The 144,179-nt window shown below is 47.4% G+C and overlaps 1 protein-coding gene across 1 annotated transcript; it reads left to right on the top strand.

The window, feature by feature from the left end:
- The first annotated feature begins 62,678 nt into the window (after window positions 1-62,678).
- Window positions 62,679-138,369, top strand: LOC144148460 (proteasome activator complex subunit 4-like). The gene is made up of 22 exons (XM_077680000.1): window positions 62,679-62,989; window positions 65,481-65,621; window positions 70,428-70,544; window positions 76,532-76,726; window positions 81,320-81,383; window positions 94,097-94,155; window positions 95,224-95,430; window positions 101,560-101,746; window positions 103,612-103,766; window positions 104,252-104,399; window positions 108,942-109,163; window positions 113,803-113,938; window positions 117,789-117,854; window positions 117,912-117,967; window positions 118,037-118,135; window positions 125,367-125,690; window positions 126,461-126,570; window positions 128,682-128,735; window positions 130,985-131,114; window positions 131,831-132,157; window positions 134,388-134,501; window positions 138,208-138,369. The coding sequence occupies exons 1-22, from the start codon at window positions 62,679-62,681 to the stop codon at window positions 138,367-138,369; spliced, it is 3,384 nt and encodes a 1,127-aa protein (XP_077536126.1).
- Window positions 138,370-144,179: the final 5,810 nt, after the last annotated feature.

Here is a 144,179-nt window from a genome sequence, read left to right as displayed (position 1 = left end):
ACAAGGAATGGGTTTTAGGAGTCCAGCGGACGCCGTTATAGGTCGTTGGCGATGCTATAGGTCGTTTGCGATCCGTCTTTTTTCTGCACTAAGACAACAGGAGATGACCAAGGACTGTTTGATGGACGAATAATTTTGCGCTGGAGCATGTCGGCGACGTTTTCGTTTTGACTTTCCGCTCAGAATAAGAGCCGTGGTATGGACGGCGGCGAATGATCTGTGAACCGACCGTGTTTAATTTCGATGAGTGGTTAGGGATGTTTGACCGAGCGAGGTACTCTGAGAATCGAATATCGATTTGTGCCTTTGTAGGAGGTCCAGCAAAGAATCGGCTTGTTCTGGAGAGAGGTCGGAGGTGATAATGGCGGATAAAGTAGGGCGTGGTGGGTCGGAGGGCGAATTCGAAACTGACGAAATACAGCAGAGGGGGAACAATAAAGACAGCTTCAGATTGAGCAGTGGTAGCGATAGTAGTGCCTTGCCGTAACAGGATTTTCTCATCACGGCTAGTATTCATGGCAACGAGCGCGGCAGACCCTTGCGTAAAGCGCACAAGACAGGTGCGCTTCGGATTATCCAGATTTGGGATTTTCCAGATCAGGGCACTATGAGCACGTAACCATCAGAACACCTGCTACCATGAACGAAAATTGTCTCATATCCAGGGCTCAAAAGGTAATCCGCACTAGCCACCAAGCACTGCTCTTGGACATCCGAACTTTTTATACGGTCTGTAGCGGTGATTTCAATGTCCGGGTACTGGCAGGAGATAACAGCTTTGGCGGGTGAGAGAAAGTCCCACAGTAAAATTAGTTCGTGAGAGCAACTGGACAAGACCGCGCACTGGACGTGGTGCCGAATTCCCTCAATCAATACACGGGCCGTACAGTGTCCAGAAGGTTCGAACCCGACTTGGTTAGCACCTCACTAAGAAGGTCTAGTATAAGGGGTTCTCACTTTCCTGAGCCGCGAAGACAAAATTTCACTAATGACTGACATACTGGCTCCAGTGTCTATGAGGGCATCTACATCAACTCCTTCAACTTGTACGTGCAAAGTATTCGACGGTTGCGCTGGAGGAGTTTTGCCTTAAAGACCAATGCAGTTTCCCCTTCAAAAACTGTAGGCTCTAGTTTTCCGGATGGTGGCCCAAAGCGTTGGACGCTGGGCGAAGAGGTGATACAGAGCGGCGATATGGAGAGGGTGATTGTCGCCGTGAAGAACAGTCACGCTGAAGCGTGTCAACAGGAGCTGGAGGTGGAGAGGAGCGGCGAGGGGGTGAAACAGGCGCGTTGTACCGAGTGCCATAAGAAAAGCTGACGTCGCGTTCAAATGGTGCATACCCTCGTCGCTCATCCTGCTGACGTCGCCTGCAGAAGCGGGCAATGTGTCCCCTAACCCAAAGCGTTGGACGCTGGGCGAAGAGGTGATACAGAGCGGCGATATGGAGAGGGTGATTGTCGCCGTGAAGAACAGTCACGCTGAAGCGTGTCAACAGGAGCTGGAGGTGGAGAGGAGCGACGAGGGGGTGAAACAGGCGCGTTGTACCGAGTGCCACAAGAAAAGCTGACGTCGCGTTCAAATGGTGCATACCCTCGTCGCTCATCCTGCTGACGTCGCCTGCAGAAGCGGGCAATGTGTCCCCTAATCCCGCAGCAGTAACAGGCACGACAATTGTTCGAAAAAACCTGGCGGTGTGGTCGCATGCTGGTGTAATAGTAGTCCCGGGACGTAGGCGCTGGAGAGATCGCTGTCAAATGCTCATTAGCCAGCGAAGCGTCTTGAGGCAATGGTGGCTTTGAGGCGATCGCCGAGTACGACATAACGGAAGTGGTAGTGAGAGGAGACGAGGTTAGCAACAGACTCGTAATGGAGGCCAACTCCTTCTTGACAAGCTCGCGCAGCTGAGGTCAATCCTTCCGAAAGGGATCACGTGGAAGTTTAGGCTGGTCATGTAGCTGCAGGTCTTCACGGATGATTTCGCGGATTAGAGCCTGTAATTCTAAGTCCCCCTGCGGCTGAGTAGCCCGAGCATCTTGTGGCAAGCGAATTGACTGCAGTTCTGGTTCATCTAGGCGTTGACACGTTTCGCGCCCATCACTGACGCTTTTAGGATGCTGAACCGCTAATGCATCGAATGCAAATGGAGAGATGCCTTTGAGAATGTGGCGTACCTTGTCGGCCTCTGGCATGCTTTCGTCAACGCGGCGACACAGGGCAACGTCGTCCTCGATGTATGAGGCATACGTCTCTTCAGGGTGTTGAATACGACCAGACAGCTTCCTTTTCGCCACGTCCGAATGATTGGCTGGAGAGCCGAAGGACTTACGCAGCTTCTGGGCAAAGCTGGCCTAGTCATCAATGTCGGCTTCATTGTTGAAAAACCATGTTTCTGCCGCTTACAATAGGGAAAAAGATATGTTCTGGAGCTTGGCCGTATCGTCCCAGCGGTTGAATGTACTGACCCAAAGGCAGGTGTCGAGCCAGTCACCGACATCCTCGCCGCGGAACCCGTAGGAAAACGGTGGGTCACGCTGGCGTGTGGTTACAGCAAACGCCGGAGGCGCAGCAGCAGTGCCAGTGGGGTTGCTCCCGGCTTCACACTGCATGGCTTGTGCCAGTAAACGGCGACCGGAACGGAGCTCCAGGGGTGCGATCACAAGGCGTAGAGGACAGGATCGAGGTCGACCTCTACCACTTGAGAGGGGCTTGAAGGGCAGGTGCAGCGTTTATTAGAAAGCATTACAACCGTCGCGGACCAGGAACCAGCCTCAGATGACGATGATCTTCCCAAGGGGAGGATTGGTAGAATGGTGATGACGATGATTATGAGGGGAAGCACATGAAGCACAGGATGTTGCTCACAATGTACGACCCGGTCACTGTAAATAGGATGTGATGATCAGAACGTGCTCAAAATACATACATACATACATACATACATACATACATACATACATACATACATACATACATACATACATACATACATACATACATACATACATACATACATACATACATACATACATACATACATACATACATACATACATACATACATGCATACATACATACATACATACATACATACATACACATGCATATGCACACGGACACACACGCACAAGCGCACGCACGCAGACACATACGCACGTAGGCTACTGAATTTACGAAGTGGGGATTTATTAAAACTTTAACAAAATGTGCAATAATCCAAGTACACAGGAATCCAATGCTCTAGCGTTATGGTATACCGTGTACTAAACTGTGACCAACGCATTGTACCTGTTACATGCGTTTTCGCCGTTTCATAACATTTATGGTCAACATTATTTTTTTATATTTTTTAAAAACAAACAATACGAGAAAGGCGCCTATATAAGTGCAGTGCGTATGATTCCCAGCAGCCTATATAGAATCTTTTGGTACACCACACGCCTTTTGTGGAAAAAAAAAACAAAACGAACCAACCAAGTGAAAAATCAGCATTGTTAAATAGGGCAAGAGCGTGCTCAGCAGAGCCATGGCTGGATGCTATCCCCAACACCCCGTTTCCCGTTTTCCTCCTTATGTTGAAAACACCGAGGAGTTACCCAAATTAAATTTAACAAGAACTCACAAGTCATTGGAGCATTGACCACAAGGACCTCCCCTCAAACCACTATGTGCCTAGCTTAGATCGGGCCCAACCGCATGCATAACAGTGTGATCTGGAAAGTCATAGTTATTTTTCTTTGGTGACTTTGCATGACGAAATGTTATCTGGTCCAAACAAAGTATAATCGTGTACTCTTAATTCAAATCCCATGTAGCAGTGTACAACTTTTCAAAAGCAATACATGGGTAATAAATTCCAACAAAGCTGTCGAACTGTTCGAGGATTGTTATCTCTAATATGGAAAGTGATTGATTGATTGATTGATTGATTGATTGATTGATTGATTGATTGATTGATTGATTGATTGATCGATTGATTGATTGATTGATTGATTGATTGATTGATCGATTGATTGATCGATTGATTGATCGATTGATTGATTCTGCGGTTTAACGCGCCGACGCAACGCAGGCGATGAGGCGCGCCGTAGTGGAGGGCTCCGGATTAATTTTGACCACCTGGGGATCTTTATCGTGCCCCGAAATCTCGTACACACGGGCGTTTTTGCTTTTCGCCTCCATCAGAAAAGCGGCCGCCGCGGCCGCCTGGAATCGAACCCGCGACCTCGTGCACAGCATCGCAACGCCTTAGCCACTGAGCCACCGCGGCGGGTTCTAATATGGAAAATATTTAGGAAGACATTTTTTCAGAGTAGAAATATGTTTGCATATTAAACGCGGGGCGGGTGCCTATTTTACTCACTCTACTTCGCATAGAAGCACTGAGAAAGCTGTAGTTATCGCCAGCCGGACGCCGTCAGCGTGATTTGCTCTACCGCAAAAGATGTGTTTTCCAGTTTCTGGCCAGTCGTTGGTGAGGTTTTCTTGATGAGTAACACTCCCAATCGTTGTTGCTGGAAATTAACACGTATAAGTGGGAGCGAATTTCTTGAGAAGTGGCATGTTTACGTAGCCTCGACAGCAGCGCAGCGAACCAAGCTTCAATCACGTAAACGTCACGTAATCAGCAGATTCGCAACGAATGCTGAGGGATGTCTGTAGCCCAGTAGGCTCCCAAGTGCTTCTTTGCCGCTGCAGCAGCTCGATGGAGTGACCGTTTGTCTCAGCCATTTAACAGCCGCTGTAAATGCTGGCACGAAAGTGAATTGTGTGCACGCGCTGTCGTATTTCTGTGCTTTTACATTTAGGCCTAGTGATACCAAAGGTTTAGAAAACTGGGAAATACATTTTTTTCGCTTTCTTGGACGCAGAAACCTTGTCTGTGGGATGAAGGAAATGAATCAAGCTTTCCATTCAGACCGCGAAAAACACCCTCCTCGCCCTCGTTTCAAGTCACCGGCTTCGTGTTCGCCAGAAAAAAAAAGACAGCATGCGAATAGCAGAGAAAAAAACAACATCTGTGCCAGGTCATGCCAGTATTCATTCCGTGCTCTTATCTGACATTCTTGGCTACGATATTCGCTTCGGTCACATCAGAGAACGCTCGTGTCCGAGCACGGCTGAAGCATGCCGTCATCGGACCTATATTTTCTTTCGTGGATCGGCATGCAGCGTGCTTCGGTGTCCTGGGGCCCTATTCTCCACTGCACAAATTGCCGGCAATTCGCACATGTTTTTTTGTGTAAGCGCGGCGTAAGCAATCAGTGACGTTCTGCACCTATAGCTATGACAACATGCAGTGTAATTTGACGAGTCACTCATAAAGATCGCTACCAAGGTATATCTATTGTGCAAAAAAGATATAAACACACTTGGCATGTACTATAAAAATTAAGGCGGTAGCTGAGGCTGACAAAAAAAACACGTTTCTGGAGGTCGAGCGAAAGGAGAATGTCTAGCCAAAATTTTCACAGATTTTTTTTTTCCGTATCTATTTATTTCTTTCAATCGCTTTTAGTAACATATCTGGGCTATCTGCTTCAATGCAAGCTTTGTTGCGTTATCACCTTCCCTGCCGCTACCGTCGCCACGCCATCGTCTGCTGCTATGTTACAAGTTCATGGCGGGATCACAGAAAAAGACGGTCGCGACCATCGCTTCTATGAAACATAAGAGCAGCGAAGCGCTGCGCCTGATAACCGCGGAGCCACCGATGTCGCCAATTCACTCATTCGTCAAGCTCGACTTCAATCAGCGCTGTAATGAACCAAATAGTCACTTTTCTTTGTTATTTTTCACTTCAGTTCGATCATGTGACCCAACAGCTTACTAGGACGAGTACGGACAAATGCCATGCATTGGGTTCTCTTTGTCATGAAGAGGCTTTTACTGCCCTCTTATGTTGCGGTTACGCCAAACAAATAATTTTTATTTTGTTGCCAAAGATAAAAGCAAAATACTGCACCGTATTTGTATATTCCATGATCGCTGACATGGAAGCAGTTGAAACTATAATTTGTTTCGGTAGGAAATACGCTTTAAACAGCGCGCATGCGGAACTGCGCCTGTTGCAAATTGCTGCACATTTCGCGGCGCCGTAAGCCGGAGCAATTTTTTGCCCTATTTTGCTTGTATTTTGCGACAAAAACAGCCACCATTTTTAAGCTGTTATGTATCATTACGTCACTTTTACGCAGGCTGAAGTTGCCAATGCATGACGTAATCGTTCCCGCCAACTGTTTAAATTACGTCACGCCTTCTCCGCCAATCACAGAGGGGGTGTGTATTACAAGCAGTATTGTTGAAGAGCAAAGACAGGCTTACGTTGTCATGTCCGCTGCATTTAGTCTGGTTTTTCATTGCCGGCCAAGAATTATGCGCCTTTAGTAACGAGAAATAAGGCAAACTTTAGAACTGGTGTCCGCATACGATATGAAACGTCAAAATGACGACAGCACACGCAACCACTTTGTCAACCGGAAGCACGTGACCAAAACTGAGAGCCAATCGGAAAAGACTTCCGGCAAATTTCAAGAATTGCCGGCAATTTGTGCAGTCGAGAATAGGGCCCCTGGTTTTTTTGTACACTCCTTAATTGCTGCCACCTGACGCAGCTTTTTGGGGGAGGTACGTGTTGCCATCTGTTAAGCAAAAAAGTGCGAGTTAAGCAAAATTTTAAACAAAGCAAAATTTCGCAAAAAGAATTAGGCAAAAAAGTTGGCGCCGAACTGCTCAACCCTCTTAACCTTTGCCTGCATTTCCTATGCAAGATTGGTTCTAGTGTGTCCTCTTGGTTTACCTCTTAAAAAAACATGCAAAAATTTCGACCACCAAAGCAAACGTCTTCGTCCGGCCAACAATTCATCTCGACCTACGCATCGCTACCAACCCGACGTGTCACTGCTTCTGTTTGCCAGTGCTGCGCTACAGTTGCCTTTGCATTCGCAGTCGGCTGAGCGTGGCTCGACTATCACGTTGCCAAGAAGAAATCGACTCTCTTCTTTCTACCTGTATGCTTGATAAACAAACGTTGATGCTGACGCCGGGAATTTTAAAAACTGAAGTCAATGCGGCACGTGGTGGCCAAAGCCAGTACTACTGGCCGTGAGCCGGTAAGTTGGACACACGGTCTGGTGCCTTCCTCTCATTAGAAGACTGTCACGACCCCGTGCTTACTGCGGCGTCCTCTGCCAGTTGGGTGAGAGCAGCTTTAATCGCAGGAAATATGAAATAACTGCGGCCTCCCTCTTCTCATGACTTCTAATGCGTACGCCGTGCTCCGTGACATGAGGATTATCCGCAGATTGCCCGATCAAGTATTGTAGAGTGGAAGCTGCAATGTAGCGCCATCTTCATCTCTCCGTGTACGGTGTACCTATCGTAATTGTTGCGGTGACACAGCACGTGTAAAGGCTACGTGTGGCTACCTGCCACATGCAACCGTTAGCCATTTGTTTAGTGCAGTTTTTAGGAGCGAAGCACCGTAGGGGCTCGGCCTGTCGGCGTCCCCTGTCCTTGTCTCGTGTCGTTACGGTAAAGCAAGTTGTCAAACCAAGAGCGATAAATAACTACAATTAATAAAACCGGCTCAAATAAACTAACATGCTTTACACTAATTCGAAATGCAATTTATTTGCAATAATAACAATAATTAGTAATTCCGCCGAGAAATTGTTTCCAAAAGCCAGGTTTTCTCTTGTAAAGCATACTTCTTGGCATGATGTGGCGTGTGCCATGAACACAACTTACGGCCAGTCTGTCTCTAATTTAATCGCTGAAATACGGTTGAACGAAAGAGAGGGTGCCACCACCTCAGCCGGCGCTCAATTTATCCTCTCCCCGGCGCTCCTTTGGCGCCCAATCAGCGCGCGCCGTGTGGCAACTGAGAGTTTTAGAAACTTCGTATGCACATATACACTGCACGCTTCCTCCCTTTCCAGGTTTCACCTTGTGGATATGGCGTGAGATGTTTTTCAGAGGAAATTCGGTCGATGGTCCAAAACAGACACCCCACAGAAAGAATTGCGGTCGCTCACACGCATACAAATTTGGTGGGTAAAGTTTGCAGTGTCGGTTGCTAAAATGTAAACGGAATGTATAAATTCAGAAGTTGAGTCTGCAACGCAATTAACAAAGTTTAAGCGACCATTTAATAACACGTGACCTAATCATGTACATTTGTGTGTGAAGTCAACTGATCATCCGGAAATGCAACCACATCACTAGAAGCCGTCCACACTACGGACATGAACCATTTCAGTGTCCCATGCTAAAAACATACGCAGACGCATTTGCTAGCAGGTGAAGTGGTACCCATAGTTCCGTAAAAGGTTCGAGTAAAGCATTCCTAAAGAAGGAGTCGTGTACTACAGATAATTTACACAAACGCTAGAAACTGTTTTTGCTACAAAAAGTTTGTATACCTAATTAAAAATTGTTTAATTAAATTTAAAGCATTAAACAAGCTGCGCTGGAATTTTATTTCATAATTTGCTGATGTGGGAAACAAACTGAAAATTTACAGAAAAAACATTCATTTTTTTACTTCAAAACAACCTCACGAAACACGCACATATTAAGTTATTTCGAGTTGCCCATCGAATAAGGGTACAAATCAGCCATCAAAATACAGTGCGTAGAACAAGTGAATGAGGTCTGTATTGTTTGCAAAACCTAGGGCTGCGAACACAGAGCAGCATTTTTGTCGTTTGTAAACTAGCGCTCTTTTCATTTTACATCAGGGGCTTACTCCGGGAATTTTGTTAAAATAATAATATGAGATGCTTCGAATAAACGGCGTGGAGATGTTGCGACTCAGCCCACTGGAGAAAATCCTAACTTTTAAGCACGTGTAAAGTTCACTGGATCATTCAGAATAGAATAGAATGGAATCCTTTATTTTGCATTACGAGGGGCACGATGCTGAATGCCTGAGAAAAGAACTGACGAAATCAGCTTGACGGAGCCGCAAGCACCCACTTTGACAAATGTATACAGCGCATTGAAAACTTGTGCAAGCAACTCCTAAACTGTAAGACACCCACAGCTTGGCGGGGCCGTAGTCCCTTACGTCCGCAAGCGTACAGCGAATAAAAACAATGTGTAAGCATCTGTTATACTAAAACCGACACCTATCTACACTACAGTTATACAAGAAATATAGCAATCGCAAACATCAATGTGAGCGAGCAGGATCTCCAAAATAACACAGAAATAGTACGCAGGGTTTACAAAAGGGGTTACAAACAACAAGGATTGTATTGTAAAAGCTATCAGAAGCATATAAAAGGTGCCAGGTAACATCTGACTTATGATGTGGTGAGAAGTGAATTTCTCAGTTGTTTTATTTACAGAAATATACTTTCGACATTCTAAAAAGAAGACGAGAAAATGTAGGAAATAAAAAAGGCGGAGACAGAAAACGTGATGCATGTAAACAGTTTTTTTCGCTTAACAAAAGCGAATGCCTTACGAAATAGCACGATCCATCGGCTTCGTTGTCTACGAGCGGTCTCGTATTTTTATGAAGAAGAGTTTGGCGTTGGGACTCTTGATACATACATTAAAGAACGGTTGAACCCAGCCTTCAAGGAGCGTACACGAGGAGAGAGTAGGACAACACACACGAAGAATTTGCAGCAGTCAAGGGTAATAAACCTGGCCCGCTCGAAGCACGCAACATTGACCGAATAGTGGACCTGTTCACAGGCCACTGATGTAGTCTTTGTAATTAACGTAAATCTTTGGAATTCTTTTCTGCAAGTTAATCTCTTTTTTGTAATTATAAGCCGTTGGGCTTACCCATACAAGTGAACTATAGCGTAAGTTAGAGTAAAAAAGGGCGTTATACAGCTGTCTCTTTAACCACAATGGAACGAGGTGCGTGATTCCGTGCAAAATTCCAAAAGTTCCGGCCAGTTCATTGCTTAGTTTTGTAATGTGGGTGTTCCAAGTTCAATTTTCGTTGAACCATACTTCTAGAAATTTTCGCTCACGTGTCCTGTAGATTGTCGTTCTTCCAAACTTTACTTTTGCCTCAGCTATCATTGGTTTGTTTATTGGTTGAAATATTACATATTTTGTCTTTCAACAATTTAGTTGCAGTTCATTGTGCCGAAGCCACCAGGAACGCGGCTTCGGAAGGTTTAGCAGGAAGGTTACCAATTTTGAAGTAAAACGGGCAACGGTGTCATGTGTATACATTATTAGCTCGGCCGAATTCGGAACTCAAGCGATGTCATTATTATAAGCCAAAACGAGTAGGGGGTCGCATGTTTGAGCCCTGAGGTGCACCGCGCTTAATTGTTAATCAACCTGACCTACCCTCCCCAAGGCGTACAAGCTGTTTTTGGGGTGTTTAGGCAACTTTAGCTAAGGTTTACGTAACTTGTTGGTAACGTCTCTAATTCCTGATTCCTTGGCCTATTTAACAATTTTGTGTGGTTACTTGAATCAAATACTTTTCTTCCATCTAGAAATAACCCCTATGTCAGGTGTCATGTGCTGATGCTGGTATTTAGACCAAGCTATACGTTTGCTATATTTTGCAAACACACCCTGGAGCAGAAAACATCAAGAATGCCTGTTACCGCCATATGTTGTTCGAACCATTTCAAATTTTGCTGCAGAGGTTTCCGGTAGTATGAGAGAGTTATTTCTTTAACACTGAACTCGACGCGCCCAATGCAATAAACATTTCTTTAAAACAACCATACAGCTAACCATTACCTATTACTTTTCAGGTCATCATCCCACCTGCATAATACTTGTTACTATATGTAAAAAACGGCTCTCGGCAACATCACGTATCAGTAGTTGCACGCACTCTTTTTCGTCTAAGAATAATAAGGAAGTTGAGTCTGAGGACGCATCAGCACAGTCTGGCCTAATTTACAGCTCAGTTGTATTAGGCTGCCATGCAAAAAAAATTTTGTTAATGCTTCGAAAGTCCCAGTGCCCAAATATAAAGTAAAAACATGTTTGGGTGAATGAGGGATTTGAACTCGGGTCTCCTCTATAAAACCAGAATGGTTCACCACGGCGTTATTCCAGCCCGTTGGCTTGTGGCGGAACGGGACTTACACTACAGCACGTCCAATGAGTGGGACGAGGGTTACGCTACAATAGCTCCAATGAGTGGAACGAAGGTTACACTACAACAGGTCCAGTGAATGGAACGAGGGTTACCCTACAACACGTCCAATGAGTGAAACGAGGGTTACACTACAACAAGACCAATGAGTGCTCCACTTGACAGGAGCAAGTGCACGCATATTACAGGTGCTCTACTAATGGTCAAGTTGTCGCTTGAAGTTGGGCCAGTTTGCCAGCGCAGGGATTTCCACGAAAAGACAAAGGAACGTAAATTAATACAGTGAAGGTAACACGGTTCAGCAGTAAACCCTGATAAGCATCGGTGGGCTGTCACCTATAAAATCACTTAACCAGATAAAAGTACCACAAGACTTCTTCGTGTCGATATCTCCATACTCACAGTGCCCCCTATGAGGAAACAAAGGAAACCCGTAAGGCATCGGCTGGCACCTTGGCGTTCGAGGAGGTGCTGTGGGAAGAATATGTCGTTTTGCAGACGCTTCATTATCGGTTTTGTTTTAAGCAGGCGCACTTCCTCAAAGCGATTGTAGTTTGACATAAGGCCGGATATGGTTACGGCAACTGGGGGGTACATATGGAAATATCAAATGTATTTAACTTGTAGCTCTTCTGGGCATTCTTCTCTGTGATATTATACAGCTCCGCTGGTGTCAAACCTTAACGGCATAAAATTCGTTTTCTGTTTCGGCTGGAAGACTTTTGGGAAACGCGCCTAAATATTCTATCCGAGGGTATCCTATTACATACAGCCCAATGTAAATTTAAATTATTTCTGATGACAGCCGGGCGTAACTAATTACATGGTAGGGACATTTCCACGATTTTTGGTTGCCCTTGCGTTGCTTGGTTGGGTTAATAATATTTTTGATATGAATGAGGGCAGGGTGATAGAGGCATTTTTTATTTCTTAATTCTTTCTCAGCATCTGTGTATCGTAAGATCTTGTTTTTAGTATTCCTTAGACCAATATCTACATACGCGCGGTCATGATAAACCTGTTTTATTTGATATTTAGCGCCGTTTTGCACGGCGTTCTTTGCAGGGCATTCTTTGTTTGGTGCTTTCTCGTGGCATTTTACTGCTCCGGTTTGTTGTCTTTCTGCTTTTTCAAGTTTGTACCTCGGACTTCGCAGGGAGTGGTAAATGACACATTCCTTTAATTTGTGGTCATTTATTTTCTTTTTCATTTTTCTTTTGCTTTTCGGAAAATATACGTTTACGCTTTGATTATGGGTCAGTGTATCAGATAACATTACAAATTATACATTCTTGAACATCCAGGACATGACAGATTTGTTGCATTCCTCAATTTTTCCTGAGTTTTGCTTCGTTTTTCATTGGGGGTGGTAAACATTTTGTGTTGTTTGAATGACAAAAAAAGAGGGAAATTTTTGATTCCGTGCAGCCACTAGTACGTTCTTTTTTTTCGACCAGTTGACCTCAGCGCACATTAATCCATTAAAGGTGTCCACTTCACCAGTATTGTTTTGTCCAGACACAAAGTTACCCCATTGATGCTATGGGGTACTCTGCAAGGCACGTTTCCGCATTAAAAATTTCACTGGCACATTTTTTATAAATACATTTAATCAAATGCTCGTACCGGATTCTCTTTTTACGGCCAAAAGGAACATAGGTAAACGTAATAGATACAGGTAAACGCAATAGATAGGCATGACAAAACTTCGGCTTTTACACCAATCGGTCTCGGAAATTAGATTATTTTAGTTTGACAAAGTTTACTCCGCAATTTAAAAAAATAGCTACCACGCGAATGAAAATAAGGACAGAGAAAAGCACTCGTCCCAATGCATTTTTGTATGTATGTTTCTATTTGCACTGTAGCTATTTATTCAAGTTTGACCCTTTGGCATTTTTGTAATGTGCACACCGACCCCGCTTCGAACGTTCAGCAGAATGTTTTCAGCCATTCTTTGTATATGCTCCAACACTGCAGATTTCTTGTGATCTATGTTCGTGTGTATTTTAAAACATACGATGATATATTGTAGCGATGAACTCCAATGAGGAGAGTAAAAGACGTATATTAAAAGGGCGAACTTGTGCCGGCAAGCACTGGCGCTGCCACAGCTAGAACAAGCGAGCTCTAACTACTTCTTCCTCCTCTGCTCATCAGTGGGCGCATATTCATAACAAGAAACAGCCCCGTTAGGCAGTCGGGGATTGCGCCCGCAATAATAAATCGCGGCATTTCTCCCCCTTCTAGTTGGCATCGGCCCGATGCCACGGAAACAAAATGAAAAACAGGCACGTACACATTGAGCGATCGGCGAGTGTCATGGCACGTATCCGCGCATATCGTCACGCTGCGAGCTCGCAAGACGGGTGTGGTACGGCTCCATGCGTACCACGTGCACAACTTCTGGGTCTGGCCTCCGTCGTGAAGAACGTGCTGGTGTTTCCTCGGGTACGACCTCGTAGTTAACGTCTGACAGAAGGCGGAGAACATGATAATAAGGCCCAAAGTGTCGCCGCAGCAGCTTCTCTGAAAGTCCTCGGCGGCGAATCGGCATCCAAACCCACACAAGGTCGCCTGGTCGATACTCCACGTTACGGCGCCCCTTGTTGTACCTCTCGGTGTCGATTTCTTGTTGGTGTCGAATGCGGACGTGTGCGAGCTGCAGTGCTTCCTCCGCCCATTGGGTAAAAGCCTCGGCATCGGTGGCGGTTACGTTGTTTTCATCAACAGGCAACATTGCATGTAAAGTTGTCGTTACAGAGCGTCCGTAAATAAGCTCAAACGGTGCGCCTCGAGTTATTTCTTGCATGGCAGTGTTGTAGGCAAACGTTGCGTAGGGAAGAATTTCGTCCCAGTTTTTATGCCCCAGATCGACGTACATGGACATCATGTCCGTGAGGGTTCTATTAAAGCGTTCGGTGAGGCCGTTGGTTTGGGGGTGGTAGGCCGTGCATTTGCGGTGAGTGCTCTGAGTTAGTTTGAAGACGTCCTGTAGGAAGGTGGCAGTTAAAGCGGCGCCCCTGTCGTTAATAATAATCGTCGGCGCGCCATGGCGTAGAACAATATTTTCAACGAAGAATTTGGCGACTTCAAAAGCGGTGCCGTTGGGAAGGGCCTTGGTCTCGTCATAATACGTCAAGTAATCGGTGGCTACAATGATCCACTTGTTCCAAGATGCAGATGTCGGAAAAGGCCCAAGGAGATCCATCCCAACCTGCCGGAACGGCGCGACCGGAGGATCCACTGGATAAAGGAATCCCGGTGGTCTGACGGGAGGCTTCTTGCGGCGTTGGCAATCCCTGCAAGTCCTCACGTAGTGTCGTACTGATCGAAGAAGGTTGGGCCAGTAATACCTTTCATGAATCCGAGCGAATGTGAGACTAACGCATAGGTGCCCGGCAGAAGGCTCGTCATGACAAGCTTCTCAGGGCAGACGGCACGACCAGAAGAAATTTTTCTTTGCTGCCGTAGCTGCGTTTGCAGAGCACGTTGTTTCGCAGGAAATACGAAGTCAAATATCGAAGAAAGAAGCGTGGCGGCGTAGTGTTTTCACGGCGAAGATGTTCGATGAGTGGCCGTAGTTCCGCGTCCTGCTGCTGGTAAAGGGCCATGTCCGCAGTATGGACGACCCCGAGGAACGGACAATCCTCTTCCATTCCATGTGCATCATTCAGAATTGGCGCCCGCGACAAACAATGGGCATCACTGTGCTTCTTTCCGGATTTATAAACAAGCGTTACGTCGTACTCCTGCACCCGTAGGCTCCATCGAGCAAGTCTACAGAAGGCGTTCTTGAGGTTGGCAAGCCAGCACAATGAATGGTGGTCGCTTACGGTTCTGAAGGGCCTTCCATACAGATTTGGCCGAAATATAGTTATAGCCCATATAACGGAAAAAATTCTTTTTCTGTAGCTAAATATTTGCGTTCAGCTTTAGACAGTGTGCGGCTGGCATAGACTATAACTTTCTCGGCACCATACCTGCCACTGAACAAAGATAGCACCGATGCCGACGTTACTGGCGTCAGTTCTGATTTCAGTGTCACTATCTTCATCGAAGTCTGCCAAAATTGGGGCCGTTTGCAAGAGGCTACGCAGGTCATCAAATGCCACTTGCTGGTCTTCTGTCCAAACGAAGGGTACGTCGTCTCTTGTAAGGAGCGTGACCCATACAAAAATGCCTTATGGGCGTCAATAGAAAAATGTATGGTGAGCTATGGCCGCCTATGGGTTCCTATGGTCACCCATAAAAGTGCATAAATTAGGCTATAGCCAGCTATTGAAGTTTTTATGCATCCTGCACTAAAGAATGTAAACCATACAATTCTCTTTAAACGACTATAGAACATCCTAGTGTGTTTAGTCTATAGAGTCACAGCTATTCAGGCTACTGTAGCCAGCTAAAGAAAAATCTATGGCTTTAGTTCTATAGGCCAGCCGCGACAAAGCTCTTTTGGCTGGCTATAGACCATTGTTTAGCTTTAAGTCTACAGACTTGAAACCATTCAGCCGTCTTTTACCAGCTATTGAAAAGAGTTCGTGCTAAAGTTAAAGAGAGAAAGCCATAAAAGCTCATTTGGCTGGCTATAGGCCATTGTTTAGCTCTAACTCTACAGACTCAAAACAATTGAGCTGTCTTTTGCCAGCTATTCAAAAGGATTCGTCCTAAAGCTAAAGAGAGAAAGCCATAAAAGCTCATTTGGCTGGCTATAGGCCGTTTTTTAGCTCTAACTCTACTGACTCAAAACCATTGAGCTGTCTTTTGCCAGCTATTGAAAAGAATTCGTCCTAAAGCTAAAGAGAGAAAGCCATAAAAGCTCATTTGGCTGGATATAGGCCATTGTCTAGCTCTAAGTCTACATAATTGGAACCATTTAGCTGTCTTCTGTCAGCTATTAGAGAGAATCTGCCCTAAAGCTAAAGAGAGACACCCATAGAAGTTTCTGCGGCTGGCTACAGCTCAATATATAACTGCAAACCTTTAGACGTGTGAAAATTAAGCAACATTTAGCCGGAATTAGGAAAGCGTTTGGCGCAGAATTTAGAGCCTTGCATCCATAAAAGCTTCCTCAGCTAACTACATAGTGACATAAGCCTCTAAGTCTCCAGCCGCTAATAAAAAAGTGTTAGCCTATAAAGGTACAATTCGAGCGCACCATTAAATTCTATTCCTCTGGTTCCAATATGACTTATGACGCGTAATTTATACACACATGATTTACCTAGCTACATCTACAACACAGACTGAATAACGATGATGAGGTACATTGGCCAGTTTTATGAAAGTTTTTGTTCAATAACGTTAGGTACCTAATATACCAACAATACGGGAAAGGTACGATTAAACGCAGCTACAGACAGATTAACGCTCAAATTCAGGTTGCAACTTTGGATACTCTGCGTCGGCAAAGCTTGCGATTGAACGTCGACCGAAAATGGTATAAGTTCAGAGAATTCTTCCTCTGCGGCCCTTCCCTGCCGCGGTCAGGTGAAAGAGCGGCCTTCTCTGAAAATGGCCTTTTCAGCGTCGAAGCAAATTGGAAAGAACTTTCGCGGCCCCCGTTCCTGCGGGCGCAGTCAGAAATATGGTGGCATCTGCGAACAACCGCATTCCTTCTCCCGCGGAGCTCACTTTGAAATTAGTCATTGAGAAAGGGGGAGAGCGACCCTAGCTGGACCGAAGGAGGCAGGGAAAGGAAGTTCTGGGAAGCGTTGAAAAGGCAGAGGGGACCACGACCGGCCGGGGAGGTGCGGCGTGAGTGCCGCGCGCGTCGACGCTGTAGCACGGTCGTGCGAAGGGAAGTTTTCGTGGAAAAGAGGGTCAGGCGTTCCATGCTGTGTTAGTATTCGTGAGCGCAGCAATAATAGTGGCAGAAAATTTTCCCTGAGTACTGATAACAGATATAGTTTTTTCGGATGAAGAAAACAAAACGTTAATCGATGTTGTATTTGCCAAATAAAATGATTACCAGAATACAAGTTAGAAAAAGGTCGAAAGATGGGCACGTATCTCCGCACTATTTGCTAGCGCGATGGACCTGCTTATACCAGGATGTACTCAGTCAGCCACATCTCGTCTCCTTGCTCATGTGCGCGGGCATGGCACGTGTTGCCTAATGTTGGAAATTTACGACTCGACTGCAATGTGTTCGTGTTGATGGTGTGACGCCAAGCAAATGTGCCGCTTTTCGCTGTCGGAAATTTCGGTGTTTACGGCGACAGTGTTACGATTAATTCAACATCAACTCGAAGTCATGCGAAAATGGCTACCTGCGATACCGCGACAGGAATTTCATCGTACGCAAAACACCAGGGTGAGTGATCTTACGAACTGAAGAGGCTGTATTGTGCGAGAAATGCAGGACTTTTTTTGGTGTTCAAGAATACGTTTCCAAGCTACCCTGCACCACATGGGCATTGCAATGTACACAGAAGTGAAGATTTCACCGCGGTGATGAGACAAATATAATTATTTTTTCGCGAACTGAGAAAACGTGCAAGGAACTAATTGAACGGACTTGGAAAACGTTTTTTTATGATTGCATTATGTGCGACCGTCTTCATTGTTTAATTAAGAGTGCATTTCCATTTTAGCTACCATACTTGCAACTTCGTGCATTGAGTACTGAGTGAAATGAACGACTTCTGAGTGTTCTATTTTCTGTGGACTACCCAGCACCTGTAGGTATATGGTTCTCGGTGGACGTTCGTGGAAAATGTGCCGCGTAGTGTGGCTGTCGAGCGAATGACGTAAGCGTCAGCCAGAGTGTTGGAATGCGTGTGCTGTGTGTTTCGATCGGCGTATGTGAACAACAGTTTACTGCGGCGAAGTAGCGTAGATAGTAGCCCTTTATGTAATGAATGGGATGAATAAACCCCTTGGTTTTGCTTTTCTTGTTTGCCTTTGTTTAAGCCTTTTGTGAATGAAAACTGGCGACGTGTTTGCAGTCGTAACCTTGCACTCCCCCTATATCGCTGAAGTGTTCATGGAGCATATATTACAGAATGCAGATAGCCACACAACCTAAGTGCCACAGGAGAAGTTCTAGAGATCCGCAAGAATATATGCCAGCATGGCAGCGTGTTAATAATTTCCCAGAGGCTGCTGCTGTCGCTGTGTTTCAAGTAGTGGCGATTCTCTTCTGGCTGCAGCCCATGCAAAAATATCGTATGGTCGGCTATCGAAAATCCTTCTTATGGTTGTCTTTAGCTATTTGGCCCAATTGTCTTTAGACATTTCTATGGCTGTCTTTAGCCATTTCTATGGATATTTCTATGGGTGTCTTTAGCTTCTTCTATAGCCATAGCGATATCGAAAGAAGACCTAAAGAAAGCCATAGAACCGGCTATAGAAGAAGTTAAAGACACCCATAGAAATGTCGATACGAATAGCTAAAGACAACCATAGAAAACCAGCTATAGAAGAAGCTAAAAACACCCATAGGAATGTCGATACGAATATCTAAAGACAACCACAGCACCGGCTATAGAAGAACCTAAAGACACCCATAGGAATGGCGATACGAATCGCTAAAGACAACCACAGAACCGGCTATAGAAGAACCTAAAGACACCCATAGGAATGTCGATACGAATATCTAAAGACAACCACAGAACTGGCTATAGAAGAAGCTAAAGACACCCATAGGAATGGCGATACGATTCGCTAAAGACACCCATAGAAACGTCTAAAGAATATTGGGCCAAATAGCTAAAGCCGACCATAAAAAGGATTTTCTATAGCCGACCATACAATATTTTTGTATGGGGAGTGGCTCCGCTATTTCGGAGAACCCTTCGACAAAGCGTCTGTAATAGGCACAGAGACCTAGAAAGGGTCAGACAGCTTTTTTCTCGGTTGGTACTGGAAAAGAGCCCACGGCCGCTGTTTTCTCTGGATCTGGGCGGGCGCCTCGAGCACTAACCATGTGACGAAGACATTTTAGCTCCTGGAACCCAAGGTGGTATTTCTGAGTCTTAGTAGTCAGGTCGGCAGAGTGCCTCGCTTCCAGAACGCTTCGTAGTCTTGTTAGATGCTCTTCGAAATAACTAGAAAATACGACTACATCGTCCAACAAAGCACGTCTGCCACTTCAGTCCAGCGAGTACGGTATTCATCATGCGCTGGAACGTAGCGGGGCAGAAGAGGGGCCAAATGGGAGGACTTTAAATTCGTATAGGCTGTCGGGTGTTACGAATGCTGTTTTTTCACGGTCTCTTTCATCAACTTCGATTTGCCAATAACCAGATTTTAAGTCCAGGGATGACAAGAATTTAGCGTTACGCAAACGATCCAGCGTGTCATCTATTCGGGGAAGTGCGTAAACGTCGCGTTTAATGACACTGTTCAGTTTGCGATAGTCTACGCAAAAGCGAAGCGTATTGTCCTTTTTTCTGTACCAGTACAACTAGTGAGGCCCACGGACTTTTAATGCATTGGATAACGTCGTCGGCGAGCATCTCTTTGACCTGTGTCTTGGTGGCCTCGCTCTGTTTAGGTGACACGCGGTAAGGTTGTAGGCATGACACGCGGTAGGCATAGGTCTGGTGGTTTCATCAGTCACGATGCGATGCTGCGCGATGGGAGTACGACGCACTTTGGAAGTCGTGGCGAAACAGTCGGAAAATTCGTGCACTAAACGCTTTAAGGCTTCTATATGAGTGGGCGGGAGGTCGTTGTTTATTTCAACTGGTATGTCGGTGTCACCTGTCAGCGAATCAAGAGGTACCGTCCTGAGCGCGCCCACGTATGTAACGTCAGCGACTTCCTGAATGAATGCAACTGCAGTGCCTTTCGGAAAATGTCGACGTTCATTGCGAAAATTCATGATCAAAACTGGAGTGTCTCCATTGCGCAAGTCGACAAATGCCCTAGCTATAGAAATACCCCTATCCAGTAATAACTGAATGTTGCCTTCAGCGATGCCTTCACAATCCGCGAATGCGTCATTTTTTACCATTACGAAAAGGCTATAACGGGCCGGCAGCGTGACGTCATCGTCAACAATGCGTAGCGCTCTGTCGCGCTTGTCTTCGATGTTACTTGCTATGGCTCTTTTGTCGAAAAGCTGATTTTCAATTTTTGCAGGTCGATGACTGCCCCGTTTGACTGCAGAAAGTCCATGCCGAGAACTAGGTCCCTCGGACAATCAGGGAGCACAATAAAGTCGTTAACGTAGGTGAAACCGTGAATTTTTATCCGCGCAGTACACCTACCCACCGGGGTGATCAGACTGTATGCGGCAGTACGAACTTGCAGACCAGTCGAGGGTGTGATCACTTTCTTTACGTAGAAGCCAGACTTTCGCTGACGACTGAACGGTGAGCGCCAGTATCAGCCAATGCAGTCGTCGTACAGCCGTCGATATCCACGAGCACTCGGCAGGTAATCGGTTGGATTATGCAAGTTTCAGATGCAGGCTGCTCGTCGTCTCGTCGTAGGCGTCGTTAGAGTGGAGGATCTTGGAAGTTTGTGACATCAGCGGCCTAACCTCCGGAAGTCGCTGGCCTCAGTTTTCCCGGCCTTCCGGGCTACCAGAGGAACGACTGGCAGGGTCTGAGGCGAACCGTGGGCTGAAAGACCTGCGTCGCATCGTGGACGGTGACCTAGACTGCGGGCGTTGCGGCGAAAAAAGCGTTACGGCGCCCGGCGATGTAGTCCTCGATCTCTGGGGGCCTCTGTCCACTTTGCGGCCGTGATGCGTTCGGTGGAAATCCACGCAGACCAGCTCGGAGATAGGGGCACGTCCGGTAGATATGCCCTACTTCCCCGCAGTGGAAGCAGAAAGGTGTGCTGTCAGGGGTGCGCCAAACGTCGCTCTTCCGGCGGCCCGTTTCCCTCGCGTACGGTGTGCGTTGCGACAGCTCCAGGGTACGTTGTGGTGCGACCGAGGCAACAACAGGAGGAGTGCCATAGATGGGCTGGCGCAAGGCAGCCGCATATGAGGAGCGGGGTTCATCTTGCCGGAACACGTCAACTGGTTCTGGTACCCGCACAGCCTGCCTCACCTCCTCCCTAACTAGTTCTGCTATGGACAGCGGAGCCGGTGGCACCTGTCTCTGCTCCAGCCTTTGAAGCTCTTCCCGAACAATCTGTCTCACGAGCTCCCGGAGACCGAAGCCGTCCATCTCGGATACGTTGGACAGGACTGGTTCATTACGATTGTAGTGCCCGGGTCGTTGGTGGAGCACCCTTTCAATCATTGTAGCCTCGTGGCCGAATTCGGCAAGCATTCTAGGGGGACTCCACATTAGCCCGGCGAATATGTGTTGCTTGACGCCGCGCATGAGTGGACCTTCGTGTCGTCGGTCATTGAGGGGTCAGCGCACCTAAAAAGACGAGCCATGTGTTCGGCGCACATGGCGACGCTCTCGTTCGGGTGGTGGTTTCGGGCTTGAAGGGCAGCCTCAGCCTTCTTCTTGCGATCACTGTTTGGGTAGGTCGCATGTAACCGTTGACTGAACTCCTCCCAAGACGACATCGTGGATTCATTGTTTTCGTACCAGGTTCCCGCGTATTCTTCCAGTGAAAAGTACACATTGCGCAGCTTAAATTCGCTGTCCCAGCCGTTAGGTTGCCACGTGTTCGAAGTGGTCAAGCCAATCTTCCGCGTCTTCACACGGCGCTCCGTAAAATACTTTTGGTGAACGCTGCTGCTGAACCCACGTACTGAAAAGGGCTTCCCGTCGGAGTCATGTTCATAGCGCTAGCGTCTCGTCCTGTCATCCTGGTCGTGCGATCAGGTAAAGGGCCGCAGTCCGCTGGAAGTCCGAGTAGGCGGCTGGTTCGCCCGTGGACGGGGGCAACCTCGACTTGAATTGGTGACCCTGAGCTGTGCGTCCTTGACGAATGGGGTATCATGTACCCCCCGCCTCTACCACTTATGTAGTGATGAACTCCAGTAAGGAGAGTAAAAGACGTTTATTAAAAGGGCGAACTTGTGCCGGCAAGCACTGGCGATGACACAGCTACAACAAGCGAGCTCGGAGTATACTTCTTCCTCCTCTGCTCACCAGTGGGCGCATACCGATAACAAGAAACAGCCCCGTTAGTAGGTCGGGGATTGCGCCCGCAATAATGAAGTCGCAGGAATATCATCATTCTTAAGTCGACCGACTTCGAAAAAATGAGACAGTTGAAACGGAACTGAAGTTTATCAAGCAAGAAGGGAAAATACTGGCAGAAAAAACAATAAGGCAACGAAGGAAACCTCAGGGGAGTCGATATAACAGAGCGGAACACGAAGAAAGTTGATAAGTACCACCATTCAATCAATTACTCCGTATATAAGCAGTCTCTTTGGTAGCGAGAGAACACCTTCCCGGCTAACTGACGTGCTTGGCATTCCGGAATGTGAAAGCCTTCCACCAGCCTATGTTTTGGCTGCAATTAGACCTGAATGGAATGTGTATGGCGGGAAAATTAGTCATAGAGCCACACTTAAGGCAGTGTGACAGAAAATAGGAAGAAGTCGGGCCGTCAGATGACGAGGGACTCAGTTATGACAATGGTTCAGTTCGCAAAGCTCTGTATCGAAATAGGCTCATGCGACGAAGAGCTGCTTCTCTTGTAGCTTGTGGGTTTTCGTGTGTATTTATATTTCCTTCCCGCTTAAGAAAATTAAGTGCTTGCACCAGCGGATTTCCTCGTACACCCCTTGCTCAGAATTCGTGTCGCTCACGCTTCTTCTACTCGAGAAGGTTATTCAGCCTCGCTATAGCTTCGAATACTTAGGTATTTGCGGATTTACTTTATGCCATTCTTCGTGGTTTCTAAACCTGTGTAAAAACCACTCGTGGTGGCCCACGTGCTTAATGGTATGAAGATTTTCATTCCTTCCGCAGCTGCTGTATCATGATTTACTCGTAGCATTACAGCGGCAGCCGCAATGCTAGCGACAAAATAGGACGGAAGTATTACCAGCGTGTACTCCGAGGTCTGTAGATACATAAATAATTCTTTATTACTCATGTTACAGACTAACGAAGAGAATAGACTATAGCCTGCTGCTGCTGTTAGGTTCATTTTTGCTGTACCGTGCTACAGTCCACAGTCTTCTCATTGAAATTCAGTAAGCGAAGCATCTGTCAGCTGTGCGAGCGCGAAAACTTTCTGCAGGGAGCCGAGGCCAACGGAGAAATAACCTGTGGCGTAAACCCACTCATCCCCAGTTCACCCAAGCTCGCCCAAGGGAATTGGCCCTTACAGCCGCCATAATATACAACGTGGCACTTAGGAACTGCTTAGACAACGTTTTGCGTGCACCAAAGCGCTACCAATGCTTGAGGCCGAGTAGTATTCATGAAAGGCGACAATGCGTTATGGAAGGCTTTTATTTGTTGCTAGCGTAGCACTCACGGGCTCATTATCCATCAGTTCATGATTTTGTTATCTTTTGTTCATTACCAAAATTTCGCTGTTTTTTAATTGTAACAGATCTAGTGTAGTCGCTTCGGATTGAATACAACAGGGATGCCTATGCCAGAAACAAAACAATAGGCCACAAATCAAGAATGACCACTGTCAAACGAATCTAAGAGCAGTGAAATATAAAAAAATGTATTTTACGGCAAAGCACTATAGGCCTAACCACCCATTTTTCATTCCAGTGTCATCGATTTACTCGGCGCCGCTCCGGGGCTCCTCCTCACCACTGCTGACACGGCTTTCACAACTATTTTCCCCCTTTCTTCGCTTATGCCCCTTTGCAAGTTGTGCAGACGGCAGGTAACTGCGGTAGTGCGGTTATCATATTATTGCGAAAAATAAACACAAGCACGGATGGGCGTCAAAAATACACTGACGATTAGTATACTCCATAATATGAAATTTTTGGGCAGTGCGATGTGCAGTCTTGTCGGTGAAGGCGCATTATTGGTGCATCTCAGGAAGTGTTCGCGTGATCAGCGAACACACGGTGACGTGCGCTACTGTGCTGCCACCACGCAGCGCGCCGCCGCCGCCGGCGAGGATGTTGTGCATCGTGTTTGAATTTCCCGCGCAAATGTGACGTTGTTGGGTTTAGCCCCGCACAAGGGAGAAGCGAGAATGTTGTTGCAAATCGTGTTTGAACCTCCCGTGCAAATTTCACGTGGATTGGATTAGCGGAGAATGGAACAACACCTGGGGAACGTGTCAGGTGGAGGGCGCCCCCTAGTGGTGACGCATCAGACATGTGTGAGGCAAAGGCAGTGAGAGAGATGACGCCGTAGAAGCACGTGTCGCACTCCACCTCACCCTTCGCTAGACGCTCCTCTCCGTTTACTTTCTTTCGTCCCTGCTGCGCTCGCTCACTCGCCTACGCAGACATCAATAGAAACCGCTCCCGCGAAGCCCAGGTAACGGATGGCAAAGGACTGCCCCCTAAAACGACCCAACCAAACCCGACGTCGCCATTTCCGCTGAAATTCCACTTCGCCCCGTAGCTGCGAATCCCTCCCCGTTGAAGAGAAGCTTGCCCAGTTGGACCGTTGGCGTGAGCCCATATTTCTTTTTCAGGTTGGAATGCCTTCCAAGCGATATTCTCGCCGGTGTCTTTCATGCCTAAGTACGCGCCATCCCCGGTTGCCTTTTTATGCGTGCGCGGCTTGCCGGTGGAAAAGGGGGGGGGGCGTGCACACACCGCTAAGCTTCATGCCGCTACCGATGAAATGTTAGTTGTGCTGGTGGGAGATTTAGATGTCGAAATTACATGGCTCAGTGCGCTTAGTCGGCTGTCCTCCGTATTCGAGTGGTTCGGATGTGGGTTCATGAGTTACACAGATATGTTACACAGGCGTGGCGAAAACTGTTTTTTCTTTGTCTTACTCGTGCATGGGAATTTGCCAGTATCCCCATCTCAAATCCAGGCTGGGGAAGTATCCGGATCCTTGCATGGTATCCAAAGCATCATCAATTCTAGGCATAGGGTAGACATCTATACGAGTTAATTTTGTTAAGCGCCTGGTAATCCACACAAAACCGTACAGATCAGTCCTTCTTCTGGACTAGAACAACGGGCGATGACCAGGAGCTCGTTGAATGGCGAACTATGTTTTTCTCAGCATGTCGTCAACATGTTCCTAAAATATTTGACGCTCCTTCAGTGCGACGCGGTACGGGCGACGTCGAAGATACAAGAGCCATCTGTGTCGATTCGGTGGGTGGCTGCGGTGGTGTGCCGTAAAATGGCAGAAGAAGAATCAAATAAAATTTTGTGTTTCCCCAAAAGAACCAATAGCATTTCCTGGTTCTCTGGGTCGATATCAGAGGTGATTGTTGCACTAATGATAAAGGATGAAGGCTTGCTGCTCACCGAATATTCATCCGACGTAACAGATCACTATGCGACGACATTCACTGCATCGTCGCGCGGAGCACAAGCAACGGTGGTCCCTCGGGGCAAGAAAACGGTTTCGGCTGTAGTACTCGCGGCGGCTAGACGAGCAGTGCCCTCACAAAAACGGACGATGCAGAGGGATATAACTGCGCCATGAAGGGGGAGTTTTCCTGTCGGAGCAATAAGTACATCACCGTTGATAATTTTGTCCTAATTACCCAAGAGTATAGTTTCTTGAGCAGGAAGCAGAGTTAAGTCGCAGGACGCCACCAATCGCAGGTCTGCAATATCCGAAACACTGGCCAGGTCTGTATCACTCATATGAATCATCGGTTCACTCAAGAAATCACAGCAGACGCCGATTTAAGAAAATCCCAGTCTAATATCATTTGGTGAACGCATGATGCCAGTACTGCAAACTGAATGAGGTGTCGAATGCCGTCGATAACAATACGAGCTGTACACAGTCCGTAAGGTTGAATAGTAGCGGAGTTCGCACCACGTAGAGCTGGGCCAGACTCGGAAGTTTTTACTTTTCACAGCCGAGAACCTAAACTTTCGTGGATTATCGAAATGCTCGCACCAGTGTCCACAAGAGCTTCAACATTAATTCCTTCAACTAAAACTGATAACGTGTTCGACGGCCGATGAGCAGGACTTCCAGAATTTCGAAGTGACGCCGTTTCGCCCCCAGAAACTGCCGCATCTAGTTTTCCGTGTTCTGGTTGGCAACCGGGGTGGCAGGAAGAAGCGGCGAGGTAGAGTGGCGAGGGAAGGAGGTTGCGGAACTTCGTCTCGACGTGCGGGAGCTGCGGTGCTGGTCCTGGTAGTCTGCAGGTGACGGCGAACATTGTGCGTACGAGAACCTTTGCGAATAGTCGTCGTAAGACGGTTGACTCCTGCCTTGTGGAACGGTGGAGTAAGCGACCCTCTTATCTTGCTGGCGTCTTCGACAGAAACGGGAGATATGCCCCCGGATGCCACAACAGAAGCAGGTTGGTCTGCATGGACGCCAAGCATGGCAGCGGTATAGCAGTACGTGAACTGCGAGGACCAGGCAGAAACTGAGGGCGACCATTAGGCGGCACTGGGTGAGGATGCACATGGTCGGATCGGGTGAGCATGTGCGGTGGAGGGACAGGGGTAGACACAGGTGCCAAAGGTGAACATACTGAGTCGGAGAGAGGTGTCTAAATCGGGGCATTGGAAGCACATGGCAGCGAATCCAATGCGAATTGAGTAGAGCCGGGATGAATAACCGTTGCTGACGGGGAGGCCGGCATAAGGTAGGCCAACTCTTGTTTGATTATTTCGCGCAGATCCAAAGCAGATGTCTCGCGTCGTGATTCCGAAAAGCCGAATGGTGTCTGCGCTCCCAGTTCCTCGCGCTAATCGATCATATCATGGAGCGCAAGTCCGCTTCGTCCATGGAAGCGCGTGTGTCCCACTTTGTTGGCTGCACACGGAGGGACTGCAGATCGTCGAAGCGCGGACACATCGTTACGACCCTGTTGACGCTAGTGGGGTTCTGTGCGACCAGCGCGTTAGTTGCGAAAGGAGAAATTTTTTTCAGGACATGGCGCAGCCGGCTGTCCTCCGTCATGTCTTTCAATGTGAGAACGTCCTCAATGTAGGATGTGTACGACTCACCAGTTGTTTGTATGCGCTCGTCCAATATCTTTTTGGCGACTTCCGTACGCGTAGACGACGTGCCGAAGACTAGGCGCAGCTCGGACGTAAATCGCTGCCAGTCAGTGAAGTCACACTCGTGGTTGTAGAACCACGTCTTCGCTACCTTTCTGAGGAAAAGGGAGACGTTCCGGAGTTTGAAGGCATCGTCCCACCGATTGAAGGAGCTGATTCGGTTGTATTCATCCTGCCAACCATCGACGTAATCGCCGGGAAGCCCAGCGAAGAAGGGAGGGTCCCACTCACGGCTGGTTACGAAGCACGGTGCGACGGCCGGACCCGCCACGTTGGCTGGTTCAGCTGTCATCGGCATGGCCTCTTGTGGCAGGCGATGACCTGACGGGAGCTCCAGGGGTAAGTCGGGGGGTGAGGTACGAAGGATTAGACCACTTTGCCTCCACCACATGTGAGGCACAGGCCAGGAGTCGTCGGGCACCGGTTTATTACACGACTCCCGCAAAAAGCGACAGGCTAGCGAGCCCAGGTCGAGCACAGACATTCCAGAACGCACCGTTGATGATAGCGTGGACGACGACGTGCGCGGCGAGCGAGGCCGGTGGTACATAGCATCTGGCGCATAGCCACTAATGAAAATGTCCATAGATGGCTGCTAATGTCTGCCTTAGTCAGTGCTTACAACGTATATATATATATATATATATATATATATATATATATATATATATATATATATATATATATATATATATATATATATATATATATATATATATATAATTATGTAGTCATCTCTTGTTAACTCGAACTTGGATTTCACGCCGTATTGGTTAAATGTAAACATTTATTCGCCGTTCATGCACCTCCCATAGGCCCCATAAATGCGCCCCCCTTTATCTAGAAACGTTTTTGTGGGCCCATGAATATCCTGAAATGTTTAAATAGAGCATGCGAGGCAAAGCTCGCTACAGGTGCCTGATGTCATCTCAGTTCTAACATTTAGCTCCTACTTCTCGCTGAATGCGGAGGTGAACGTTGCATTTATGCTGCATGAGGACGTGGTTCCCCGCTACCGGAAGGCTGTCCGACGCCTACATCATTAAAGAGAGCGGTAGACGATTCCCTTAGTTATGAGGACGAAGAGGAGTCTTCAGAAGCACCTGCAGCGACAGAAACAACAAATATGCAATGCGTGTTTCGCAACGTGGAAGAATACAGGTGGCGACCGAGAATTGAGGCGATGCATTGAGCAGCTCGAGAACCCTTTCTGAGAGCAGATGGTAACGCGAGACAGGCGAGCATTACACAGTACTTTCTTCCGCAATATTCAAATTTCGTTTGTTGTGCAAAAGTTTTTTTTTTCTTCATTACGAAAGTTCCCTGTGAAGAGGAGCTTTTGGTACCAGCATTACGTCGAATTTCCGTAAACTGGCCACCCATTTTCGGCATTTCGCCTAACTCAAACCTGCGCTTATCTTGGAAATTTCAGCGGAATTTACCACTTCGAGATAACGATGGATTATTGTGTATGTATATTATTGGAGCACACCAGTCTAATGCGGCGCAGGCAGCGATGGTGGCACCCACGTGTTCGATCAATGCAAGCCGTAAGGCAGGATCGTCCCTCGCAACACGTGTTCATTCACTCCGAGAGGAGAAAGTAGCATATCAGAACTGGCTTTAATACATGGTTTCCCTCGGCACAACAACCAGCCCTGGTAAAGCACTCCTAGCTTTAGAAAAGGGAGTGGGGTTCCTGCCGGCCGTATACTTGTCAAGCCAAAAGCCCGATTGCGCGATGCAGAGAATCAGCAGCTGTTGGTACAGTGTCATAAGCCTCCAAAAAGGTGCCGGTGATGGATTGCGTTTATACCCGGAATATTTAACCAGGCTGACCGAGCAACCTATAGCTCAAATCACTGGCGCATACAGGGAGCGCAAAGTAAGGTCATGCATGCAAATCTGACTCCCGGTATGAATGACGACGTCACGCTTGTGGCAATATGGCTGACTCTTCAAGCCCAAGCTGCCCATCGACCCGAATTGAAATTTGGGGGAGGTGTTGACATACTCTGAAAATGGGCGCTCTAAGCCGACACATAAAAAAAACAAGCGCGCGTGCACCTGCGGGTTCTCAACGTGTCGTCTTTTTCGGGCTTATTCCCGGAAGGGAGCAGCATATTTGGTAACTGGCGGTCGGAGGTTTGCCTGTCCCTCCCGGGCGACGCAGGCGCACGCGGCGTCAAGCGATTTCCGCGACGGTGCTGCTACGTTACGTCCTACGTGGCCCATGGACCGCCACGGATTAGTCGATCGACCCATACCATTTGCAGTGGGGAGAGGGCGCGACGAGTAATTCTCGCCCCTTTCGGTAACGGATCATGGGCCATGCGGGCATTCTTTATGGAAGCAATCCCCCTCAATATCCCGCATCAGGTAGCAGCGATGCTCGTCAAGCCCCAGCGCCCCCAACCCCCCTTTGAAAATGAAAACTTTCCGCGTATAAATGCCAGTATACGTCAGAGAGAGGTAAGGGCATATGTTAATGAGACTATTCGCCAGCAGGTAAAATCGAGTATCGACGAAGAAGGCAGCCATGTTCCAGGTTCCCCGACGAGGTGTTCCATTTTGTTTTGCGTACCCAGGCACAGAGCACCGAGAAATGCACGTTCACGACTGCTGGCACAGTATCATCCAACCGCCCTTTGTTAACCTCCCTCACCTCATCCGCCACTGTCTCCTCTAGTCCCGGCGCACCCGCTTTGTGGCTCTTCTGGAAATTCCAAATCGAGAGCATCATCGCTAAAGCTTTCCTCTCCAAGCGGGAGGATTGGTCAGGGGTAAAGTGTTGACTGCGCTTCTGTTAAAGCTTATAGGTATTTTCTGTATTCGAAATTTTGCCCTGTGGCATAACGATACACGCGTTCACAGGTACAGGAACAAGTTCACTTCGTGTGTAAAGTCAAGCAATTGTCAATAGAACGGTCCATACACCCCTCGCGGCAGGTCTAGAGAGCCGCTAGAGAGGAGGCCCGTTGCACCAAGGTGCCATAGTCAGATTTTATGCAGTCAAGGTGAGGTCCACAGCAGAAGCTACACTGCACTTCCTGTGTGGCGGAGTCTGATAATGGACAGGTGGAGCCGTAGGGAACACGTTACTGCGATGGCCACTATGTAGTCACCTATAGTGCAAAAGCGTTTCCACCACGCAACCTCCTCAGTGCCACTTTCTCTGGGTGAGTTGACTTACGTGGGAAGATAAACACCGGTTTGAACCACACTGGGGCAAGAATTGGAATTGGGTGCTTGTTTGCTTGCTTGCTTGCCTGAGACCAAGGCCCAGAAACACTTGGATTACTGGCCAAGTACCATCATCAAGAGCCCAACAGGCCGCATGAAGGGCAAAGACCTCCCTCCTTGACTTCCGACTGCTTCTGTCCCGCGCCTCTTGAGTCAATTCTTTGCCTCCTAATCCTTATTTTATCTCACCAAGTTTTTGGCCTCCCTCATTTTCTAGACCCATCTCTCCATGTACGATCTGTCACCTTGGTACGTAGACCTTCATGATAATAGGTGGACCTTCATGATAATAGGTGGACCTCGTAGACCTTCATGATAATAGGTGGTAGTCCACCTATTATCATTTCGCGTAACTACGTGGCCCGCCCAAGTTCATTCTTTTCTTTTTTTGGTCTATGACATCTTCTACTCTAGTTATTTCTCTGATCCAGGTAGCTGGTTTCCTGTATCTCAGTGTTACTGCGGTCATTATTCATTCCAGTTCCCGATGAGCCGATCCAAGATTGCTTTCATGAAGGCGCCAGGTCTCAGCATTATATGTCTAATCTAAATTAATGATGAATAACCACACCGAATGCGCCCTGTTTACCATATGTAAAGTAGAGCTAGAACAAGTAGATTATAACTATCTCGGCCAGGTTACCTGTGCTGACGCCGACCACGAGAAAGAAATCCGGCGCAGATCTGGTATGGATTTGGGTGCATTCATCGAACACTCGCATATAATAAAATGTAAGCTACCTCATCCTTTGAAAGGGGAATATAAAACCAATGTGTTCTGCCAGCCGAGAAGCTGTCTGCATATTATACTGTGACACAGTTTTTCAATACCTTTATAAGAAAATAAAATTTAGGAATGTAAAAGTACATTCAGGAAGGCAAAAAAACAAATGTAGAGATAGGTGTCACGCAGAGAAGCCCGCCTGTCGCGAAAATCAATTCGTGACTCCGAAAAAGCATTTCGCTTTCTTCATCTTCTTCTACGGAATTCTACTACCACCATTTTATGATCACGCAGATTGGCCTTCGCCTAGAGTAAAAATAAAGTTGCGCGCAATCGAACCCTGTTAGATATGTTTTGGTTAGTCGGCAAATTTTTACAACAGAGCAATGATTAAGTTGTTAAACTACCAAGCAAACGGAGATGAACCTGGTAGGGCAATAAAGAGAAAAAAGACTGAACACCTCTAGTAGAAAGTTAACCGACGGTCAGCATCAGCTAGCTGTCGTCAAGAACCCTTTAATTTCACTACTCTACTTGTCTTCCTTACTTTCACTACGTCGGGGATATGGACGGCCTCTGACACCTAGCATCTCGCTCAGTTCTCTGCGTCGACTATTTCGACAACGATTGCTGTTGAATTGGGGGTTTCGTCCACCCCTCTTGCTATATTCTATTAGCCTGAAAATCTCTACTGAGGTAGACCACACGTGCCATGATTTGCCCGCTTGTTTACACACTTTCTATTATCCTTTCTTGGCAGGAAAAAGTTCCTCTTGGGGTGGCGCTAACAATTTCGGTCACCTGGACTTGAGGAGCCTCAACACAAAATATCAGACCGCTGTCAAGAGTCTGGCTGCGGAGGCTGGGGCAGATACCAAGCATTTCCTGTGCATCAGCGGCGCGGAGCGCGAAAAGCCCTCACTAGATTGCACTCCGTCACGCTGTTCTTCGGTTGTTGTTGTTATAAATCTTTTATTGAAAAAGGGAAGGCGGGACGCCATGTGGGAAAGTTGGGAGAGGAGGATTCATGGTTAAAGGGGCTCGTATGAGTTCGTAGTCTTCGAGAGGCGGCATCAGTTTTTCACAGGACAATTGTACAGCATTGAATGGTCCATTAACTGGTGTAGGCCATCGCTTAGAAGAACTCGCGCCTGACCGCTCATAGAGGCGAACCGTGTGATAAGGTTAGTGGTGTGTTCATCCGGAAACGGAAAAAATGGTCCCGGAAAAAATGGCCCCGGAGAAAATGGTCCCGGAAAAAATGGTCCCCGTGACCATCTAGGAAAAAATGGTCCCATGGCCCAGCCAACGTGTTTGCCTTCAAGTTAGTCAGATCTGAACTTTGTTGCGGTTTGATTTTGTCCCTTTGCGTTTTAGCTAAAGGTTTGAGAAAGATGGAATGCTTTAATATTCCTATAAGGGGCCGAAATTAACGGCTTTGGAGACTAAAATCTAACAAAGAAAATTGGGTAGACAGACAGACGGACGGACGGACGCTTTGATGGATGGATGGATGGATGGATGGATGGATGGATGGATGGATGGATGGATGGATGGATGGATGGATGGATGGATGGATGGATGGATGGATGGATGGATGGTAGGGCTGAGCATGGATTAAACATTTTAATTCAAGTAATTGGATTAAAACCGCACAAGCAACTGCGAGGCCTGGAACCGTCGGTTTAGTAGCTTAGTCGAACACAGCGATCTCAGTGTCTGGAAGGTCATAGAAGCTCTACGCTGCGAGGTTTCGTCAGCATCGGTGAAAATTGCACAAAAAGCCGTGGGAGCTCCATCAAAGAAGCGCACAGCGTCGTCCCGGGTCTAGGACATCTCTGTGCAAGGCATATCGGTGCAGGACGTTTCGATGCAGACATTTCGGTGTACGGATAATTCGGTGTACGTACATATCGGTGTATGGATACCGTTTCGCTGCATGGACACCTCCGTGCGTAAACATTTTGGCGACCAAATTATCGTGTGCTTTCTTGTTTGAAGCAGCCATTATATTTTTATTTTTGCTTAACATGGGTTATAGACAAAAATCTAGCGCAGCGCTTGCATTTTTAGATTGGTGCCGTCTTCAATTTTTTCCGGGTATTTTTAGAAACTGAACCTTTCTATATTTTTCTTTAATACCTCGTCCATTTTAGCAAGACAAACGTTCTTGGTTCGATTAACCAGCTTTACTCGAACATGACTTTTTCGTGCCTTGGCTTCGGGACCAATTTTTTCGGGACCATTTTTTCCGGGACCATTTTTTCCTACACCCGTGTTCATCTAATGCGAAGGTATTAACAAACCGGCTACTACGACCACTAGGTTCCTGACTGTGCTACTAAAATGTTTACACAAAATTACAGGGAGTAAAGAATACAGTAAAGGAAATGCAGGAATGTCCACCAGGCTGGCGCCTAGTTTGCTATCCTACACGTGGGGAAGGGCAACAATGGCAAAAAAAGGCAAAAACAGTAAAAAAAAGGGGGAAGGTAAGCCTGCCCTCCCACTAGATGATGACTCCCTCGCCTTGCTTTCGTTACTCTAATTGATTTTCATGTCTCCCTTCTTCCCTGTTCTGTAGCGTGAGCTACACTGGCCGAGGTTGAGCAGTTTTGCGTGGCTCCACGAGAGCCGTGCTGCACCTTCGCGAGGAGCAGTGACGTCGCACGGCGCACAGAACGTTGCTGGCTGCCCTGCGTCCCTAACACACCCCATGCGCCCAGCGTCTCCACCGACCTCTGTTCCGCACGTGTTGGCCCGGTTTACTTGGTGATCATGAAAAGGGTCGCCGGGCCTGCAACCGATGGCTCGTGCGTCGCAGCAACACTGGCGTGCGCCTGTGGAACCAGCCTAGCTCTGGGGCGATTGGTGACGCTGCGCCGGAGCCGCTTGATAAATATACATGTGTCACATAATGCGTATATCGTGTGTGTGCCATTAAAGCAGCAGTAAGCATGATAACCAAGCTAATGGTAGACAACCAAGAAAGCTAAGAATAACCGGCTGAACCTTATCTCACGCAACGTATATCCTGGCATAGCCGAGCTCAGCCACTACATATTTGTTTTCCTCATTTATTTTCGTTTCACTCGTCTGCGTCTTCTTCATACGCCGTTCCACCAAATAACGAAGCACCAAAAACTGGCAAGTCTGAAGTTAAGTTCACGGTGCGGCTGTCAACCTCAGTCATTTAATTTAACAGTAGCCGCAGAACACAAAAGGGGTTGCGCTGTGTTCCAGTGCGCCAACTTCTGTCTCTCTGTTTTATAGAGGTGGCGCATACCTGCCGACACTTGAATGCACAATTTAAATGTGGGTATGAGTGTGTAACTAAATCGAAATTACCAATAATAACAAGGAACGTTATCAATAGCAATCATGTGTACGTGAACAGGAATCTGTTCGTTGTGTCTTTACACGATCTTGCAATTCATCTAACTTTCGCGACTGTTATTATCATCGTACCCTATCTCATGGTTCAATCACCATCCGCATCCTCACTCTCAGGCATCATCACTCTCAAACGTCCGTTGTCAACCGCCTCCGATGCAGCCGTCCAATCCGGCTTTGGCCGTCGACACGCGACTCAGTGTAAATATTGACTTTTGCTAGAGAGACCAAAAATAAACGTTCCCTGTTGTAATTTACATCACGTATTTCTTTGTGTACCAAAATAGTATATGACTAACACCAAGAAGAAAATTGGAACGCTGTGGAGAACACAATGAAACCGAGAATAGGATATGTATCAGATATATTTCAAGTACAGAATTGTTTGCTATATGTACAAAACATGCCTCCGCAACGAAGCGTGGACCTTCATCTTGTTCTCCTTGATGTTGCGCTCAAATCGCAGTGGTAGACGTTCACACCTGAGGCCTGCAGGTGCAGCCAGGTACATCTCAGTTCTGCCAGATGCGAGAGACAAGCCGCCCAAGGATTCCTCTTTTGTTCCAAGCATCGAAACGACACAAATACGAAGTAACGGTATACGTCACGCTTGCACAAAGCTTATCCGAAAGGTTTGTCGTAGGAGTTTTTGCAGAACAGAAGGTGCACAGAATCTGAAAAAAAGGAGAATCCGGTCGCGTGGTATGGGGATTTCACAATTTGTAGTATCCTCCAAACGTCGATATAAGCATCCGTATATTAACCTACACCACCAGGGTCGGCAACATTTCGAAATATGTCCGCGCAGATACTTCTGGGACGAATATTTCTGTCAATTTAGCGCGCTACAAAATCTGCCCGCAAAGAATAACCTGCTGACTCAGAGCAATACATCCAGCGCTCTCACCTGGAGCAGCGGAGAAGATGAACGGAAACCCAACATATGACACCTTTATTAGTTCGCAATGCGTAGGAGCCCCCCGAAACTACAACGACCTTGTCGTAGGAGAGTACGACCTCATAGGAAAACAATCCGGATAGAGCCAGTGCGGAAGCTGTTCCGTCAGGTTTGCAAACGTTGACTGTACGCGAAGCAAATTTTCCAACTAAGCGAAGGGCCACCTTTCCTTGACACCTCCCTGCGCTCTTCGAATTTTCCCCTGGGCACTTTAGTTATAGCAAGGGTAGGGTAGGTGGTACGCCATCATCATCAGCTAACAACCAGAGCACGTGCCAGAAACCATCATCATCGGCAAACACCTGTTATAAACCGTGTTTGAGATTTACACTTTCATCTTGTCTGCTGCCCATATAAGTATTCGCTCGTGAACCAGATAGCAGAAACAAAACAAAACTTAAATGGAAAAGTACGAATGCGTCCCGAGCACATCGCTCTCACGGACCAGCTAGATCCTTGAAAACTGAGTGTAAATAATCCAGTTTACTCCTGGTCCAAATAATTCTCTACCACGCGCCATTTGAAAGGACGGCGCCGGTAACGTTCTGGCCACGTGTCGCTCACGACAAGCAACTCACCGCTGGACATTTTTGATCGCCTAGCCCCCCCTTATCCCCCTTCTGTTCCACTTCCTACCTGAGAGTGCATTTTGATTGGCTTGCGTAAACTATGCCGTTACGTACAAGTTTCGGCTCGGAGTAATAAAATCGTGGTAGCCTCATAAACTAGACCGTCGCTTACACGTTCCTCACTATTCAGTTTTCCAGGCTATTACGTCGTCGTTGCCTGGTTACCCTAAAATGTCCTTGGACAAGCATGTAATACAGCCCCACCTTATGCGTCATCGTACACCGGCATTTCTTTATACGTTGCGCTTATAGGGCACAATAATGAAAATTATAGCAGAATTTAAAAAGCGTGTGAAAAAAATAAAAACAGCACTACAATGCGTAATCCCTAACGAGCACTGTTACTGCTCTACCGAAATGTCGGAAACTAGGAGGACATCACAACATTTGTAAACACCATCATCATTGTCACCGTCACCGCTGTCGCTACCCTTTTCGCACGGGCGACGTTATATAAGCGGACATGAGCCAGTTCAGTGATTACGTATGCCTACAGGCGATGTAACAATAGGAAAAGAGCAATGTCGTTCCTCCAGCCCGGAAGAAGCGCAAAACTTGCATTAGAGATGCTTAAAACTTAATATTGCCCAGTACATTTAAAGGGGTCCTGAAATACCTTCCGCCGATGCGTGGATGTACATGTAACCAAATAAAGCAATGTATTAGCAATCTCCTCCCGCAAGAATTTTGTTAAAGCGATGAGTATTAGCTGAGAAATCGTAAATCAAAAACCGCGCATTATCGTCGTTCGGCGTTTCCTCCTCGTTTCGACTTACTCTCCGCTGTTGACGGCGTGCGAGCCTTGCCTCCGATGACGCTGCGCGCCTCGGCGGCAACGTACTTCCGCTATTGCGCTGCTTCCACTGCCGTCTGCTACGGGCAAGCTTTGTTGACACCTTCAATCGCGCACTCCGCTCAAGGCTGGAAAAGCGAACGAAAAAATTCCCCCGCATTTCCCCGAGGGGGAGAATGTGAAAGTGCGAATGCACGGTTGTCGGCCCGCTTGCGGCGCTTGCGCTCGGCCCCCGCAGCCCACCGCCTCGCCGCCTTCTCTTCCATCTCTTCCATCGGGTTTGTAGTATCACGTGTACACCACGCAGTTATCAAGCCGCTATAACGCCGCTGAGTCGCCAACGCACGCCGCTGACGACGTAGTTTGAATGCGTTAAAGATATAAGGCGCGTCAACACTGATATCACCGTCGCGTCCGTGGCTTGATCGGTAGAGCGTCGCGCTGCGGCCGCAAAGTCCGCGGATCGAAACCTGGCGCCGGATGCTGTTTCTTTATAGAGGAGCACTGCGGACGCCGACGCCGCCGCCGGCGGTGGATGGTTTGGGGTCGCTTATAAAGTGTATTCACACTTAAAATCTGGCCGCATGTGTGCGGCGGCCTGGCCTTGCCCTTTCGCGGTGTACTTGCTGGAGTTGCTATCGGCTGCACGTGACTTTTTATCGGCGGCGAACTCGCAGCCGCACGGGGGGATCGTGCGTTCACTCCCTTGGATGCACAGCGCACTGTTTATCCAAAAAGCGCCGTATCAGATGTGGCCCCGCTGGTGCCGGGTCTTATTTTGTGGCGGTGGTAATCCCTGCCGGCGGCATGTGAAAAAGACATTTTAAACCGATACAGAACCTGTGCACAAAACGCCAGTTCAGCTTGGGGCGACGCGTGGTGGAGAGCGGCAACGTTGGCAAAACATGCTCCGGCGCGGCTCTGAGCTTTCTAGCGCTGGAGCGAGCGCCATTTCTTTTACAGTCTTAAACATCGGTTGCCCTGGCAACAAAGTACAAACCGCTCTAGAAGTCAGTTACGGTTGCGTGATCCCGGTTCAGCTCGGGGCCCCACCTCGCGACATGTGGGCACTGCAGGCATACTACTCACTCCCATTTTGAAGTGCGAGATGCGTTTGGCATTACAGGAGGCGATGGTGTGTGTGTTGTGGACGCCTTTGTTTCGCGATGAAATGCGACGTTGTGCTTCTGCGGGTGGATAGTGCTTCCCATGGTCTGGATTATCTTTCTCGAGCGGCGTACGACTCAACCTCGCATGGGGTATGTGCAGTGTGCGTGGCTGAAAGCCATCTCGGCTTGTGCGCCAGAATTAAGTGACTTGCTGTTCGTCCCCGCAAACCGCGCGCGAGGTGAGTGCCGAATTTACGAGGGGCAGGAGGAGGCAACCCATCGTCTGTCAATCGCGGTTTGGACTTGCAATGCATGTTGTGACATTGTGTTCGTTCGAAACGCATATCTGGATTGTTTGGAAGTTGAATAAAATGTATGCGTCAAACCCGGGCATTCGGCTCAGGGCCTCTGCGATTGCAAGAAAGAAGTGCCACGGGGCTTCAACGCTTTCTTTATGGTACGTACTCAAGTAAGAGAATATCCATGTCGTGTTATGGATCGTTGCATTCAATCCAAACGGTTAAGCGTTTGTTTACACTTGTTTCGTTTGTCGTAAAATGTCCAAGCACTCCGGCACTCCGCTGGCAGATCAGCCGGCGAGCCGACGCTGAGCAGACGACTCATCTCTTTGCCGGAAGTGCGTGAAAAAGCCGCCCAATAGCCGGATGTCTAGCTCATGACGAACATCTGGGAATCGGTGACGTAGACATGTGAAGATGGCGGCGTCCAAAAACACGAAGGGAAGGGTTAGAAAAAAACGAAAAAGCGACAAACTTTGCAACTGCGCGTAAAAGAGTAATACTTGGCACAGATGATGTGGACGACCCAATCTAACGATTGCGCTAGTCAATTTAGTGTGCTCAGGGCCCCTTTAATAAGTATTTGAACGATCAGTTATGTCTTCTTAAATTATTTCAATGGTTATTTTAGCGTTTTTATCAGCATAATATTTCTGTACTCTTCCCTGCTACTACTTTTTTCGCAGACCTGTCAAAAACGTATCAGCTGGGTTGTGCAGCACTATAAACTGTTCTTTTTTTTCAAATCTGCACAAATCCTCTCAACGTCAGTACATGATGATGATGATAATCTTTAGATTTTTATGACGCAAGGCCGACAGCGTTCATTTGAGTAATAAGATGACTAAGACATTTCAGTAAACCTAAGCGTAAAATCTGACAAAAATCAATGAATATGATTGATGTAAAGGGCCAGTTTGTCAAGGTGCATAATAAAACAGGAGACAAAAAATTAGTTCCCTAAAGTTCATTGTCTGTCTGTCTGTCTTCCACTATGTGAAGGCGGATGACTTGCGAAGCTGGACGCAGTAAACAAAATACAGGGAAAAAAACAAGATTGTTTGTAATTGGCGATCGAGCAATTAGAAACTTTAAAGGACTCGATATTTAATCTAGTAGACAAATGTGGAGCTGTCCGTTTTCCTACCGCGTCGTAGGCATCTCACTGTCGGCGTAACCCACCAATCCAACTGCTTAACTACTGGGGACACCGGAAAGTTCGCATTGAGGCGGTGGACGTACACTTTTAAACGTCCCGCAAGCACAACAGGCATGCCATCAGTGGATCCCACTCGTGTTTTGGGGCATGCAAATCGGGCATCCATCTCGTGCCTGGTAAGCAGGCAGCCAGTTGTATGCGTATGCTTAGAAGGGAAAACCACCAGCCAAATTGTCGCTCTAAAAGCTCTGAAAGTTAAACAAGAAATATTGACTCACGTCGACTTTGCTATTCATTCGGGAGAGATTCCCAGCTACTCGGCGAGCTAGAACTTACGATTGAAATGGCGGGGGCAGCGTCTTTCTGTTGTTTTCGGTCCGATTAGCGCTTCTTTTCCGCCAGACGCTTCTTCGATTCCTGCTGATTAGAGTTATACTGTTTCGCAGCAAAATTTGACGTCGGAGAGGAACTCGAAAACACCTTTCACAGATAACATTGACTCGTCTCCTAAACAGTACGCCGGGTGTTGTGGAATATGTCATGTGTATGATTGTGGGAAGTGCTTGCGTCGTGTTGTGTCAAGTGCCTTGCATTGAATGAGAATATGGGGTAGGGATAGGCCCTCTGTACTTCTGCTGCACGTGGGTTTTCGTGATCCAAAGAGCAGGTGGGATTGTGTTTCATATGTGCAGCCTATCCGTAACCTTGCTAAGGTAACTTTTGTGTGCCTCTTGTGTGACTCACCTGTGCATTGTCCCAAGTGTGGTTTTACAATGTGTAGTTCGTTGTCTGTCTGTTCACCCCACTGTTTTTTCATGTTTTACGCATGTTCTGTGTGTGGCTTGAGGTCGGTGTAGGGTGTTGCGGTTATGTGCACTGTGTTTCTGAGTGCAGCAGCAGCGGGTATTTCATCTGTCATCTCGTTTCCTGCGATCCCTGAGTGGCCTGGGACCTAACAAACAGTCACCTACAGGTTTCAGCCATATACTGTTGTAATCGTGGTAAGAACAAGTTTGACACTGTCATTTTTGGACTACTTTCGGTATGATAACCCCCGCACAAAGCTTAGTGAATCAGTGTGAATGACAGATTTTGTAATATCCCATTTGACAATGTAATTCATCGCAAGAAAAATCCCATATGCCTCTGTTGTAAAAATGCTTCAATTTACATTCACGGTCTCGAAAACATTTAAATTGGCTCCCAGCACGGCACATGACACGAACGGCGGAAGCAGTTTTGGCGGCATCACTGTAAAATTCTGTACACTGGTACTTCTCCTGCAGTGGGAGAAAGTGCAGAAGATGCGCATTTTTTGGTACCCTATTTTGTCGAGCCGGATAAAAGACAAGAAACATGACCCAGTGTGAAGGTGCCATGGTGCTATAAAATCAATTCGAGATGATTTGAAGGTGTTTAAAAAGGAGATACTAAGTAAAGCCGCCTCCTGTCTCGCTCTTTGTGAGAAGGAACAGAAAGGGATGGGCCACTTAAAAAGAGCTGTGATGTGGATGTATCCGTAAAAACAAGTTTAAAAGAATTATCGAATGAGGAGATTTTAAAGCGCCTAACAGATGAACATAAGTTCGAAAACATAAGCTCGAAAAGCTTGCACACGCAGCTTGTCAGGGCAATGGGTCGATAGGGGGGGGGGGAGAGAGGGGTCCTCCCTTTTTTTAAGAAAAGCCACGACTATGTCCTCCCTCTAAGACCTTGAAAGGTGCCCCGATAGCCATATTTGGTTGTATAGGTGTACTAGTGTCTCAAGAATGTCTGCTTGTAGGTGTTGTATTATAGTGTATGTAATGTGGTCTGGACCTGGAGCTGTAGGCTTACAAGTGGTAAGAACAATCTTCGGCTCAAGTAAATTCAGAGTTGTATGCAGAGTTTGACTTGTTCCTGTGACGTAAGGGCTTTTTTTTGCAGATGTTTACCGAGGGCTTCTTTTTTCCAGATGTTTGCAGAATCTACCGGTTGCTGCTCGATTTGACGGGTTATTGAGCGAGGGCAAAAGTAAAAACTGCGGGTAGATTTACTTGAGTCGATTCTTGCAGCGCAAGTTTCTACAGTATATTTATATTGCAAATGTAGTTGCAATGCTATCTTCAGCACAAATACAGAGACCGGTTTTTTTTGTCTGTGCAAAAATTGCAGTGTGCTTGGTCAATACGTTAGGGCACATGGGTGCAGCCTTAACATTGCTAAAAGCGCTGCGAAACTGTACTGAAAGAAACCATAATAAGCATTACGTTTACAATAAAGTTTTAACTAAAATAATTTGTTTTTCTACAGTATCGCTTCTCGACCTTTGGCTCAAACCCGTAAAGAACGGCATAAAATGAATTTGTAAAAAACTGCACGCAACTGTCGTATATTTGTGTATGACAAAATAACTGATGGCAGAGGACAAAATAAAATCATGTGCAACATAGGTGTTTAGGCAAAAAAGTTCTTTTCAATTTACATTGCGCCGAGCACTTTTGTGAAACTCTTTCTTAACACTCGAACTGGCGTAATAGTTTTATCTCTAAACTGCGTACTCATTAGCCTCACTTGCACTTTTCGGAACAATACCATCATCAGACACAAAACACGCAGCGGCGATCGTTAAAGACCTGGGTTCAGAGGAAGTATTGCGGCTAAATTAGCGGTGAGTTTCGTTATAGTTCAAATCCTTCGTGGTGGAGGAGGATTGTAGTCGTAATCCCATCTGCGCGTTGTGAAAGAGTGGAGGAGGAATGTTTTCAGTTATGTTAAAGTGCGTTTAATTGTGTAGTCGGTGTAAAAGGCTGTGAAACAACTGGCCATTTCCGTATAAGTCCAAATCACATCATAACAATGCTAATGCGCTGTCACGGGCTCCAAACGCATGTTGGGATTCAGACGGCAGTGCTCGCGGCTGGGTGGCGGGGAAGGAGGACTCAGGGTTGCAACAGTGACCGACCATGCTGCGAGCGAGGCAACGACGAGACGTGGTGGTACTGACTCTGTGCGTATGTGCGTGCCCGTGTTTAGCGGGGCACATTGGACTCGAAGTCGAGGTACGAACCACGTTTTACGCTGGAGACATTTCTTTCGTTGTGAAAATCTAATTATTTTTGGGCTTTCCTTATTCGAAAGGGTTGCGTGCATTTTTGCATTTTCGCTTTGCATGCCTGTCTTGTAAACAGTTTCTGTTATTCCCATCGTAAGCAGTAACCATAGTAACCAACGTGAATCTTGTGACGGGCGTGTAAGGGTTCCAGGCGCCATCGATGCTGGATCTGTCGAACGCAGAGGGAGCGGCGGTTCCGGTAATGAGGAATGAATGACTTTATGGCAGCCAGCTTGTTAAGAGCAATACTCCTCTGGGTAACGCCGCTGGCGTGAATACACAGTCTTGGGCCTCGAGCACGTTGTCGCGTGAAAGCGTTGCTAGTCCAGCGGCTTGAAGCGCATTTTGGGAGCTTGGAGGCAATTGATTCTGTGGCCCACTGCATTTATGTTTACCAGAATGGCTGGTTGGAAAACCATTCGGTCCGTCGTTCTGCGGGAGACGGTGGAGCTTGGAGCTGTCAACTGTGGTTGTACAGTGGCCGATTTGTGGCGATAGTTCCGCCTTTGTTAGACCGTTAACGCACGCAGTGAGGACGTGCAAGGGTGTTTGTGTAGTGACCCAGGGTAGATTCGGGAAATTCGATGCCTGCGGTGGTCGCCATATCCTGCGTTCTCCACGCGTTGATTCTGGCGCAGTGTCCATCTGTCTGAACACTGCCCGTCAACAGCGGAGAACCTTGGAGGCACGCCGCGTTTCGTTATTTTTTTTTAATTGCGACAGTATGCACTTTGGCATAAGTTCCTACAGGTACAAGTTTGCACCCGTTTCCCGGATGAAGTCCAGAAGACAGCGGTGGTGGGGCCCCACAGCCATCGCTGAAGATCGGGGGGTCTCCCCGGATGCAGGCCTGTGCCGCGAAGGTGCCGGGATCTCGCTGCACTCAGTGAAGGGCACGTCCATAGCAGGTGGTTGGTGTCGGCTTCTTCTGCAGGAGCCGTACAGAAGGGGCAGGTCGTGGAAAACGGGGCATGGTATCGCGGTGGCCACGCCCGGGTTACCGCAGGAGAGAGGGCCACCCCAACACGTAGTCTACGCAGCAGGACCTCCTCCCAGCGAGCGAGCCCACTGGGAAGGTCTGTTCCACACGGTGGGATGAGAGCACGTGTGGCGCGACGCAGATCTTCTTTTAGTTGGACAAATTCGTCATGTGGGCCAGTTGTCAGCAAGGGCAGGGGCCGTGGAACCGACGTAACGTGACAGAAACTATCCGCCGCAATATGAGCGGTGATAGTATTACGCCGTATCCACGACAGTCGGAGAGGGCAGGGCCACGTGTCCAGCAGGTCATGAATGTCTCTTGAGACAGACGAGTTGGAGGCTACACGTCGCAAATCCCGTATGGCCGCCGTTGAGTCCGTGTAAATGCGTGCCGTAAAACCTCCAGGAGCTTCAAGAAGTGCCAGTAGGAGAGCTTGTAGTCCGTCCCGGATGGCTGTAAGCTCCGCCAGCATAGAAGGCCAGGTGCGGAGTGTTTTATATGCACAGTTTTGGTTTGCTTCTGGATGAGAGGGGCATACGATCGCTGTAGTTAAAACGCCGTCTTGGGCCCCAGTATCCACAAATGCCTCTACAACATGGGGCAGGTTCGCAGTCGCTAGTAATGGCACACCCGCGGATTGCTCGACTGCGTTTCCCATCACCAGACTGTGGAGTCGAATGAGAGGCCGGTTGTCGGTCACTTGATGGTACAGCCAGGGCGGCCTAGCTACAGGGCGGGCTGGTAAGGCGGGTAGAGAACGGCCCATGTAGATCGCCAACGCCGCTGCCTCCGGAACAAAATTTAGTTTGTTCTGGCGTGCGGAGCGGCGTTGATGTACAAGCTCATCCAGGTTGTTAAGTTGAGCTTCGGCCTGAAGAGCTGGTATAGGCGTTATTTGAGGGAGGCAGGTGATCGTCCGCATTGCAGCTCTATTAATTGCTTCAAGTCGGACCCACTCCGCTTGGGTCATATGCTGGAATTGAGCCTGGTAGACAAGTCGCGGCTGAAGTATTGACCGCACCAAGAGTCGGGCCATTTTGAAGCAGGAGCCTCCAGACTTTTGTGAAATGCGTCGTATAAGGTGTAGCATTTGACCTACTTGTTGGCGGGCAGATCGAAGCCACAAAGCAGATGACCCTGATGATGAAATCTCCAATCCCAGCACACGAAGAGAGGTGGCAGTGCGCACAGGCTGGCCGGAGATTTGTAGCGAGATCGGTGACATCTCCAGTCTACGACGGCCCCAAGCATTGGCCACGGACAGAATGGCTGTCTTTTCAGCTGAAAGCGAGAGACCAGAGTATTCACACCATTTCTGTGTGTCCGTTAAAGCTTGTTGCAGGCTGGCGGCTTGCAGACACAGGTCTGGGTGGACAGTCCATACTGTAATATCGTCCGCGTACACCAGAAGGTGTAGGTCCGATATGGAGCCAAGATGCCAGGCAAGCGGCAGCACAACTACATTAAAGAGGAAGGGTGAAATCACCGACCCCTGACGCACTCCACGGACGGCCGTAAAATGGCCATAACTAGTTCCACCAATCCGTACGGAAAATGATCTTTTAGTCAAGAAGGTCCGGATGAAAGAGCGGACCTTTTCCGGGACAAGTATGCTTTGGAGAACTTCCAGGATAGCGCTGTGGCTGACGTTGTCATATGCCTTGTGAATGTCCATGGCAAGCAACGTCCGCGCTTTGTGAGATCGGCCGCCAAGTAGCACCATTGATAAGTGCTCAAGTCCATCTTCTGTCCCCAGACGAGGTCTGAACCCAATCTTTGCCGGGTGGTACCACTGCTAAGTCCACCACTGAAGTCGCGTAGCCAGCATTCGCTCCAACAGTTTCCACACGGTGCACATTAATGCGATTGGGCGAAAATTGGGGAGATGCTCGGGTGGTTTGCCTGGCTTCGGTATAGCGACAATATCTGCCCGGAGCCATGACTCTGGTATTTGGCCGGAGAGCCACACCTCATTGATGTAGTCGAGAAGACGGCTCAGGGCCGGATCGGCGAGGTTCTTATAAACCTCGTACGCAACGCCGTCTGGGCCGGGAGATGACCGAAGTTTCGCCTGGTCTATCGCAGCCAGGAACTCTGCCATAGTGAAAGCTGATTGTATTCCACGGACTGCGTCATCAGACGGGGAGGTACCGACGTGGCGCGGTAGAGGAAACGGGCACGGGTTGCTAGCCGGGAGGATGTCAAATGCAGGGTACAAGGAGCGAACCACATCGATAGCAAATTGGTCCGGGTTCTTGCCTGATGCCAGGCACGCACAGGCTGCTGCATCCAGAGTGCGGCCGCCTGATTCCATTGCCCGAAAAGTGCGCCAAATAGACGATGTGGTGGACGAAGGGCCAAGTGACTCGCACCAGCTAAGCCATCGTTGCCGTGAAAGACCCTTCTCATGTCGTCTGGCCGCAGCGGTCAAGCTTTGCAAACGCATTCGAGCAGGCGCACACGAGGGATCTCGCGAGGCAGCCACTTCAGCCTGTTTGCGCTGGGCCCACAGCTGCAAACGTCGAAGGTCAGGCTTTGGCCGGGACTCCTCTACCCACGTCCTCCGACTGGCACTGCGCAGAGCTTCTTTAAACACAGGGATGGGGTCTATGCTGGGGGCCGTCATGGTTGCATTGATGTTGCACTGGAACTCATCCCAGTTTACTAGAGTGCAGTTTCGCCGAAGTCGACGCGTCGAGTTCGGGGCAATGCCAAGCATCATAGGGTGATGATCGCTACCCACACAGTCAGCCTCTCGCTGCCAAGATACCACTGCACTCCCAAGCCACCAGGTTAAGTCGGGTGAGTAGGGCGGCATCCGGGGATGAGTGCATCGACGCGTAGGGCTTGCTATATCATTTAGTAGTGCGAATTGAGCATCGTTGAAATGCTCAAGTAACATGCGTCCACGTTCACTTGAGGTAGGGTATCCCCAATTGCAATGGGGCGCATTGAAGTCGCCAGTTACAAGTATGGGACAGCCAGCGTTCGAACGGCGCAGAGATGTTAGCCAGCCCAATCGTAGCCGTGGTGCACGTCCGCTGTGAGGCCGCACATAACACGATACAAGAATTATTGCACACCTGGGCAGTTGCACCTTTACCGCAACCACTTCTTGCCAAGCCGTGCACCATGCTTCTAGTGGAATCGAAGTTTGTGGATACGCCGTGTGCACATAAATTGCAGCTTTGCCTGGTGTGGACGTGGAGGAGCCACAACGCCCATCAGGTATGAAAGGCGTAGCATAGGCTCTAAAATTTGGGAGGCGAGGTAAACCATTCGTCTCTTGGAGCAGGAACGCCCAAGCTCGAAGTTTGCCTAGGCGAAGGCGTTCATGAAGCTCACCAACCTTTGTTGTGAGCCTCCGGCAGTTCCACTGTACAACATATTGTGGGTCAGGCATAGTAAAAGTGGGTCTAGCGAAGTTGGGCTTGTAACACAGACACCAAGTTCTGTAGCTGCTGCACCACAAACTGTAGGAGCTCTTGGTGGGTGAGGATGGAAGGGACTCGCTTTTGCTGGTGCAGGCTCGGTGGTGAGAGACGGGGCTGACTGGAATGGCTTGGTTCTGGCTGCTGACGTTGTGACCGACGAATTAGCCGAGCACGGCGCTGGCTGAGCTTGGTGACCTCGGCTTGCAGCACAGCCAACTGTTGGTCCACCTCCACTGGCTCGTCCGTAACTGGAGATGCCTTCCCAGTTTTGTTGTGCTTATTCTGTCGGCGGCTGGAGCGACGGAGCACATCACGGTACGAGGGCTGTGTGTAATCAGCAGGCTCTGCAGTTACTTCCTCCATAGCGTCTTCCTTATCCTCCGCCAAACACTCGAAGCGGTAGGACGTGTGGATTCCCTTGGGCTCAGACCGGCGTCGCCACGCTCGTCGTTTAGCAAGCGCAGCTTTGCATTTCGTAGGACATTTTTTGTCCGTAATGTCATGGTCATCGCTACGACACAGACCGCATCGAAACGTGACCTTTGGCGGTGAAGCCGACGGGGTAGCTGGTAGTTCCGATTCAGAGGTAGCCGGTGGCTCTGACGCCGTGGAGGGGCACGAAGTGCTCATGTGCCCCTGACGAAAGCATCGGTAACAGTGCACCACTCCGGCCTTGAACAGGCGGGGCCGAAGTACGCAGCCATTGTACAGAAGTCGTTCCGGTGGCTCGAGCGGACCACGCAGAGTAACGAGGCACGTGCGGCCAGAGCCCATGTAGCGGGCAAGAAGAACCTGGTGAGTGGCACACCGGAGGCTGGTACGGAGGACTTCGGGATCCTCTCCCGGGTCTACCCCAGAAACGACATATCTGCTTTTCAGCCGCGAGAGGAATACGGTGCAGGAAGCATAGCCACTGGACAGCCTCTAGAGAAGGCACCCACACCGATATAGTGTTGCTGCGACTATGGTAGGCGTAGCCAGTAAAGCCAGAGGTTTACAGGCAGCTGTTGAGAGTCTGTTGTAGTAACTTTGTTGGAAGAGACAGGATGTTAAAGCGCTCTCGAGGTTTGATGGCGACCTTGTACGTAGAGTAGCTGGCTGCCGCTGTAAAGCTCTGCGGAGCGGCGGTCGCTGCACGGGGTGGAGCGGCTGCTGGTGGTGCACTGCGCTCCTCCGACCGCTGAAGTGGCTGGTCTGTGTCCGAGGAACACGCCCGCTTGGCCGCAGGTGAAGTTGAGTCGCCAGTAGTGACTTGGGGTACCCCCTGGTCACATGGACGCTTCGATATACTGGAGGGCTCAGCCGGAGGTAGCGGGAACGGTGGCGTTACCTCCATTGGTGGAAAATCCTCTAGTGTCGAGTGCGTAGACGCATCTGTAGCAGCGAGGGTCGCCGCCAGTTGCGCTGACATGTGTGACATAGCTGAGCGGTGCCGTACCCGCCAATTGGACTGCGACTGAGGCGCTAGGCCTAGCAGCCGGTGAGCGGGATTCGACGCAGAGGACGTCCCCGAGGGGTCATCCTGTTGCTTGCCGACAATCCGTGGAGGGGCCAGAGGCGTTGCAGCGTGGATCAAAGGCACTGGAAGGGATGAACCAGCTGATAATTACGAATATAGCCGAAAAACAACGAGCATGGAAGAACGCTAAGAAACCGCTCCTTCTTCTTCGTCCCGCGTTTCGTTATGATGGACGGTTATGGATCTCAGCTGGCTTGAAGCGGCTGTCCAGTCCTGGACGAGAATCGTGGGAACTGGTGACGCAGCGCGAGTTCATCACAGCTTGTGCCGGGAAACACAGCATGTGTTTCTGTGGGGTTCTGAGTGTTTGTATTGTTTGCTATTGATATTTTCTTTTGTTCTAGTGAGGGAGAGTTTAAGGTTATGGAAGGGGGGGGGCATTTCCCACAAACGTTTAGACCCTCATTTGGTAATCCAACCAATCTGATCGCCAAGAGATACTGATTAGCTTGTGTATCGGGGATGAAGGCCAGGTGACGGATTAAAACCTGGAAACCCAAGGTCTCGGTAACACTTAGAGCGCGATTTAGCAAGGACGATAGAAAGAAGACAAACACACGCGCTCACTCGTAACTAGTTCTTTGTAGGCATTGTCTCGTATAAATACACACAAATTCCCCGGTCCATGCGCACAAGAACATGTGGGAATCGTGGAGAAACGCGGCCCGCGATCCCGAGCCGGTGCGTACTTCGGGAGAGAAGCGTTGCGCTCAAACCGGTCTGGCGCTCCACTAGTCCGTCGGCGCCCCCGAGAGATGGCACCACCGGTCCGTGCGGGGCATAGGCGCGTGGGTGGCGCGAACGTCTGCGCGCGAAGACGGAGACAGTCTCGCCGGAGGTTCGGTTGGGGCAGGATCGGCAGAACAGCGCGGCGATGACGGCGGACATGTATCTCAGGTGGGAACTGTTGTTTGTCGCGCGTAGTGAGTGCCTGCCTCCCGTTCGTGATCATGACCCGGACTGTGTGCTTCGTGAACGCCGTCGAGCCTTGTGCTCGAAAGCTTTGGGAGTTCCCAAATAAACGGCTGTGCTTCGGCCCTACTGTCTACTGTGTTCTCGTATCGGCGAATCTCGCTGGGCAGCCGTAGGCTCGGGAGCCCGCGTGGTTCACAGGCCGGGAGGTGGCATGGTGGCCTACGCAAGAGTACTGGCTAGGTCACCCCGAAGAACCCCACGATATTCCACGTGGCGCCCGAACGTGGGGCTCGTCTTTCGAGGTTGCTAGCTCCCCGAGAACAATGCCGAGCTTTCTGTGCCGATGGTGTCTTCGGACATTTGCAGTGAAGACGGGAGGTCCCGATCTTTATTGCGTCTGCTACGTCGGCCACAGGCGTGGTTCGTGCAGGCTACCCGATCGGCGGTGTATGCGTTCCTACAGTCGCAGCCCGCTACGCTTCGTCCGGAAGATTTCTCGGGCCAAATGCCTCGCGCCCGTCGGTTGCAGGCAGACAGTTATCGTGCCAGATCGTACCGTGACAGTTATCGTGCCGTGACGGCAAATGTGTGAACCTTTCTACACGCACCGGGTGGTACGTCCGAAGGATACCTCCGAGCAGCCACAGTCTTGGCTCGCTTGCGAGACGGGAGGTGTACATAGGCTTTTTTCCAACATGGCGGCGGGTCGCCTTCCTCGTAGCGCCGTCTCCGCGCAGTTGCGCCGGCAGCGCCGGTTAAGGTTTCCCGCCGTCGCGGCGCACACTACCGAGCGAGGGTGCCGTGTTCGGGAGTTCACGAACCGCACGATGAGCCTGCCGCCACTGCACTTCGTGTTCGAGGCGGAGATTTCGCTCATTTCGCCGATGTGATGCCTGACAAAGAGCGAGGGGGAACGCTGAAGAATCAGTCTCCTTTCGCTGCGGGGGGAAGCGGGAGCAAAAGATTGTGGTCTCCGCGCTTCCGGAGTGCGTGCGTCTAGATGCTGTGAAGTCTCCGCTCGAGATTGCGTTTAGGCAGTAAGACCTTCGCGCGGCTCGCAGCGGGCTCGTTGGTAGATCACCCGTCTTAGGAAGAGACGGACTCTCAGGCGACCTATACCGGTGATGTGCCCCCGTAATACGCTGGTATTGCGGTTGCGGCTGGCTCTACGGCAGCTTGTATTGCTACGAGCGACTTGCAGGAGCCCCACCTGCTTGATGCTGACGCAGCTTTGCCGACCAACGCACCAGGCCTAAATAACCAGGACGGGTGTTTCGATGCCGACAACCCGTAAGAGTCAGGCGAGCTGCCTTCAGGTGGGGGTGGCTGCTGGAGCACAGTTGCCGGACCCGTGATTCTGCGAGCAAGCGAACGTGAAAGAGGGAGAACCCTCGGGCATGCAGCTTTGTTGCCCTATTTGGTGAGGTCTTCGATAAGGTTCCCAGCCAGTCACAGGAGATTGTGGAGTGCCGCTGCTCCCAACTTTAAGTATGGGAATTGTTTGCACCAGTCCGTGAGAGCGAGACCTACAGACGGATACCTCCAGGAGCCACGCCAGTCACCACTGCCACGGACCGCGAGGATGGCCTGCTGAGCCACCGGCGGGCCTCAGCGCGGTCCCCGGAGGTGCCGCCAGTTGCTGCTCCGGCCCGCCTGGCCACCGACATTCCGGCATCAAACGTTCGGTAGTACCTGCGGTCGAGGCGGCCACGGACAAGAGGAGGCGGCGGGATCTGGCACCTACGCGAGCGGCGCGAGCCTTCGGGCAGCCGCAGTGGGCGTGGCCGTTCCTGTTACCGCCTCGAGCTGGGAGTGGGGGTCCCATCATGGCGCGACCCCGGAATTCGCCGGCGATACCGAGCCGGTGCACGCTTCGGGAGAGACGCGTTGCGCTGAAACCGGTCCGGCGCTCCACTGGTCCGTCGGCGCCCCCGAGAGATGGCACCACCAGTCCGTGCGGGGCATAGGCGCGCGGGCCGCACGAACGTGTGCGCGCGAAAGACGGAGAGAGTCTCGCCGGAGGCCCGGTCGGGGCAGGGTCGGCGGAACAGCGCGGCGAAATTGGCAGACATGTATCTCGAGTAGAAGCTGTTTGTCGTGCGCGGTGAGTGCCTGCCTTTCGTTCGCGATCACGACCCGGACGGCGTGATTCGTGAACGCCGTCGAGCCTTGTGCTCGAAAGCTTTGGGAGTTCCCAAATAAATGGCTGTGCTTAGGCACTACTGTCTACTGTGTTCTCGTATTGGCGAACCTCGCTGAGAGCCGTAGGCTCTGGAGCCCGCGTGGTTCACACGCCGGGAGCTAGCGTGGTGGCCCACGCCGTAGTACTGGCTAAGTCGCCCTGAAGAACCCACGATATCCCACAAACACCACAAAACACACTCATGAGATAGCTGCAATCAGAGAGCAGCTTCCAAAAAAAAAAGAAATTCACTCGCATGCAGTAGCACCGATGTCTCACTGGCGCACTGGTCTCTTTCTTCTTGATATAAAAGGCTTCTAAAAGCTCCCTGACCATACTGTTTTAACTCCTTCCCAGTATACTAATCTTCTCAAAGAATTAGGTCTGCATTTGTGCTGCGAAGGACTGAATGGCCTGCACTGATCAAAATGCGCTGGTAAATGCACGCCCGTATTTGTATCTAGTGAAGAATTGGGCTCGCATTCCCTATCATTGCGGGAGACGGGGGAGTTTGGAGCAGTGAACTGTAGTTGTACACCGGCCGATTTATGGCGAGAGTGCCGCCTTTGTTGGTCCGTTAACTCGAGGCTGGATCCTCATGGTTTCAAGTGCTGCGCATTACCGGTGGTTGCCGAGCAAGCCAGGTTCGGCTAGGGAGGGTCTCACCACCTGGGGTGTCTTAGACGTAGCTGACGGGGGTGCCGCGTGCACAATGTTTTAGCTAAGAGCCCCACTTTATTCTGCGTTCGTTAATTCGAACTCGGTTAATTCGAACTTACGGTTATTTCGAACAGACGTCCTGGTCCCGTCACAGCCCTCCCGATAATTCGAACGCGTTGGAATCCAGAACGGTTAATTCGAAATTGGACCCCCTGTTTTTCATCACTCCTCGCAGAAAAAGTCGGCCCAGAGTGATTGAATGTGTTGCAAATCGGAACCAAACTATGTTTACTAGAGATGGAAAACAACGAAACAGAAAAACAACAGCGTAGCACGTGCGCGACGCTGCTGCGGCACCATGGGTCTATTCGTTTCACCTGCACCGCGTGAACCAGTTCAGGCGGTGCCGCACTTCGGCATTCGTTTCAGCGGTGCAGCTCGCGGCACCAGAACCGCGCCGTTCGATTCACCGGTGGTGCCGACGGGTGCAGGACGGGTTCATGGCTTTGCCTGCACTCCCTGCCGAGGAGGTGCAGAAGCAGACGAAAAATGTGCAGGTCTGGTTCCGCCGATGGCGGAACCCGCTTTGCACCGCTGTGAACTGGTTCAAGAGGTGCAGGCTGAATCGAATAGACCCCATATTTCTCTTCCCAAGCGGGCACCGCGCCACCAGGCGTCAGTGTTCCGGTGCATGCCGTTGCAGGTTTTACTTGTGCCGAGGTCGCTGGTCTGGGCCATCGCCTCCTTTATATTACAATGCCAAACGCATCCGCCCCGAGCGGCGAACCAAGCCCTTTCCTTCAACTCCGGCCACTCTTCTACAATTACTAACCTGCCCAATGCTTTAGCCATGTGACCGGTTAATATTGGGTAGACACGTAGTGGAAAACGGCAATGTTGACGAAACGTGGTCCCCCGTGGGGACCGGAGTTGAGTTTTACATCGCTGGCGCTAGCGGTTTCTCAATCTCACACATCGGTTGCCTTGGCAACCAGACACAAGCCGCTCTCGAATTAAGTTACGGTCGAGTGATCCCAGTTAAGCTCGGGGCCTTACCTTACGACATGTGGGCATAGCAGGCCTACCACTCACTTCCATTGGGAAGCGGGCAGTGTGTTTGGCATTTTAAAATACAGGAGGCAATGTCTGGGCCTGCGGTCACGTGAAGTGCGCAACAACCTCAGCTGTAGCCTGCGCGGCGTGCGTTGGTCGTCCTAGTCCTCCTTTCGTTTAAGCCGCGCCGGGTAGCCAGTTTTGTTTGTCACCCCTTTCGTTGCCTCGGGACTTCGTCAGCGACGCCTCATCAAGTATGCCAGTCATGGCGAGTCAGGGGGAATACTCGGCGAGACGAAGAAAAGCGGCCGATTCGCGCGAACGAGTCCAGAGGTAGCTTTTTTGTGTTTGGCCGCGCAGTGCGGAGTGATGTCCATTCACTCCAGCGCCCGCCCGCTAATTCGGACTCCGCTTAATTCGAACAATTTTATCGTCCCCTTCTAGATCGAACGAATTAACGAGCTCTTACTGTATTCTGTATATGTGTTTCGCTTAAATTAACAGTTTCAAAAAACCCTCTCCAAAGATCGCAGTCGTACCATCAGTGTCGCACCATGGTACGCCACGCAGAACATTGGGAAGACTTCTACACGCCACAACATCGGCGCATCGAAGTGCGAAACATCGAGACAACCTTTACTGCAACCTTTGTACCTGCCAATTTAGGTACAAAGACTGAGAGAGAATGTGGTTCTACCGTAACGAATACCTATCGCGACAATACGTCAAATTTCTTTATGAAAAACTCCCACCTCCCCTCGCGGTAACCCCTGTGTAGATGCGACGCATAGAGGGTTCACGTTGCAGCGTTGGACAGCGGAGGGACGGCGCTGGAACGATGGAGCGGAGATGCGCAGGCACCGCGTTTTATAGCGCGCATAACGGTGAGAGGACGCGCCGGCGCCAGTGCGCCTGCCGCGGCTATGAAGCAACACAATCCACTTTAATCCAATCCAAGCCAAGCCAAGCCAATCCATTCGAATCCAATCCAATTCCCCTCGCGAGAGAGTGTTCGCTATCGGAGAGGAGAGGGGGTGAGCGGGGGAGAGCGCAACTCACGCGGCGAGGAGAATGGGGGAGGGGCGGACGCCGACAACAACGCCGACGCCGGATGCAGGGACAAGGCGAGTGAATGAGATGCAGTCGCATCTAAAATATTTTGCTGTAAATAAATACCAAAGCAGCTAGCTGTCCAGTCTGCCTTGCTGGCCTCCCGCTTACTTATTCATTGTGCCAACCTACTAATAGCTAGTGCTAACGGATTACAAAAATAGTGAGAAGCTGCAGTTACCTTGCCACGATTGTCGTCTAAGTCGTCCTCGCGAATCGAGTGTGCTACACCTCGTGTCAACAAACTCGGGCGAGAGAGCGAAAAAGGAAACGCACACTCACTAAAAGCATTGTATCGTGACAGACAGAAATACCCACCACGCTCACCATCTTACATCGCTGGCGATCGGTTGGTTAACCCTTGAAAACGACGAGCGACCATATGCGACTCCATCACGACACGACGGCAATGCGCCATGGTTGATAAGAGAAACAAAGTAAGAAATAAAACGTTCGAACGAAGGCGCAGCAATCACAATTGACTAGATCTGGTAGCGAGAGTAGACCGGTAAAGTCCACCCATAACATTATGTTTCTTTTCTTCGTCTTTGTTGAGAAGGTTGCACCGTTGAAGCTCTCATCAATCAACCAGGGGCCCTATTCTCGACTGCACAAATTGCCGGCATTTCGCCCATGTTTTTTTGCGTAAGCACGACGTAAGCAATCAGTGACGTGCTGCACCTATAGCTATGACGACATGCAGTGTAATTTGACGAGTCATTCATAAAGATCGCTACCAAGGTATCAAATATTGTGCAAGAAAGATATAAAAACACTTGGCATGTACTATAAAAATTAAGACGGTAGCTGAGGCTGACAAGAAAAACACATTTCTGGAGGTCAAATTTAACGCCAACACCACAAGGCGAACGAGTAACGTTGATCCAAAAGCGAGCGAAAGGCGGATGTCGAGCTAAAGAACATCACACAATTTTTTTACCGTATCTATTTATTTCTTTCAATCGCTTTTATTATCATAGCTGGGCTCTCTGCTTCAATGCAAGCTTTGTTGCGTTATCACCTTCCCTGCCGCCACCGCCGCCACGCCATCGTCTGCTGCTATGTTACAAGCTTATGGCGTGATCACAGAAAAATACGGCCGCGACCATCGCTTGTATGACACATAAGAGCAGCGAAGGGCTACGCCTGATAACCGCGGAGCGCACCGATGTCGCCGATTCACTCATTCGTAAGCTCGACTGCAATCAGCGCTGTAATGAACTAAATAGTCACTTTTCATTGTTATTTTTCTCTTGAGTTCGATCATGTGACCCAACAGCTTACTAGGACAAGTATGGACAAATGCCATGCATTGGGTTCTCTTTGTCATGGAGAGGCTTGTAGTGCCCTCTTATGTTGCGGTTACGCCAAACAAATAATTTTTATTTCATTGCCAAACATAAAAGCAAAATACTGCATGGTATTTGTATGTTCCATGATCGCTGACTTGGAAGCAGTTGAAACTATAATTTGTTTCGGTAGGAAACATCTTTTAAACAGCGCGCATGCGAAACTGCGCCTGCTACGAATTGCCGCACATTTCGGGGCGCCGTAAGCCGGGGCAATATTGTGCCCTATTTTGCTTGTATTTTGCGACAAAAACAGCCGCCATTTTCAAGCTGTTACGTAGCATTACGTCACTTTTACGCAGGCTGAAGTTGCCAATGCATGACGTAATCGTTCCCGCCAACTGTTTAAACTACGTCACGCCTTCTCAGCCAATCACAGAGGGGGTGTGTATTACAAGCAGTATTGTTGTTAAATAGCAAAGACAGGCTTACGTTGTCATGTCCGCTGCATTTAGTCTAGTTTTTCATTGCCGGCCCAGAATTATGCGTTTTTAGTAACGAGAAATAAGGCAAACTTTAGAACTGGTGTTCGTAGACGACATGAAACGTCAAAATGACGACAGCACACACAACCGCTTTGTCAACCGGAAACACGTGACCAAAATTGAAAGCCAATCAGAAAAGACTTCCGGAAAATTGCCTGAATTGCCGGCAATTTGTGCAGTCGAGAGTAGGGCCCCAGGCTACATTGGATGGCCTTGGCAGGGCTGCGCATTGGGCTTATGCCGGCTATGACTGCGCAGGGTTACCAGACGCAAGCGGTAAAGCACCTTTTTTGGCACCATGTGACGTACCTGAGTGCAAGCAGGGGAAGCTGGACGACTCCTCGTTTTGTTATGCCGAGGGTTCCCATTAAGTATGGTGACTGGTTGCATAGTTTTCATGTCCCTTCTACTCTAAACTCCCTTCCCTCCGAACAGTTCTCTCTTATATAGCACCCGCGGTCAAATAGGAGACACTGTGTTTGTGTTACGGGTTTGATGTATAAGCTGCTTAATGTTCTCGCTGGTACGTTTTCCCCCAGCCCCTTTTGTGTTCATTTTTCTGACGTTCTCCTTGCGTTGTTTTTTCCTCTTTATTTTTCCCTTTTCTTTTACAAGCGGCGTTGACATTGTTTGTTTCACTGCGTCCGTGATGTGCAGAAACTGCCGGGCACGGTCCCATTAGCCCATTAGGCTTGGGCTGGCCCGCCCATGTATCCAGTGCCTCGAGAAATTAGGATTATTATTAATATTAAAAATCAGAGCTCAAATGGGCCGAGTAGCAGCGGCGATGAGTCGAGTGCACTGAAAAAGTCAATCCCGCTCCCTTTCAATTCTTCCAAATGGAAAGTTCCCGGGGAATTACGCTGTAAACTCATTTTCTCTTCAAAGTTATTTAAATTCCGATACGGGTAGCACATTTTTGTGTTTCAGTAAATACAGGAATCGCATTCAGTGAGAGCCTACTGATGCATCTCTTCTATATATACAGCGACGCTGTTTGTAGCTGGTTCTGTGTATTTTTTTTTAAAGCGTCTGACCAATTTGGATCCCGAATTTTATGGGGCATCCATAGGATCAAGGGGCCCTGAAAAAGATTTTACCGATGCATGGGTGTTCCCATTTTTAGGCAAATCCATGTCCTAGTAATCACCTCCTTCAAGAATTTAAAGTGGCGAGTATTAGTGGAGTTATTGCAAATCAAACATTGCATTTTCGCCCGCGCCACGGTTCTCCCTCGTTTCGTCCACTTCCTCGCACCACACGAGCGTGAAGGACCATGATTACTCGCTTCTCGGTGACCTCTGCAAGAACATCCGGTGGAACGCGCCATCTGCTGCGGTATTCTGCACCGCAGGATCGCTTTGGGACGCAGCCGTCTGACTTTCTGCTTTGCGTTTGGGCCATTTTTATCATTTGATGAATCTTGCCCCCAGCTCACGACCAAAAAATCTGATGGGAGGAAAGGGGCGGGTCTTTCACGGCTCCATGTCACGCAGAAACATAACGCGAACACAGAACGAACCTGTCACCGCACTCAAGGTGACGACATTTCTTGGAACATATTAGAGTTAAAATATGTGAGCGAATAACTAAAGAATTGCCTCAAAATTCTGTAGCGTGAGCAAGTACATGCGTTCCGAACCGACGTCGGTTTATACAGGGTGTTACGACGATAATTGGAAAATTAAAAAAATTTTCCTGAGCGAACCGCTGCTCGGTTCGCAATCAAACTCCACACGAAGGCCGCATTTTGTGGTCGACTTCGTTTGACTCTAAGAACAACTACGGTACTTCACGTAGACCCGTCACGCGTGACCCATTACGCTGCGTTCGCCTAGTCAGTCTGAGCTTGGCGATGGATGACAGCGATACCGGGCGCGTATTCCCAAACCATATCCCGTAGGGGACCAGGCCGACCACACCCCCTAAGCAGCGGCGAAGCCAATGAAGTTTAAAAAAGTGCCATTTTTTAACCTCCTTGAACACAGCACCCAGACGTCACTTCCTCTATGTGCGCGAGTTCATGCGATGTGGATTTTTTCTTTTTTTCCCCTACCCTCGTTTCGGCTGTTTGGCGGGCGGCCGATGGTTTCGCTCCGTGGGCGGGGCTGGCCTGCGGTGCTGTGGAAGCTGAGGCACATGTGGTAGAAGTTCACCTTTTGTACCTGAGCCCCTGATCTCTCCGCGCTCTTGTTGCGCGCCTGCAAGTTGACGCTGACCTCCGATCGTGTTCCTAGATAAGCGCTCGGCTCGGTGCTCGAAGTGCGCGCACGCAGATGGACGCTTTCACGCCCATGTGGCAATTATAAACGTTCCGGAAAGCAAACACCCTCATTGAAAACTCATTCTACAGCACACAGAAGGGTATACAATTGAGTTGGGTGCACTTTCACTATATACACACCTCAAAACACGATTCGGTGCTGCAGTTAAACATTACAAGAAAGGTAGCCAATTACCCATGACTACATTTACAAACTGTCCGACCCTTGCGAAATATTACAGCGGCATCATCTGCTACATTATGGCACTTTCATAAGCACTATTACATTCAGTTTTGTTAACATTAGCTTCATTGCAATAATTTTTTATCTGGAACAGTGCCACTAAGGAAAACATTGACATTTTGTTAACAGCAATGGAAGGTGTGAATCGTTCTTGCAAGGGTGATACGTTGATAAGAAAGACACCAGCTCAAATGTACACGTTTTACACTCGGTCATGAATTCTGCATAATTCGCACTGCTGGGCATAACCATTTAGGGAAACAATATCGAAAATATATGCCAACCAAGGGATAAGTAATAGTTGGATTGTACAGCTACTGAAGTACTCGAGGAGTTTGATACGACTGTACAGGGCTATTGACCAGAGTCTCTTCACTGAAGCCATCAGGGCGCAGTTTGATATCAGTAATCATGCGTGCTACCACTCACACTGGTGCCAATTTCGATTAGTTATTTTTAACAATTTATGCTTCATGCACACACAGATTTTGCTGCATAAGATACGTTATTTATAAATAGACAGCTCCAGTAGGATCCGAATGGCGCTTATGCCCCCCCTGTAGTCGGGAAGGCACACCAAATCGTTACCACTTAATTTGGCTCTGTCCATTATTCGACCGTAATCGCCACCAGCTTTTAACTCTAGGTCCCGCCCCTGCGACTGAACAGGAACATGTTAGTCGGGTCCGTGACGATCCCACCGCACTAGAAGCAATTACCGACTACGTCCTTGAAAACGGACTCTACAAATTGGTGTAGCAGCCTGGCCGACTTCCCCGTTCGGTCTACAAGGTGAACTGTCTGCAGCGTGCGCTGTTTTCAGTGTGAACCGCATTATCCACAGTGTGAAATGTACATTTAAGTGTGAACTGTGCGTTTTGCTGCCACTGACTGAATTTAATGTGTTCATTTTGCGATTAGGACCCCAAGACTGCAACTGTGTTCATTGTGTGAGTTGTGACCTTCCCCTTTTCTCCTCATCCTTGCTCCCCCAGGGCTCCAGGGCCTCTCATTTAATAAAGTGTTACACTCACTCAGATATGTATATTCTTTTCGCTAGGACTAATGAGTAGTTGCGCGTGAGGTTGAAGTCACGGTAGTCGCAGCAGAGATAAAACTAAGTAAAAAAAAGTTATCTCCTTGGCGCGCTATTTTTGCGATAGTGATCTGGGAGTCCAAATAGCGGCAAAAAAATTGTCACTTTTCGAGATCCTCTGATGGGTATAGATGAGCAGTTTGTGTATGTTTCCTGCGACGCATTTTTAGTACCGCATATATAGATTTCTGCAGTGTCTGGCCTTTTAATTCGCCAGGATTGTGTCACAGCTCGCGCCTCAACTGTAAGACACACACACGCAAAAAAGTATACAAATCTATAAACAAGAAATAGCAAAGTTGCAAAACGCCGCCTCGCGTACTACAATGCTTCGTATCGAAAAACATACCTTTCGCCCCGTTTCTGGACCTTTTGGACAATCCAGGTTGTGTTGGTGCACCCGCTCTACGTGTCCATGAAGGCGTTGAGTGCTACTTGGTCAGACAGGTTCGCGCGGAACACAGACTCATGATTTGTTGACGCGAGGTCATCTCTGATGACCTCGAGCAACTGCTCGTGCTTGTCTATGAAGAAGAAGTTATAAGCATCGCGACAATCGCATGAATGCGCGGGGGACGTGCGTGGCGCACACAATTATGAGAACGGACCTTGTGATGGGCAGTTCTGCGCGAGTGCGAGGCACAGACGAGTATGGCGAATAACACGCTCGCTGATGTTCGCAGCAGACGAGCCACCGACGTACGCGTGTGCTTTCGACCGAATGAGAGCAAACGTTCTGCGCTTCAGTAGGGAGTCCAAAGGACCATCCAAGACCAAAAAAAAAAACATTTTTGCCTTCACTTTACTGGGAGTGCTTGCTTTCCGGAATGTAAACAATAACTACATATGTAGTTGCAAAAGCATCCATCCGCTCGCGCACTTTGAGCAACGCGCCGAGCTCTAGCTTAACTAGGAACAGCATGGGAGACGAGCGACTGACGGCGCACAAGAGAGCGCTGAGAGCGAGCTTCATCTTACCAGCGCGTACGCCAGGCTTGTGCTAGGACCGAAACCATCGGCCGCCGTGAAGCAGCGCGATCACAAAAGATCAAAACAAATTTTTGTCTTCATTTTTATGAGAGTGTTTGCTTTCCGGAACTTGTATAATTGCCACATGTACGTGAAAGCGTCCATCCGCGCGCGCGCACTTCGAGCACCGAGCCGAGCGGTTATCTAGGAAAACGATCGGAGGTCAGCGTCAACTTGCAGGCGCACAAGAAGAGCGTGGAGAGATCAGGTGCTCAGGTACAAAAGGTAAACTTCTACCACATGTGCGTCAGCTTCCCAAGCGCCGCAGGCCAGCCCCGCCGCACGGAGCGAAACCATCGGTCACCCGCAAAGCAGCCGAAACGAGGGGAGGGGGAAAAAAGAAAAAATCCACATCGCAAGAAGTCGCGCACATATAGGTAGAGACGTCACGGTGCTGCGTGCAAGGAGGTTAAAAAATTACACTTTTTTTAACTTCATTGGCTGCGGCGCTGCTTAGGGGGTGTGGTCGGCCTGGGCCCCTACGGGATATGGTTTGGAAATACGCATACCGGGCCGTCTTCGCTGCGCGTTGCGCGGGAACGGAAGCCTCTCAGCCGCCGTCAGGAAGCGTCGTCTGGCACGTGTGGCTAACGATGCGTGTCTACCCAAGAGTACTCAAAGTCATGTATAGCCACCGACCTAGGCAAAATCTTCATACCTGGCTTAACGATGGGTGTATACCTCGGTATAATAATACAGGTAAATCTAAAGTTACCCAAATGGAACTAAGTCTTTATAAGGTTAAACCAAGCTTCTGCTTGCAGCCATTTTTCCATATTTTATATACATTTTTTGTTCTTCTGACACTAAAAGTTTCTAGTGCACGACATAGCGCCTGACAACCAAATAAATTCATTTTACCACGAACACCCATCGGCATAGTTGATGTTCTCTGAGTCGCCGGTCTCGATTCTGAATTTCATTTTCTGTCGTCCGAATGGGAAAGCCGCGTATAGACTGAACTTCAGCTTTGCGGGTCATCTATCTACCTTCACGGAGTGGAATAGTAGCACAAACCCTTTTCTGGAATAGGAGGACCACTGGTAACGCTGGAGAAATTGGGAGGGGGGGGGGGGGGCTGTAAATAGAAAAACAGGCTGTCTCCACTAGCGTGAAACCTGAAGAAGGGCGAAGTATGCAGTGTATAAGTGCGAGATGCAGTTTTGATGCTGCGGTTTCTAAGTTGTGATGAAGTATATAATGCTATTTTGATGTTGAGCGCTCGCCGTCTGAGTCCATGGCGTCTTGTCGCTCGTGTTAACGGAGATAAAACCATTGGGGTTAGAGGTCTACAGCTTTGCGGTAAAAGTCTTGTGCCTTTCAAGCACGACAAAGAGTGTCCCGGTGTGTTCTTTAAGTACGAGTTTTTGCCCATGGAGATGAAGCGTTCTAGCGCGAGACGTTCGTAAACGAGTGTCCCTGTGTTTTTTGTGCTGTGGCTACATGAGAGGCCAACAGCCCGAGCCCCTAAGTTGCTTCACCCCTAAAAATCATGTACCGCTCCGTCTAACGACGCCGATTGTTGAACGCGAGCCACTCTCAGATGATTTCTTGGTTGGCCAATCCTGCTCTGCGAGTAGGTGCTACTCTGGAAGTATGCACCACTTTTCTAAAATAATGCAGTAGCTCTTGGGTGGACACTCTGTAGGCCTAACGTTTATGTTTGGGGTCGACGGCGTGGATCAAAAGCGGCTGCTTTGCGTGCAATGAGTATACTTTTTCGAGTGGGTGCCAGTTCAAAATGGTAAACCTCCAAATGGGACGCCGTACCTAGGATATGCCGCTTGGGCTGCTGGTTCGCCGCTTCGGACAGTTTGTCCAATCTCTTCAATTGGAATACATGACCCTTCTGGGAAAGAAGAAGGTCACGTGCCTTCCATCCGCCATTGCCGTTCGCCGACCATCATCTCCAGCGGGCTGCTGCAGAAACACTGCGATGGAGGCCGGTGCCGAATACGGCGCCATGAATGAGGAGGAACTGAATACCAGCTTACAGAAGCCCCTCATGTACAACCGACTGCTGCCATACAGTTTCAGCATCGACGACGAGGCCGAGAAGCTCTTCGCCGAAATCAGGATGAACTTGGGGCGCTGCGTTGCACTGCGCGAGGTGACTCCCGTCGCTGGATACTGGCTCGCCCAACTGCACAGGTGCGTCGTGTCTATTTTCAGCTTCACTTGTTCTTGCGATTCGGCAACTAGCTTCTTTGATGCCATCGCCCCAAAATTTTGCGCATCTCTAGAGCGATTACATAAGCACCACGTTTTCTGACACAACGCGTATGAGTACACACTTGCGTTGCGATAAACGAACGTCGGTTAAACAAGAAGGCTGCCTAAATGAAACAAACGCCGCGAGGTTATTAGGTTTTGTATTAGGCAATTAAAAATATACGTTATTCGGAACTCACATTTGCCTGCCAGCGCTTAAACGGAAGCAAAAGCACCCTTGAAAACGCACCTAGGCAAGCACACTACTTTCGCGGTGCGCATGACTTCCCGGTTTCCGTTTCCGGCAGTTTGTTTTTCTCGCGCACTCGGCAGACTTTACCCGTATCGCTGGCTTGCAGTAGCGGTGTGCTTGGAGTTATGGGCAGACACGTTATACATAGAGCCTTTGTTGAATATTGAATGAGCACCATGCCGATAAAATGCTACATAATAGCACAATCTGTTGCTGATGTCTACCACGTCATAAGTGTGAAAGCGAGGAGGAAGGCCTCGAAAACAAAGCAACCCACCATAAGACTATGGGGATACCTAGGCGGGAAGCGTTAACAATGCAACCAGCAAAAGACTTGTCATCCAGCCTGCAGGAATAGAGGTTGTGTCATTCAAGAATAAACGGCGACGAAAGCTAAAAGATGGAACGGCAGAGTCATTTGCACTAGCCAATGCACCGAAATCCGCATTGTATTTTACAGGGCAATGAGAAAAAAAGTGAGAATTTTTTTTTATATATGGATAGTCTTCCCCGCAGCATTGCCAGCATGACTGCACCATTTAAAATTAAGTGGCTGTCAAAGTTTTAAAATGTAGGGATTTCCGCTAGCTAATGATTCACAATTTCGTTTGTATTGTATAGGCGGATTGTATTTTACACTCCTGGCAACTCGCGGCGTCTCCCACCGCTCTCACATTCCGCGCTGCCGCATGTTTTCCGGGGCGCTAAATACGTCATTGTCGCCACGCACGTATGTGTCTACTTTGTGACGCAGAGATTTCGCCACTGTACGTATCATTAAACATATATCAATATAGCTAATACCTCACAAAGCAAATCCCCCCAGAGCGGGAACTTTGCTGTACAGGTTGTTGGCAGCGGCTCTGATTTTTTAGTGTGCAGCACTTTGACACCCGCTACTGTGTTTTGGCGGCCACACCGGCCCCCTTACCGAGCGAACAAAGGGAGAACCGAAGAGAAAGAAAACGGAGGAGGAAAGGTTTCCAAAAGAGTGAGGGCGCGGCGGTGTGCCGCGGTGCGAGACGCTCCTCGGCGGCGACGCAATGCGAAAGTGCGAGGGGGGGGTAGGGGGGGGGGGGGAGGCAGTGAGACATGCTGGGCAGTGGCGATGCGCCGCGAGATGAAGCCATAAGAGGACGTTCCGTCGTGCGCTCGACGATGACGCCTACACAGGAATTCCTAAGACGCAGTTCGGGGTTGTTTCCCGAGACGTGGATGGCGATCCCTTTTTAATCCGGATTCACCGCCGACGAAGCAGATATCATCGCTTACATTTGCCTGAGATGATCACGCACGGCGCCGCCGTGCGTTCGCTGGTCACGCGATCCCTTCTTGAGACGTAGCAGCTATGCTCCGTGTCCGGGAAGACTGCAGTTCGCGCTGTGCACAAATTTCGCATTGGGGAGTGTAGTAACTTTATGAAAAGCAGATCGCATCACAACACCTGCACATTAGGACTGTCAGTCATTACGGGTCCAATTCTAAACACTAGGCTACCCAACAGCATATTTTGCACAACCTTACTGCTGCAAAGCCAGCGCAGCTAAAGGACGAGAAAAGACGAGATACATATGGCGCAAATCGCTCGGCCTGCACGTGTGTCAACTGCTCTGCATACTGCGAAACAGGCAACATATCAGTTAAGTAAGACCATTATTTCCAAAATTCATAACATTAAACCTAAGCCGTCCAGCTTATATGGTCAATGACAGTGAATTTGATGAGTGGGCTATGTTCTCTAAGGATAAAAATGCTGCACCTGAGTACGTTTCTTTATTGATTTCTAAATTCATGTACAATCTGTACTGCATAGGCATTGTATTCGCCTATTATTGCAATATTTTTGTGAGATTTATTTGATGTAAACAACCGCAAAGCTGAACTGTTCATTATGTTCTGAATGTGTGTATTGAATGGTGTAAAGACACCGAGTCCCTGTCAGGCATTTTTTGCTTTTATCTTCGGTGCCCTCTTAAGCACTGTCTGAGATAAATGAATGAAAAAATTATTTTGTTTGTGTGTCACAAATACCTCGAAAGTTACCTGACTTATTTTTAAACATGCGCAGTTGAGATGGTCGAATTTCGAATTTTCGTAGACCGTTTTGTTTGAGGCAGAGATAGGTTCAGTAAAAGTATACTTATATATACAGGCTTTCATTTTTACGTTACCTTGCAGCTTCTTGGAGCTCTACGGCTACCACTTCACCAAGACAGACCATGTTGTGCTCGTTGAGTTTCTTCTGGAACTCCTCGTGATCAGAGGCTTAGATCTGGTCATTGTCGGACAACTGGCTCACGCCATCAGCCTGCTGCTTAAGTGAGTACCAGCGAGTGACAACAAACGTCTCGAACTCATTTATTTTAAAAATTAGCAGTGGCTTACCTCGGCTATGCCAGGATATACGTAGCGTGAGCTAAGGTTCAGCAGGTTATTCTTGGGTTTCCTGGTTGTCAAGGATTAGCTGATTATCATGCTTACTACTGCTAAAAATATTTACAATCCAATCTAATACAATCTAATCAAATTTAACCCAATCCAATCTAATCCAGTTGCGGCAGCGGTGGCTCCGGCGCGCCAGCTGTGCGCCGTGAGGCGTCACTGCTCCTCGCGCATGCGCAGCACGGCTCTCCAAGAGCCACGTGAAACTTCTAAACCTCGGCCAGTGTAGCTCATGCTACAATAATCCGAGGACCAAAGAACCGGTGTTCTGTGGACACCTCAAGCCTGTGTCAAGTAATTACCATGTAGCACCGCAAGGAGGCCCATCCTCGCGAATATCGATCGGCATCGTTAACGATGCCGCCGTGCAGATGACTTGGCTGCATGGCAGTGGGGAGCACAAAAAAGTTTTACGATGATATATTTCAACGCTTGTCCCTGGGTTATTTCTCACTTTAGTCAACCCGCGACCCACAGCAGAACACAAATACCTGCCCTGAACGCCAGCTCCACCACCCTGAGGATGCACAACGTGGGTCCGTCACAATCTCGTCGTATTCATTGAAACCGTCCTACCACTTTGAAGTTCAGAAGAAACCTCGTGAACGTTGAAACAAAGTATTAACAGGTGACGGCGCTGGGATACCTGGGACAGCGGCTTAACAGCTGTTCCTTCAATAAGTACAGCAAAGTCGGTGTAATTTATTTTGGAATGCTTAGTCACTACTATCGGAAGTTTAAGTTGTGTAGGCTACCAAAAAACCGCATCTAGGACCTTACGCCCGCTCGAAATAACTGAAGAATAGAAAAAGCAGACCCTTGTTCTAGAAGGGGGTATGAGTGGTAACTATAGCGGTTTCGATATTGCCAGGCACATCCCTTTTTAGTGAGGTCATGCAATCGGTTTGGCGTTCGTAGTTATTTGTTTTCTTAAAATGCCTTCTTTCTGCCTGGGTTCTCTTGACACCGATTCATGCAGCTTCTCCTTCTGTTCTGTATTAAAGGCCGGAAATAATGAATTCATGTAATAGTGCCGCTTTGTATAACAGACGGTATTTATGTCTATTGTAGCTCGTTTAGCGTCCAACAAGCCGTCCGATGTCGGGAGGTGATGCCTCCTCAAAAGGATTAAACAGCCGTACTTGGTCAGCCAAAACGTTTTCCGGGAGGTTAGGTACCTCTTCTAGTTGCCCCAACAACTACCTGACGTTTATGTAGGCTCTGGATGTGAAAACGGACAACTCCAGTGTTCATTTTGTAAATATTATCACTGTCCGTGCACATAGTGGCAGAACATTCGCTCAAATTTTAAGCTGAAACAGAAAGCCATGAGAGCACTAAAGGGCCAGCGGTTCTGTAACATTTCAAAGCTTAAGTCTGCATTTTTTTAAACACTTCTGCTTATAATTAGTTACCACTTACATTTACTTATCATTTACATGTCTTAATTTACCGTGTTTAATGCCTTGATAGCTCATCCCGACAGCTGTCCTTACCTTGATTGACTGTTCTTGGTGAGTAAACAAGCTCGGTTTGATACGTTTTACGTTCCCTAACGTTTGACGTAATCAACTGGTCCGATTAATAATGCATGAGGCTGCAAGAAACGCTTGAAGGACATTGGCATTGTACGCACTATCAGGAGTCTGCTGCTACTACGTACATTGTACAGTAACGTTAACCATCGTCATAACGAAGCCCTTAGGACAAGGGCTTAGTTACAACCAATACTTCTGTAACCGCGGTGGCAATGCGCTGTTAGTGCACTGCCGTAGGGACCATAATGCAATTCGAAAAAACCGACATTGCTGAAAAGGCGATTTCGTAATAACGGCCGTTTACTGTGCTGGTATTGGCAATGCTGTAATCTACTGATATCAGTCAACTTCACTTTACACTTGTGCACGCCTTTAATGTCATGTGTTTTAATCATTTTCATGACGTGAGTTTCATAAAGTACGTTCTCGAGTGTTCTTGAAATGTCAGAAAAGTTTTACGAAGCTATCACTGTAAAATCTCAGCTTCGATTTCCGTCGCAACGAATGGATACGCACCATAGGACTGTAATTTCCGCTGAAATTATTCGCAAATTACGAAACCCGCGTAACGTGATGACATTTCTCATCTCGCGTTCAGCATTATTTTCGTTTAAACTTCGAATTTAACAAATCTACACGACGGCTTTCTTGTCAGCGTATCCGCAAAACATTCACAAACGCATTTCAGCAAAAGTTGGTGCCTACGAGTTTCAAAACGCTGGCTATACTAGATTGAAAGTGTTGTCATAGTACCCTGGCAACATTTTGACACTGGTTTGCCTAAGGAAAGGCGTAAGGAAACCCTAAGGGAAGCCTTCTGCTAAGAGAAAATGCCTAGAGATAGCCTGCGGGTCAACGTCAAACACCGGCTCAGTGTTCCACACCGGTGAGGAACAGACGCTCGATCACTAAACAATGTTGAAATGTACATGGAAGAAGGTTTATAAGCAGACCAAGAAAAAGTAGCGCAACTAAAAACACTTTATTGATAACGTAACGCACCTATGACCGATTACTTACTGTCTAAAAGCGTATTCACAATGTAGTTGCTATTAAGCGCTTAAGGTCTCAAGCACAACCGCAGTTTCTTTGGTGTGCCATTGGTATCTCGAGTTTTGGTATAGAAGGCATTCAATGCAAGATGACAATACGACTAGGTTTATCATTTTCTGTGCAGGCCTTACTTAGAGTGTTGGTGTTCTTCCTATAATATAAAAAATCGGTTAAAAATGTCGTCCAATGATAGCACAAAAGATAATTCCTTCTACACTCGGGGCCAACTCTCTGCGGCAACGCAGTCAAGGATAGCGAGCCGAACAAGGCCGTTTCGGAGCGCAGGTGGAAGTAGTTCAACAAATACAATTTGCTGGATGTAATCTAATTATTTCAAAACTGTTTAGTTCTTATATATTGTTCCTGGCTTTTAACCAGAATGTTTGAAACAGGACACTGCGTTTCGAAATTTCGGGCGTTATCTTGGTTTCGACGTTCGCAACTGGCATCGTTCGTTCACAACAGCTTCCTTTAACCGGATTAGCTCGGCACTTCATTCGAAGCATAGGATAATACAGAAGCTTGAAAACCAAAAGCTGTAATAAAAAGCGAAGCAAGTGGTCTGGAATGCGTACGGAAAGTTAGACTGCCACAACAAAGGCTCTCCGCCGCTTCCACATTTCGTTCGGTTAGCCAGCTAGCTGGCGTAAAGAGCATACTGTCTCACAGTTCGAAATGAAGGTAGTGAGCGGTACCCTGCAGTACCCAAAGAGTAAACAGCTTCGCATGGCGACTGGCAGACTTTAAAGTTACGGAAGGACAAGAGTGCAGCGGAAGGACAAGAGCGCAGCATACCGGAGTGGCACCCTTCAACAAACTTAACAGAATCCACAATGGATTTGACATCGCTACTGTGTGTGCTGCTCTTTCGGCATACTGTGCCCGCGCAAAGCAAGCACCCTACACATGTCCGTGGTACCTCCCAGCTTTCAGCTACAGAAGGGTTTAAATATCAGTGCATGCCCTCAAAACTGCAGCACTGACAAAACATTTACGTAATTTCTGGACGATACAGAGTTGGACGGTTTCGGCCACGGTATAATTTATTAAGTCGGACCGAGTTCCTCAGACAGGGCATTGGCTTGTGTTGAGAAATAAACCAGTTGTAGGGAAAGAGACGACAGAATGCTTGCAGGTCGCCTGATCGTGGTTAAGCGCACTTAACCACCCAACTCATGGGAAGAACTGAACTGTAGCAAATGCCTATTTGCTACGCCGAAATCGAAACCGAAACCACTTTGTCGAAACTACTTTTTGCAGTAACACAAATCAGCTCCGCCCGTCCTCCGTAGTTTTCTCCCTATTGCCCCAGAAAGTTTCTTCCGAGCATATGGTACTTTTTTTTTCGTAAATACTCGCCTTTCGATTTTGACGCGCTATATCGAAGGCTCACTCGAGCGGTTTACTCCGTTATCATCAAGCACAAATAAAAATTATAAGGCTTCGGTCTCTATTCTGTGTGTCGAACAAGCGAGAAGGCTTTTTTTCAGAAAAGGGTGCCCACTACACCTGTTGCAGCGGTGCGCAATCATTCAAGGCTCCTGCGGCAGCTTAAATGGCCATTGCGTCCCAATTACTCATCTAGCAGTTCGACAGATGTAGTGATGTCAAGATAATGTCGATGCGTTGCAATGTCGTGAACAGAAATATTTTTCGAAGGGTTTTACACACAACTTGTAAAAAAATACCCTCCGCTTCAAACAATTTTATTCTTTTTTAGTCTTATTTTCAATTTTTGTTTCCTACATTACACTATTTTGGATATGGTGTGCAGACAGCATACTCGAACAAAGGGCGAAAGGAAGGGGGAGGGAGGGATAAGGTAGTCAGGAAATTTCGGGGAGTAATTCCGACACCGAACCTACCCCTCCCTACGCCCCCCGCCCCCTTCCGGTTACGCCACTGAATCGTTATAAACTGCCTCTTGTGTGGTTTGATTGATTTATTCTTCGAACTTCTTTGGCTGCGAAGCGTAATTGTTGTTCCTATATATGTTCACAGTGCTCTCAAAATTATCGGGGGCATGCCTTACGAGGACGAACCTCTGCTTCTTGTCGACGTCGTGAAGACAGCTCATTGGTGGGTCGTGCAGGAGGCGGGAGCTGCTTTCACGGGATCAGTTGTGCATCCAGTGGAGGCCCCTGTACGAGCTGTACGAGCGGCTGGAATGCTCCCGCGACAGGGAGTTAGGGCTGCTGCGTCCACCAGCGTAAGTTTTCTTCAGCGCCGATTTTCCGAAGCATTCGGCACCCAGGCGGGAGTTGTCCGGGCACCGAAACTGTGCAATGCACTTAATCATCTCTAATGAAACGTTTCATGAATTTGCCAGCTCGTTCTCAATGCACTCAACCCGAACAGCCTTCCACTTGTCCAGTGCACGTGGTGGTTTCTACAACAACCCGATTTTCCTTTAAAATTACGGAACACTACTCGTAGCATAGTTGCATGGCGGAAACGTGGACACGGCCTTCTATAGAAACTGTCATTGTTCTCGCTTTCCCACCAAGTACCAATTTCATCACGATGTAGGAGCAAATTTCACGCGTCGCAAAAAATTGCGTATGCTCTAGCATGTTCACACATCATATACGTTTGAAAAACAAACCATTTCTTTCGCAATTTACTCCTGCCGTCTTTAAAAGGAATGCTGGTGGAAAAGCGCTACAGTAAAGGTCAGACGTAACACCGAACCACAGTGCTGCTTATACACAAGCGGCAGTGATCGAAACCTAAAGGCAAAAGACGAACAAAATTGCCGACAGAATAGAGGTGCTGCGGACAGGTGACTCAAAAATACCAAGCGGATTCAAATTAAACGACCCTCCTACTGCAAAGCCCTGTAAACCTCCCGTACATAATCAGTGCGTGCTCGGCCACCAGCGCCAGGCACGTGGGCGTTGAGCGGGTACTGCTGAATGCGTTTGTGTTTTGAGGCGTGATTGAGCACGCTGATTGAACAAGCCGTGACTCCTTGAGACCCCTCTCCCTATCTGCGCTAACCGTGTTTTCCGTTCACTCTATTACTAGCGACAATGACCTCCTTTGGCTGCTTACTGCGTGCATGCGTGCGTGCGTTCGTGTGTATATGCCTGCGTGTATTTGTGTGCGTTTGTGCGTGCGTGCGTGCGTGCGTGGGCGTGTCTGCGTTCGTCTGTGCATGTGCGCGTCTGCGTGCGTTAGCGTGCGAGTACGTGTTTGCGTGCGTGTGCGTGTGCATGCATGCGTGCGCGTATGTGTGCGTGTACGTGCGTGTGTGTGCACATGCTTGGGCGGGAACGTGCGTGGGAGTGTGCGTGGGGGGTCACGTGTGTGTGTGCGTGCTTGCGTGTGAATGTGCGCGTGTGGGGGGGGGGTGTGTGTGTGTGTGTGTGTGTGTGTGTGTGTGTGTGTGTGTGTGTGTGTGTGTGTGTGTGTGTGTGTGTGTGTGTGTGTGTGTGTGTGTGTGCGTGCGCGCGCTCGTCTGAGTGCGTGACCCGCCGCGGTGGCTCAGTGGCTAAGGCGTTGCGCTGCTGAGCACGAGGTCGCGGGTTCGATTCCCGGCCGCGGCGGCCGCTTTTCTGATGGAGGCGAAAAGCAAAAACGCCCGTGTGTACGAGATTTCGGCGCACGTTAAAGATCCCCAGGTGGTCAAAATTAATCCGGAGCCCTCCACTACGGCGCGCCTCATCGCCTTTGTTGCGTCGGCGCGTTAAACCCTACAATCAATCAATCGTCTGAGTGCGTGCGCGTGCACATGTGTGCGTGCAAGCGTGTGCGTGGGCGTGTGGGGGGGGTGTCTGTGTGTGCGTGTGCACGTGTGTTGGTGTTTTTTTAGACGCGATTAAATCATACGTCCTAAACTACCGACTACCTCGAAGAAAAGCATTTATACCCACTGACAATGTTTGGTTTTCGCACCAAACTATCAACGCAGGACATTCTTTTACAACTTAAGGAGCAGGTGCTAGACCATCTCAGCCGCACCACGCCTCGCACCATCCTTGCGTTGGACGCAAAAGGCGCATTTGACAACGTTACTCACCAAGCGATTCTAGACAACCTCAACGCCACCCACTGCGGGTCTCGCACCTTCAACTACGTTGCAGCCTTTCTCCGAGAGCGCACGGCTACTATCAAGCTCGGAAGTCTAACCTCGGCCATCATCAGAACACCCCCTAAAGGGACACCGCAAGGATCTGTAATATCCCCCCTACTTTTCAATATCGCATTACTTCAACTACCTACTCTTCTGAACAAAATACCCAACCTTCAACATGCCATATACGCCGACGACATTACTTTCTGGACAACCTCTGGTTCCAGTGGCGAACAGCAAGACGCCCTCCAAAAAGCTGTAGACACCACCGTCAACTACCTACGTCCCAGGGGCCTGACCTGTGAACCTGCCAAATCAGCCCTTCTCATCCTGCGGGCCCGATCACGTGGCCGCCCTCCTCCTCCCACACCTGATCCTGAAGTGTCGATTCAAGGCGACCTTATCCCCTCCGTGACCACCCTCCGCGTCCTCGGCGTCCCCTTCCATCGGGACGGCACGGGTACAGCGCTCATTACGCAACTCCAGACATCCATTACTCGCCTAACCCATCTTATCCGCAGAATCCGCAGCCGACATCACGGCCTCACTGAATGGGAAATTTGTCGTCTGGTCCAAGCTCTCCTGATCAGCAAAATCCCCTATGCCACACCGTACCTCAATCTTCAACCACAAGAAACCGCTAAAATTGAAGCCTTCATTCGTAAAGCATACAAAACGGCTCTTGGCCTCCCCATTTACACTTCTACGGACAAACTGCTCAAGCTGGGCATACACAACGTCCTTGGCGAGCTTGTGGAGGCTCAGCGAAACTCCCAACTTCAACGCCTCAGCTTAACGCCAACTGGCCATTCCGTTCTCCGCACGGTCGGCTACCCTGCACCGCTAAATCAAGACTGTCCACAACGCCTCCCAACTACCATCAAGCACCGTATCCACGTTTCCCCCATACCACGACATATGCATCCCACCTTCAACAGAGGCCGTCGGGAAGCGCGGGTCCGCTATCTCATGAAGAAGCTAGCAGATGACCCCCAGGTCCGTTACACTGACGTCGCCTATGACTCCTGCGCTCGACGCACAACTTTGGTCACCCTAAATCACGCTGGCCGAATCTCCCGGCTGTCACCATGCACACCAACAAAATACAGACGGCAGAAGCTCTGGCAATCGCCTTCGCAGCCACCACCCATGCCAAGCATCCGCACATCACTGTAGTCTCCGACTCACAGCAGGCATGCCGCCTCTACCAGGCAGGTCTAGCCCCACCCCAGGCCATTCCACTCCTCCAGCGTCTACCTGACGAGACCACCATTACGATCGTCTGGACTCCCGGACACTCCGTCCTTCCGGGGAATGAAGCGGCCCACGCCGCCGCCCGAGCTCTGCACTTCCGGGCATTCTCCACCGATGGTCAAGTGATTCCATCACCCCGCACGAACGACGACCTCCTCCAAATTCCTCTTGATAACACGTACAATGCCCTTCTCTCCCACTACACCCTTACCCGCCGAGTCTACCCCCCTCCACACCACTCCCTAACCAACCAGCAAGCCATAATATATCGTCGCCTTCAGACCGGTACCTTTTACAACCACGTCATCCTCCACCAGATCACACCCACTATCTACCCCCGTCAATGCCAACACCCCACTCACCACATTCCACCTCGTATATTCCTGTCCCCACTCCCCTAACCCACCCCCCTTCCCCACCCCGGAGCAGTGGGAGACTGAGCTGACCAGCACGGACCCGGCCCGCCAGAGGGCCTTGGTTTCTCGGGCCATTGAGTCGGCCCGGTCGAGAGGCATCCTGGACTAGGGACGCTTCACCACCACCCTTTTCCCTTTCCCTTTTGCTCCAATAAACGTTTACTACTACTACTACTAAACTACCGATTCCAGAATGCTCCAACGCAAAGTATTATGGTAATACATTGAAACACGAACATCGAAAGACGTGGCTTTCAGTGACAGGCTCCATCGTCTGATGAGCGCGCAGCAGAAAACGAAAAATAAAGAAATGTAGCGGATTTCGCCGTTTTCACTAAGCGCAGCGACGAAGTTAGATAACGCTAGCGTGAGCGGAAGCGGAACTCAGCGTAAAAAGCCAAAATGCTCAAACGCCGAACGATGGTCTGCCCTTAGCGAGGTTGTACACAAACTCTCGTAACTTGTTCGTAATGTGCATACGCAGCTCAGCGCCTGGATGCGCGGCATTTACTGTAAGTCACAGAGTTTGGAGAAAGCTAGAGAGGAAACTAGTCTAGGGCATCTAGTGGGGGGGGGGGGGGGGGAGAGGGAGTTGTGGCCTTATGGGAAGACCACAGCTGAAGGCTTGGCCTGTATTTCGAATTCTTAAGTGTCTTTTTGGCTTTGCTTTCTTCATTATGTGTACGAGGTATCCGCTCCGCCCGAAATAGCTGAAAGTCGCTTCGCTTTGCTTGGAAAATCGAAATTCGCTCCATTAGTTAATGCTAAGACAGCTGTGCGCATCATTACATGTAAGTGGTAGGACTAGTGCAGACGAGTGACCATCAGAACATATTTACGTAAGTACAAGCCCACAATGTAGACACGTAATTTTGTGGTAAGGAGAGTGCGCTTCCGGGTTCTTTTTTGCCGTAGCAGAACACAGAATGCGGTACACAGGTGAGAGGAACCATGGCAGATGATGGGTGATCTATTTTCATTGTATACAAGTGGCGATGTCAGAGCGCGCGTAGGCTGCAAACCAGCCACTTTGGCGTCGTCGTCGTCGTCATCGTTCTCGTGGATTGTGGGCCATGACCCCATTGGGCATTGTCCGCCATGTCCCGTGGCAGTATGTTAATAGCGCCCAGACATCTTGACTGAGCGGGTGATTTGCCCCCTGCGAAAGCTGTACCAAACGGTCTGTTACGAAAACGCAAAGGAAAACGCAGCGAAGGCGAGGTAAGCATTTTTATAAGTACGCGCATAAAACCTTTCTGAGATTTTCGAACAATTATTTAAAATGTTTATTTATAATTTGCTTCTTCCAAAATTTTACATTATTGTTAACTACCAGCTTGATCTGCCGAATAGTAGCCATAAACGTTTTGACAGACCCTCAGTAAAAAGAACACGTTTTTTATTATTTTAGACTGAAAACGTGATTTATTTTGTGTTTATATATTTACTCACTCTTCTTCGCATTTGGGGCATTTTCGTGGCGTTTTATTCGGACTTACGGCCCCTAAAACGTTTTAAACCAAGCCAATGGTGAAATTAATGCAAGTGCACGGTATAACGGCAGCCCATGACGACGCAGATGGCCATATTGTGAACCGCACAGACGCTAGCGCCAGATTCCCCTCTAGTATATATATTGTAAGAAACTCTATGCTAAAAGCCCCGCTCTTCGTTCGTCGTATTTCAATGTATCACGATAGCACGTACAAGCAAGTCCACCTCAAACTACTAAAGCGGCTGCCATTGCCCCAACATGCCCTCATTATTACACACAAAGGAAACCTCACATATATTTAAGGGCAAAATGTTAGTACATACTCAAGCGTACATACAAGCACAAATTAATCAATAATTTGTGCTCGGATGTAGTTCATGACAGCAGATAAAAAATGCGTAAAAAATGCCATCTAATTCAACTTTTAATTAGGCGACACTATCTCCCTAATCATATTTGCGTCCAATTGGGCTTTTCTCTTATGTGCACTGCCTTCCGCACTTACTCACAGTCTTACGTACAGCGCGCAACACCCTTGTCTATAACAATGAGTTCAACTTCAACTAGTTACCCCTCAAAACGGCAGACTCAAACTTGCCACAAAAACGTTGCGGTCAAAATAAATGTTTAAGACTTCAGAATGACACAATAGTTTTCTTCAAATGCTTTGTACGAGACCTGTGTTATAGACAAGTGTGTTGTCCTCTGTACGCTGTCTTACGCAAGGCTGCATGGATTTCTTTAATCTTCAACTGAATCGGGTTGGGCTACTCTTACGGCGTTAGCGAATAGCTTCGTTTTCGCTTCGTAATTGCGTTCGAGGAACCTCTAAGATTTTCGCACTTACACGTTTTTACAACCCGCTGTGAAGATTGCCTGTTATTACAGTGGCATTCCCTTGGTATTTCAATGTTGCCAAAAGCGGGTGCAAGCGCTAGCGTCCACGCTGTGCACAGGAACCTTGCGACGCGATTGGAGACGATGGTCGCCGGCTGCCGGGTGTATTTCTCAGCGGCATCGACAATCGAGATGCTGGAAGAATGGCTACCCCTGCTGTGCCCCTTCGACCGGAGCATGCAGAAGGCCATGGCATACTTCCAGCTCTTCCTTCCAACAACCCTGCCGCCTGATCAGCATGGCATCGGGTTCAGGTGCGAATATCGAAGCGTCTCTCGGCACTTACAAACGATGTGCTTTCTCTGTAGTATTTTCGTCATGTTCGCCGAATATTCCGGTCCATCTCGTCTTGCAAGAAGAGCTGTGGTGACACTCAGCTTTCTTGGGAGATTATTCACGAGATGGATCGGTACGATAAGTAGGGCAGACATGCGTCAGTGTTCTATATTGGGCACGTGGGACTCAGTGGCAGATTCGTACGCGAGAGTGGGACAGTCAGGGAAACAATACCAGACTTTTTTTTTAAATTAAACATGTAGTGAACCTCGAGGTCCTCCGGCTCGCAAGTCGTCGTAAGAGAGCGGAGAGCACACATCTAGTGAGAATGAGGGCTTTAATCGAACTGGCTGCGGGTGCAGCCCGAGCGCGTACCACCGCTTCTTTTTCGCATGAAACTGAAGTTGAAGTTGAAGTTGAAGTTTATTTCCATAAATGTACACCGTTATGGCGGAAAATAGGGTAAAAAGCTGCACTCAGCAACTTGACGATGATGATGATGATGCAGCGTCATCATGATGCATCATCATCACATGATGCATCATCATCACGCTGCATCATCATCAGCGTCAAGTGATGATGATGCAGCGTAGTCTGCTACAGCGCAGAAGAGGAAAAAGTTTCAACACTCTCCCCCGCCGACAGATGACGCAGGTGCGTTACATTTGAATGGTTTTTGCAGAGCGGGTGTATTTCTTGCTTGAATGAATATGGCTTAACTGGAAACTTCGGCCGACGAAGCATCGCCGAATGTCGTGTCTTTTTTACTCGGCGAGTGGCACCCAGCATCTCTTGCGAACTTCGGTCAGGATGTCTCGTACTCCCTCATGGAGGACCTGTGCGTGGACGTGCTGGATCACGAGAGATGTTCAGTTCTTTCTTGGGTTCTTTTTTCAGGTGATCTCAAGTCGTTGCGTCATACCTTCTCACAAGCTTGACACCTTTTTCTAGTTTTTTCTCTGTTGAGCTGGGGATACGCATCATCGCAATACCAACGCTATTTCCTAGGTCAAAGCTTGGTTTCCACGGGAAAACAACCTCTTGTCGCTCGTTCGTCGTTTTGACGGCGTTTTTTACTCGTGTCATAGCCAGTTTGGTGGTGTCCGAGCTTTGTTTGTCCTTGCATTTGGCGCCTATACCTCCAGTTTGCGACGAATAGTTCAGAACTTTCTACAACTCGTTGGCTCCCACGCACGCACGGTGCACGATAACGTTGGCACAGTGCATGACATTTGCTCCTACTGCTAGCGGGCCCTGTACAGTCCAGTCCAGCAACGTTTCCACTGCTTTGAGCGTAGTGGTCAGTGGTTTTACATTACCGGTCACTAGATCCTAGTAGTGGTCAGCACCAATCAGGATCGATATTTTGATTTCGCGAAGTCATTGTGCTGAAAGTACCCGTGTGTCTAAACTAATGCGTTCCATCTTCTTGACGACCTGCGCGTCCGGAATGGGGATATGCTCGTTGCATATCACGTCGATTTCGAGTGCTTCGATCTGCACTGGCCTTCCTGTCTTTGTGGAAACCATGAGGTCACGCACTTTGCTCAGTGTTCTTGTCGTTTTTAGCCCTCCGAAGACACCCACAGTCAATGTTTCCTGTTCTAAAAACGTGCATCCTAGTTTTTTGGACGCCTCAGCAGTGATGAAACTGCGTTGGCTTCCGCCGTCGAAAAGCATGCGGTGGCGTCCCGAGGATGTGGAGCCTTCTACCGTTGCGGTCAATGTTTGGAGCAGTACCGTAGGCCCAGTTTGTCGGGAAAACAGGCTGACGAGGGTAGAGGTCACGCTGTTGCTGCTTGGGGCGTCTGACGTGCACAAGGTCGTTGCGTGCTTTCGGGCAAACCTGTCGCACCGCAGTCGACCTCGGCATTCCTTCGCCAAATGACCTCGCTTGAAACATCTATAGCATCGGCCCTCTTGTGCGAGCAGCTGCTTCTTGCTGGTAGTGCTCCATTCTTGCAGTCGCATGTCTCGGTACGATGTCTCGTCATCTGGCAGAGCAAGCACCGTTGAGGGCTCTTCACTGAGCTCTGCAGAGATGACACGGTGTGTGCATTGTGATGTCGCTGTTGTCTAGTTGGCTCTTCTCGTGCATCACCGACAACCGGAGGTCTTGCTCCTGTATCTTGCTCCACGACTTCTCGGCATTGCACTTGATGATCGACAAATTCGAGAAGCTGCTTAAGATCTTGTTCGGGCTGTGTCGTGTGGTGTTGCAGATCTCCTAGCCAACGCAGTCGAGCTAGATGTCATTGCTGAAGGCGTGGATTGGTATACGCGTTCGCGAAACTTCAACACCATGTCCGGCGGCAGCACCCGGAACAGGATCTCCCGTAACATGGAGCAGTAACTGGTGGGATTAGTGCCAAGTGCCTTCAGCCTTTGCACATGCACCTGGACCTCATCGTAAAGTCGTCGAATCTGGTGTACGTTCGCAGACGACGAAACCGGTTTTATATCAGAAAAGCTTCGGAGATGATCCTGAATTATTATTTTCTCGTCCCCGAAGCGCTTCTTTAGGATGTCGATGGCATCTCTGTAACAGTCCTCGCTGGCCTGGAGTCCAGAGATGGCCGATGTGGCAGGTCCGGTCAGGAGGGTGTTGAGATAATTAAACTTATCTGCTGTGCTCAGGTCTTCGTTGTTGTGCACAGCCGACGCAAACTGCATCCAGAAACGCTGCCAATGCTTCCGGTTTCCGTCAAACTTTCTCAGTTCAAGCTGAGGCAACTTAGCCTTACTGGAGATCGGAGTCTGATAACTCGGCTGTCGTGTGGGTCTAGATGCGAGAGCGTCTTGCAACCTGAAGCGAAGGACCGCTGCCGTGCTCACGACCTTGTCCCCATATTTTCCCGCGTCCGACGTCTCGCGTTCGAGTAGGCTGTCTGGTGTCTCGTCAAATATGAGGTCATCCTGTGTATTTATCTGCTGGTGAAAGGCTTCGACTCTTTCGAGCTATACACACACCTCGGACGCCGAAAGTCCTGCCTGCCTTCGCAGTGCTTCTTCCGCTTCGGTTATCACACCGTCCAGTAGCGAGCGAAGGCTCTGGCGACGTCGGAGAAGCCGTTCCATGGTATTCAACTGGCGGCCGGGGATGCTTCGACAAGGTCGCCGGCGCCGCGTTGGTTCAATGGCTTGCATGGCTCCGGGAGTCGATGAGGTAGGCGTTGTCGTGAGGTTCCGGGTTTCCGGCACCATGTAATGGACCTCGAGGTCCTTCGGCTGCCAAGCCGTCGTAAGACAGTGGAGAGCACACGTCTAGTGAGAATGAGGGCTTTAATCGCACTGGCTGCGGGTGCAACGAGGGCGCGTACCATCGCTTCTTTGTCACAAAAAACTGATGATGGTGCAGCGTCGTCTGCTACAGCGCAAAAGAGGAAGAAGTTCCAACAAAACACATTCTGTGTAAACGCGAGGTAAGGTTCCAGGGAACCATATTGTAATATGGTGTGGTCTCGATGCTCTACTATTCTTGTAGGGGCTAGAAAAGGTAGGCAAAAGCTGAAGTGCGCCAGGTATTAATGACGATAGGCTTTGTGGCTTGACGAAGACTGAAATTTCAGCGATGGTCTGGTGCTGCCCAAAATATGCCCGAGAATCACATCCAGCACTTTCAATTCGGGCATCACTTGTGGGACATCACGATGGTGTGCCTCTAACCCTCTGTTACGTAATTTATGCGTCACTGTTCCCCAACTCGTGATAGGCTAACAGGGATTACCTACAAAGGAACCACCGATCACTAGAGGGCGAGTCATCAGTGAGTTCCTAGTTGAGTCTCTGGCCAAGTCTATGTTCATATTGATACGTTCACGGCGGCTGTAACACAGTACAGGTGTTTATTTTATCATTCGCTTAACTAGCCCGCGTTGTAAGTTCCATACACATATTCGCCACAGTCTAGTAATAATTACGCATTCATAGATGTGAACGGCGGGCTCAGATCACGCTGTGGGTGTGATGCATAGCTTTGTAGGTGACAATACCCGTTGCAACTTCGCATGCCTGACAAGTCTTTCCTTGTTATCGATCCACTGACGAATGAACGGAGTTTATAGACGTTTTTACTTTGCTATACATTGGTGAAATATTTTAGGAAGCGCTACTGGTCATATAGCTGCATAAAAGTGCGGAAATGATGGCAGGGGTGTAGCTTCCGGTAAGTTTTCGGAACTCAAGCTGATAAGGTCAGTACTATAAAATTAGTCATTCTAGAACTGCAGCTCTCCTCAACTTTCCCCTCTAAATTTGTACCGCAAATAATAAAGAACAATTAATGAACAAGAACAATTAAAGAAGAACATGAAGAACAATGAAGAACAATTAAAAAACAAATAATGAAGAACAATGGTCACATTTACGGCACCGTTTTCATTTCGTTTGGTGTAGGCCAGGCAGCGTAAACTAGGGTGTCAAATCAGGTTTAACATATTTCTTTTGTGCTCACAAACATAAGCTTAAGGCTTATAATGTTAAGTACTTAGAGGCTTGCCGTGAGATACATTTTACTCCCTTTCATCCTCAATCCCTCAAAAGTGACTGTTTCCCTTAAATATCTTTTCCAGGCTTTGGTTCGACAACTTCATCGAGATCTGGGAGAACAGTCACAACTCGCCCGAATGGGAAAATGTAAGCATCTAACTGAACTGAAATTTGGATCGGTTACATAATGATGTATTGTCTACATGACTATTGCTCTGACATTTTTAGCAAAGTCAGCCTCAATGCTAATGATGTACAGTTAGCAGTTCTTGCGCTGCTAAATATTACAACGTACCAGGCAACAGATGCATATATACAATCGCGAGCAAAATGTAAAGTTGGGCACCCGTCCTATATACTTAATGTTCCACTGCCTGATTTACTCCGGGTTCAGACTGTTTTCGCAAATGTCGTAATATCTTTACATAATGACATCATTTCACGTCTCAGCCAACCGAACTGCGTGCAACACCGTTTTTTTATGTTCACTGAGCGCGATATGGCTATTACGTCTGTAGTCTGAACATAGCCAAACTTAGGTTACACGGTATGTCCTTACAATATGCTAGTCACAGAGGAAGCGAAAACCCGATGTTTGCTTTTGTGTCGCATGTAACAGTATTTGACCATATTTTGTTCCGGCGATCAAGACATGTAGTTACGCAAGGCAGCAATCCATAATTTTTCGCGCGTCCGATAAACTACTTTTTTTAATTCGTAATCCTCTCACCCTTAAAACTATTCCAAACTCATAGGTAGTAAAACTTATAGAACATGTGCATGTTTTCTTGCGTTTGTATAAGGTGGCGTGCAAAAACATCTCGGCAAGCTATTTTTCACGACACGTAAGGCTAGGCTTATGTGCACCTAAAAACAGCTTGAAAAGCTACGGAACGCATTTATTGATTGTAATCTTTTCTACGATAATTTAGTACTTAATTTCTACGGCGTTTTTAGAAGTATTTTTCTACCAGTTAGGCGTTTAATATTAAAACAGTTGAAGAGTCAACGCTTGCTGTGTTTTCGTAGTGTTTTCGTACCGCTATTTTTTGGTTTTGTGATTAATATCCAACTAGCCTAACTTTCAACCCAACTATTTTACGTATATACAGTATAGTTGAGCACTGTATTATGGCAACATGATGTCCGTATTATGCAGTACTTGTCGCTTCTTTTCTTGCTGGTCTTTACAAAAGCCTGAGCAGAGCCTGTATGATTGTAAGACTAGGATAGTTTTGTCTTCACATCTATTTCTGTATATACTAAGCCGTTTCGAGTCCCCCTCCATGCGACGGCCAGAGAGTAATACTGTTTGAGTCATTACGTTGTTTACAATATCTTAAAAGCAATCAAAGAGCGCTACCGTCAATAACATACCTCAGATGATAACAAAACTGCAATCTTGAGCAACACAATTTTTCACCTAAATTGTAAACATCAAATTGTTTCAACATGATTACGTTCATACTTTATGGTTGACTCTTTCGAATGTGGTTGTTCTGAGCTTTCAATAGGCAGTCATAGAAACCGAATAGTTTGTTGTGTGACGCCTTGACGCTCTCATTCTTATCCTATAGAACCTGGTTTGGCTTTTTACAAGGTTGGCTGAGGACAACATCGGATACATTGACTGGAATCCTTACATACCAACGGTGAGCTTTCAGCATCCTGTACTTAATGCTAATCACTTACGGTTCGGAATATTCACAACAACTTATCCTAAAATATCGGCGTCCTAAAGAAATATGATTAGCAGAAAGGCACACACACAAAAACCCCTCCGCTCCAACTGATAACTCGTTCATATTTCAGGAAAGTTCTGTAGAGAAACTCAGAATTTTTAGCGACTGGAACCAGGTTTAGGGAAAATTAGGATGATTTTGATTACGATTTGTGGTTCGATTTCGTAGCAAACGTTAGGAGGCAATGTAAAAAGCCAGTCGTCCTCGACCAGGAGCTCCACTTTGAAGGAAAAATTGAGCATCTGTACATGATAACATTGTTGACATGTTAAACGCACCCAGGAAATGGTAACGCTTTTTATGCTACGCCGAGGTAGCTGGATTTACAGAAAAATAGCGCCGACGATGATAATTACGCTGATAGTGAGTTTCGCAAAACCAAGAAGTCAAATCTACAATATTATTCATGAATATTGCTACTATTATGTAGTTACAGTTTTGCTTGTTGCTGATGTGTGCTTGGTGTGCAAGGCCGGGTTCAGACTGTTACCGAAACTGTCGTAACAACTTTAAAGAATGACGTCATTTCACGTCTCAGCCAACCTAACTGCGGGACACGCTGTTTTTTACGTTCATTGACCATGATATGGCTTTTGCGTCGTTAGTCTGAACATAGCCCAAGAAGCATTCAAACAACGCCACAACTGGCTCCATTCTATGCAGAGTAAGCAAATGGTATGAATTATTTCACTGATGAGGATGATGATTAGATTGATATGTTGCAAAATTTAGGGAAAAAGTAGAGAAATGTTCTGTGCTGCGCCGAGGAAGCCAGCTCCATTTTTTTAAATGTGGTAGATCCCTCTTTCATACGACTCGGTAAAACACGGAAGTGAAAGGGGCCTTCACAGGAGCAGTTCAATGTTAAAGAATCCTCCTTCATGTGCGAAGGGTTCGCGAGCCTGACCCTGCCAGACGAAGTTACGCCGACACTCAAGAAAGAAAAAAATAACCGGTTTTTTAGAGAACAAAAAAACGAAAAATGACATGCACAGAAACTGCAGCTTGAAACACATAACGGTTATGGGAGCAACGCTACAGAAGAGAGTGCCTCAATTCACGCGCGTCCCCCGTACACGAAGGCACTGGCATCGTGGCGCCAACTGTCGGCGCTCATTAGCGTCATGATGCGCTACTTCGTTTCACCGCTCCTAGACGGCAGCACCATCTTAATTAGTCAAAGGGAAGGACATAAGGCGCGTTCGTAGAGCTGCTCACGTCTCTGTTCATAGTGCAGTTGGAAAAGCGCCAGGTGCCTCCCGTTATTGCGGGAAAGTTCGTGTGCTCGAATCCGGGTGCCGTCGCGTCAATTGCACTTTTGTTGGTGACGTCACTTCCGTACGAATGTGACGTCAGTGAGAGCTTTGTGTACCGGTGCATCAAACAATTTCGTGTTAAAAATTACCTACCTTCGCAATGCGCACGGGGAGACGGAGGAAACAGCGGATGTGGTCGTCTTGACTTGCTTTAATTTGGCTTTCCTTAGTCCTGCTCATCTTGTAGGTAGATCGGAATCCCATGCCGAGAACACCTGCAGTACGAGAACACCTGCACGTCAGAGCCTACGTCATCACTAGGCGCAGCCGCAGCCAGTCCCTGAATGCCTCCACACCCGAACTGCTCCGCGACGTGCGCTTTCCACACCTGCGGCGCTTTGCCGCCTTAACACTTTCCCATACGTTTCTTGGCCCCGTATTTTCTACCCCTCTACTTTTCTGAGCTAAAATTGAAGCGCCGCCAAGCGCGGATGGAGCTCATGCTTAAACGGCTATTTTGTTTAAAATAAACCCCTTTTTTACAGAAAGATGGCTAAAAATCGCGGCTTCCTACATACAAACTATGTCAGATCAAAGTCCGCAATCAACCCCCCTAAACTCGAAAATCTTCATCTGAGCGAATTTCAAAGCCAACGCCCGTTCTACGAACCCAACGGAAATTCGGGAAGCCCCGAATGGGATTATAGCGCAACCGGAGAGGCGCAGGTTTCATAACGCGACGGAGCAAGGTTTGACTCCGATGACGGGAAATGGTTTTTAGCACAAAAGTGTTTTATGCCACGGTACACAAACCTCAGCGACGTCATATCCGTCACGGAATTGACATTCCCAGAGAAAGTTTCATTGGCGCGGCGGCGATAGGATTCGAGCCCACGATCAGACTGGCCCCAAGGGGAGGTGCGAAACGCTCTGCAACTGAGCCATGATGCCCGGATATCTGTACGAATACGCATTATGTCCTTCCCTCTAACTTCTCCGTTTCGATGGTGCTGCCGTCCAAGAAAGGTGAAGCAAAGTAGTGCGCCATAATGCTAATGAGCCGCGATAGTTGGCGCCTCAACAGGGCAGCGTATAGCAGCGGAACCTACAGTGTTTACGAGGGTGCTGCTTTGGGCCTGTTGGTATGACATGACGGAATCTTGAAGCGCTAGGACACAGGGACAAGCGAGTGGGACAACACAAAGCGGGCAGTGTTTGTCCGTCCGCCGCCTATGTGGAACACCACTTACCGTAATTACCCGATTCAAACGCGTCCCCGATTCTAACGCGCACCCGATTTTCCAGGCAAAAAATTGAAAAAACTTGCACCTCCGTTTGTAAGGAACTTTGTGAGCAAGAAAAACGAATGCGAGAGAAACGGGTGGTTTATTCCCCGAAGTAATCTCATTCGTCTCACTCCGCGTAGCTCTCCGAGAGCTCCTTGTCGCCTTCCGCTGACCGCAACATGTCGTCATTGGTGCCGTCAAGCGCGTTCGCGATGCCACACTTCTGAACGAACGTTCAACCATGTTCGATGGGATCGTGGCCCACGCCTCGCATGCCCATCCCGCGAGCTTCTCCAGAGGCATACCCTTCAGCCAACCGCTCGTTGTGAACACGTGGGAGCCGCTCGTAAGCCGCGGAAGCGGCGCACCTTCGTTGCCGCTGCTGCCATTGCTGTTATCAAGCACGCAAGAGGAATAATTTGAGGATTTGTGTGAACGCCGAAAGAAAAGCCTAGGCGCCTATATCCTAAAAACTGTTGCTAAAAGCTTTGGCGCCATCTTGAGATGGCGATGGCGATGGGTGGAACTAAATTTCAGCAGTTTCGGCAGTTTCGGTATCGTATCCGATTCTAACGCGCAAGCGATTTTTCGGCCTATTTTTGCGGAAAAAAGGTGCGCGTTAGAATCGGGTAATTACGGTAGCTTGTGGAACGCCGCCGCCGCGTTCCACAAGATGAGTTCGTCGCAACGCAAACGTCTGGCGTACACTCCACGGAGCAGGACCAATGTGGTCGCACCTTTGCCGAAGCGAGTCGCCAGCAGGACGTCGCTCGCCAAGCACACTCACAAGACTGCTGCCGACCAGCAAATCATGCTCCTTTCGCTGTAGCGGACCGTGGCTTCACCAAACGATTTGCTGACAACCCGTTCGGTTTCGTTCGCATGGTTTGCGAGCGCCTGGGGTGTCAATCGGATTTACGCAAGGCTCCGGTGCGTGTAATTCAGTGTCTGACATTAATGTTGATGTGTCTAACGGTACCATACCTACGTAATACAAAAACCGATGTGCATGTTTATATCGATGCACAATAAACGTTCAATGAGAAGGCACATTTAACTTTCGTGTTTGGCTGATTCATGTGAAAGAAGGGTCAACCAGATTTTTTCTCCCTACACCTGCTCGTCGGCGCGTTTGCATCTTCACCCCTTTTCCTCACACATTTTGGCCTAGCATTTTCTTCCTCTAGACTTTGCTGTGCCAAGATGTCAGCAATGCCAGACCCAGATGTAACCTAACCTTAAACAGCTCCGCTGCTAAAAACTGCTCTTGATATTATCGTAAGAATATGTTTGATGCTTTAAGGGTCCCTGCAAACCTTTCTTGGACTTTTTTGCATATAGTAAACGCTTTCAGAACGAAGTCAACAAACGCGCTCTGTATTTAGAATAAGGGGCCGCACAGTACCTCAATCAAAAATTAAACCTTTATGGCCATCAGATAACTTAGAAACTTGATCAAACGAATGTGCTCTCCTTTCTTGTATTGGCGTTCTTCGAATGCTCCAATTACGTCATCACAGGAGTGCAGCGGATATTGGCTAGCTTTCTTTCACTTGCAGCAGCAAACACATTCAGAAGCCGCTTTTAATTAAACGAGAAACTTAAAGCGCATCTTCTGCGACGAGCTAATCACGCAGTGCCTTTCCGGGATGGCGATAACTGCAGCTTTCGCAGGGCTTTCTGACATGGTGGAAAGACTGAAAGCATTTATTGGCAATGTTCCATGCAGAGTCCTTTTATGATTATTTAGAAAAGCAAGCCATGAGTCATTGCATTTTCCGGAAGAGTACAGTTGTTGTTGGATTAAATTATTACGGTCGTGATAATGAATATTAGGTTCATAATGGTATGTTTCTTAACTTGGTAAAAGAAACATAAATCGCCATGGAATTCCCTTTTATGGGATTATTAGAATTAACCAGTACATATTTGAAAAAATGTATAGCTATGGTATATGATGCGCTAAATTTCTCCCAAGTGCGCGAAAGCGCGAGAGAGACAACAAATTTTCACTACAGTGAACACGGTGGGATTCCAACAACCTTTTGTTCTCTCCCCCGCCCCCCTCCTCAGTTCCTCCTCTCCCGCCTCACTATAACGATAAAGACGGTGCAGGTTTGTTCAAGTTAATACCTATTTCTGGCGTTCCAATGCGCACGCGCCAATTTTTGGAACTTTTACTGCAAAGCAGTATTTGTCTCCCCCCTCCCCCCAGCTTTCATTCCGGTAAAGCCGGTTTACTGGGCGCCGCTCCGGCTTCCCTTTTCGCCACCGCGGACCCCTATTTCACAACACTTATTTGTCGGTGTGTCTTACGCCTAAGCACGCACACATAGGCGAGTGCCGGTTTATGCGTGCACGTGCGGGGAGTTGAGGTAGAAAGGGGGGACGTGCACGCGCAGCTTTAGGTTTCCTGCTTTTACTGATGTCATACACGTTTTGCTGGCGGAGGCTTACATGTGGACGCCAAACAGCCGAATCCGGCTAGTCAGTTGTCTTCTTTGGTCGAGTGGATTGAGTTGTATGTTACACAGACAGTAAGATACCTACCACGCGAAGGTAAAAAGACAGTCCCATGAGTGCGCGCTAGAATAAAGTTCGAGTCCTTCAAAGTTTTATTCTGCTAAATGTCTAGAAAGTATGCTTAATCGTTAATTAATAACAAACGCAGTTTGTTTCGTGCACTCTGTCGACTTCGTCCATCATCGCAGAAAGAAAGGGTGCTACCTTCTTTGTCTCTGTGGGCTTGGAATGCCGCCACGTCTATAGGCTCCAACGTGACGCTCGAGCCAATACCCGTTCAGACAGCATAAAATTTCTGGCGGCCTCGGGGCCAAAGAATAGGAGCATTCTTGTCGCAACACTGTTTTCAACGCGTATTTTTATTTTCTATGACGAATTTCAAGCACACATTTTTGTTCAATTAAAAGAACACTGAGTTGCGGTCGTACACTGGTGTTTTGCTTCAAACATTTCTTTTTTTTTTTTGAGCACGCAGTTAGAAATACCAACAAAATCCCGAGTGCTCATGCACGCGTGCCTCGAGCGCACGTTCGTCAAGCCAAGCACACCCACTTAAGCAGATTGGCCAACATTTCCCGCAAATAACTCCAAATTTCGCCGTATCGTGGTAACACTTGCTCGGAACGATAAAGACGTACGCCCCTTGTTCTTTCGTCCTCGTGTCGTCGTGCTCATGCACCTTGTACCTTAGAAGAACTTAGAATGACGAAGCTGCTATAGGTTATCTTTGACTCCACATTGTCCCGGCCGAAGGTCGTTCGCAGGGCCTAGGAAGAGCCCGCACTTTAAAGGTTCGGCGTGTAAAGCTTCCACTAGAGACGATAAGTCGCGCTTGCGGAGTGGCGTACGAAAACGTCGACCAAAACGACGAGCTCACTCTGACCTTGCTCAACATAAGGTCATTGAAATGCCATTCCTCCAACGTCAATCACGACACAACAGCGATAATAAAATTCAACTTTCTCTCCGTCAGTGATCACCCACAACACCTTTGCCATTCAAGTTGGCGCATGAGTGCAAGCTTTCCTGATTTTTTTTTCTCATCAATGTTGTCAAGTATCAGCTATGTCTTCAGATTTATTGGTTCGAAAAGCATTGACTGTATAAACATTTAATTCAATATTTCTCCTATTTTTTTGGCCAGATGGCTCAATCAAGAGACAGACGAACTGAAATACCGACAGACACAGACACAGACAGATCAAATTTTCTGTGTTTAAGTAGACCAAAGAGGCTGTGGTCTTTCAAAGCAGTTCGAGAAAGCATTGCTGCGCAGTCCACTTATGTCGATCATGGTTACTTATAAGCTTATAAAGTACTGACTGTTGCTGCCTGGGACAGGGAGAAAAATAGTAGCGCCAAACAAGTTAGATTAAAATATTTTAATTGTGAAATATGGCGTAGAATATCGAAGAGACAGATTGGGACTAAATTTCACCGCCTGTTGATAGTCGACATTTCATTTTAAAAGTTCCTAATCATGCTTTCGCAAAACTATTAATAAAACGCGTGCACGTGTACATGAGCCCTTCGCCTTTATGTAAGTACAATAACAGCAGCCCTCTTCCCCAATGTTCAACATAAAACTGAAATCTGGATGCCTCAAAACAATTTTCATTACGTGCGTCCGCGCGAAAAGCGCACACCAAAGCCACCACGTTCAGGCATTGGGATATAACAAAGTATTCCGCTACACTCAAAGGGATCCCTATTCCTACGACTAGGACGCACATACCACAGAATTGCACGCTGAAGCATACCCGGCACTTTTAAGTGCAGAGCCCTTATTGTCTCGCCTTGTCGTCTTAACTCGCTAACGGTCCATGTGATTGCCGGAATCACGCGGCGCAGCGAGATAATGGGCCCAAGCAGAGCCTTCTGTACCGGGGTCAGGAATCACGCTGAGGCTTCGAGAAACCACGTGGTTTAAATAGTCATGACTGTACGAACCTCGTTAACCTCTGGCGCTTGTCATACATCTCCCCGTTGTTTACCGGAAAGAAAACTTCAGGTATATTTCAGGCAAAATGTGTGTATATAACCGGCAGCCCCCGCATTCATTTAGTTAGGAAAGCCCGTTGGATTGGTTTGTACGGTATTAAGCGAAAAAAGTGGCCGCGCAAGAAAAAATGGCGCGTTCGAAATCGCGGAGAAAGCCGCCAGCCGCGCAATAAAAAAATTGCGTGTTAGAAATGCCGCAAAAAGGCTCCAGCCACACAAGAAAAAAATGGCGCGTTCGAAATGACGCAGAAATGCTCCAGCCGCGCAATAAAAAAATTACGCGTTCCAAATGACGCAAAACAGCTCCAACATACAGAATTAAAGCAAGCACAAAAAGAACAGACTCCTGCAGGCGCAGTTTCAGGCAGGGGGCGCGCGAGCACTGCGAAGGAGGGAAATTTGAAATGCCTTGGGTGGCACCAGTGAGCTGATACGGCGCTTTAGCTCATTATGGCGAATCACTGCTCTGCACTTCCGACAGCTTTCACATTGGGTGGAACGGCTTTAATTTTTTAGTAACCTCTGGGCAGGCAACGGGGCTCCCCTCAACACAAAGAAGCTAAAGAGAAGCACATTACAACGGAATGGATTATACATTAATGTCAAAATTCTTCGCTTTCGGGGGGGGGGGGGGGGGGGAAGGCGAAGGAAAAGTATTCCTGTTTCAGAAATCTGGTGACGTCAGCACTTAAAATTTTTGATGACATCCAGATATACAAAGTAGGATACGGCACTTATTAACCCTAGCCCGGGTCCAGAAAAACAAGAAAAAGTACGGTGTGGGATTAGAACGTAAATCTAAATCTCGATTCATAGTGAAAGCGGAATGAATGCTTCCACCCTGAAACTCGTCAGGGGGATTCGAAGAGATCTCGTAAAAGGGTTAATTTCTAAATCAACGACCGTTTCAAATGACATTCCCAAACTTGTTTGGGGGAAGGTTTTTTTTCTAATTTCGGTACGGCATTCAATTCGTGAGTGATTTTGCATATACGAATACTCAACAAAAGTTTGATTACGACGGGCCCCTAAAATTTTGTTTCTTCTTTTATTAGATCTTTACTCGCATTCTGCGAAGCTTCGACCTACCGGACAGCCGGGCCAAGGGACAAAGAAGTCGCCACCGCAGTTCCTACGACAGCGCGGCTGTTGTCCGCTGGGTTACCGCACTCCTGGTGAGCACACTGACGCGCCAAATTGGCGCCTTTGTAGCTGAAAGTTTAGTCACTTAGGCCTAAATGGTGTCAAACTAAGAACTGTTTGCTGGAAAGTCATTTTCCGCATCTAAGCGTGGAATTCGCCGAATTGTACATGTAGTTTGTCATCAGAACAAAATGAGCCGCATAAACATCAGGGCTTCGCCTGAAAGGATGTGGGGTGTCGATTTAAAGGACCCTGCAATGCGCTTTGAGTAGTGCAAATGAACCTGCACGACGTTTAGATTACAGAGACAGGAATACACGCGGACGTGAAGCGTTAAACTCACAAATTGCTCTCGAAGACGCGGCGAAAGTAACTGCACTCTCTTCAGTTTTCAGCATTATGTACCGCTGTAATTACGTCATTACAGCGGTGGCTGTCCCATTGGATGTTGGCGGCCAGATTCACGCCTTATTTTTCGCATTTCCTGTGACAATCCGCTGTCGTCGGTGCTGTACACCAACCTCTTCTATTTCTGAACCTGTACGAGCAGTTTTGAATTTTCGATTGGGTAGTGAGTGCACGCGGAGATTGAGGGACTATCTCAATACCTCCCTTTCGAACCGAGCACTTGACAAGAAATGTTTATTGCTTCAAAAGCGCCCTACCAGCCTGTGCGCTTGCTTGCAAACAGGCATCAATGCCTGTTTCTTTGTTGCACGAGACCAGACAAAGACCCCTCCACGTTGCGAAGAAAAAGAGAAGACACCCCTGCCTGTGACAATCGAAACCCGTCGAAGAGAACACCACGAGCCACCCCCGTCTCCCTAAGAGAGCTCGGAGCTTTCATCACGTAGTCCGCGGTGGATTTGCGAGGAAACGATTATGAGTGATTTTTCATCTCGCGTAGCTTCGGGGAGAGTGAACGCATTTTTATAATTCTTGCCAGAGTAGATTGCTGGGAAAATAGGCGCTCCCCGAAATTTCCTTCCAAGTCGGTGCTAAGGGCTGCAGGGCCCCTTTAAGTCCTGGTTCGGAAGAGGCGGTTAAGACAGAATCAAATCCTATTATGCGTATTTAGACAATCTGCACATTCTTGCGATAGCATGTAACATGGTCATACTGAACATGGACGCAGCGGCACCTGTAGCTAAAGAAAGAACGGCATCGCGACGTTCGGCGAAAGACCCTCCCACAACTGCTTGAATGCGCTGCTGGCTCGGAATGTGTTTTCATTGTGAAACTTGGGCGTTTTGAAAACCTCGCGGAAGAAAATCGAATCTCCTGAGCCGATGCGGAGGCTATAGGACGGAGTGGCACGGCACTCGCGGATAGAGTACCGCGCGATGTGTTCGTGAAAATTTTGAAGTTGGGGAAATGGCGATATCAATAGAACGGTATCCTGTAACATGAGACTGCCTTTCCTCGCTTTATTGTAACTCTTACATGTGGTAACGTTAGGAGTACTGCTCATTTCGCTTAAACAACGGAGTCCGGAAAGAACCGTTTTTCAAAAAATGTGTTCATTACCGTCATACAGATTTGGGGTTCCACGCTGTAGGTTACACATAGCCTTCGAAGTGCGCTGTAATTCAGGGTTCCGACTAACTTCGGCCCACCACCTTTCGCAACATGTCCAATGCACAAAGTAAACATGCTCCTCCGGACTAGCCATGGTTACGCTTCAGCTGTGGGGCAACTTAGTTTGTAGAGGAACTCGCAGGAAAACTTCTATTCATAGAGTACATGTGATATTCTTGGGCAGGAAAAGCAGAAAATTCCAAGGCGAAAAATTGCACTGGCACAACGCAGGAGAGAACCGCAATCGCATGGATGGAGGCCCATCGGTTAGGCCTGCTGCCTTGAAACTAAATAGTCTGAGGGGGAGGGTATGACTTTTAGTGTAATTGAAAATGCTTAGCTTGCTTAGCGACTTTCAGTATGCCCTGTTTTTTAGTTACTGGTATTTCGCGTGAAAAGAACCCTATATTACAGCGGAGTGCAGCGTATTTGCGGGAGGTTTTTGCTGCCATTTTTCAAATCTGAGACTGCACCGCTTGTGCAACTTACGATGTTCTCAACTGTGTTCTCGAAGCGGAAACTGTTGTCGTAGTTCTATAGAGAAGAATAGTCATCATTTGGGGATAATGATAATTTTATTGAGCCCTAAGGCATAGGCTCCGAGTGGACTTTCACTCATTGCTTCTGCCCGAACACTTCTGGACAGAAACCAGTCAGCGTAAAAAATGATTATGAAGCCTCTGCGTGGGTTTCTAAAGGTAGCTCTCGTAGACTCTGCACGAGCTGAAGCACCATCCTGTTTTATTTGCAGGGCGGCAACAGTTCGTGCCAGGCGCACTTGTACCAATTGTTCAAGGTCACTGCGCCATTTTTCCGTTCATCCAGCACCGGTCACTTGGTAAAAACTATCTATTCTCTTCTTTCTGTGTGCCAGCCGTCAATTTAGAGGTGATTGTGTCCATTGCGGGTTACTTGTATACCTTTTATTCGCGTACACAATATGGTGATCCTTAACGCCAAATTTCTGCAAACCACAACGAGAAGTGGTGGATCCCTTTTGTATTTCAGAGATAATGGTAACGAGGGTTCCGCAGTGACAATTCCCTAAATATTTCAACCATCTAACTCTTCGTGGAAGAAATGTTCAGAAACTCATCCTGCAGCTTGCGAGCAAGTTTCATACCAAGTCCAGTGCCCGAAATAGTTTATGCGGAATACAGAACACTCACTATGCGCATACTCTTGTTTTAAAACGATCTCTAAGCTCGCTCTGACTTATTCGGCAAGGGTGAAAAACGCTTTGGGAAATGTAACTGAGCAGCAAAGATCCGTAACTGGCACCCCTTTGCTCCTAAAGCTGACAGTGTGTTCGACGTGTGCTTGTGCTGCAGGCAAAGCTCCACAACGTGCTGTTCCATTTGCCAACCCAAGTTGTCCGAAGGCTACGTCGGTGAGTGCACTCTTTCTAAAGGCGAATGGGTATTTTTTGCTTATAATCGGGCTCAAAATTCATATTTCAAAAAGCCTGCGTTTAAACTGAAAGGTGCATTGAAGTGTTCCTGCCAAAAAATTAATCATGTCTGCCTTCGGGGGTTAAGCTTGAGCCACCCTTCGCCATGTGGCGGTAGAATGGGCGTCGGTTTATTTGTGAATCCAGAGGGAAGAAAGAACAGCAGGCGCCCAGCGCGGCTTCCTCAAACTGCCGGAATTCCGCTGCTTTGCAATGTAGATTTCGGTCATCTCAGAACTCAGATTGTCGCAGTGTCACATCTTTTCTCTTCATTGCCTTGGCGTTCGCTTGTTGGCATATAAATCAAGTAACAACACTTCATATGCGAGCGTGCCCCTTAAAACGTAATTAACATCGTAAGTTTTGGTTATCCATGTCTTCACAGGGATGTGTGCGGATGGCAGACGGCTCGCCATCAGGTCCCCGTTTGAGCACTTTGGGAAGCTGGTCGCCGAGGGCCCTACCGGCATGCTTTTCAAAACATTATCTGCCTTACGCCAAACATTACGTTTCTGCGCTACCATTCGTCAAATCCCTCCCGTTTGGACGTTCGTTTAGCGTGAAAACGGTTTGACCAGTACCGGCTTACCGTAGCCGTCAGCTAGCGACCAAGCGGTCAGCTAGAGACTAATCTAGCGACCAAGCACCAAAATTGCGAATAGCATTAAGTGAGGTTAACCATTCGATTTGCCCAGTTGGTATGGGCTCCTGCGTCTTTTTTGTAAGCTTCTTCGAGAGCCAAAGCTCTACCACGCCGAATGTGAAAGCCGTTTCTGTTACACGTATCGCAGCGATTGCCGTGTGACCGCTGCGTGCGATACCGGTGATCCCTCAACATGCTTGTGCGTACGCTTGGGTTCTGGGCACTTTCTTTTGCACAACTTGGATTCCACTGGTTACATAGAATCTGAGCACCGTGAGCCGTCTGAATGACGGGCCGTCAATTAGATCTACAAGGGGTCACTAGTTCGCACTGCTCCGGTTTCGTACACTCCGTGAAATGTGCAGGGAACGCTACCAGCAGTTCTCATGGGAACAACCTCCTCCGGAGTCACACCGTATGTCAGACGCTGACGTGGCTGACTTCGTGCAATGTTTGGCTCCCGTGGTGCTGATGACGATGGGTTACGGAGGCGAGCACCCAGATGCCGCATTGGCGCTGCACGAATTGGCCTCGCTACGACCGGACATGGTCATTCCGCCTGTCCTTGAGAGGTAAGTACCGTATGGTGCGCAACACCCTTGTCTTTAACACTGAGTTCAAATTCAGTTGCTTACATCTCAAAAATGCGGACACAAACTTCTCACAAAAAACGTTGAGGTCAAAATATATGGTCAACACTTCAGAATGACACAATAGATTTCTTCAAATGTTTTTCGGCTGAGGCAAGCTAAGGCTTTAAGTACGAAACCTGTGTTATAGACAGGGGTGTTGCCCTCTGTACAAGGCCATTGATATGCGCTCCCTCTGCACCCCGAAGTGTGCACGCTTCTGAGACTGCCCCCCCCCCCTCCCGCCACACCCTCAGGACACCACTTCCGGATGAATTTCCGCTGCTAAAGTTACCATATTGTGAGCGGGGATAAAAATAAACGTAACCTTGTTTTTGGCGTTGTTTGCGGCACACGCGATGCATACCGTTCTTTTTTGGCGTTTTAGGCTTAGGATTGATATCTATGCAACTGTAAAAGTTTTAATGCGCCGGTACTTCGATGTGTTAGAGAAAAACGCGGTTAGGTCAATTTATAGGACGGTTACTCCGGTTACACCGACACTACAATAGGAATTCGCACCATCGTGTAACACAGCTCAAGCCTCCTGTGCCGGGAGAGGCTTTCATCCTGCAGTGGAAAAAAGTGCGCTGATGCCTTCATGCTCCGGAATAAATGCTAACATACGTTACCAGTGAGGCTAAATTATATTGGCGCAACCTTATTAAGGAGGCTTTCTTGGGTAAGAACACAATAGGGTTTGGCAACCATGGTGTAGTATTCGATGGAACCCCCCAAAATGGGATACCCCTTCCTCCTTCTGCGTACTTGAAAATTATCGAATTATTCACGTATTAAACTAGTTATTTTATCAATTATATTTATTGAGAACATAATAAAATACTCGAGTTTATCATAGGCTCCCTAATTCTTTCATACTTGTACTGCCATTTTACTCAGAAACGTTACGACAGAACATGGCTAGCTGAGTATTTGCAGTGTAACACCTAGGCGAATTTCCACAAGCGTTCCACACATATTTTGCTACGGTATCGTGCCACTTTTCGACGTTTTTTTAAAAAGAAAAGTGCTTGGTGAACGTATCACAGCAAGGGCAAGAATCTGTGCATTGTGGTTTGTGGTTTGTGCTTTATGCAAGCGCAATTGATCCAGCAGCGGGAACACTTTTCCGCTAACGCTTCAACAAAAGCGATTCGCCTGCATTTAGGTTCCGTATAGTGAGGTAACGCCACGCTGCGTTCAAAGCGAAGTAATGTCATAGTCATGCGACACCGTCCTCAAACACTTGCAAAGTGCACAACGGAGGCAGAGGGTGTAAAATCAGCTAACGACGAAAAAGCACGCTACAAAAGTGCAACTACCTAAGTTCAGGCATCTTAAAGGGACACTGAAGTGATTTTTTCAAGCTCCCGTTTTTACTTTCACTGCGTAGACTGGCTCAAATTGACACCCTTGTCATCGTTTATCCGGCTGAGAAGTCGGTAATTAAAGCACGAAAAACGAAAAACTACCATGGGTGGTCGGCATCGGCCGCACCAACTAAACGCTGTGATGACGGGAGGAGATGCACCGTGATTGGACGATGTCCGAGATTAGCATTCAAACAAGTTTCAGTTTTGGTTATGTAAACAACATGCTTGGTCTCCAACGGCATCATTGCATGGGCATTCTCGATATCTCAGTAATCGTCGTACCGCGCTACTGCCATGTTGTCGGCTGTAAAATGCCTAAGATAAGCCCCCCCGGACGGCTTGGAATCGTATACCAATCACTAGCCAAGACCTACGCCGTGGATGAACGCCCTCCGCGTCACCGCAGACGCTCAAATGCCATGCGCTTTTCCCCCATATTTGGAGCTTGCGTCCCTCATGTCTGTATCGTAAAAACCGTGTTCGCACCAGGTCAAGGGTCTGTTGATACTGCCCTGTGCCAACTGCCCGCAAGCAGTCGATGCATATGGCAACAGCACGCCAACGAGAACTCGCTAGCGCGTCAGTGTCAGCCTGCGCCCGTTCTGTGATTTAGTTCGTGGATCAGTGAACGTTATGACCGAAAAATGGTGAACTCAGTAAATAAAACATCGGCCGAAAACGAAAAAGTCAGCTTATAAAAAAGTATGTACCCTCGGGGATTCGAACTTCTGACTTGCAAATTGATATACATAGGGCTCCAGACCACTCGGCACGGGCCAGCGCTGCCAGCGTTCGAAATAAAAGGTATATAATGTATAACCAGTTTGCACTTTTATTTGGTTTTAGCATTTGAAGCATCTTAGGTGACTATTTGTTGTATAGCGCTCATGCAGTAAGCGTGCCCCAAACTTCCACAATATCTCAAGTATAGCAATTGCATTTCTTAGACGGAAAAGTGTTCGAAGATGTGTGGTCGTGTTTCTGACCACTCTGCTTGTTCACCCAGCGCAAAAAAGTGCTTGCTGCTCCCTAGTTTTGCGCTGTACGATAAAAGTATTAGTTGATTTGATTTCCTTAGTACCTATATTGACTTCGCTGACTCTTCTGCTGCCTTCAAGTGGCATTAGATTTTCTACTAGCGTACCAGTAAGCGAAGCGTCGCATGTGCAAATACAGCGCTTGTGTGGAGCGACCTGGACTTGGAGCTTGATACAGTGTACAAACTAACAAAGTAAAGAAAGGCACATTCTTTCATCCACAAACGTGTCGTGGCTTAGTTTCAACTGAGCGAACGAATCGCGATGACTCGTCGGCGGCCGGCGCCCTAAACGCTGGGTCGACTGACTCTGTCGGAAGGTCGGCAAGCCGTGCAGTAGCGCAGTCAAGCCAAGCCATCTCCTCCTGACGTCACACGAAAATGCCACAGAGAATGGGCGAGGATGCAGAGAGAAGGACAGCATTTCAGAATGGGTTTTTCTACTAAATAAATTCGCGTAAACGCACTCAGAATGCTCGAAACATGGCCTATGGACTCCGGACTACAATTTGCGCTAGTAATCTCACAATGTTTACAAATCACTTCAACAAAGCGGCGAACAGTCATAGCGACAAAACATAACGCTCACGTGGGATGCCTGAGGAGGCAATCACTTGTGGTTTATACATGGTGCAAATATGTTTCAATGTGCAAAACCCTTTTAATGGGTTTTACTTTGTCTCCTCTCTCTTTATCGATGTTCTGATTTCGTCACCGAGAGAGGGCGCCACCCGTTCCTGCGCCAGTTAGGCACCTATGTGAGCACCTATTACGCAATTTTTTGCGCTTTTCGTGTTTTACCATTACATTTCCGCTATAGCTACACCGACGAGTTGTCAAAGATTTCCTCCCATCGCCAAACACGTCTAATTATTGCCTTCAGGTGACGTGTCGCAAGCTCACACCCGTTCGTTTTGTTGTTTTTTGCTTTAAGGGCGTTTAAGTTTCTTTCCGTCATTTTTCCAACGAGTCAAATGTTTCTACAAAACAGAGTCAGTGTTTGCAACACAAAAACCTTGTTTTCGATGTTCTGTGGGCAACATTGAAGGACAGTATTTGTGCCGAATGGTAACTTTCTTGGAGTAACCTTAAAGCTAGATTTGCGTTTGAATTTTGTCAAAATACCCTTCCAAAAATATCTCATAGTAATTATCTTCCATACCCCTAACATTAAGTTGTTTTATTCGTTTTTGCGGTATTCAGGAACTCCGCATGCCCTCACGGAAATTTCGTTTCATACAATGCTACAAGCCTACATTAGCCCCGGATACATGGACTCGACGAGAAACGGTCGAGTCGACTGCCGGGTTCAGCTACCTCAACACCTCCCGCGTTTATATGAACCCTGTTCAAAGAACCGAGGTCAGGGGAGCGGAGGGGTCCCGGAAAAAGAGTTACCGTATTTTCACGATTCCAATGTGCACTCTCTTTTGGTAAAAGGTGGCCTAAATATTTGTGTGCGCGTTATAATCAGGCTCAAAACCGAAATAGGCTTTAAAGCAGCCGGCAACATTGCTATGGCTCGGACACGAAGTCCCCCCAAAAGCCAACTCAATCCAATAAAAACAATCCGTCAACCCCACGTGAATCAATTTCGGCGCATTTGTTCCTCAATGGCATGCCGCTTACCTTGGTCAGCTGTTGCACATTTTTTGTGCTTCTGAAATTAGCCCGTAACACCTGGAATTATGAAGATGAAAACACTTTAAACCGTAAACAGCTTCAAAGCTCCCTGGTATAACTTTATTTCCAGCAGGAGCTCGATGAGCAATCTTCTGAAGCACAATCATTTGGCTTCCACAGCTGCATACGCCAAATAAAATCTCCCTCTTCTAGGTACGTGGTGTCATGTCTTTTTCGTCGGCGCAGCACCGTCAGTGTCAAATTATTTTTTTTACGAATTTTCCTTCGCGAACTTACCCGCGCGTTACGATGGGGCGTGCGTTAGAACCCTGGCCCGACGAAGGAGCTAACTTAGCCCCTGCCTCCGGGTCGACTGGACTCGCCGCGACGGCTCTCCAAACCAACCCGTCCGCTTATACATTGGGGTGTCGAGTTCAGAAAACCTGTTTATTTCGACTCAACGCGCACTCCTCGGGTCAGTGTAAACGGGGCTATTGGGATAGTACAAAAACATACCGATCAGGATCATTTCTTCCAATGCCACAAATTTTGTAGGTTCGTATTTCTGCTACTTTTTTTCCCATTAAAGAGTCCGAGGTACATGAGTGAAATATGTTTTATGTTTGAGTAGAATAAAACCGTCCTGGCCATCTCTAAACATTAAGAAAACTGCACTTTGGGTAAGCTATGTTTTCTATGTTTGGAGAAGCTTAACTTCATCGCTATCCTGGATCACCCACATCGATTCCATCTGTTGTACAGCATCCCGGACACTCGGTTACCTTCGACGCAACCTCAAGTGTGCACCCCCCGACGTAAAAAAACTAGCTTTATCACCTTCGTATGACCTAAACGTGGATATGCTTCAGCAATCTTGCATACTTCACAAGACTACCTAACAACTAAATTAGAGTCCATCCAAAATCACGCAGCTCGCTTCATATCTTCGCAATACTCACACAAAACCAGCGTTACCGCGCTAAAACACTCTTTCCCTCCCAACTCTTGAATCCCGCCGCTTGATCGCCTGTCTATGCCTTCTTCACCGCTTCTACTATCATCCACGCTCAAGACATCAATTTCTCCCATCTGCACACACAACTTCATCACACATAAATCACAGCAGACCCATCGCACGTATAAAAGGCCGGACGTCAGCATTTATCACCTCATTTTTTCCTAAGGCAATAGCCCTCTGGAATGCCTTACTGGATGGCTCCGCATGATGCGCTGATGGGGAAACATTCCGCGCAAAGCCGAACGAACATTTTTTCAAGCATCTCTCCTGATAATTTCACTTACTTCGTGTTTATCGCTTATCGTTTAAGAATTGTACTTAGTTTTGCTCTGCAATTGTTTAACATATCTAAACACCCTTTATTCTTTTTTTTTCTTTTGTTCTAGTTACGTTCATGTGATTTCTGGTTCATGTCCCCTGTGTATATTTATTTGTTTTTTCCTATCTCGTCACTTGTACCCCCTTATGTATTGCCTTCGGGCCCTTAAGGATGAAATAAATACAATGAAATGAAATTAAATTAAAATGTGCATGGCTTTTCCGGCCACACCGTTTTCACGTTTCTGCAAAAACTCTAGTCACGACACATGCAGGCAGTGCATACATCGCAGGTCTACTGAATAAGACGCAGTATAGTAGGTTGTTCGTGTATATGAGAGGGCACCAAAAGAAGTAGTACCTGACTTCGGGAACAACCTAAATTTAGAAGTACGCTGTTTCGCGTCGGAAATTACGAATAGTTGGGCTATATGCCAATTTCGAAACCATGGTTTGCAATGAACGGACCCGTTTTTCATCCCGATGTTGCAACAGGACTGGCCGAGGTGAACATATGCCCCATCTATCATTTGACTGCTTTGTTCGTTCGTACACTGTGTAGAAGGTTAACTGCACCACACGCGCCTTTAGGTCATCACGTCGTCTCTGTACATAAAACCTCCCATTTTTGGGCCATGGCCCATCAACTCACACCGAACAAAAAATAAACCATTGTATTGACACGCCTTCCGCTCTTTTTCTAGGTTTTATTGCTCACTAGAGACGCCGATAGACCCTTTACGCCTGAGATCATCCATGTCTTCTGTGGTGGCCGTCGCACGTGGTCTCGTTGACGGGGGCCCCGAGTTTCCTGAAGGCCCCAAGCATGTGCTTCCGGTACTCAACAATTGTCTACTTGGTATCGATGCCTCCGATCCGGAGCTCTGTGCCGTAAGTGCTACTTATTCATTCCCCGGAGTTTGTTCGCGTCACAGTCGCATGGGCCACCATTGTAGTGGTATTCGTACGAACACATTCAAAGACCTTGACCACACGGCTAGATCGCCAAGTTCATATATTACGCAGGCCATCAAAACTATTATTCAAAATAAACACAATCTGTTGATGGTTGGGACAAATACCTCGGAACAAGCTAATTTTGACAGTTTCAACGTTAACTCCACCGGAACGCCCCGCCCGCTTTTTGAGTAGAAATGCCTGATTATGTTATAGATCGACAACACTTCGCGTGCCGGGACCCGGTTCTCAAGTTTAAAAATACCGTTTCCTGACTTTTCGTAAGTGTGAGTATTACCACTCGGAGTCGTGGGGAGCTTCAGGACATCGCAACAGGATTCTAATGTCCAAAAGGGTAACTAATCGTCAACCTTCACATCCTCTGCATGGCTAGTTACCCTCAATGAGTTCAAAAATGAACGTATGCCCGTACACATACACACACACACACACACACACACACACACACACACACACACACACACACACACACACACACACACACACACACACACACACACACGCGCGCGCACACACGCGCGCACACACACACACACACACACACACACACACACACACGCACGCACGCACGCACGCACGCACGGACACACGCACACGCACACACACACGCACACACGCACGCACACACACACGAAAAAAATAAATAAAAGAATCTGGGCTGAAAGGGTTGAAACTATTTGCTCTGCACAAATGCAGTGTAGAGTACTGCTTCGCTTCGAGCACTCCTACTGTTTTAAACAACTGCTAAAGCGACCCTGAGGCCGAATGCCCAACTAACTTGCGCGACAACTGGCCTAACATATATTTTTACATGGAGCATATACCTGGCTAATTCTCGTTTTCATCGTGCGTTGCTGCCGTGATACACTGTTCTCCGAGGTCGTATACGCAGTGGCAACGGTGAGACGCCGTCGTGTTATTACTAACGTTCATAAGTATAGTAGGCTTGTTAAATCCACAATTGTGGATTGTTGGGCAACTGCAATCCGTCACAAGACTTGTACTTTTCGCAATTTTTTAGTTCATGTTTCGGTTGTTCCTTGTGAGATTTTATTTTCGCCTTTGTTCTTCGGGGTCGGTGTATAAGGTGCATATTTTTCTTTCCCTTAGTTCGTTTTGTCTTTGTTATTTTATTATTCTGTATTTTTGTTTTTTTTTTTGCACTTCCGTTAGACAAACTGTCTTCATTTATGCTATTATACTAGTTGATTGCGTTAACTCTTCCAATTACACAATCTTGTCAAACTTCCGCGCAAAACGCATTACACTCTTGATGCCGCGTGGTACTCAGCAATAATGCTACGCAATAAAAGCCGTGTAGAAGACACCCTGCAATAATTGAAGAGAATTAATTTCAGTCAGCAGCTTTTATGCTTAGGCAGCCAACCAGCGGATCACCCGATAAGGAGAATGGCTACCGAGAGATGACTGGAAGGTAGGGAAAGTCCGAAAGCTCCATGTAGAGACGCGGTAAGAAAGTTTGGGCAAAGAACTCTGAACGGTGATGGTGTAGGGTAGGGGCGGTTATAAGTCATTGCGAGAGGCCTCTTAACTGCAATAACCAAAAAGAGGTAGATGATGATTACGATTATGATGAATATATGGATTTTGAGTTCACTGCGGCATGTTAGGTTTACGTTGTTGCAAGTGAACTATCCTGTGAGATTTCAATGCACACATCGGATGCTGCATATAGTTCATATACCTGTGTGCGTTTTAATGCAAGAAGAATCGCTTCCACAGATGACGCAGCGGTGTTTGTGCTTTTCCTGCCCCAGCTAACGCTTCATCTTATCTGGACGTATACCGCCATGGTTCCGCTCGTCGATTGCTCTGAGGTAGCCAACGTCCGAACGGACCTCACAGAGCTGGAAAAGGATGTCTGCCAAGCTACAGCAGGGTTTCAGAACTTCGTTCTCCAGCTGATGGACAAGTAGGTTCCCCGCGTATTGGATATTTCTTAAACGCTGCCTCATGCCTTGCAAAAAAGTACTCTATACCGCAAAAGTTTAGATGAATGTTTCAGGATCATGTAAAATGTATTTCGGGAAAGGACCTTTGTATGGCAAATTCGAAGCCTGTCACCTCCCAACGGTGACACCTCCCTTACGGTGTGCTACATTACCGAACAATTTCCGTTGTTTTAAATTAACTGCTACTGTTTGTATGGTCACCATGGCCGTTTCACATTACTTTTGTTCTTCAGAAGAAGTGAGGGATAAAGAAACGAAGTTACATGCTCGTCTTTGGCAGGAGAAGCATGACTCGTAGCCTTCAGCGAGTTCGTAAGTTTCGCTTCTTCGACTGCGGAAGTGTTTATTCATATTCACGCAACCTGACGTACCCCCTGTCTTTAAGTAAAACTGTTCTGGTAATGATATGATAAAATAAACTGTTTCCTTTTCTCTTTCGTGACAGGTGCTTCTCACTCATAGAGGACAGCGACGCAGACGAGCTGCAACATCCGGCGCTTGACGTTGCGGAAGCGAACGCCAATCTATTGGAAGGGTGCCTTTCGACGACGCTTAGCACCATCTTTGAACAATGCTCACCTGACATTCTTAAGGTAAGGGTTTCCCCACGAGCACAGCCATGAAAGTTGGTGGACTTTGGAATTTGCGTCCAAATGAGGCACGAAAAATGTTTAAGAGCTTGAAATTTTCCAGAAGCTCATGTGGTACTGTGCATGAGATAGCACTGTTTACCACAGGCCATGTCGGCCGCTTTTATGATGGAGAAAACAAGCAAACGCGTGGGCATCTTTCCCCGAGGGTGAAAGATCCCCAGCTGCTCTAATTGATTTGCTGCATTTGATTTACTGCGCGCCTCATACTCCAGCTGTTGCTTCGCCACTTAAAACCACAATTAGGTTTAAAATTCCCGCAGTGTTCATAGAACCCATTTCTTCCAGTAATGCATTATCCAGCCGTAACGTACGATTTCATGGGTGATAGGAAAGCTTTGAAATTTAAAGACCCCATTGCCCTATAGTCACGTGAATTGAGATCCTCACTACAAACTATGAGTGTCATTGAAAGACAAAGAATGCTGATGCATGTGCTCAGTTTTCAGTGTGTTTGAAGAACACTGTAGAGTTCTGTCGAAACTGCCTACGACGTCAAATGCCAAGTTGGGCCACACCTGTTATGTTTTAACTTTCCCATGCATATTCAAGTCTTCTAAGTCATCAAAGCGGTTTTTTATCACCAATCGTTATCGCACAAGTCAGAATCGTCTACTCAGGCGACGGTGTTGCAAGTCCCGTGCAAGGCATTTACAACGTGCTTTACACTTGTGCATTGTAATTGGGTGCGGCATTTTTGAGACAAAACGCAAGAAACCTGGAAACGAATTCAAAACTTCACGGTGAAGGCCGTGATAACACAAAATACTATTGAAAGCAGAGCGGCCTAATCAGGAAGGTTTCTCGGCCACTCAATTCGCATGCATGACTGCAGAAACCAGCTAACCTCACTAGAGGAAATATTTATAGCAGTCGAAACGCAATATTTTGATCAATTATAATTAGTCAATTTAAAACCTCGCACATATATTTTTGTTGATGAAATCGTGTATCATATTCATGTTGTGTAGGTGCGGAACTAGTTTTATGTTTTCGCAGTTTTTTTTTTCATCTGGAGCTATACACAATTTCTAGGAACTTCATTTAAATATTTTATGCCGGTTGCGTGAAAAGCTGACGTTGGGACCCAACCTATCCGGAAACTACACGCTACGGGTGTTGTGTTCTAAGACACCTAAGTGACCGCTAGGATAGACATCGACTGGTCTGAGGAAGCAGGTTTACTTGCGACCGCTCTCCTTTGAGTCCTAGCTGGTAGTAGTGGAAGCAGGGAACTCCACCATGCAGAGAAATGGGTTTCGTTTGTCAGTCTAGCACTGACAGTCCGCTGTCCGACCGTCCTATTACCAATCACGCGAACCTTGTGTCTCACACATCAAGTACACTTCATCATTCTTTTTTTCATGTGGTGCCCCGTGTGGTGAACAACCAGTACGCACGGGTTCAGTGGTGTATAGGGCCACCCACATCGTATGTAGCTCCAACGCACATCACATGAGTGGCAATCCTACAGAAAAATGTGTTATTTGGGTGTGGCACGTATAATTGTTATCTTGGTGTTAAATGTTCGTTTTTAAATGACTTACTGTAGGCCGCGATTTTCTCATTTTAAATAAAACAAGATTTTCGTGGAATTGTTTTGCAGGCAGCCCTAGAGAAACTGAAATCATTCGTCTTCAGCACTTTCTTGACGATCCAGAAGCCTCGCCACTATGTCGCCACCTTGTGTCGTGCTATGGCTGAGGTGAGTATTTACTAATGATATATATTACAATCGCTTAGGCAACTAATAGGTTATTTTCAAATATTTGTAGTGTGTACCTGTGTAAATGTTAGTTTAAGAATCGTATTTTTCAACTTTCTTGGCACCGGGTTTCATGCTCAGCCAAGTTTTTCGCCTTTTCGGATTCGGAAATGCAAAAGTTGCGCACCTTGGAACTATTTACACACATCGTCAAGTCTGATGGCGTGTATGATTGGGTCGTTCAAACGCGTGCACTTGCCTTTGAGCAAGCTTCGCGTTATGAAAGCTGCCAGCCGAGACACTTAACAGAAAAATAATGTGTGCGTGCGTGTGTACGTGTGCGTGCATGGGCGTGTGTGTATGCGTGTGTGTGTAAGTGTGTCAAAGCTGTATTCCGCGAATACTAATTCTGCCTGTACTAAATATAAAAGAAACGCTCAAACACCTGCGCATATTTACTCTTTTGTATCAATGGGCGGTAATCAAGCTTCTCCAGAGCACACGAAAATCCAGCGTCACGTTGATGGAGTGTTGTATTCAATGCAGGCTAAACCCGAACTAGTCTTGGGCACATTTGTTCGTGACTTCGTTACACTGGTCCTTGCCATAACAGACTCAAAAGAGAATGACGCCGACAAGTCGAATGAAGACGGACTCCATAACCTGCTACTCCTTCTCTCAGAGGTAAAATGGCAGACATTTTATTGTGATCGTGTATTGTCCAAATGCATCAAGCTTAGGGCTTAGCGAAGATAGACAACTCCATTATGCAGGGAGCAGGGCTCAGTGCGCACATTCCTAAGCTTTATGCGAATCGCAAAACTAATCACATCTTAAAGTCATTCTCTAAAGAATCTCAACAGATGCTATCGTTCCATAGGGCATGTGTGTAGTATAGGATTACGTACTAAACTTTGTAAATATACGTTTTACATGACGAAAATTTGAATTATTTTATGCTATACACATCTTCGGCTTCTTAGCCCAGCTTTAATTTCAAATTTTTTTCCTGTGCAGCTATAAATTAACATGCCATAACTGTTGATACTTCTTGTCTACAAGTCCTGCGCCACAGTGTCCACCGTACTATCGAGGATCGTAGGGGTGGCGGCCGGGAAAAAATAGTCTGCTTCCAATGGCCTATAGGAATTATATAGCCAATCCTGTACACCTACAACGCGTGCCTTCAATTTATTTCTCCCCTTGGCGTGCGTAATTCTGAAGAACCCAAAGGGAATTCGATACTGCCTTGAACCCTTCGGCTCTGAATATTAGGCACTGTAAAACTCCACGCCCATAGGGAGTAAGACTGGGAAGAACATCACTGTAAAAACCTTAATACAAAACATTTACCAGTGAACATCACTATTTTCACAACTTGTCTCCTTGATTATTGAAGAACTGATGCGGTTTTCCCTTATCTGCACCCAGAAAATGATGCTTAAAAATTATATGAAACCTGTCGAAGGTCACGACTCATTCGCTATCTCCACCTCTGGTGGCCTGGAACCAACGAGTTCTGGTGGTCGGGAGGTGCGGCCTTGGTATCGCATTCCTGAAGACGGTGGTTTCACTCCCACCTAGTATTCCCACCTAGCAAAAACCTTTACCAAATTTTCTCGTCAACTCAGTTACTTTGTTTAATGGAGCTTCCCTCAGAAATTGGGCATCATTTTGATCATTCCCTGATCTGCCTTTTATCCTTCCAGCAGTTGTCCATTTTAAGTGACATGGACGCTGAATTTTCCTCCAACATGGCTAACTAATGCCTTCGCCTTATCATATTAGATATCTTTCAGTTGAGTTGAGTTGAGTTGAGTTGGCACCTTGCGAGCTTTCGCATGGCACTATTTTTCCCTATCGGACCACTTGCGCATAAAATATTAGGCAGTTCTCCCTGGCCAGGGAGAACAGCGTATATGCGTCGGGTCCTATGTGGTCTCTTGTGCTTCTTGATTCAATTGTGAAGACGTTTTTCGAAAACGGACATATTTTCGGTAATGTCAACACTTTATATGCAAAAGCTATTTAGTGCGAGAACACTGGGTGTATCATTGCTCAAAACGACGCGACAATGAAGCCACCACAGCTAAATAAGCCTGAAGAAATAATTCCTGATCTGGACTCACCCCTGTTGCTAAGCAGCGGGCAAGCACGTTTGTTCTGGAGCCTCCTGAGCGAACCATTATACTGCAGCAGCAGGGGATTCCGAGCTTGCGAGAAAAGGGGAGGGGCCTCACAGGCGATTTTAGTCAACATCCAGGAGCACTGTGCACGAGGAGGTAGGCTGACATGGAGCCATTGGGGACTCCGCCTTGTTTTTGACTGCTCCTTTTTGTTTCTCTTGTGTGTTGGTTTCACCCGCCTCGTTCTGCGGGTTCTTTTCGCTGCTGTACGACGCGTGCGTCAGGCCGTTCTCGGACTAACAACTGCATTCACCGCTAAAACGGACCTCAATTTCTTCAAGGTACCGCAATTTTTATTCTACTTTTTTATCTTCCACCCCAAATCTTCAGCCAACCCCCCTCCCCAATGTGCAGCAGGGAGGGGGGGGGGTGTTGCGGGTCTTTAATAAGCTGGGAATAAGATATAGCACGACAGTACTGCTAAGGTGCGGCGTGGTTCAGGTAATGAATTGATAGATAGATGACAACACAAGGAACAAGGCCAGCTTGTAATCAGCTGTACATTCAATTCGTTTTGTGCGGCTTTGTTTCTGTTATGCTCTTGTATGTAAATGTTTAATGATCACCCAGTCCTCATCTTTATTGTACTTCCAGATTATTGCCTGTGATGGTTGGGCGCTGCAGCCGTACGTGATGTTGTTACTCAAGGTCCTCCGTCGTACACTGCACTCGCCATCGAACCGATGCCGCAGCGCAGCGGGTGACTTGTTGAACAAGTTGCTGCGAGCCTGCAGCCGGGTCTACCCGTCCGACTCTCGCAGCACGTCGCTGGATTGGGAGCAGTACCTGGACTTTGCCAAACACATTCCAACAAAGGTGCGTAGTGTCGTGTAAACCTGTTGCTCCTGCAGCTGAAAGGGGCTATGAAAACTAAGCCCCAGCTTGGTTCGTTAGAAAGACTGTTTTATCTCGATAACAATGATGCGAATTCGAAAGATCGAAAAAATAGTGAATATAACAGTAAAGCCTGTGAAGCATATGCAAATCAATTTTGACAAATCTGTTTGTATAATGGTCACGAATAAGAAAATTCCACTGATGTTTTCATACGCTGTAAATAATAATGTAACTAAGCGTTCCACAAAAATGAAATGCCTTGGCTTAACAATCTCCAGTAATCTTAATTGAAATGAACATGTGGAAAATATTTGTGGATCTGCTCAGCGCAGGCTTGGTTTGTTACGGCGTAAACTAGGGTTTGCTGCTCCAGATATTAAACTGAAAGCATTCACCACTTTTGTTCGGCCAAATCTAGAGTACGCTACTATAGCAATACATAATAGATAAATTTGAACAAATTCAGCGAATGGCGGTCCGGTTTATTTTTTCTGACTACGATAAAACCCACTCGGTAACCACAATGATTGGCAGGGCTGGTCTCACAACATTGGTTGTGCGCAGGAAAATTGCGCGCCTTAAATTTTTATATCAACTTTATAACAATAAGCTGAACTTGAGTCCTAGTTTGTACTAAACAGCCTCCTAGAAGAATTCGCCGCGAACTAATCACGCTTATGCCATTTTGCCTTACGCGCCTAGAGTGGATGTTTTTAAGCACTCTTTCATTGTCAAAACAATCGTTGAGTGGGACAACTTAAACCCATGTGTATTTCCTATCTACAATATGGTTGACGCTTTCGTAAAAAAAATTGAATGCATTATTTGTGTGAACCTTTCATTGTATCCCCCTCCCCCCCTGTAACAGTCCGGAAGAGCTCGCAGCATTGAAAGTAAAAAAATAGATAAAAATCGGTGGCGAGACACTCCATAGTCGCTTCCAGCAACTTTTTTCTGACGTCGCAGACTTTTTTAGTGCGATTGAAGAAACATGACTGGACGATTGCAAGGAGGTGTCTACTTCTTTCTTAGCGCATCACTGGAATGTAACAAGCAGTTACACACAGAACACGCATATGGAGCCGCACTATGTTTAGTGTGGGTCCATATGACATCCCTTCTTGCCAGAAAACGTCACAGTAGCGCAAAATTTTAAACTTTTTTCAGTACTTTTCTGCGTTTGGTGAAAAAGCGTCTATCGTGGCTGGAGCTGAGATCACTGAAATACTGAAGCCTAGTTCTTTCAAATCAACCAAAGTTGTATTTTGTCTTCCTGGCCCCTTGTATTTTTTTTGAAAATGTAACTGCTTCATACTAAGCAAGCAGACACTCGAGATAGCTCTGCTGTCCCCGTAATAGGGCAAAAATACTCAAACAGTAGGAACTTTCTATGATCTTACCCTCTTTTCTGTTAGGCGCACACCTTTTTGCTTTGATGGCCACTCTTCGCACCAAACTGGGAGCTTTTCGTTGTACGCAACCAATTTTATATTGTGTGCAGTATATCACGTTTTCGAGTATTTTGTAAGTTATAATTTTGGTGAACAGTTCCGCTAGTCGACTGGTCTCATTGAGCGACGTGCTTCTCTAATAGGGAATTTCTTAGGCGACTTCTGTGCTGTTGTTATTGCACTTCATCGTAAACACGGCTTCAAATAACGGTGCCGTTTTGGCTTGGCGCTATAAATGCGGCAGCACCCGTATTGGAGTAGCCTTCTAATTACGTGAATGGTGGTGTTCATAGCGTAGCCAGAGCCATCACCAAAGGTTTGGGTGAAATGCCCAGTCAAGCAAAGTTATTTGGAACATCTGTCATCCCTGAGCCGGTAGCTGGTGGTGGTTATACTCTGCTTTAGTAAAACGCACACTGCCACTTCGTCCTTGTCTCGCTTCTCGTGGAACTGGAGATCCGTTTAGCGTGTCACCTTTGTACCGGTTGTATTTGTAGGCAAATAGAATTACGGCATTTCAGGTAGCGACCGTAACCTATTTACACTGATTCCTATTCAAAGGAGTGGGGCCAGCCGGAAGCGCCGAAAGACGTGCACATCCGATGGCACGTACCAAGCACACAGGAGCTCACCTGCGTGCAGAGCTTGCTGCAAACTTTCCTGCGGCCGGAGTTACGAGTGCTGTTTCTGTGGTCCCGTGGAGACCGCCCAATGACGAGGTCAGCAGCTTGTATTTCAATACATTACAATCTCATAACCGATTTTTAGTGTAATTTCTACTACATTTGGTAAGTACACATAATTAAAGTGATTTTAAAAGATGGTCGCTTTGAGTGTGGCTTATGTGTACAATTAAAAAAGCAGTTGTCCTTAACTTATGACGGATCATATATTAAATAACATGGTTCTTTTCAGCAATGAATTGCAGATAAGCCTTGGCATAGTGAAGCAGTTTATTTTGGGGTTGGCCACGTGTCTTCCAATGTGGCCTGAGGAGCCCATAAACCAGTGAGTTTTTTTGCACATTTCCTTGTGTTCACACAAACAGAACGTAATCACAGGGGAGGATTGGAACTTACTACCTGTTGGTATGAGTGATAAAAAGGAAGAAAATTTTAGGTCATGGCCCAGAGGGGCGGGTTTGAGGCACGCCAACGTGTCGTAGTCTTGGTAGCCCTACTTTGCGTAGAGTTTCATTCTGATATATACTAGGCAAGCCGCGCGTTAACGATCGGGCCGTCCGAGCCGATTAGGAACGTTGCACTTGTCCTTGGCATGACTCACCAACGAACTGAAAATCGGCCTATGGATGCAATATTATACAATAGAGTTCTGTAAAATTAATAAAATTGCCCTATTTTGTGAAAGTGGAGCACTAATGGTCCACTTGTAAGGGCTTATCCAGAAGATCAATGCAAGGCGAAGAAACTATTACCTTGTTTTGTTGATTTTGGCCTCAAAAACGAGAAGCCATGGGGCTAACGAAGCCACGCAGCAGAGGAGCGTTGCTACCTGCAATGGCGCATCCCATCACGGCATCAACTACCAGATATCAACTACCAGCTATTGCAGTGAAAGATTTCTCTGTATTACAGTGAAACGGTGCGCTACTTTCACCAATGCTTGGGCGTGGGCGCCCTGCATTTTTCTGGACACTAATTCTTAACTGACTGCATCTGCATTTCTGAATATGCTTCTCCGGAAAACGGGCTCATAAGGAACTTAGATGCATGTGAACTGGCAGAAATACTGAATATGCTTCTCCGGAAAACGGGCTCATAAGGAACTTAGATGCACGTGAACTGGCAGAAATTCGCTTGAAGAACACCTCAACACATGGAAATCGATACAAGGGCTTTTCTATCTGTGGATTATTTTGTATTTGAGAAGACATACGGTGATGCTCAATACTCCTCGCAACATAGTTTGAAAAACGGTTACATTCAGTGTTAATATGTGCACAATAAAGGTACTTTTGGGGGCTGTAAATAAATAAAAATATAAAAACCTATTCATTCGGGGATACTAAGCAATGTGCTGACATCTACCCCTCTCCCTTGCGGTCTTCAATGTAGATAGAAATCCGCAACTTAGCGCTTCTAGAACGACGTTCACGAGTAGTACCTGCGAAGCACGCCACCCATTTTCCTGCCTCAGTGCTCACTTATCGGTGGTCTCGGCTGCCTGCTGCACCTTTCGTTGTCCCACAGACTCGGCTTTACGACGCCAAAGTCCCCATTCCCTCCTCTTTCGCCACGTACTCGGGCCTGTACTAGCTTCGCACTCTATTTTACATCCACGCCATTCAGTTAATAGTTGAACAAAGGAAGAACTTAGACCCGTGTGAAGTATCTACTACATCGAAGCGTGTTCGGAATGTGTGAAATTAGTAGCGACGCCAACTGAGAGCGAATTGAGTAATCTTTTCTGGGTTTGCGTTAACGCGTCATCTAATAATGGGGTGTAGTAGAGTAATAGAAAATAATGACGACGGTTGTATTTTAATGGCGCGAGGTCAACTGGTGCAAAAAGCGTCAAAAAGAGTTATTAGGTAACAGATGAAAAGGTAAAAAACATAAATACAATCGGTAAGCAAGAGTAAAATGAGATCAATCAAAAACAATGAGTGTGGCTTGTTTAGAGGGCCAGTTTATGATTATGAATCATATAAAATCGGCTGTAAATATTTATTTTGTGATAAATACTTAGCAAACCACCAAAAAGACATCATGGGTCAGCCAAGAATAACGCTCGGTGGAGTGGGATATGTCGCCTGTTGTGTTAAGCAAAGTGTTTATGTCGTGTTGTGTCAAGTGCCGCACATTGAATTAGAACGTGGATTACGGATCGGGGTTCTCCACACATGCTACGCAAAAGTCGCGAGGAACCAGTGAGCTAGTCTGAGGGTGTTACGTGTGTGTGACCTATCCGTAGTAACCTTGCTAATGTAACTTGTGCGTGTCTGTTGCGTGAGTCAGTTCTGCATCGTCTCCAGTGTGGTTTTACCATGTGTAGTTTGTTTTCGGTTTGTTCACTCCAGACTGCTTGCTATCTATTACGAAGGTGTTGTCTGATATGTGGGTTGAGGTCGGTGTATGGTACTGATATATCTACTGTATTCATAAGTGCTGCAACCGCGGCCATTTCATCTGTGGTCTCATTCCCAGAATTCCGAGAGTGGCCTGGCCCCCAACGCACTGTCTGTATTAAAAAATAACAAAGTTCTAACTACACCCTTTCCTCACAGCCTAGGCACCACGACGCCTGTGCACGTCAAGACCAAAATGGACCAAGGATCGAAATGTAAGTGCCACAATATCCTATTTCCCTGTTTTTTTTTATTATCTGCATTGTTGTTCTCTTTTGGAGCATTATTTGCAATATCTGCCTAGACCAAACATCCTTGGGCTACGTTCAGGTTCGAACTGCCAAGTTGTATTGCAGAACTTATGTTTCCGAGTGTTTCTGAAACGTAGCTTAGGCGTTGCGCTAGTAAACTCTATTGGAAGTTCTGATTATTTGTCATAGTAACTCTTTTTTTGTGAAACGTTAACAAAAACGCGCAGGTATTTCCATTTCTATGCTCATCATGATCGAGATGCAGCATCGATGCAAAAAACTTTTATGGAGCTTCCCACATTTCATAACTTATTATTATGAGGGCAGGAACATGGCATGGGAACTAAATACGTTCCGTGGTTTGCTGCAGCCGCTATTGGTATACCTGCTTTGTATTCCGAGAAATTTTTCCGCCGATTTGAATTTCAAGCAGCCCACAGAAATTCCCCCCAGTACATGACGGCTAGAACTGCAGGTGTAGTTTGTCAGAAATTTACTTCTTATATCAACCTATATTATGCATATGATGTCACATCAGCAGACAAAACTTTCATAGAACCTATATTATATCTCGCTCTAGAAGGATTTTAGAGAGTGCCATAAAAATGCTTGACGATTACAATACCCCCTAATGCGGAATTTGTTCGCAACGCGATCTGCAATCTTTTCGGTCAAGGCGCATAGCGGCTGAGTCTCACGAAGTGATCGCGTAATCAGCGAACGCGCGGTGGCACGCGCTACCCTGCCGTTATTTCGCAGCACATCGGCGCTACCGAGTTTAAGCATCCCGCGCAAATTTCACGTATTTCGGATGAGCCACGCAACGAGGACGACGACGAAGGATTGATGATTGATTGATTGTGGGGTTTAACGCGCCGACGCAACTCAGGCGATGAGGCGCGCCGTAGTGGAGGGCTCCGGATTATATTTGACCACCTGGGGATCTTCAACGTGCGCCGAAATCTCGTACACACGGGCGTTTTTGCTTTCCGCCTCCATCAGACAAGCGGCCGCCGCGGCCGGGAATCGAACCCGCGACCTCGTGCTCAGCAGCGCAACGCCTTAGCCACTGAGACACCGCGGCGGGTCAAGGACCCGAAGGACCGAAGGACCGATGAACGTTCCGCACTCAGAACTTGAAAGAACAAGACGCTCGGTTTCATGGATGTCTGGTTTTGTGTTTCCTTTCTCGGGCTCCACCAGACACTGAGGGCGCTTTTCACACGCGTGTCCGGCGTGGGCTCGGCAACTGCCCTCCCCATAACACTTTCGGAAGAGCGCCTCGCGCCGCCTCGGCAAACGGCTGTCCCCTCAAAATTTCGCGATACAGTCCTCCTCCGTTTTCTTTCAGTTCTTTCTTCCCATCGTTCGTTCGGTTACAACGCCGTGGCCATCGCCCCCGTGAAACCACCGTAGCGGCGGCCAAATTGCGGCGCACTAAAAGAATTGGCGCCATTTGCACTAGTGGCACAAAGCTGGCGAAACAGCATATCTGGCAGCCCCTTTCCCTTCATCTGAGATCCGGCTGTTGCACCTCACGTGGATTTCCCAACTTGCCGCTAAAGTTCTCCATGACTGTCAGGCACGGATCGTTTGGCCCGTACAACGTAAGATCTCTTCCAAAGTTGATCGCGTTAGCACGCACCATAACCCGCGGCTACCGGAGTCGCGAAATTGGTCTCTGACGGGCTAGTTGGTCTGACATGATGGAAATAAAATTGCGCTACAAGGACGGGATGACAGAAGAAGATACACCACACAGCCATGGCTCAGAGGTACAGCACTCGCCTCGTGTACGAGAGGCACCGGTTCGAATCCTGGTACCACCAGGCACGCCACCGGTTTCTTTAATGGGTACAGGCGTCCCTGGTCGGATGCGGACCCTTGAAAGGGGAATCCACGCCTGGAAAGCTACATTTACCCTTGCGAGGGGCCCCTAACCCTTGTCAACCTGGCGGGGCCCCGGCTATCATGCCGCGTTGCCGCATTGTAGGGGGTGAAAGAGTCTGATGGCATGTGCTGCCACAGGCGGTTGCGAGTTGAGCGTTCGCCGTGGCTGTAAAAGGCACCATGTGCATTCCTTTGCCTTGATGGCGCCGGGCACCTACCGGTAAAATAGGTACAAGCGACTCCCCGGCCGGGCGCTCAGCCCTTGTGTGGGACAACAACGCTTGGGAAGTAAACCCGGCTTGAACGGGAAATCGCCCTTAAGGAAGGGGCGGCTGCAAAAAAGCAGAAACTTTTTGGGGGGAGAGGGGGATGGGGGGTCTCTGCTTCCCACTTGAGGCCCGAGCGCGTGAAGTGGCGAGAGGAACAGCACGCGAGGGATTATGCCACGAATGCTGGGCAGAGTGTTCTTTGAGTTGAGCTGGGCGACTCAGGGCGCTCCTCACGAGGTGCATGCTTACGGGAGCTCGGTATTTTTCTTGGTGTTTTTTGGAGCTCCTCACGTGGCGCGAGCCGAAGCGCAAGCCTGGACGACGCCGGGCGACACCCTCACGCACGCTCACGTTCGCTATGCTGGGATGAGTTATCTGCATGGTCACGCTTGACGGCGGAACTAAAAGCTTAAAGAGCTCTGTTATGAAGTGAACATGGTGTAATTGATGCGGGTGGAGATGTACACATTTCAGGCATTTAATCCCAGGTCGAGATCCTCTTATCAGTGGCTTAGCAAGAAATATTTTTCGGGTGGCGTTTTCCGCCATTGGTAAGAAAAAATAGAAAAAAGCACCTGCATCCAAACAATGTCGGGGTTATTAGATGCGACTGCATCTCATTCACTCGCCTTGTCCCTCCATACGGCGTTGTTGCTGTCCATCCACACCCCTCCCCCATTGTCCTCGCCGCGCGAGCTGCGCTCTCCGCCGCTCACCCCCTCTCCTCTCCGATAGCGAACACTCTCTCGCGAGGGGCATTGGATTGGGTTGGATTGGATTGGATTTGATTGGATTGGATTGGATTGTGTTGCGTCATAGCCGCGCCACGTTGCGTCATAGCCGCGGTCGTTCCAGCACCGGCGTTCCGATTTCCATCGATGCGTTGAATGGAGCCTAACAATTCTGCTATCGCCCGCGCAACCGTAACAAGCACCGCTGTGATAACAGGAATGCTAGCACCACTGAAGACAAGGCTGCGAAGCGGCGTGAACGTGATGCTGAACGCAAACGATTGAAGCGAGCACCGATTCCGAACTTCGTAAACGTGATACCGAACGCAAACGGTTGAAGCGAGCAAGATGCGTCGCAGCTCCACAGGGTTCCCCTCGCGGGAAGGTGGGCTAATTTCTTTCTGGTTCCTCGTTGTCTTCATTTTCGTTTTTGCATGTTATTATATCGATGCGGTGTGTAAATACACTGGCGGGAAAAAACCGAAGGGAGGGAGAATGCGGCGCTCAGGAAATTTTGGTTGGTGTTCTGACACCGAAACACCCCCCTTGCCTGCGCCCCTGCCTTGTATAGTGGTAAGAGAGTAGAAGCAACAGGGAAATTAAACGTCAAACCACGCTTATAAGCGTCTCCCTAAAAGACTAACCGCCTTATCCTGAACGCATTCGCTTTTCTTGTCAGCTTAGCGAGGGCTACCGTATCATAACTCATTCACATATTGATCAATCTGTAAGCTGACTATGACAGCTTCGTTATCAGATGTAGCCTGAGAGAAAAAGCGGCGACCTGCAGTGTTGGTATCGAAGGCTACCGTATCTTATCTTATTCACGTAGACCCCTGTAAACTGACGCTTCCGTCTTCGTTATCAGATATAATGTACGAAAAAGCTGCGACCTTCAGTTTATGGTTGTGTGGTTCTTTGCAGCGGTCAACTTCAGGTCCGGTCTCAACGTGCGCCAAGTTGTGGCGGACGTGGTGCACGGTGTTCTAGGTATGCTCACGGGAACTGTACATTTCAGTATCTTGCTTACGTCCTTCGCTTTTTCAGCGCGATCTATTCAGACTCGTGAATATAATGTGGAGACTTTTCGCTTGATCATCGAGGTAAGGTGCTCAGAAATCACCGGCGGTATCCCAGCTGTCTTTACACTAAAATCTCTTTTTTTTTTTCAGTTATACGACTATCTTCTCTTTTACTGGAGTAGGAGTGAGGAGGATCTGGCTTCCGGACTAGAATGGTTCTCGCTTGCAAAGAAAAGCCTGGACAACAAGGTAAGGTCAAGAAACGGGAGAACGAAGCTTCATTTATATTTTAAAGTCAGGCGTGTTTCCTAAATTTAATCCACTTGTGTCTGAACCTTCCAAGCCTAAAATTTCTAGAGCGTAAAGCGTAAATATTAAGTTCGAAAGTTAACTGCGTTGAATTGAGCAATGTCTTTTACGAAGGAACACTGGATTTTTTGTTGTGTACGTATTCTCTTTGTTATTACTAGAGCCAGCACCAACGTTCGCCAAAAAAATACGTGATTTGCCATAAAGATCCAGTAATCCATACCCAGCATTCCCGCTCAAAATTCTGACCGTCTTGCTAGGTTCTGACAGGAACCTATCAAGGCGACTTCAGGAAAGTGATATTTGGCATAAAGAAAGAAGTCATCGTGAAGATGAAAACAATAAAACAAGTTTCCAGGATTCTGAATGTTTTTTTTTTTGTGTGTAATTCGCTGTCAAGTTTTACTCCCCATGCATTTCTACAAGGTAGTTTCCAGGGCTCAGGAACTTAATCGCGCAACGCGCGAGACTTGAAACTGTGGACAAAGCAAATTTTCACCCCCAATAGTGGCTGCGCAAAAAACTTTACATTTCGCTGAATAACTACGGATTAATCACTGCTAAAAGGATTGCCATGAGCGGGAAAGCTGCACATGGTAACGATTAACTAGTTAAGAAGCGTTTTTTTTTCTATTCTATAAATAGTGTTCCATGAGTGATCTAAATTTCTGCAGCTTGCTGGGGACAAGAAACGCATCCGAGCATTGCAAGTACACCGCGCCCACCTGCTACACGAAGTGAGTCGCAACTCCACGCATCTTGTTCACGCTTCTTAGCCGAGAGCACGACGCCAGTAGATTTCAGAGTGCCATACCATTTGACAACGTAAGGGGTGTGGATGAACGGCCATTTTGTCTACCGTTGCTGTTATTTTGTTCTGCACTCTGATTCGGTTAGCACCACGAAATAGGGAAAGGAAAATTCATTACAGCCGTCCCATCTCAGCTGTTTCAATGCGAAGAAAAAAATCCGGTTTAGAGCAAAAAGAAGACGCAATTTACCTTATAAAGAGCAAAAGAAAAAATTCCGGCGAATGTGGGAAAACAATCCTTCGAATCGTAAGCACCGCATTTAATGATTTGGTACGTTTTATAGTGCGACAGCTAAACTCAAAAACAGTTTTTCCAGCAATCGTGATAGCTTATTTAAATTGCTCGTATTCAGGAGGTCTTGTATTCCCAATGGAAGTTTTAACTGCTTAAACGTTGACCGTTCCACTGAAGTCCGCGGGGCAGTAAACAATTTTTTAGCATCAGCAAATAAGCAGTAATAATTATATCCACTGTTAAATACAGCTTGGCCTCCAATATAGGGAAAGTTTAACCATATTTGAAGTGGAAGGAGAAACTCGGAATGTACTGGTGATATGAACGGCGCCAGCCCAATCCCAGGTATCCCACAAAAGCGGGATGGTGAGCCCCGCTGGGAAGCGCATTGATCTCACACAGTGAATTGACGATAAGACAATGTAGTTTAAATTCCTTCAACTGCCCGTGAAAATTGTCACCGGCTAGTGTGACTGGTAACCAGAGTTATCCTAAAGAGAGCATTCTGTCAATAACCGCATTAGTTTTGGCTTGGCTTTGGGCTTTAAGGAGTTATAAAGTACGCCCGTGATAGAACTGCGTGATTATTGGTGTTCAGGATCGGGGCCAGCCGGTGTCTGTAACGAAAACGAAACTGTCTCCCTCAACAACTGCGCCACAAAAGGATGTCACCCCTCGCGAGGTCGGTGACTAACGCGGTGTCGAATACGTGCGAACGTCTTATCCGTGACGTCGCATTGGTCCCTTTCCTCGACATCAACTCCAGTGTTACAGAAAACACACTCCGTCCGCCATATTGCAGCAGTGGAAACGAAGCTTCGCAAGAGACCTTCCTCCCACAGAAGAAAGGCCGATTCAAGGAGAGGAAAAGGGAGGGCAGTGAGACGTACTGCTTCAAATAATACGCCCGCTCTTCTTTGATAACAGTCGTAGAGGGTGTTGTCCAACTTTTAGCTACCTTTTATTTTGTTAGGCTTGCGTACTTCTCATACTGTTGGTTCCGAAGCTCATGCACTAAAAGGTGTAAGTAAAGCTTCTGTTATGTGCTTAAAAGTGCAGTCCAGAAATTTGTCTTCCCTAGAGAAGTAAAAATATCCTGGGCCATCTCCACTAACGGGAAAACTGGTGAGGGGTGAAGCATGTAGTGTGTAAGTGTGAGATGCAGTTTCGATGATGCGGTTTCGAATTATTATGCGGTTTCTAAGTTATGATGAAGTGTATAAGACGGTTTCGATGCTCAGCGCTCGCCGTCTTAGGCCTTGGCGCATTGGCGTTTTTGCCCATGGAGGTGAAACTGTTGAGGGGGAGAAGTATACAGTTTTGGTGTGAAAACCTCGTGTCTTAAAAGCACGAAGCATTCTAGCGTGAGGCGTTGGAAAACGAGTCTCCGGGTGTTTTAGTACCGTGACTACATGAGACGACCTCGACAGGATGCGCCGACAGCCCATGCCCCAGCCCCAGCCCCTGGAGACTTATAGGACAGAGAAACGGGAAATTAATTAGGGATTCTCTGGCAATACGAGAGGCAGTGCATTGCTCTTCGAGGCACGGGCGGGGTGCCTGAGAACCTGGGCATACACGGGTAGCTACAGCAGGATGAAACATGTGCACGCTGCGGTAGTGAGCGGTAAACTATAGACCATATTGCCAGGGGCAGCACAGAGATACGACACCCGAGGGGTGAAGGGAGAACTACGCTGGTGGAGGCTTTAGGATTTAGGGCGAGGGGGAACCTCAGCTTCAAGTCCAAAAAGGTGACGAAGAGGCGACTGGAGTGGTGGTAGAGGAAAAGTAGGGAAGGGATGGGCATGCAGGCGGAGTAATTATACGGATGAGAATTTAGAACAGCGAGGGCAGAAAAAAGGGGGGGGGGCGATTTGTTTAAAACAGGGAAGAAGGGGAGATGGGAGGGAGTAAACAAATCGATTAGGTTAGCTGGGCAAGTAAGCGTAATAAAACACGCAACTAGGTTGCTGACGACCGACACCGCGATTCAAGGGGAGATCCACTAATGATGATGATCATCATCATCATACCGGTTTTGAGGCTCAAAGACACACCTATGGCATATGCATAACATCTTTTGTGAATTCTACGCTCCACACAAAAACGTCAATGCAAATCACATGCCGTTCCGTTTATTTCAACTTACCTTCTGCTTGTCCTCTCATTTTTATGCTATCATATCCGCATAAAGCGGTGAAGGGGGGATGATCTTAGGGCTGTGCACCAGCCTTGTGGATGCACAAAACCTTCGCTGTAAGCAAACAACTTGGCCAACTTCGCTTCGAACCCAGGGAATCTTGGTCCCGAAAGACGCGCGGTACATCATCACTATCGCCAAGCTCCGCGATGCACAAAAAACTGCTTGCGATTGTCGTGACATGTGTTTGTAAGATAAAGCGACATAAATTGCAATAACAAAAAGCTAAATAAAAAAGAGCAAAAATACAGAAACTACAGAAGGTGAGCCTCGAAAGTTGTCTTCATAGGCACTGATACCTTCGTCTGGGAGTTCAAGCGTGGACTGATTAAGAAATACAGTCAAACCGCATTATAGCGAACTGCAATATGCACTTCGATTAGTTCGATATATCCAATAGTTCGATATAGCCGAACCCGCCTATAACGAGCTGATTGTTACGAGTTCGCAATCTGCGGGAGCCCTCCCCATCCCCAACTCCACCATCCCCGCATGCAGAAACGAACACAGTAAAGTAGCCAATACCACACCCAAAGTAATCCATCTATTGCAAGTAATAAAGCTACTTTCTGCCCCAATTGCCTAGTTTGTAAAAAAAGCGGTGATTTTTGTTTTCACTCTTTCGTTTTGGCGGCTTCAACTAGCATAGCATTCTGTACACGAAACATTGTTTGCACAAGTTCAAGTCCGCGTCCTCCAAAATCGAAGAAGCATTGGCGGAGCACATCGACTGCCGAAAGCGCTTCATTATAAGCGTCGGACGGCTCTCACTCGCGACATCATCGGGAATTTTGGCGAGCTCTTCCCACAATTCAATGCTGCTGTCTTGGTACGGACTCGCTGACTGGGCGGGTTCCGTCGTGAGTCCCGCGCGTCGGAAACAGTTACGGAAAGTGTCGGGCGTCACGTCGCTCCGTGCGACGCGCAATGTCTCAGTCGCGGCTCTTGCTCCGTTGTCGCGGTCGATCAATCCACATCTCAATCGCCGCTTCAAGACCATGCCTTTCGGCGGCCATTCTAGGCGCACAGAGTTCAATATATCCGATGTGAACTTCGTAATAAGGAATATGTTTCCCATGTATTTCCGTAACTGAAATATTTTTGTTCGATATATAGCATAATTCGCTCTACCCGGGTTCGTTATAGCCGGGTTTGACTGTAAATACTTCCTGGCAAATATCGTTGCATTGCAAGACACTGCATCTACTTATGGAAAGTCCGTGGACATTACCATTCACAACTATTAAAGTACATCGTACGATGCGCGCTAGCAGAATTTGCCTAATCTTTCTGTGCTAATGTCTTTTTTGCCGATTTTCCGACTATCTCGTGCCCCCCACAAGCAATACTAGTTTCTTTTTAGCCAGAGCCCTAATATTCCATTCACATACCTATAAAGTCCCTCGTATTGTCAATCTGACCTTCAAGCACAGCCAACGTCAAGCGAGCGATTTGACCTTCTATATTTGCGGAGAGGGGGACAGGGGGAAATAGTGGGGGCGCGTCACACGAGAAAAGGATACGAAGAGGCGCTGGCTGCATTCAACTTCACCACGCATTCGCGCCTGCAGCACCGACTTGGCCGAGCAACACCTGTATTTTGTCTTGCGGAGCTATCCTGTGCACTTACTGCGTTCTCTCGGGGCGGTTACCACAACCACTACGCAATTTGTATTATTCTCTCCTACCTCGCGATAGCGCAGCATTAGCGCTGTCGCTCGCTTCGTGAGCAAGAGTCCCAAGGTTCAAAACCAAGCGAGTACACTTTTGTGCTTTGGAGCCGAGCTTTTCGCCCTGCGCAAGTACGAAAATTCCAGAAGTTGTCCCAGGTACCACCCTACGCAGATATTCACCTCTTCAGGTTTTTCGTACTTGTTAAGGTACTTTATTATTGCGCAAAGCGCGCGCCGATTTAATTAGCTCACTCGACAGGATCATCTGTCAACTATGCAGGTGCACACTGCCCAAAGTAAGTTAGGATTTTTTCTTGGTTTAAAGAACAACGAGGTCTGTAAAAGCAACTTAACTGTTGCGCAGTAAAGGTCAACGGCTGTTCGTATTTGGAGCACACTTACATGCTTGCTCGGTGTAAAGGTCAATTGCTAGAAAACAAATTTGCCTTTGTTTTTTTTTGTTTGTTTGTTTGCTTGTGTGTTTGTTTTCTTGTTTGTTTGTTTGGTCGTTTGTTTCTTTGTTTCGCACACTGCCAAAGTGACCACGTAGGCACGAGCTGCCTCGCTAGACTGCGTCTTGTAGTGCCACTAAACAAATCTAACGCATTTACAGATGCGTCAGCTTGGGAAAGGCATGTGCACATTCACCAGGATGCACCAAGATATAATGGGCGACCTTTTTCGCCTTTCAACGTGCGCCCACAAAGAAGTAAGTACTGACTCCTCCTAATGCGACCTTTGTGCGTTTTACTCTCGTTCTAATGCATCTTAACGATTCAACAATGACACTACGCCATTACATAACCTGTCAGCATACAGATCTTAGTTGCGATTTGCATAATCAGCTGTTTAAACTCACCATAATTAGACCCAGTCTCTTCAAGAGCACAATTCCTAAACTAGTGATGTTGCGAAGGGGCGTTTGTGTGCTTGCATAATTAAAACAATGGTTTTTAATTGTGCGCTTTAGGGTAAATTGGTGTGGTGTTGCGCCGTCTGAGTGCGAGTTAGCAAAACTGGTACGACTACGAACACTTTCCAATCTTTGTAACAAAATAGCTGTACCTAGTTATCACTAAACCAGTTCACTAAATAGCACGGTAATTAAAACTAGCTGACTAGGGACAGTTATTGTACTTTAACTCAATAAAAACGGCCAGACGTGTTCCGGAGGACTATTAGTCACCTGTAACCTATCAGAGATTAATTTTTCGTGGATGTCTAAGAGCCGTTTTAGTTGTACCACAATATTATGGCCACTAACTAAACGCTCATCTGCAGAAAACAAGGATGGCGTCATTATCATTTATGACGGCAGAACTACCACTACTTGCTGTCACTGTCATCTAATGGAGGCGCCGCTCCCCTGTAAGACAGTGACAACGAGGGGTAACGCTAGAATTTGGTCGAGTGTGTGATGCATGTCAAATTGCAGTGCAAGCAATCAAGACAAGGATAGTAAGTGGAACGATGAAGAAACACCTTTGTGATACAAGGTGAGAGACCAAGGGCCGCGACATCCCGTGTGATGTGGTGATGCGAGAAAGACGAAACAGCTCAAGCGAGAGCTACCGTCGTGAAGACGGGCACTGATGATGAAAATCTCTAAAGTTCCTACAGTCTTGTTCGTTCTTCTATCTCCAATCCTTTTCTGGATTGCTCGCGCTGTGGTCTAACATGATATTGAGGCTCGGTGAAGATTCCCGAAATCGTTTCTGCCTACTTCCTGATTCCGTTCATAAGCTGCAGAAGCGAAATGTAGCGTTTCACAAACTTGCTTTGCAGTATGACTGTCTAGAAGGACTTCACCTGTTTATACACTCACTTTAACCAGTGGTATCACGACTCATTGCTACCTACTTACGTACTCAACTCGCAGAGAAATAGAGGTATTCATTAAGTATGGAAGCTTGTTTGTCTTTAACAACATTACCAAACCCTGGTACTTCTATTAGTTTTACGGGATTGCGTGGACCTTACTACGCAACGAACTGCACATATCAAGTGCCTTTCTTTTGCTGAAAGCCCGCTGTGTGAGCACGTTGACGCACATTTAAAGAAATTACGGCTTTGATTACCCGACATACAGCTTACGGCTTTGATTACCCGACATACAGCTTACGGCTTTGATTACCCGACAACAGCATACCCGAACAGAATAGAGAGGCGTAAACTTTTTGGTACTAGCCCTGAAACTCAGGGGTACCAAATGTTTAAACTTATTCCTGCGCCTTGCTTTGAACTTGCAGATATGGACGCACGCTCAGAAGCTGCTCGGAAAGTGTCTGGATAGATTTTTTGCCTCGAACTTGCCACTCTTAAAAGGACTGGCAAAGCAAATCAGACCAACGGATGGAGCTATGCCACTCGAAATTTGTCAAGAGGCCCTCTACACGCTACTCATCAACAACCCCAGAACGCTTCTCCTCCTGAGGGATTGGCCCTGCTTGGGTCTCTTGTGGCCAATGCTGGTTGGAGCACCGAATGCAGACACGCCGTCAATCGCCGAGCTCATTGATGACATTACTGATACGATGCAGGTGTACCACGAGACGATCCAGCTAAAACTAAAGGTAATTGATGTGTGCATGAACCTCGGCAATTTTGTTTAGGGCTTCCTGGATTCCTGGGGGAAGTTTCGCATAGTTTTCCAATATCTCTAGGTATATATGCATGAGCTCGACGGGTAACCCACTGATTCCGTTCCCATTTTTGGCAGATTCGACATATTAGCTGTAGTAAGGTAGTGCGTATCTGCGTAGAATGAATTCCCGTTCAATAATCCACGGCCAAGCGTTTTGCCTTTGGCCCCAAGCTTTCGCCGGTATCACCGAAGAAGAGAGTCGCAGACGCGGAAGTACACGCTTTTACATTGAAAACGCGGCACACCTGAGAAATTCAATGCACACCTGTGCAAAGGCCTTACAACATCCACTGACGTTTAGAGGCTGTAGCTACACTACTGGTGTTTAATAAAGATATTTTAAAAATGTATTTCATTTTCCAAAAAATGTAACGATGGTTCCGTCGTACTCCTTACCAAAAAATACCGGTGGCGGGACTACATTCCCATACACTTGTCCAAACCGTGAAAAATGTACCTTTGCCTTCATTGTCTGGGCGCTCAATCGTACCAATCATTTTTTTTCTTCTGATTTTTTTTTCTTTACGCACTTTTTTCAAATTGACAATGACTGAATTAAGTCATGCTCGATCCAAATACCATTTGAAACTCAAGTCATTCGCTTGAGCCGTTTTAATGAGAGCGGTAGAGGGTTTTATTAACTTTCTCCCTTGGAAGTATAAAAAGTGATAGAAAACCGCCATTTGTTTCACTCTGCAGGTTCCTTCGTCATGTTTAGAAATGGCCCGGAATTTCGCATCTGCCGTTGGTTACGACGACATGGTGGGGGCCGTTGAAGAAGAGGAATCATGCAACGACAGTCTGTATAGGTAAGCAAAAACAAAACTTAATCACATTTAATTACTTAGATCAGCTCAACGAGAGATGGAAAGAAAAATTCCAGTGATAATACTTGCAGTTGAGAAAACATCAGCTTGCGTATGGGACAAACTCGGGAGGAAGGCATTCAGTTCAAAGTAAACGACGGAGATGAGGTTGGGAGGGTCGTGTAATAACGATTAAAGGCGACAGCTGTACCAGTCGTTTGACGAAATGGTAACTAGAGTAGACGACAACCGAGAATTCCATGGGGAAATAAACTACAAAAGTTAGGGTAAATAATGAACACGGGGAACACACGATAGAAGTGGAAGAAAATCGTTAGGGGAGGCTTTCGTCCCGAAGTGGGTGCAAACATTTGGTGATTATTATGATGACGGTGAACCAGAGATGGACTGGTTCGCACGGTGACATCGTAAAAACAAACGCGAAAAAACACGTATCCCTAGAAGGTATGTGCAGGACGTACGAGTGCTGAAAATCAACTGACCTCGGTTGGCTTGATGTGACACAGCGTGCGAGGAGGATGGTTGGCTTTTTAACACGAAAGTGTTTTATTCTCGGATTTACGAAGATTTCACTAACGTCATATCCGTCACGGAAGTGACGCAAATACAACGAAGCAAACGGCCTGTAAAGGGTGCACCCCTGCACACAGGGACTTCTTGCGGGGAAGCAACCCTTAGTACTAAAGCATACGTTATAATTGTGGTTGTTCGTTTTCGGGTTTTAAATTTTAACACGAAAGTGTGTTATGCCGGTATACGCCAAGATTTCACTGACGTCATATCCATCACGTAAATGACGCCAGTACACCTTTGCCGAAGCGACCCGCCAGAAGGACGTCACTGGCCAAGCGCGCTCACAAGACAGCCGCCAATCCGCAAATCATGCTGAGCTGCAGATTTCGCCGCACATTTCAACATTTCACTTTCGTGTTTTACCGATTCCTACGGCACAGGAATCACCAACAGTTTATTATTAATTAGCTAGAATTCACGCATGAAGGTTCCTTATGACTGGGGCATGTCTGCAGTCGCTGCATTTCTCCTTTTTTCTGGGCAGGCGCAATGATAATGTTTTATAATTTTTCAAATTACAGCCAGTTGGTGTAAGTAAGCACAAAAGTCGCATGAATGCTCTTAGCTCGCTGACTCAAAGATCAAAAGGGAAAGAGATCGAGTTGGTGCCAAACAATTACTGCTGCTGCGTCCCGACGTTCGCGGCCGACTTCCCCAGTATATTAAAAGTGCTCGTGACACTACACGAAATGAAAAGGCTACATGTGGGCCTAATATTCAGTAATGTATCAAAATAAATTATATCTTGGTGGTCAATCACTGTCTAATATTTGCATGGCTTCTAGCCCCGTTACCTTTGTGGGTGATTCATACTCCCCTCAAGGTACTTTCACGTTGAGCACTTTGTCATGTGCTTTTCCACTTGACGGGTGATGCAGTCCAGATGTTGCTCATTGGTTAGTAGAATATTGTCTACGTTTCCTTCATGATAACCCATAGGCGTCCCGTGACATAATTTTAAAACTTAGTAACACAATATTAACAATGCAGTAACATAATAAAGCAACACATTAACAATATGACAATATTTTTTTCTGCGTAGCAATGTTACAAAGCCTGAAAGTAGGGTATTATGAATTTGAAACATGCATTTGAAGTGTTTAGAACATTGCGGTACGTCTAATAATGGCGCTTGCAGGCACATTACCCCGTATTCTAGCACGACAATGCTCCTCCCATTATTTGTGAGCTCTTCGTGGTTTCTATATTCTTATCTGCCATATACTAAGTGAAAATACTTCACACTGTAACAAAATTATTTATTGACACTAAAAAATTCCCACCCCGACTAAAAATCCCATTGACAGGCTATGCTTTAGCGCTTTCTTTAGGCGTCTTTGTCTTCCAGAGATGTTTAACCCGGTAATGCCACTGGAGGCCATTTTTCGCACAATACAAAAGTTAACTAACGGCCTGAATAACCATCCTACGGTCTTGTAAAGGCACAAAATGTATCGATGTTGCCAGGGGTAGTGAATTATACACAAAATGCTAGAATTGTGCCCTCTTGCTTTCCGCAGTGAGTACGAGACCCTCGTGTGCACCTTAGCCAGCATGGTGGAAAGCGGCGTCACGTAAGTAACTCATGGCGCAAATTCTAAGTCATCCGCAAGCTACTGTGCCTGGCAATATCGATAGTACATTAACATTCCAATTGAAAAAAATCAACGCGGCCCTGCTTTCTTAGAGCAGGTTGCATGTCTCGTATTTCCTCGGATTCTGTCGCTAATAAATCTGAAGAGAGGGATGCAATGAAAATTTCCAAAACAAAGTCTTTGGGGATCTTTTGTGTTATTTGCTTATATATCGGTTTGCCTGAATCAAGGGGCAGGCCGCTGAAAGTCACCCGTTCGCTACTCCTCAAAATGCGTCTTTTGGCCGCTCTGATGCGTGGACGCTTTTACACAAACACAGAATGAATATGATGATGATGATGGTGGTGATGATGATGATGATAAGATGATGATAAATACACAATTTGTAAGCAGGCTTTGCAATTCTCGACGTTACAAATCCGTGCACACGTCGGTGCAAAGAACTTCACTTGTGCCTGTCTAAATGACCGGGCCTTTCTTTTTACCGGTACACAAGAAGGTGAAGCTTTTTAGCATTTTGCACATCTTTTCAACAAAAACACGGCGAGAACGGCGAGACGGCACAGCATTCGTATATGTGTTGATTTCCTGCTTTCCTACGCCGTTTTTGCACGCAGTGTTGAACCATTCGCTTTTATTTTGCGCGGCATTCTCCCAAAAGGAAAGCGTAATCGTCAAGCAAGCGAATATTCGTGCCCGCCAGGTGCTTCATTCTCTATCTTAGCCGTAGAGACGCAGTGCAAGAGGGCGCCAACAAGATTCTTTATGATTGGCTCTTACCTTCCTGACAAAACTGGAAGCCAACCTGAACGCGCTTTCAAAAGATAGCGGTGGCGAAGTAACGGAGAAATGTAGTGAATAATCATGGAAGTGCTAGTGTACATGTAGGTGATAGTGTCAGCCCTTCCAAGAGGAATCGGTGCCAATGTAACCTTCAGGGCTACTGCTATTAGATGCAACATTTTGATCCGGATTATCACTTATGACGTTATTTCCAATGATCAGGGTTTTCTTCATTCTAACTAGAACGAAACTTTGCAGTGATTCACGCGGTAGAGAATTACTGAGTGTCACTGAGAGCGCCATATCGAAGCAATTCGTAGACTTTGTGCGTACACATACATACGGCCATGTGATTGTGCTTGTGCGTGCGTTTGTACACGCATCTTTCCATTGTACGTTACTTTGCTCTTACGTTAACCTATGTTTTTCGCTTAAAGCTGCGAGATAAATACGGGGAATGTAGCAGAAACTTTTTGTGCCGGGTAATTAAAAAAACGTGGTGGTGGCATCAGATGGCATCACCCCACTTCGTAAATTTTCTATAAATAGGCCAGATTAGCGTTCTCTAAAAAAAGAATAAGAAGCATTCAAAAACGCGATACTTTGTTTATAAAACCTCGGCAACCCATAAGTTGCCGGGTGCCCCATCTCAAGTTTCCCATCAAGGTGCCCCATCTCTCAAGTTTCTCAAGGTGCCCCATCTCAAGTATTGACCAGCTCCTCAAAATGATTTTCATGATTCCTGACATCAGAAAAACTAGATAGAACGTTAGGTTGGACGGTGGTTCAACTTTCACATTTTTGTCATTTCTGGTTGCTGCAAAAAATCTTAGCATTGAACATCTTGGATTTTTCGCTATGAGCTAGCATGTTCCCCATAAGCCGTAGATATCAGAACGGGGCATATCATTTGCACCCTTTAAAGTTCTTTCAAAGCATTACAATATTTGCAAACTGACGTTACTGCGAGATGGTTCCTCAAAGTGGAAATTTGTTGTCACCAGCATCATAATTACCGTGATTATCAGCCTCTCCAAATTCACTTGCATAGCAAGGGCCTCTCGCATAGGTCACCACAGCTCCTGTTTCGCCCTACCCTAGTTGAGTTGAGCAATCGTTAATGGCGTTCATGGTAGTGCTCGTCGCCTTCACATATAACAAGGTTGGCCCTGGTGGAGAATATCTTGCTGTAGTGTTTTTCTCCTTAGCTTTGGTCATTTCGGTACACTGCATGATTAAACATGAAAAGTGCGCTTCTTGTATGAGGAGCTGTGCTAGTAATTCGCACTGCTTCGTTGATGCATACTAACCATTGCCTGCTTAACCGACTGACCAGAAGCACCACGTGCACTTTAGTTCTTCATGGTGTCTTAATGACGCATGGCGCGGCAGTTTTCTGTTGCTGTCGCTGCTCTTTCAAAAGCGTGAGCGAATGTCGCTCGCAGGGACCGCCAGCACGGCCACTTGGCTGTGGTAATGATCAAGCTCCTCATCCGCAACGACGTGACTCTTCCCGTGCCGGGGCTGCACGTGCTACTTTTTCACTTACTGGACGGCATGCCACGAACATGCAAGGTGAGGGTTAGAAACATTCGCACGACCTGCGTATATGGCAGCTGGATAACCTGTCTGAAAGAATAAATTTGTGCAAGAATAAATGGTCAATGCCTTTTTCTGTGAAATTTGTAATCAGGTGATGCGGTCACATAAGCAAGCTTCACATGATTCCAACGCTTGCATACGTACAAACGTTCGAAGGTTTGCATATTTCCTGTAAATTCTTACGAGCGCATTAGTCCGCGAACATGCGTGAGTACGCTAACATGCGTCCGTAGGCAGGTTTAAGATTGTAAATGTCTACGCACTAGCACGCAAAAATGGCGCTTCATGCTTGAGGGGGAAAATCACCGGCTACTCTACACCTCAATCTCAATCATATTTAAATGACCTAAAACTAAAGCAGGTACTCGTGTCTTGTGAGGACCGTAGAGTGAAGATCCCTTGGTCAGAACTCTTGGTCACCGATGTGACCATGCGGTCAGGCCTACATTTCTTTCAAGCAGAGTAGAGACGGCACCTTGTGTCTGCGAGTCGGACAGCCCGGTAGACATAATGTTCTCTTAGTTAAGGCTCAGCCGTGCCTTCTTACGCCACAAAAAACATCCCACTTCCGTCACATTTCCCACCATTAGGTACTTTCTAAACATGGTCGCCAGTTTCTCGTGCATGGTGCTTGTGTGAGTAACTAAAATGGTACGAATACAACCACTTCGTCCGCCACTTTTCTGCAGGTTGCCGTCCAGGGTGTGGGTATGGTACTGAGGCAGCAGAAGCAGAAACATTTCAAAGAGGAGGTTGACACTCAATACAAGAACTCACTGGAGCTCAGCCCGACACTCGCTACCCTTGTGGACCGAACGGGAGGCCTGCGGCCGGTCAGCCTGTGGCTTCAGTACAACAGCGCCTGCCTTCCGCTAACCAAAGCGAAGTGGAACAAGTACCGTGCTGTCCACCAGACGCACGTTGGTTTCAACCAAATGTCCTCAAATACCGTCCTTGTTTATGCGCCCGAAAACCGGCAGCCTACACTCGTCCGAAACGCCCAGGACTTCAACCTGGTGAGCTGATTACGTGCCTGTCCACTCTTCGCCACGATCTCCTCAGTCGCTTTAGGCGTAGCTGGTGGAGTGTATATATAACAATAAGGATCGTGCATGAGATAACAATGCTAGATAATGATAACGAACATTGCTGTTGAGGGCGGGATTCGGTGTGTTTTTCTTGGTCTTCAGGGCATATAACAGGCTTTGCTGTCTTATGCGTGAGAGATGTATTCTTTCGGGATAATTTAGACAGTGAATCTGATACTATACTTAAAGGGACGTGGAGGCACTGAAGAACAGGGGCAAAGCAATAAGTATACCTTTGTTAGTGAGGCACCTTCCAGTTGATTGATTCGATTGATTGAGCCCGTCCTCTGGTTACAACGGCGGTATCGGGGAATGTCGAAGATTTTGAGGCGGCCTAAAATGGTTGCACCATCGAACACTACAAAAATTTATTTCACAATCGCATTTTCCAAACGAGAAGTTATGGGCAGAATGGGACTATTTGGACAAACATTTGCGCTACCATAACCAGCATATACCCCGCTGGTAATAATGGCGACCTTAGCACGGAGAGGACTAGAGGACTATACCATGACTCCCGAGGATGGCTGTAAGAACGGTGCCACGCTGGTCGTGGTAAACGTAAGTGTCATGATGTTTTTTTTAAAAAAAACCAAAGCCCCCTTTTTAAGAAAAAGATGATTAACACAAAAATATTTCTCCCATGCAACCTGAGTCAAAGTCAACGCCCAAAATCCAGACTGCTTCGACCTTCTCGGAATAGCGCGATCGGATACACGTCGGCTAATAACGTGAGGGACCCGGTTCGATTCCGACCACGCGAAGCGTTTTTATTGAGGCGTTTGTTGTGTATGTCAGCTTTCCTGTAGTGTCTTTTGGCGTATCGGTAGATTGTTTAAGTGACAGGACGCTTCGAGTTAGAAACGTGATGGACACTATGCTTTTTCGCACTCCGTGTTGATTTTGCTGTTTTTACTCGCCGTGTTTTCTTTCTGTGCGCTAACAAACGGCTTGGTGGACTCACCCCGCAGCCTACGTGAGGGGCTCGGTGAACCCTCTGTCCAAAGGCTTTGCAAACATGAGAACAAACAGTGAAAGCGAGTGGCCCGCAACTACGGACTCCTTAAGGGAGCCATGAAGACAAAATACAAGTTGGGTTTATTAGAAAGACTGCGTAGTTCCGATAACAATGATACCAATAGCATCACAATCTTCGAACAAATAACGAAGATATTAAAGAAAACGTGTGAAGCAGTCCCCCCCCCCCCCCCCCCCCAGTTTCCCGCAACTTTGCTATGAGGTCACAGAACCTTGTTTGTGCGATTAGCGGCCGCCTAACTGACCTGTCGCGACGACACATGACTGGACGTCTGTAATGGGGTCTCTAGGTCTATTTGACCGCATCAATTGAATGCTAATGTGCAGTTAACGCACTGAAAATTGTTTTATTGTTGGCCCGTATGACGTCGTTCTTGCTCCTAACACATCACTGTGGCGCAAAATTTGAAAGTTTTTAAATACTTTTTGCTTTTTTTTCGTTAAAAAACATTTGTGTGCCTGTAATGGAGCTTAGTGAGATACTGAATCCTAGTTCTTTCAAATTCAACGAAGTTGTATTTTCTCTTCATGGCTCCTTTAATCACTGCCTTCAAGAAATTTGGGATTTCTTTTAATCGGCTAGTGCTGCATGCAGTTAAGTGGTCTAGTGCTGTGCTGTCGCTAGTCATCGCTATTGAAGTGTATACTGGTAAATAAGCGTCCAGTTAATATTCTGCCATCACGGGAGGCAGCAAAGCGTAGGGCCACCGCGTGAATTGCAAACCAACGGCGGCCCAAGTGTGGCGAGCAGACACGAGTAGTTTCTTTGATGCCAACTTCCAAATTGTGTTAATCAGAAATATATGAAGCACTTTCAGCACACTCGACCAATGTCAAAGGGTGCAGGCAAAATAGCTAGGCACCGAGCTTAACTTTGATGTTGGTGACTTCTCAAGCTTCATTACATGGTAGTGCGAATTTAAAAATTTTGCCCCAATAGGGGTGAACTTACGACTAGCCTGAGTTGAATTAACTCGTCATGGACCGGCATAAAAAACCTCGCTACTCACTCTTAGTTACCTCTTCTCGCGTCTTACTGTGATTTAAATAGAGCAGGTCACTCGGGGACTCAACAAACATTCCTTTTGCCCGAAATATTTTCTTCCTCATTTATTTTCAGTCTGAGCAAGCCATCTACCGAACCTTCAAATCTCAAGGGTTTGTAAAAGATGTGTCTGCGTGCGCGTGTTCTACTGAACGAAGCTTTGACTTCGACTGGTTTTATTTGTTCAAGGTACGTCTTGGTCTACCTTTTTGTCCCGCACCGGTGGAATCGGTAATCATTGGCCAAGGCCACGTTCTCAAAGCCGTTCTTAATGAGAAATACGCAAACCTATTGCGCAGACTGCTCTCTGTGGGCATCTGGGGAACTAGTTCCCAACAGTACTATTTTATTTATGCTCCTGTAACCACCCTCCCCTTGCACATTGGCCCTGAGGTACCTTTTATAATACCCAGGCTACCCCACCAAAGCATTCGCCGAATCTGTGTCACCTGTCGGCTGGGCTCAAAACACAGCTTGGCACTTCAATTCAACGGCTTTATTTGCAGTTTTACTGATAAAAACGGCCAGCAAGCAGGTTGCGCAGAAGAAAGTGCTCGTACATGTGTCCAGGTTGTCTGCAGTGCAGTTCGTCATTACAAATCCTAGGCTAAACAGTCATTTTACAACGCTTACTTGTTGACAGAGACTACATTATTATTTTATTGCCCGCAATGATTGTTGAGTAGTAAAGCACGCAGCGATGAAATTTAAAGTGTACTTCCGCCACTGATATTTTGCACCCGTGCGAGACCGCACACAAGCCAGACCGCGAGCGCACCAGATACCGTCTTCACTGCAACGGCAACACCGCGAGTTTGATTTCCTGTTACGTCTGGTTTATACAAAGTAAAACGAACATGCACACCATGTTTGTGGCACGTAGAGTCCACGTTAGGCGAGTGGTTTTAGGCGGTGCATTATTATTCCAGGTGTCAAATGTTCACACGTGATTCCTCGTCAAGTAATTTTCATAAATGATCAAGCAAACCCGGCGTAGTCATTTGGGAGCTTGCTGTATGTGCAACTTATCCATACATTTCATCGTTTGCTTTCTAGTTTTTTTTCTTCAGTTGTGACTGAAACGAGTGCATGGAGGAAAAAATCAAAGCCCTTTATTAAATTAATAAAAAGATGGTTAAAACACGAAGCTTTCTCCGATCAGCCAGAGTAAAAAAAAAAAATTCCAAATCCAAACTGCTTCCACCTTTTCGGAATGGCAGAATCGTATAGAATTCAGCTTCGTATCCTGAGGAACCTAGTTTCGATTCCGATCACGGGAAGCGTTTTTTAACAGCAGAGCTGTTATGCTTGAGCTTGGTGCAGTGGCATTCGCATAAAATACCAATAAAAATACTCAGTGCACGTGAACATGCGTCTCATGAGGAGCACCCGGTGTCGTCAATGCTGGCACGTGGACATGAGCCACGTGAGGAGCTCAAAAAACAAAAAACGACCGCACGTGAGCGTACGCCTCATGAGGGGCGCGTCGCGTCATATAGCTCCACCTTCAAGAACGGTCTGCCCAGCGTTCGTGACGAGATCCCTCGCGTGCTCTTCTCTTCGCCAGTTCACGTGCATTCATGCCTCACGTGGGAAGCTCAAAAGAGCTCGCGCAACAGACGCCAAGTTCTCGAAGCCGGTTGCTGCCTGTTCTAGCGCGTGCTAAGGCGGTCCACTTAGGGAGAGATGTGAAAGCCAGCTTACGAAACATCCCGTGCCAGCAAATGATGGAAAAATTTCAGCGGCATGATTGGAAATTTGTGTGAGGTGCAACAGCCGGGTCCCCGATGAAGGAAGAGTGGCCGACTGCTCTGCTTTTTCTCGAGCCTTGTACCACTAGTGGAAACTGTGCCATTTTCTCTTGAGTTGCTGACGTTGCTTTGTGGAAACCCGTTGTGTAGGTTGGCTTTCCTGCAGTGCGGTCTAGGCGTAACATTTGCAATTTTGGACTTAGACTTTGGGCTTTGAAGACATTGGCTTTCGACCGAAGAAAGCTTCGTGTTTCAACAATCTTTCACATCACCCACGATCATCATGATCGTCCAAGTGCTTTCTTGCAGTGTGTTTTGTGGCGACATGGCCATCAGTCAGGCATAGAAAGCTTCACTTTAAAAGGAAAGATATAGAGATCAATAACATCGTAAGAGTAGTCATCACCATCGTAGTCGTCATTGTCTGTTTACCTAAGAACTCGGCATCAGGACGGCTTCTCGTGAATTTGTAACCATTCCTGTTGCCGTTGCCCGAGTCCATTCTTCGCTAAAGTCTTACGAGTCAGAGCCATGTCATATGAGAGCGTAAAATCTTCGATATAACTCAAAGGAAGGGCTTCGCTTTTTGAGGCTATAACAAGATGCGTCACAACAAATAGCTTTGCAGGGAGGTGTATTTAAAACGATGGGGCATGTGTGGTCTGGAGAAAACAGACAGATAACGCATTTTGGCAATACACACCTTCCCGAGGCCATAGGGTTTAAACGTGCGCAGTATAAGGAGCAGTAGTGGCGACTATATTAAATGTTGGAATCTTGATGCGCGTGTATCATAAAAGACTTACGAAGAGCAATCACCACCTGTTACGAACAAAATGTAGTGTGAACCCGGAGCTATTAGCAGAACTAAAATTAAGATACAAGAACAAAAATGTGCATCAGCTTTCATGGTGAGATGACACGTCATCCCCTCGATGCAATGGGTATATCGTAAACAATAAATCAACGGACCACAACGCGCTGCCAATGCGGGCTTTTCATGTGCGAACTGCTGATATTTTAAGCGCAAGATGTGCGTTCGGTACCGCCTCATATTTTCTTTATTTTTCCATGAAATGCGACCAAACCAACAAGAGCGAAATTCTGAGTTGCTTCGGTGTCAAAAACATCATTGCTTGAAATGTGACGAAGCTGCCCTGGAAAGCCTTTTAACCTGCGCCACTACGCAGAAGCCAATGAAGCGCCTTGCATCTCTTGCATCGCCTCCGTTTCCTCTGCCTTCAGGCAACCAGGGCTTGCTCTAAATGGCCATTTGAAATTAATACAAAATGTGAAAAGCTGAGAATTCTGCCCCAGATCAAATACGCCGAAGCGGCATCCGCCGTCGGCCACAGAATAGTGCCCGAGATATGTTTACTTGGGAGTGTAGGCATACTGCTAACTTACGAATGAGGGCAGAGCTTTCAAAGAAATACCCTTTTTTACGCCTCATGGCCCCTCGCAGCAGCCTGCGTTACTAAAAGCGGAACTGTTGCATGCGCAGCCTTTTTATTAGTCTGCTGTAGTTCCTGAGTCACGCAGGGGTGGGAGCAGGTTCCTAGACCCGATGATAGAGGGTGCACTGGTATCGCAGCCGACACCTTCGTAGAAACCGGTTCCAGGACTCACTGATAGAGGGCGCAGGGGTCTCGCAGAGATAGGTTCCTCTCCTTCCCACTATGGGAGGGAGCTTCCCGCAGCTGACGTTTACCGGCCAACTAGAATTTGCACGGCGACGGCGCTGCCATCCTCGGGTGAGCGCCCGTTCTCGTTCCGGCCGACACCAGAGAACCGCAGCTCCGGTGTTCCAGCTGATTGCACACTGGGTGAAACTGGGTTTTGTTGCGTACCTCACGACCAAATCACCCTCATAATTTACAGATTCGAAGAGGTACCACACCCTAGTCCACACGATGACGTCTCTACAGTCGAGCGGTCGTACAATAAAGCCGCACGTGCACTCCACTTGTATAGCTACCCTGCATTTGACTACCGTCAGTGTACTTACACAATGGTATTTGTTGGGTGAACAAACTTCGAAATACTGTTACAGTTAGGGCACGCATTTCAAGGGAGGAATCATATAGTTTAGGCTCGTTGAGCTTGAAGGGGGCCTCTTTCTTACGGCAGGACCTCTATTGCAGGGAATCTTCCGAAATTTCGGCCCTGCCTTTCTGCCGGAATTCAAGACAGTGATCCGTATGAATATCGCCGACGGCCAGGCAAAGCACCAGCGGGGCGCCCTTGAGATGCTTGCGGGCATTATGCGCGGTAGCAAGCACTGGAGCTTTGAAATGGTGAGCTAGCTCATTTTCAGGCGCCTTTAACCTGGAAGATATGTTTATATGGGGTGGGTAATCTTTATGCAAGCATGTGTGGTGCAATTTCTAAGGGGTAAGAACATGTCTTTTATAAGCACTAGCCTTACTTGGGCTAGGTAAACGCAAAAATTAAGTATGTCTATCTGTCTGTATTCCCATCCATCCGTTTTTCGTCTGTAGTACTGTCTATGTGCCTGCCTAGCTGTTATCCGAATTAGCAGAATAAACCCGGTACACCCATGGGTCACCCTTGGATCACGAGCCCGATGGACGCATGACGCAACCTGTTTTAGGGAGCTTAATAGGGAGGTAGATATATATAAAGAAATAGAGATAGAGAGAGAGAAAGAGGGAGAGATAACACTGCTTTTGCCCAGCTGTTTGAGAGGAAGACTAGTACTTCTTCCCAATCGGCGGCCAGCAACCCACGTACCCTGGCGGCGTTTCCAACCAAGTCGACTGCTCGGAGTGAGTCTTCTTGGAAGGAGCTGAACAGAATGATCTCAGGAAGGGCAAAGAGAGAGGAAAAGTACGGGGAGAGGAGTGCAGGGTGAGGCTAGTGTGGAAGGCAGGATAATGGTGAGAGTTTACGGACATTGGCAATGGGTTAAAAGCACGATAGCGGGAAAAATGCCTAGTTAGGAGTTGTCCATCAGTGGACTGGAAGCAGAGCTAGGGAGGCAAACGGGGAAATGGTAAACTGTTTGAAAAGAGATAAAAACTAGTTCAAAGATTCGGATGAAATAATCTTAGTTGAAGAAATGAATGCCCACATAGAATATTTGGATGGATACACAGATCACGATGGTCCTCTAGTGATAGATCTATGTCAGGAAAACTGGCTTGTAATAGTAAACACAGAAAATAAGTGTGACGGACATATACCGTGGGAAAGCGGAAACAGACACTCCAGCATAGGCTATAGTCCAGTCTCCGAGACAGTATACGAAAGGTTGCGGGAAATGAGGATAGATGAAAACGGGACAGACATCTTAGGAAGCGACCACAAGCGGCTTACCTTGCACTTTCTACGTGCAACCCGGACATATTTAGACATCGGTTCAATCGGAGGAACTAATTTGAGCAATGAACAGTTAAAATCATCACTGATGTGATGCAAGACGAAATCAATAAGTACCCAGACAAAAATTGAAATTACAAAGAAATGATCACGTTCATAAATCATAAGATCAATTACGCCAAGTAACAAAACCAATGGAAAGGGAAGAAAAGGTCGAGAAGCTTGTGGATTGATTGATTGAAGGGTTTAACGCGCCGACGCAACGCAGGCGATGAGGCGCGCCGTAGTGGAGGGCTCCGGATTAATTTTGACCACCTGGGGATCTTTATCGTGCGCCGAAATCTCGTACACACGGGCGTTTTTGCTTTTCGCCTCCATCAGAGAAGCGGCCGCCGCGGCCGGGAATCGAACCCGCGACCTCGTGCTCAGCAGCGCAACGCCTTAGCCACTGAGCCACCGCGGCGGGTAAGCTTGTGGAATCAGGAAATAAAAAAAACGCGCAAAAAGAACTGGCACGGAACTGGAGGTAGTGAAGGAAAATGGGATAGCTACCGGGGGAAAAAACTAAACTGCCCGAAATGGTGCAAGCAAAGGTCAAGAAAAAAGCACAATGGATGGCCGTAATACGAAAGAAGGAAAAAAATTGCACCCAAGAAGTTTTGCAACCATGTAAAATCACTCAGCTCAAAAAACGATATCCATCACCAATTCTTGTTTGAGAAGGAGGGAAAACATTTTGAAGGAGAGCCGGCGTTGGCGCATATTTATCAAGTGATTACTGAGAAGTTTTGGGGAAATCGAGCTAGGAAAGCCAGCACCGATAACATCAGGGTCGCAAAAGACTGCGGCACTGCCAAGGCTCAGAGGTACAGCACTCGCCTCGTATGCGGGAGGTTCTGGGTGCGAATCCTGGTACCGCTGGGCACCCACCGGTTTCTTTAAAGGGTACAGGCGTCCCCGGTCGAGTGCGGTCCCTTGATAGGGGAATCCACGCCTGGAAAGCTGCCTTTACCCTTGCGAGGGGCCCCTGACCCTTGTCTATCTGGCTGGGCCCCCAGTCATCATGCCGCGTTGCGCCATTGCCGTTGGTGAAAGAGTCTGGCGGCTTGTTAGACCGGCATGGCGCTCGGTCCTTGTGTGGGACTACAACGCTTGAGAAGTTCACCCGGCTGCACGGGAAATCCCCCCTAGGGCAAGGGGCGGCTGCAAAAACGCAGGAACTTTTTTTTGAAGTTTCAGCAACCTTGATTGTAAAAAAGCAGAGCGAAAGGTTCCCCCCAAACCGCAGCGCGCCCGGACAGAATAGCAATGCAGCTCATAAACCTGCTTGGACCAAAAAGTAAGGCATTGATTATGAAAGCAATAGATAAGGTGCTACAAACCAAGCAAATACCAGAGGATTGGCTAGACAGTAGAATGAATTTAATATAAAAGGAAGAGTCAACAAATACAGTATTGATATATACAGGCCACTCACAGTAACGTCCGGGGTGTATAGATTCGTACTGCAGGCGATAAAATCTGAAATTCAACCATGGATGTAAGAAAATAAAATCCTTGTGCAACTTCAGAATGGGTTTAGACAATACAGGCGTTTAGATACGCAATGCATTTCAATTGCGAAAGTTCAGAATTGGTCATTATGGTTTACGTTGTTTGACATTAAAGGGGTTCTGAAACTTCATGGCTTAGAAGTCAAATTAATACGGTTCCTTTTAGCAATCTATAAAGACAACAGAGTGTACCTGGCATGGAAAGGGCAGAAATGCGCACAGCAGGTCAACACCCATCGAGGACTGAAACAGGGATTCCCTTCGAGCCCAATATTGTTTATGTTTGTTTTAAGTGCATGGTTCGAAAAGAAACAAGAAAGAAGTCAATTGTGGTTCAACCGAACGCATATCTGGCAAGGCGAAGTGGTAGAACAGCGTATCCTTGGAATGTTGTACCCAGACATTGTTCTTTTAGCTGATAACCACAGCTATATGCAAGGGCTCATAAATATTGCTGGTCAGGAAGCCACGGACCTCGGGTTAAATTTTAGCACTGGAAAGTCGGGAATAATGGCTTTCAGTGACACTTCCACTGACGAAGTGTCAATCCAGCATGGAGAATTACCCAGAGTGAAGGAATATAAATATTTGGGAGTGTGGATAAATGAAGGGGACAACTACTTAAAAATTCACGAGGAGCAACTTAAAAATAAAGGAAAGCAAAACGCGGATATAATGAAGCATAGAGCTCTGTGGGGTATAATAAATATGAAGTAGTGAGAGGAATGCAGAAACAAGTAATAGTTCCGGGCTTCGCATTTGCGAATGAGGTACTCTGCTTTCAATCAGACGCTCTAGCATGCCTTGAAGTGAGCCAGAGAACGGTAGGCCGTCTGGGCTTCGGAGCAAATGGTAAAACAACTAACGAAGTAGTGTAGGGAGATATGGACTGAGCGTCGTTTAATGTTCGAGAAGCTCCGGGTAAAATATGTTTTGAGAGGAGGTTGAGAGCAATGGATCAACGTAGGTGGACAGCTAAAGTTTTTTAGGAACCTACGCATGAAAAGTGTGGACACCCAGTGGCTAAGAAAGACTAGAAGACTAACGATGAAATACGGAAGGAGTAGTGGACAATCAAAGAGAGCCAAGGAAACCAAAAAAGAAGCAAGGCAGATAAAAACGAATAAATGGAGAGAAAGAATGGAAGCTAACAGGTTGTTAGAGATATACAGGGCCCAGAAATTAGGCATCAGAAAGGAAAATTCTATAATTCCAAGAGCAGTGCTTCGCATTTTGAGGCTAGAGCAGGATGCTGGCAAAGTAAGAGCTTTGTGGGGAAGCAGATACAAAATGATAGGGTATCCGTAGTCTGCGGGAAAGAAACCAAAACTATGCGGCACATACTGTTGAAACTCGAGGTCAATTCATTCAATCTACATGAGGGAAATATTCGACTTCCAGAAGCCCTAGTATTTAAGGGCAGCATAAAGGGAGGCAACTTCAAGGCTATCGAGGCGACGAAAAGAAGATTAGAATGCTGGTGGACGAAAAGCAGAGGAGAATGTTGCCTAGGCTGGCTACCACTTTTAACAGAAGAAATGCGTATTTTGTGCCTGTCCTAATAGCAGCGCTAGAAATAAACGAAGAGTATAGAACATAGATACATTAGTTGTTTCTTTTGGTAAGATAACTCGTCATCACCCCGCTACATATGGGATACCACTAGCAATCATCATCGTCATTGAGCAGGAAGTAAGGGGAAAGGAAATTGTAGTTGGGCTGAGAGGGTTATGTGAAGATAAAAAGAATAGGTTGAGGAAAAAGTAAGTGAAAAAGGGCCAAGTGGTTGAGGATGGCGAAAGGCAGGTAGAGCCAGGCGATGACGACATAAATGAAGGCGATACTGAGGAGTCGAGGTATTGATGGGATAAGGAGGAGGCTGGTGAGGGATTTGGGGCAGATGAGAAAAAATTGGAGGAATGCGGGAATTAGGATAAGGAGGTGGAACGAGATGGAGGACGTACGATTGAGCGTAAGAGGGGAGTAGAATGAAGGATGGACGGCCCCGGTATGTGGAGGGAGGAGGAAGAAGAGTGTTGGAAGGGTTGGGGATGTCGGAGACAGAGGAGGAATAACGGTTGGGAAGGGTGAAATCAGAGTTAGAAAGGGGAAGAGCAATATAGCGTGAGGTGGAAGGGACGGAAACGAGCGTTGCGTCCCGGTGGCGGCAGAAATTCTACCGTCTCTCGACAGCATTCGCAGCTAAGCTGCTTGCAAGTACATACGCAGACAATTTTTTGTCATTTTCAAGTCATCAATCAAACGTAAAATAGCTAAACCTCTCACAATGTGACTCGCTATGCCCCATATTATGTAGTGAAGTAACGCACGCTTGCAGTGCAACGTGCCGAAATTAACATTTTTCACCGGGCCTGCTCGAACCAGCCGCTTTTTCAACCGATCGAACCATCCTTTTCCATTCGCATCGTTTCTGTTTCACAACGCTCTATGATGTTCACTTAAGAATGTAACACTGCTCGCCCTTACGTATCACTAGCCTTAGAAATACCGCGCGTGATTCTGTTAGCGCCAGTTGTTTTCTGACTAAACTTGCTGAAAGCTATCTTTACGGAGGTGCGAATTTTTATAGTTTGCTGTGTATTTTCTGTTTGGGATTTTAGATGCAGCAGCTGCGTCAAACGGTGGAGCCGGCGCTTCGTCTAGGTCTGTCCAGGATTGTGCCGGGAACCCTGCCTGCCTGGGGAACTTGCATGGCTGGCATTTCGGTGGGAACAGACCGTTTGCTAAAGCTTTTTTTCCTTACGTTGTCCTTCTGTAGGTCAGTTAAGCAACGCACCGGTCATAACCGAACTAATTGTTCACGCAAACAACCTATAATCACTGCGACTGATCGCTCTTTCTTTTTTTTATTTTACGAGACAGACTAATAGAGCTTGCGTTCAAATTACAAAATTATGGCTTGCTCTTCCACACTGATTTCAGGCTACGAAATCTCGGCAGACCAATTCCTCGCAGGGAAACTCGGCGCTGTATTCCTGTTTACTTCGTTAGTTTTTGTTTATACTATATACTGTTACATTATCTTCAAACAGAGCCACATATTAGCCCCGGAACCTTAAAATTTCGCAAATCCTACACATTTATGCAGGTATCGCAGTTTTAAGCGCTTTCATAAATTTGGGGAACACGCAGATGGAACGTGAGAAGTGGTAACTAACTTCTTACCGTTATATAAGCAGTTGGATCAGAATACGGGTTAT

Source organism: Haemaphysalis longicornis, unplaced genomic scaffold, assembly GCF_048455015.1.
Source record: "Haemaphysalis longicornis isolate Haplotype H1 unplaced genomic scaffold, Haemaphysalis longicornis Haplotype H1 scaffold_8, whole genome shotgun sequence".
NCBI classification, from domain to species: domain Eukaryota; kingdom Metazoa; phylum Arthropoda; class Arachnida; order Ixodida; family Ixodidae; genus Haemaphysalis; species Haemaphysalis longicornis.
Note: the sequence above shows the minus strand (reverse complement) of the source record. Positions and strands in the feature narration are given on the sequence as shown.

Coding starts and splice junctions, on each gene's coding strand:
- LOC144148460 (XM_077680000.1), top strand. CDS start 62,679: ATGACCCTTCTGGGAAAGAAGAAGGTCACGTGCCTTCCATCCGCCATT. Junction 81,384..94,096: donor ACTCGCCCGAATGGGAAAAT/GTAAGCATCTAA, acceptor CTTGTGCTGCAG/GCAAAGCTCCACAACGTGCT. Junction 104,400..108,941: donor GCTCACCTGACATTCTTAAG/GTAAGGGTTTCC, acceptor TTGTACTTCCAG/ATTATTGCCTGTGATGGTTG.